The sequence below is a fragment of the Pseudonaja textilis genome, chromosome 2, assembly GCF_049901715.1.
Source record: "Pseudonaja textilis isolate UNSWEBS1 chromosome 2, rPseTex1.2, whole genome shotgun sequence".
NCBI classification, from domain to species: Eukaryota; Metazoa; Chordata; class Lepidosauria; order Squamata; family Elapidae; genus Pseudonaja; species Pseudonaja textilis.
The window spans coordinates 226,830,114-226,952,779 of NC_141991.1; the positions used below are offsets into that span (position 1 = coordinate 226,830,114).

The window sequence follows — 122,666 nt, forward strand, 5'->3', positions numbered from 1 at the left end:
TGCTGACATTGGTGGGAAAGTCGGTCCCATATTCCAGAGCTGCAGTGGTCACAGGACTAGCCCTTTGGTAATCCCAGAGCAGCTGCTCCTCCACCCGGGTGCACTGGCCTGCCATGGACTAGAGGTGCTGCTCTGGGATGACCAGAGGACCAGTTTTGTGACTACTGCAGCTCTGGAATAGGGACCGACTTTCCCACTAACATCAGCAAGCCACACTGGGGTACATTTCCCTCCCCCACCATTGGTCTTACCTTCCAGTTAGAATTAGAATTAGAACTCCAAGTGTGATTGGACATATAAGGAATTTGTCTTGGTGCAAATGCTCAGTATACATAAAAGAAAATGGTGGGCCATGAGAAAATTTTGGTGGGTCGCAGAGAAATCTCACCCCCAGAGCACCCCCCGCCAAAGCAATTAATCCAGGCTGCATAGAAATACAAGGCTGCGCCGCCCTGCCTGCTTTGTCTGATTTTGAGTAAAAGTTGCTCTTTTTTAAATAAAAAATTCAATATTTACATGCATGGTGTGTTGTGAGTTTGCTTGTAAGTAAATTTTATGTGACAGACTGAGCTAGCCAATGGCAGATAGATAGATCTCTGAAGGAATCTGTGATTCTGTGAGCAACTGCCTGCCTGCTTTGCCTGATTTTGAGTAAAAGTTGCTCTTTTTTTATAAAAAATTCAATATTTATAAACTATTTATAATATTTACACACAAGCCATGCCCAGTCACATGACCACCAAGCCACACCCACAAATTAGGCCATGCCCACAGAACCAGTTAGCGGTCCCTGGGATTTAAAATTATGAGTTTGTTGGTCCCTGAGGTCCAAAAGGTTGCCGACTCTGGTCCATAGGATCACGATGGGTCGGACACAACTTCGTGACTAACGTTTATTTCATCCCAACAAAGGCACCTACTATACAATAATGGTATCTTAGAATTTACAATACTATATGAATTGATCTTCTTAATCCAATGTTTATTTCTAAGTTCTCATTGCTCCTGTTGCTCACTCCAAATGCATTTAGCTAGTTTGTAATCATTTGCCAGGGTGCCAACGTACTTAAGCTATGTTAGAACTATTGCTAATTATTTCTAACAGGAAATATATTATTTCAACATCAGTAAAAGGTAATTCAAAGCCTTCTCATACTGGGGCTGAGATTAAGGCAAACCAACAGGGACACAGAATAGAAATATTGCCAAGCGATATTGGCACTTTCTTTCTCAACAACTTTATAGTGTTTCTACTCAGATAACAATCATAGTTGGAAGAGACCTTGTAGGTCATCTAGTCCAACCCCCTGCCAAGCAGGAGACCCTACACCATTTTTGACAGAGGAGAGTCCAATCTCTTCTTGAAAGTCTCAAGTGATGGCGCTCCCACAACTCTCAGCATTCACTTATTTGTGTGACACATTTCAAAACAATTTTTAAAGAGTTATAACAGCTTTTATAACAGAAACAGTTATAAGAAAAAAATATCTATCATTATAGACCTTCTCAGATCTCTGAACAGGCAGAAATTATTTCTGAATAATGTTTGCCTAAAATTGGATTGAAATTCAGCAATCTTGCCATTTTGAAATGAGTGGAATTTTCTGCCCAATAACAATTGTAATCTGCCCGTTCTCTTCAAGAACTTGTTTAATCTATTGGAGAAATGGGCCTTTATATCGCCCCAAGACGATAGTTATTTAGAGATGGAAACTCATGCTAATCTTTTGTAAGATAGGCAGGAAAGCCAAGAGAATTTCTTCTCTGGGAACCAGGAGCATAAAACCTCCAACCCGCTTTCTTGAACAAGGGATCAGTGCCAAAGGCGCATGCGCAGAATGGGATGTCGAAGACTTGCGAGGGACGGGGAGGGAGATTACCGAAGCGGGAGCATTAGAGCGGAGGCTTTGGAGCGCTTCCGGTCGGAGCGCTTTGTATCCGGGGTAGACCAAAGCCTCAGCCATAGAGATGATCCCGTTTAAGAAATTTCCGGTTTACTTCCGGAGAATCCTACCTGCCTTTCTCTTTCTCTCCAGAAAGGAGGGGAAGAAAACAGAATAGGCGGCTGGCCTCGGAAAGCGGATGGGCCTCGACCCTCAGCCGCTCCTGAATTCTACGCCCTCGTCGGAGTAAGTTAAAAACAACCTTCGCGCAGGTTGTAGCCCGGAGCGGACGAGATGAAGAGAGCGCCTCTCGGGCTTCTTTTTGACCGAGCGGGGATCCTGCCGAGTCTCCCTTTTCAAGCGAGCGGACTATTGGGCCTGGAGGGTTTTTGAGAGAAAAAGGCAAGAGAGCTTGTTTCTGGGCCGTTGGTTAGGATGTCCTAGGGCCCCTGCCAAGGCGAGTAACTTTCGGCGGGGCATCTGGGAAGAGAGGAATCTGGACAAAACCGGCCTCAGAAGCGGGGAGATCTTCACGAGGGTCGGGGTGTGTCTTATGATGCCTTGGCAGTTCCTGCGGCCCTACACCGTTTATTGCTGTTATTACAAATAACACGTCACACGTCAATTCATGGTGGTTTGGGTATTAAAAAATACTTTCCTTTCAGATACTGTATCCTATACATAGGTTTATATGTCCTCTCTACGGTTTGGCAGTTGCTTCTAAATTGTCTTTAAAAAAAGGATGGAGTGTATTTCGAACCTCACCTGAAGAAACTCTTTCTAACTTTGCAGACTGATTCTTTAATCCAAGAAAGATTGGAAAGTGAAGGCGAATGCTTTGCCAAGCCAATAACTAACTGGAAACTCCTGACAGTTGTTGGTGTGCTGCATCTTGGATGAATTAGTTCAAAAAAGGCTATCTACTAGGTTCTCCTGCATTTTTGGTTGGTCTATTGAGGAGGGTGGCTCATTTGGAAAGATTTGGTTCTTCTGGATGTTGAAGAAAATATAAATGATTTTTAGTTAAGAAAAATTTAAAAACTACTGTTGATATATCCTGACAGTAACTGCCCCCCAAATGAAACCAAAGTGATTTAGGAAAAGTAATTTACAGTAATAATATCTGGTAAGGAAGATGGTTTTAGTTTGATTTTTATAATTTTAGTGTATTCTTTTTACCTCTATTGTACACAACTGCATAAGAAAGCTTTATTCTTGTGTACTCCACAGTTCATCTTCTAAGTCAGTGGGGGAAGCTGAATTTGCTTAACAATTGCTTCATTTAATTGTGGCAAAAAGGTTATAAAATTGGGAACAATTCACATAATACTCTTTCTTAGCAACAGAAATCCTGCTCCCAATTTGTGGTCCTAAATCGAAGATTACCTGTAGTCTATTAAAGTTCTGGACTACCTATATATTGTTTGTATCAACTCTGCTCAATGTATGTTTTAACTCTTTGGTTTATTGCTTGGTGTTTTGTTTTTTTTTTGGTAGCTGTCCAGTGCTGCATAGTAAATGGACAGCAATATAAATTGATAGAATAAATAAATGTCAGTATCAACTTCCATATAGATTTCTTTTGTATTCAGTGCAGATTTGTTGTTATGTCTGTGATACAAGCATGTGCTAGAGAGCAGAATGGAAATATATTTAAGATCTTGCTTGGTCATATTGGTTACCATATATACCATTATCTCAGTTCCTATAGTAATTTAATAAAGCTTCTGGTGTGTATTTTGTAATCAATTAGAGACCAATATAGTTGCAACTCTGCAGTGTCCTTCTATTTTTGGTATTCTGAACATCTATGAAAAATAGAATAGAACAGTGGAAATACAGGTTATTGAAGGGATTGTGTACTCAAGATCAAGGGAAGTACTAATACCACTCTATGAAGCCTTAGTAAGACCACACCTAGAGTACTGAATCCAGTTTTGTTCACCACTTTGAGACTCTAGAAAAAGTACAGAGAAGAGCAACCAAGATGATTAGGGGACTGGAGGCTAAAACATACAACGAACGGTTGCAGGAACTGGGCTTGGCTAGTCTAGTAAAGTCTAGTAAAGAGAAGGACCAGGGGAGACATGATAGCGGTCTTCCAATATTTGAGGGGCTGCCACAGAGAGGAAGGGGTCAAGCTATTTTCTAAAGCGCCTGTAGGCCAGACAAGGAATAATGGATGGAAACTGAACAAGGAGAGATTTAACCTGGAAATAAGGAGAAACTTTCTGACTGAGAACAATCAACCAATGGAACACCTTGCCCTCGGAAGTTGTGGGAGCGCCATCACTTGAGACTTTCAAGAAGAGATTGGACTGCCTACAAGGTCCCTTCCAACTCTGATTATCTGTTATCTCTGTATAAACTGTAATAAAGGGGTCTGCTTCAACTTCATACAGATATAATACAAAAAGCATTTCAATATTAGTACAGCTATTATAAAATATAATACAATATTATATATCTTTATAAATATATAATACAATATTTTAATAACAAACAAGTTAATAGAAGTAATTAATATAAAATGGTAAATAATATATGCACTTTTCTTGGTAAATATTAATGTAAATATTTTGAGAATATATTTGTCAAAAATCATATCAGTTTATAGTAATTGTGAATAGGGTTTTTTTTTACTTCAGTTTCATTTAAAATTTAGGTAGAAGAATACATGTTCACTTATAGCACAGAAGAGCATGTTCCCAAATTCTTCCACTTTGAGTCGTCCACCTTTTCCACTAGAACACCAACGATATAATTTCTTCGTTAATCTTCCAGTAAACATACCTCCCGTTGTCTTTCATCAGCCACTTCATAGAACAACGTAAGTTTGGTATTTTAATATAAAATTTATCAGAGGTATATTTTCAGAACAAATCATATGGGGGAGGTAGCAAATCTTGAAATGTTGAAAATGCAAATCATTATAGAGAAGGAATATTTATGTGTGTGTGTGTGTGTGTGTGTGTATTATAAGATTGCATTATAAGACAAAGCTATATAAACTGTGATTCTTTTATAAAATAGTTAATGTTTGTAATTCTAGGTAGATATTGATGTGTTATATAAAAGAAATAATCACAAACTTCATTATTTAACAGTTTCATAGTGTATATGTGTGTGAATAATGTCTGTCTGTCTAGAAGGCATTTTACAAGTAGGGAAATCCAGTCGTTAGTCACTAGGGTTGTGTGTCAAAGTATTCCATGACTGAAAATGATTTTATTATCTTTTTTGTGGTGGCCTTTAAGTGAACACTGCAGTTGTAAGTGCAAATATTTTTAAATGGGTATTTTTTGCTAGCCAAAAAACATTGTGAATCATGTTCACATGACCGGGCAATGCCATGATAGGTCATAAAGGTGACTAGTTGCCAAGTGCCACACTTGCAATCACATGGCCATGTAGGGGGTAGCTGGTGGTGTGACCATAATCAACAGCAGGGAGTGCTTCATGGGCTAAAAAGTACCTTTTCTGTGGCCATTATAAACGTGAATGATCAATAACCACCTGGTCATAAGCTGAGGGCTACTTATAATGGAAAAAGAAAATGAAGAAGCAAAAGAACAAGAATAATAAATAAAAGCATGAAATAAATGGACCAGAGATTTAGAAGCATAATAAAATTGAGTAAATTAAAACAAATCTTCACAGCAACTTTAATGCAGTTCTGGTTTTAAGACTTTGGTAAGTTTTATTAGCAGTAATATCATACTTTAATATCCTTAGAACTCTCATGAATGGTACTCCTATTTCACCACCACACTTTGCCTGCCAAAATGATAATCCATCGCATGGATCACCTACACCTATGTTATTCCGGAGCAGAAAGTAAGTAAGATATATAAATGTGACAGGAAGAATTATATTTGTAGAAGCTGTGGAACCTATGGCTTGTTCTGTACTTACATTTTTGTATTTGTATTGTTTGTATAGATCCCATTTGGAAATCAAATCAACAGCTTAATGTATGAAAATGTGCTGCACGGTGATGACCTTGACAATTTTAGTTTCCAGTTTAGATTAAAGATAGCAGATGTCATATGAAATGAACAAATAATTAATATTGCCTACTAAGTTTGAAACTAGCAGATATCATAAGATGAGCCACACATTTCACAATTCATGTGATACAATATTAAAGATAAATAACCTGAAGCTCCAGAGTTTTCACCATCTCCAAAGATTGGAGGCAACCCATTCCAATCTCTTTTCAAAAATTGCCACTGAATTATAATTTTTAATACAATAAAAGGGAAACATTAAATATTAGATACTTTGAAATGAAAACAAATTTAGTTCTAGCTTTGTTCTGGTCCTGTCCTAAGTTTTAAAATGTTTGAATACAAATAGCAATGGAAAATTTTCTGAATTCTTCAGTACTGAGCTAAAAAGAGTTCAGAAAAAAAGTTTAGAAAAGTTTAGAAGCTAAGTGCATACTGGGATTTACATATGATATTACTAGATTAGATCCAGTTTGAATAGAGTTTTATTCAGAATGATTCTGCTGTGGGAATTTTTTTCCCCTCTGCATTCCTTAGAACTTACATCCTCACAATGTGTTCTCGGATATTCAAGGCACTTAGGGAATCTGAGTTGCAAGGAAGAGTGGTGGTAAATTGATTAAATGTTCTTCCATTTCATTTGTGAGAAAGTTTCAATGGCTCAGAAGCTACCTCCACATAGAAAGTCCTTTCATTTTTAGAAAAACTAACACTAATTCCAAGCCTGCTTTATTTTTAATTTGGTGATAATGCAGGTCTCTCATATTCAAAGTTTGGAGTTTTTCACATTGGTATATATCTCCATCTCTAATAGGATTTTTTTTTAATGGCTGTATATGTGTGGCTTGCTTTGTGTTTCCTGTCTTTCTACTTATGATATCAAAAATGTTAGGAAAAGAGTATCAGCTTCCCAGAACCACAAGTCAAAAGTGGTTCATCACTTAATGTGCTGTAGGAAATAAAATACATAAGCCAAACTTACCCAATCAAAGGAATCCATGTGTGTGTGTGTTTTTAAAAATGCATTGGTGAGCTAACAGTAAGCTTCAAATTATAATACTTGCATGATAAGCCTATATTTTTGTGTAATTTGAATGATGTAATTTGGATAATAGCCAATGGAAATATTTAGAACATAACATAGGTTAAAATACAGTTGTATTTGAACCAGGTACTTTAACTAAAAGAAAAGAAAACTTTGGCTTAGGCTATCAACTTGTATTCAAAATATAGCTCATTGAAATAAATATTTTTCTTGTATAAGCACGGATAGAATTAATGTAGTGTTTAAAAAATATCTTTATGCTTCTCAAATGCTTGTGCTTTATCTGTTACATTATCAACTACATGTACATGGCATTCAGCTTATTAAGTAACTGAATGATTTGATTATTATAACAGTGAGAGATCCAGAATATTTTTACCAAGGATTTGTTTTGCTTTTAATTGGCCATTTGAATGACAAAAAAGCCAAATGCCTGAAAATTCACTTGGCTGCATATCTGTTCTTCTTTGCTTTGTGTCAGGGATTATAGAGCACTAGCATTTTTATCCGCTACTAACTAGATATGGTCCATAATATTCTTGCTCTGAAGTTTCACTAAAGATCACCTCAAATTACTGATTATCTATTTTCAGGGGAGTATTCCTTTTATGTAACATTGGTGCATTTTCACTTTTTCTGATAAGTAATCCTTGTAATCTCACTACAGGCCTAATGATTATTATGATTTGTTTGTGGGCTACTGCTTTGTCTCCCAAAGTCACATCAAACAAGCCTTTGTCAAAGCTTTCTTTCAAAGAGAAGCACCCATTGAAATCTTTTTATGGGCATAAATTTTATCTTGTATGCAGCGACTGCTGCCTTGATTAAAAAATAATGGCAACATATCCTGTATGAGTGCCAGGAACTTTTGTCAGTATTTCAGTAATTGAAAGTATGTGAATCTTTATTTTCAGATCACAGCATTCATAATTAACAACACACTTGATAAATATTAAGCAAGTATGTTGTTCATTGGGAACATTGTAGTCTAAAAATAATAAAATCATATCAAGCTTACTGAGACTGCTGAAAGCAAGATGTTTTGTAATACACAATTGTTGCTTTCATATATAAATATTGTGAAATGAAATAGAGGTTCTTTTTTGCCCAGATCAAACATTTTACTGTCTGTACAATCTAAACCTACATAGACACTTTCTACATTTTGAACGGCCATTGTGGTAAGTTTTTCCATCTCTTCTATCTTTCTTATCATCCTTATCACTGGGTACACATTGGACACAACTTCTCACTAAAGTACACTTTGTAAGATGTGAACTTATTCTTTTGGATAGGGAGTATTTAAAAAACAGTGTGGTTTGTGTAAGATTGTTTTCATCGGATTAAACTTTCAGTAACAAAACTTGTATTTAATCCAGCACTTTTCTATGGGGCACAATTGGGTTCCCTGTTTAAAAGAATTTGGCACATCCTTATAAAGCAAAATGCACACTTTTGGAATATTCACGTTAATCAGTATTTACAATTGAGGTTTTTGTTGCATACTTTAAGTGGACTAATCAAATCTTTTACGTTTTTAGGAGGTTGAAAGAAGAGGATGTTCCTTATGAAGTAAAGCGTCAGCGATTTCATTCACCTCATCGTGAATTAACTTCAGCTAACCAATTAGTGCCTTTAATAGAAGATCATAGATATTCATTCCCTGGATCAATTTCTGCGCCATTATTTCAAGCACATTACATCCCAGATTTAACAGGATGTGTGCCACCTTTACGAGAACCTTCCTTTAATAATGCTATAGAAGCTACACTTCCTGTAGCCAAAGATAAGGTAAGATTGAAAAGAATATTATTTATAATATTTCAAAATAATTGTTATAAGTGCAAAGTCTCAGGTTGGCTTAATGACCTTACAGAATAGAATAGAATAGAATAGAATAGAATAGAATAGAATAGAATAGAATAGAATAGAATAGAATAGAATAGAATAGAATACTTTATTGGCCAAGTGTGATTGGACACACAAGGAATTTGTCTTGGTGTAAATACTCTCAGTATACATAAAAGGTACATTTGTTAAGAATCATAACGTACAACACTTAATGATAGTCATAAGGTACAATCAGCAATCAAATCGTACTAGGAAACAGTCAATATAAATCATAAGGATACAAGCGACAAAGTTACAGTCATATAGTTACAAGTGGGAGGGGATGGGTGATAAGGAGTGATGAATCAGTTATAAATCAGTTTATAGAAAACTCCACATTCCTGGAGTTCCTAGATATGTAGAAGAAAAAATGTAGATAAAGAATCTACATTTTCTTTAAATTGGAAATTTTTTTTTTTTAAAATCACACCTTCCTTCTAGAGAAGTCGTTGTCACTACCTCCAATCCTAATCAGAGTGGGTAGAAGAAGGCTGTGTTTTGTCATACATTAAATTTGTCCTCCAGGCTAAGGACTAAGATTTTCCACTGCTTATTGCTGTATAGCAACAATTTTAAAGGTAAATCTATCAGATTACCCAAAATCAGGATTCGGTTAGAATAAAACCCAATTTGTTTTTGATTGTCTCCAACTTCCAAGAATAAAAGTTTCTTGGTTTTGTGCTGCTTAAGACCTGAAATAATTAATCTTACTCATCAAGATCTAAATAATTTGTTATTTGCAGATAGATCTAGTATGAACCAGATAAAGAACAATGTAGGATTGATGACTTTTTATCCTAAAAAAGTTTGTCTACATTCAATAACACTTAAAAGACTGCATTAATATTTATGCATTAAATGTAAGTTTTATTTTGTATACATAAAGTTAAGTCAGCAAGTACTGGAATTATTTCAAGCATGTCAACAACAAACCTACGACTTGAACAAAAAAGAGCTTTGCCGTACTCAGCTCCAAAAGGAAATTCAGCAGATCTTTCCAAGTATGTTGCAATTCTGTATATTTATTATTCAATAAAACTTTTGGAATTTGAGTTCTTTCAAAGAAGAACATAAGTTTTAAATTATTTTTGCTTTGCAGATAGTAGGCTCTTTTTGGTTGGATCTTCACTGAATGGATTTGGTACTCGTAGCAGTGATGGTGATTTGTGCCTAGTGGTTAAAGAGGAGCCAGTAAGTACAGGGAAAAAAGTAAATATAAATATCCATATTTTTTAAGAGAAAGTATTGAAAGGGAGATAAATATTGAAGAATAAGTAAAACTAGTTTCTAAAATATCAAATTTATCACTAAGGTATAGGTTGAACTTGTGCAAAGTATTCGTTGAAAATAGCTATTCATTCAAATGAGTATTCTAATGATTTCCAAGTAACACTTCGGGCAAACAAATAAGAAAATAAAAGCAATGTTAATATAGTATAATATGATGTAATATATTACCCTGTCTCTGTTGGATATACAATATAAGAATTCTCCATGCCCATGCTTGCATGATTTATGTAAATTTTCTTGTTTACATGATGGAAATACTTTTCCATCTGAGAAAAATAGGAAATTGCCTTACTGCAGCCACAGCTTTTTTAAGATCACAAGAAGGACACATCCTGCATGCTGGTTTTTTCTGTAACAAAAATGAGACAATTAGTGGGATGAGCTTTGCAATTTTAAAGAAGCTGTGTCCTTGCAAAAATGGAAAATAAAACCCCACCAGATAATTTGAAAGAAATCACTTTTAAGTTAAAAGGGTGGTTTAGTGCATTACATGCTACATTAGTTTTAATACCATTTTTAGAAGGCATTCACATCAGTAGTAAAAGCCACTAATAAGTGACTTTTGAAACAATAATTATGCAAATGCACAACATAAAGAGGGTTCAGTTTATATGCTAAGAAATACTGCCTAGCTACCGGTTCTGATTTAATTCCATTTGTCTGTTGTTTGGATTTTTGAAATAGTATGTGCGTGTGACAAATAGCTTGAAGCAAATTTGAGAGGGGGACTGTGAAATACCACTTAAATTATTTATATAGTTATTAGACTTACTTTTAGGGAGACATGGATACTATTGTTAAAACATTAAGTGCTTGGATAGTTATAAAAGAGATCAGGAAGACTTGAACCCTATTCTCTATTTACTATTGATCCAAATGATTGCTATAATCCCAATACAATAGAATGTGGCAAAAAATACCTTTCTTGAATTACTCTTTTTTACAAGCTCCTACATTTTGATAAATGAAATTATTATATGTGCGTCCGTGTTTTAAAGTCAGTCTAACACTATCTGGAATTCTAAATGTATTGATTGCCCATAGTTCTAAATTTCCATGGTAGAAGTTGAGCTTTTAGCATATGGGCTGACCTCTGAGCTTGTTCCTGCTATCCTACCATGATCAAAGTGCTTTCATCTTCTGGGTTTACTCCTTTTCTTTCTCACTTTATGCATTCATTTGATGAAATGTTTCCATTTGAAGATTCAGAGTGTTCTGCCGTATACATGTCCAAATACCTCCATCTTCAAACATTATTAAACATTAAAACATTTGACTAATTTATTTCAGATGAATCAGAAGACTGAAGCAAGACACATACTCAGCGTACTCCAAAAACACTTCTGTAGGAAGCTTTGTAAGTTCTAGAGTAGACTAATTTAGTGAAATGAATATTGTTAATTTGTTTATAGTTTTCACTAAAGAAATATGCTTGTGTGCGTGCGTGTGCGCGCGTGTGTGTGTGTGTGTGTGTGTGTGTGTGTTAAGTTTTCACGGGTATTTATATGTATGGTATTCAGCTTTGTTCAGGTATTTTCCCATATCATTATAGTTGTGCTTTTAAAGTTGTAGCAAAGTTTAGGCAGAAAGCCTGACTCACGAATGAACACAATACACAAGCCTGATGATGGCAGATGAGATTCTGCTGAAAAGTTGCTACAACTTTAAAAGCACAACTATAGTGACGTGGGAAAATACCTGAACAAAGCTGAATACCATACATACATACATACATACATACATACATACATACATTATATATAAATATATTGTGAGTGTGTGTGTGTGTGTTGTCAGTAGCATGTCTTTTACCATTTTAGAACATTTTTAAAAAAGATGTATTTGATGAAGATTTGTATGTTATATTTCTAGGAAGTACAATATTATGCACTAGGGAAGTAGAATATATTGCCTTGCAACTGAAGTAAATGGTAGATATTATGATGGGATGTTATGCAAATTAATTTTCTGGTGTTTTAGTAAATGAAATTTCAAGCTAAAACAAAATTTAACTCTGCACATTAGAGAGATTGGGGGAAAGAGAGAGATTATTTGTAGACTATACAGAGTTCCTTTGTGAGGAAAATGGGCAGTTTCTAAATTGGATGGATGGTGGATGGATAGTCCGAAGCACTTCTGAATAATTTTCAAAATGTGCTGTCCAATTTGCTGTATTTATTGATATTTCTATGCTGCTTCAATCATATATTCTTTGATAATAAAAAACATACAATTGTAGTAGTTACAATAAAGATTAAGTTAAGAACCTAGTAGTCAGTAAAATATAAAAGCAGCAACCCACAATACCTAAAGATACAAAGGTCTAGCAACAGAATATAATTTCAAGTTTCCTTTTGAAAATCAGTCATGGAAAATATCTATGTGGTCTCTTAAGTTTCACTGATTTGATGGCACATAATCCATCAATCAATTTGAATGTCAGCAGAAAGGGGATCATCCATTCATATAGAAAATCTCTACAAATTGAATAAAAACCCTGCCAGAAATGATACAGCATGGCCTAAGAAGTTCCATGCAATAAAATCACTAATTAAATTTTATCTATTTAATTACATCTGAGCAACATGAAACTGTATAGAAAATATTTTCTGATAAATTTCCTGCCGCAAAATAGCATTTCCATTAGATGTTACAGGAGTATTTCATTTTCTTTACAGCAAGCTACATTGAGAGACCTCAACTGATCCGAGCAAAAGTGCCAATAGTAAAGTTCAGGGATAAAGTCAGGCAAGTAACTGCAATTACCATTATTTTTTTCATATATTCATTTAGACAGAGTGGACTTACTAGTACGGGACACGTTTCTTAGAATTTTCTTATCAATCTGCCATGTATTTTCTCATTGGTATAGTAATGGTGACAATCAGTTTTTTTTACATAGAAGAACTTTATTGTCATTGTACAAACAAGTACAGCAAAACTGTGGATGCACCCCAGCAACTGTTCTCAATGCAGTAAAACCAGAGCACTTAAAAATGAAGATAAGAAAAACAGAGTTGCAAATGTTATAGTAAATAGCACTATTCCATTATTTCAGTGAACATTAAAAATTCTTTTTTTCTGATATTTTGTCTCTGTTTATGCTTTTATTAGTAGAGAAGTGGTTTAAGTTGCAATGGTTGATCCAGTCCAAACAATAAAGCTAGTTCCATTTACTGATTTAACAGAATTAATAGAATTCAAAACAAAAATGGGGAACTTGTGGGTCTTCCGGTTTGCAGGGCTTCAGCGACAGATAGGAACCCGTGATCGTGCACGGTTTCTGCCTGGGCTCGCCGCTGGAGCGCCCTGAGCCGGCTGGTTTCAGGGCTAAGCCACCCCGTAGAGGTGGTGAAGATGGGGGAGATCACCAGCAGGGTCGAGGAGAGCCGCATCTCTCCTCCTCAGCTGGACAAACTCCCTTTCCCAAAGGTGGTAGGAGCGGTGGTCAGAAATGGCCACCTCAAAGAAGAACTCAACCGGAAAAGAAAGTGCAGGAGGAAGATAAGAAGTGAAAGTTTTGGCTGGGTTAAGTTGAAAAAGCAACAACTAAGGTACCCTGGAATTTAAATTTTACAAAAGATAACATCACTCCCAAAGAAGAGTTGGAAGCAGCGAAAGAAAGTGAAAAGGGAAAGGTTTTTTTTTTCTTCTCTCTCCTTCCTTACATTGACAGTTAAGAGATCTGAATAAGAAATCGGAAAAATCCGCTTTGGCATCAATAGGCAGTTAAGCTGAAAATATAACTAAATGCCAAAGGGACAATAAAGATTTTTGGACATTAAAAACTTTTTCTTCTATAAGCAGGAAGGGAGAGGAAAAGAATAAGGGCAGGATCTGGAGGGAGGAGACTGCCTGGACTTCAAAAGAATCTAAAGTAAAATTTCAACAAGACTTCTAAAAGATACATTTTTAACTGAAACTTTGCAACTAAATAGTAACCCCAGGAAGAGAAAGTGAAAAAAAAGAGCAAAAAAGAATCAGTTTGCGTGTATTTGGATTATTTGATTATTTTAGAATTTTTGGTTATTATATTTGAATGACTAAAATCAATCGGGTGGTTGTTTAAAAATTTATACAATGGCACCACTTCTGAATGAATTGAAAGTGGAACTTAAAAAGTACAAAGAAGATGCACAAGAAGGGAAGGGCTCTTTTGGCTTCGTTTTTCAATTTTTAGAAATGGAGATCTGCAACTACGAGAAACAACAAGAAAAGACTGCAAAACAAGAAGACTGGGACAAAGAAGAAGCCATCTTTAATGAACAAGTAACTATGTGGGGAAGAAAGGGGAAAGGGGGGAAAGAGAATGGAGAATTTAAGACTTAAAAAACAGCCAAAGAAGGGAAAAATAATTTGAAAAGTGGATATAATGTTGGAAAGCAACAGAAAAGGGGAATACAGAAGAGGGAAATGGAGGTGGAGAGACAGGGGGGTAAAAAGGGGAGAGAGAAGAAGAGAGGGAAGAAGGAAATGAGAAGTTACAAAGGTTTGGAGCAAGATGTAAAGAAACAGGACCTATTTAGAGATAATGGGTGAAAACTAACTGAAAAAGGGATTCTGTGAAGGTACATAAGATTGTATTGTTATATTTGTAATAGAAATAATTTTAGAAAATTGGAAACAACGTATGATTAAAAAGAGGGATAAAATAGTTGGTGTGGTTTGGTGAAATGTTTGTGAATAAAATAAATGAAATAAAATAAATGAGAAAATTGAATTAGGAAGGAACGGGAACATTTTAATTAGTCAATGTTTTATAAAATACAAATGAAGGGGGGGGGAATTAACTATGGAAAGTTTATGATTGTTCCCCCTAGAAGTATGATATTTATTTGAAAAGTAATGTGCAAAATGTTAAGATTTAAATGAACATTTAATATTAATGATAGAATTGCATTGGAATGGATTGTTGTTTTAATTATATTATACATTTATAATTTTTTCTTTTTTCAAGAATACAGTGTGTAGTTTTAGAATGTACCAAGCAGAATCCGAATGGAAGTTATGTATTATATTAAGTGTTATAATTTTAGGGGAAAGATATAAAGGCGTCATACTCCAATCAGTGATTATAGGAGAAATTTTGTTTAATGAGAAAAGATAGACAGTTGAAACAGGACAGACAAAGAATATAAGTACAATGATTTGAATTGAGATGAAATAAATAAAATAAAATTAAGAAAGTTAAAAGAGGGGAGAAGCTATGTAGAAAATGTAGAATAGTAATAAGATATGTAATGGAATATAAAAATGAGCATGAACCTGAATTTGTGTCTGTACAAAGAGATGTAACCCGGGATTATGCTGCTTTCAAAAAAGATGATTTACTTGTATTTCTTTTATTTTTATGAAAACTCAAATAAAACTTACAAAAAAAAAATGGGGAACTTGTGGTCTTCCACATACTACTAACTCCCACTAGCCCAGTATCATGCCCAGAGATACACTCGTATACAGTGAGAGTAGATTAGAGAGTGGAACTATGTAGCAAGAAAGTGTTATGAAATTGGATGCATTTAGGGCATGTCATTTAATGGGGTGAAAATTAATCTTTGTAATTTTTTTTCAGTGATGGATTCAAAAAATATGTGTTTTATTTTTGCAATTAGACAATGTTTAGCTTGGTATGGTAAATCCATGTCTGATCATATACCCCACAAAAGTCTCTTGTAACCCAAATACTGTTATCTTCTCAAAATTACACCTTGTGCTACAAAAATTAGTTTGTTTCTGTATGAATCTTATCTAGCTAAGCAAAAAATAATCCATGCAATCATAAACTACCATCAGAAAGAAAATTATCTGTAATTATCTGATGTTTAAGCAAGTTTCATCAAGTCTTGTTTTGCTTTGTTCTTAGACATCAGCCACTGACTAGCTTCTTAGCCTCAAGTTTCTCATGTTTATACACACTGCTTGCTCCTCTGTAACCTGTTTCATGCATCTCTCTATTGATTGGACATGACTGAACCACTGTGGTATTTGCATTGGTTCGTCAGTGAACTTCTTTATTTCTACTACAGTCTGTTTACATGTCAAAGGTGGTTCATATACACCTTCAGACCAATCAGTTGGCTCCAACAGAGTGAATGCTCTGGTGTTGATTAAAGGCGTTTTTCTTGCACATACACAAAAATCTCCTAGAGCCTCATTGTCTGCACCCCTCAAGTCAGTGATCTTTTGCAAACCAGCTCTCCTCTTTTGAATGTCATCTGAACACAAGAGTTTCTGGTTTATAATTTCACTGAAAGTGTACCATGCTGAGTGCTGAATGGTTGGCAAAACAGCATCTACTACAGCTTCTTTTGCAATCTGACTTGCTGCAGCTGGAACAACACATGACGCCAGCCTTCAATCCAGGAATGTTTTACTTTGATGTTGAACCAGCAACATCCACCCTAATGGATCCACCATACTTGAGTTTTGGAGAGTTTGCCTTTAAAGCCATGTTTTGAAACCCATATTCAGCAAAATCTATTTGCAGTTGTCAACCGGCATGAAGGCTTATGGGACCAATTTCCTGAAGAGCCAGATCTGTGGGAAGTTCTGTCCTTATTGCCTGTATGATCCTATATCCATATGCTTAAATCAGTAGAGAGATTCTTTCAACACTGTTGCTCAGTCAAATGAGATTCTCACCAATTGAAACTGGTGAATGAAAAATCAATGTCAAGTTCTGTTGCAGTGTCTAGTATGTTGCCAGTTTTACCTTCCCATTTATTGTTAGACAAGGTCTTCTCATACATTTTTTAATTAAATGTCATAGGGGAAACTCATTCATGTGGAGTGCATATACCAACCAGATCAATATCTGCTCAAGCTTGACCTCTACACCTTCACAGCCAGTATTAACATTTGTAGAACCTTCTCCAAAGGCTTCAAGCTTTTGTCAATGCCTTTCTTCTTCATGAAATACACCAGATTATCTGCAGGTGCTTGAGCAGGTTTTCCTGTTTTTGAGCCTTTCTCTGGAGTGAAATGATAAAGATACCTTCCGCCCAGCTCACAGAATAATGTTCTTTGATGGTACTGGGGAATTGCTGGTTTGAATTGTTTGCTTTCATTATAACTTTAGTTTCATCTATACGGCTGTTGAAAAAGATGCATTCTATTTTGCCCTTCTTACAGAGCTCATCAAATTCTTGATCTAGGAACTTTTTTTCTGGGCTCTCTTGACATTATTGTGGTCAACTACAAGTCTCTTGTCTTCTTTAATGATCAAGACAGCATCTATGAAGGAGGCTGTGATAATGGCAGCAGTATAGACCATATCTTATGCTCTGCATAGCGACATTCGTTAGTTCTAATCGATTCTGTCTTTTCTTTTGAAGTTGAGGCCACATGTGTTTGGTCTAAGGCCTCTTCATAACTTCCATCACATTCCTCTTCATGTTCAGCATCAGACACCTGTTCTTCATTTTCATTATAAGAGATAATACTTCATTTGTTGGTATCAAAATGCCTGGAATACTTCTCTGCTTCTATCTAGTGAGCCTTTGTCTCTCATCGTCTTGCCATTTTTAGCTTTTGACTAGTCATTTCTGCTCAGGCACATCTGGCAAACCAGTCTGGTGCGATCCAAAAGAACCAATCTTGTCTTTTTGATCCTTAACGAAAGCAAGTTTCTTCAGTGGTATCTTCATCTCCTTAGGGCAGGTACAGTTAATGCGAGCTTCTTTTTTGCAGCCAGCAGGGCAGCTGAATTTGGCGCCCAGAACAATTTGACACTTGCAGTTGAGGATGTCAAACAGTTTGTCAAGTTTCACAGTTAAAGTCTCTTTGAATCTAGTTTTCCTCTGCTAAGATATATGTTTTTTACTTGGTCCCAGCTCTTTTGGATCTTGTTCAAGATGATCACTCATGAATTTACAACAGATCACAAAAGAACTGTTCATTCCACCTTTCACACAATTTTGAATATATGTCTCTTGCAAGACTGGCTGCTGGGTAGTTTCTAGCATCATCACTACTTTGTTCTCTTTGTTTCTCCATGTTGAAAATGTCTCACAGTGTTGGAGTTCAGTTGGCAACAAGTATCTGCTAGTCCCAATTAGGCGGCTCATATGAGTGAATGTTCCCAGTCTTGTTCTTTTTTTAGAAGCCATTACAGATCACTTATCACACTCAGAAAACAAGGCCAGCAGTATTAACACTCTCAGACAAAATAACATTTAACAAAAAGAAAGACAGCTGAACCTGGGAAATGAAGCAAACAAAATGTTAAAAAGTTATGATATTTATGTAGTTATTTACCAAGCACATCTAAATTATATTAAAATAACCAAAATTTCTTTCCAATCTTCAAGGCATGTCACAACTTTTGAGCACCCCTATTTGCAAATTAAAAGTTGAAAAACTTGACACACCCTAAATTGTGTAACTTGGTCAGCCAGCCCCTGAGACAAGCTGCTATGCCGCTCTTTTCTATCTCTTAGCCTTATGTGGCAGCCTTGGTCTTTGGGCAGTGGAATATTGATATGGGACTATAGAAAATAACTTGAACAGTCACCATGTCAGTTTCAGAGAGCAAATATATATCCTTCCATTATCAAATATTTCAATAATGTATGTTTATATTTTGTGAATCCTGGCTGCTTTTAAAACCACCTCTTGTGTGAATAAGGAAGAGATTGCGCTATTCCATCTATTCCCCAGTATGTTTGTGTCTGATCATCTTACCAATTAAATGTTTTTCCTGCCGTTGCTCCGGAATTTACAGGCTTGGCCAAATTATCAGCAGAACAATACACTTGACTTTTTTGATTTTGAGCATTTTGGCTACTCCAGAGTTTGTCAGGATTTCCTGATTGTCTTCCTACCAGATTTTGTACCTTTTTTATAATTTGCTATTTCCAAAGGTTTGATTAGCAACTACGATCAATGCATTGCACTCATTTTAATTATATTCAGTTGTTCAAACTCTTCTACAATTCATTTCTGTTTTCCCCAAGACTTTGATAAATGATGTGTCTGCTTAAATAAATGGCTTCCTAAGGAGCAACACTTAATTGTTGCCTGGTCTCAGCAGTAGCACATTTAAAACTGCAATGCTTTTGAGCAAAAGCCAAGTGCATTTCGTTTGTCACTCAGTATCGATGGTCCAGCTGTGCAGTCTAGAATTCACAGGCAGAGTAAAGAGTGCCTAAGATAAGCTGCCATGAGCATATGCTAATTTTACTATAGATCCCACATGCTTACAGAAATAAACACTTCAATACCCAAAATACAATGTTTTGCAACTGGACATGAATAGAGGACTTCATGATATATTTTCCCCATTATGATCATGTACATAATCAAATTCTCATGTTAACCAAAAAGAGAATGCAGAGATACACTTAAATGGCAAAATACTGGTTTTTGTGATTTGCCGTTGGAATCTCAGGGTTTCCAATACTATACTTTTTCCACCATGTGAGCATCCCTGTTCAAATGCTTGAAATAAAATTTAATTCTTAGTGAAGTGAGACATCTAACATCCTAATAAGCACAGTTTATGGACGTTATTGCCCAATTCTGAATAGGCAGAATAGGAAGCGAAGCCAAAGGATTGGAGGGTTTTAGGGATGCCAAATATTGAAAAGACTATCTCTAGGTATTATTATTCTACTACAGAGGAGTATTTATCCTGAAAAAGAGGGTTTTCCCATCAATGTTTTTAATGTAATATAATTTGGACTTGTTTGTATAAAGTACTGGTGCAAATTGAATTTGTTTTTTTCTCCTAGCTGTATGGATTTTGACTTGAATGTAAACAATGTTGCAGGAATAAGAAATACGTTCCTTCTGCGAACCTATGCATACAGTAAGTAGTTTACTCATTGAATCATGGATTGGGTTCCTTTTGGTATTCTTACTTCCTTGGAAAACTGAAGATACTTGGCACCTAAGATTTTGGCGCCATGCATGCAAACTTGAGAGAAACTATTGTACTGAAAAACCAAGCAAACGTGATAATGGTTGTAAAGAACATGTCAGAATTCTGATACAGGTAGTTTTCAAACTTACAACCATTCATTTTGTAAATCATGGCTTCTCCCATTGACTTTGCTTGTTGGAACTCCCCTGGGAAGGTCACAAACTGATCACATGACCCCAGGAAGCTGCAACCATCATAAATGAATGGCAATTACCAAATGCCCAAATTTTGATTGTGTGACTAAACACTGTGGCAGTCATAAGTGTGAGACTTGTAAATCACTTTTTTTCATTACCACTGTAACTGCACGGTTGCTAAATGAATGGTTGTAAGGACTAGAATACCACTGGCAAGCAATATGGCAGTTAATATAACATTTTTTTTTGTCCCAAGATGTTTAAAGTTCCTAAATGTAAATAATATTAGGGGATGGCAGAGAGAGATTCGGGTTTTTAGCTTAGTTAAGTTAAGTTAACTTACTTTAGTTAAGAAGCTCCAATACTTTGGCTGTCAAGTGAGAAGAGAGGACTCATTGGAAAAGACCCCAATATTCAAAGATTGAAGGTGAAAGGAAAAGGTGATAGCAGAGGATGTGATGGTTAGGTAGTGTCATTGACATAGCAGGCATGAGTTTGGGCAGACTCGGGGAGACAATGGAAGACGGGGGGGCCTGGCATACTATGGTCCATGAGGTTGTGAAGTGTCGGATATCACTTAGTGACTGAACAACAACAAACAACACTTTAGTTAAGGAAAAATATTGAGAGAGGAAGCTGTGGTAGAAAGAATAGATTATTGTAGATAGGAAGAGTTCTAGTGTAATAAATAAAGAAGGGCAAAACTATTTTAAAAGTAAAATATACGTTAGCATCCATAACTCTAACAATACATGAATATGTGCTCTAATTGAGAGGTCAGTCTTGAATTAAACTTTATATAGCCATTCTTATTGAATAACCATGAAATTTTATTTCTTGTTTATAGTTGAGAACCGAGTACGTCCATTAGCGCTGGTTGTAAAGAAATGGGCAAACTTTCATGGTATAAATGATGCCAGCCGAGGCACTTTAAACAGCTATAGTCTTGTGTTGATGGTTTTGCACTATTTACAAAGTAAGTACTCATTGAATTCTTCAAATGACTTTTGCCCTGAATGTAATGCTTGTCAATTTCTCTTCAGAATCAGTTGTTAAGAAACTGCTAGCAATGTCTCTAGGTAAAATATTTGCTTTTGCTTTTGTTTCTTTCACTTCCGTCATGTTTTTGATGCATGAAAGGTGTTCTCTGGGAAACGTGCATATTTATGAAAAATACTGAAACAGTCTGCAATATAATCACTAGATTTCTTGCTGTTTATTAAATACAGTAGAGAACAAATTTAAAAGATCAGACAATAACATTGTTTTATTAACTGTCAACATTAATATTAATTGATAAATATTAACAGTTAATATTAACTATTTTAACATTCTTCTGACACTATATTTTAAATGGATTTGAATATTTAAAAAGAAATTGCTGCCATAAATTATTGTAGTTTTCTGTTTCAAGCTTTGTTTATCAAGAATTCTATGGTGAACAAAAACTGAATGGATGAGAATATACAGTATAACCATCATCAAACTTTTACTACAGACAAGAAAGTTTGATCTTATGTGTAAATTATTTCAAGAGAAATATATGTATACAGATCCTGAGCTCATTGGAAAAAGGACAAGATAAAATTATGCTAATTATTTGCAGATTTTGTTTGTAGTTGTGTGATATGATAATTATATGATAATTATAATTAGGCATTAGGGAAATAAAAATGGGAATTTTATTTTTAAAAGTTGCATTTATATTATTGTAGATATTTCTCTTAGATAATATAATGTGATAAGTTATTATCATTAACTTTAAGCTATGCATTATAATCATATATAATATACAAATAGTCCTCGAGATATGGTCATTTAACAGCTGTTCAAAATTATAACAAATCCTCCAAAAGCTACTTACAACCCTTTTTTTTTTTTTTTTTGAAATCATGGTTGCTGCAATACCCCTGCAGTCACCCTTATAATTGATCACAGAAACACTAGCGCCCCTGCCTTCCCTCCCCTGATCCTACGCTGCTGGGTTCCTGCAGGCCTTGGGCCTATTCCCACATTCCTATTACCCAGTGCACATTTGCCTTTTGGAGATACCCAGACTTCATGATGGGGAAGGAGGTCAGGTCAATGTGTTGTGGGTGACTTGCCCCAGTTGACTGACCCCAGCTGTCTCAACATGGCTGACTCTCTATGGCTGGCTTGTCACAGGACAATTCACTGGAGGACAACTTGCCATAGGACAATTCAATGCGGGATAACTCAAGAGAAGGCCAATTAGAATTGCAACTCACCACAGCCTTGAGTACTTTTAATTTGAGAGGGTTTAAACCTAAAGCAAGACAAGACCCATTGAAATTGTCCCTCTCTTGAGTTATCTTATATTGAATTGTTATGCAGTAAGTTGTCCCATGGTGAGTTGTTGTGATGAGTCAGATGGGGCAAGATGGCTCGGGCAAATCGACCATGATGAGTTGACCTAGACTCTTATCTGGGCCATGTCCCAATTATTTTCAGCAGCTCCGCAATTACTTGTCCCTCACCTACACAGCAACCATCATCCAGAAGTAGATGGTCTTTGGGTACAGCCCTAAGGAATTGCAGGCGCACTGGAAATGATGGTTGCGTCCAGAAGGCAGCCACACAACCAGGGATGTGTGGCCTGCCCTCCATCACCAGAATGAATCTGGAGATCTTCAAAAGGTAAATTAGAGGAGAGTGTGGGGCTCAGTGGGGTTGGAATCGGTCCCAAGGTCTGCAAGGAACTGGTAGAAGGGTGAAAGGGCATTGGGGACCCAGTATGAAAGGCTTGCAGAAACCTGGCGGGAGAGGGAAAGGCCTGCAGGGGCCAAGGGATAGGAAGCAGAGTATGAGGTGTCTCAGGGATGGGGAAGGCCTGGAGCAGGAGGAGCTGGGCTCAGTTCTAAGTAGAACTGGGGTTCCTGCACTCCTAAAGCGCTCTTCTCTGCCTAACAACTTGCACAATTATTAGCCAGAAAAGATACTATAACACTCCTGAGTTCTTGCTGTCATAAGACATCACAACTTTCTACCTTTAATGTAATTAATTATATGTTTTTCTTTAAGTATAAATATGAGCATTGAAGTAAGACATTGTTGGGAAACTGAGCCTTGTATAGCCATACTTTCTTCATTTTCCTTTGAGATCAATTAAATATGCTGATGCTTCAAATCATAAGAACTCTGGCCTAGTGGGATTATATAGTTCGCTCAAGAAAGAAAGATAGAGATTCACCGATACATTTAGAAGAGGAACAATTTGAGCAGATTGGCCTTTTAGTCAAAGAGTTATAAAAATTGCATATAAAATAGGCCAGTTCTTTTATGAACATTTTCAACTTGGGCATAAAGAATGTTTGCCCATCGCATGCCCTTAGGATTCTAATATGTATTTTTTAAAAAGATGTACAGGTATTCCTTGACTTACAACTGATCACTTAGCGACTGTTCAAGACTCCCAAAGCTACTTCCAGCCTGGTTCAGTTAGGGCTGTGCTAACTCCTATGATCATTGGCCCTTACAATTGTCTGCAGGGAAGCTGACATGCCCCCTCGCCTATGAGTTTCCTGCTTCCCACCCCACTAGGCCTCCCTCCCTCCTTCCTACCCTCCATTACCCATTGCACACCTACCTTTCAAAGATCTCTGGGGCTTTAGAACTCGTGTTGGGGAAAGCAAGCTGCTGCATCCCTTAGTGTCCCTGGGCCACATGATGAGGTCTCAGAAGTGGCTGCCATTTTCAGAAACGCCAGAATTCATTGCAGCCACTTCTGGGATGAAGCCATGCATCCCAGGGATGCTGAGGGATGGGAGCTCTCACCCTCCTTCTCTAACACAAGCTCTGGAAGGGTCACAATTTGTTGTGCTGCTCAACAAGTGGCTTCGGGGATGAAGCACTTGTCCCAGGGACACTGAGGGACAGGGCACCCAGCTTCACCCCTCCTCCTGTCCCCAATGCAAGGTCTGGACTCCAGAGATCCTCAAAAGTTAAGTGCATGGGGGTGGAAAAAAGGATGTAAGGCCTAGTGGATGCGAAGCAGGCCCATGGTCTGTGGGATCCTGAGGGGGGGAAGAGCACATGTCTCGGAAGGTCCTGGGAAGGAGATGGGTTTTGGCTTGTACTAGTGGCTTCCCAGGACTGTCCCTCCCCTCTGCTCTGCTTAACAACTTGTGCAGTGATGGTCACTTTGCTTAATGACCATCACAATTTTCAACTATAATGCACAGGCTCAATTACGGTCGTGAATTGAGAAATACCTGTAAATAATTAGAAGATAAGTTTTTATTCATTGTTAATATTGATAATTTTTCATTCACTGAAAACTAGACATTATTCCAGATATTACTGAGAACTTAATTTACGCCTTAATCCTATGTTGATAATTTAGAGTTGCATAATCTGCAGAAACCTAAAGACATTATGTTTATAATTAAATAAGATGTCTTCAGTGTTGAAAATGTCACATGTCCCTGGATAAATTTATATTGCAACTTTGACTTAAATTTGAGTGTCGTATTTGTAAATGTTTAATCAGTTTTCTCACACATTTATGCAAGTAATATGTTTAATTTAAAAAGCTAGAAATTTGAGTTTTGGGATAAGCATTTGATCCTAAACTTTCAGTTCACACCACTAGCGTAGCTGATATGTTGTTTTCTGTGAACTATATAAATCACAGTGACTTTAAACTTTTTTTTTATAGCCCTACCTGAACCTATTCTTCCATCCCTCCAAAAAAATTACCCAGTAAGTGCTTCTTATAAATTACTACATAATATGTTTATTAAAATGATTACCTTCCACTTGAATGTTGCTGTTACTTTGGGATAATGACACAATATGCCTCTGACTATGTTTGTTAGAACTCCACAGTGCTCCAACATGTGTATAGAAAGTTCTCCTGCAGACAGACACCTTCATCCTTTTAAAATACAAATCAAAATTTAAAACCCAATTCTGATTATGACCTTTGGCTGAGAAATAAGAACTATAATATTTATTTCTCTAGGCTGTATGCATATCTTTTTTGTTAACTGGAAGAAAAGGCAATATCGACAGATTGGATTTCTCTTCCCGCAATGTCTTATGCACTATCAGATCTATTCCAGAAATTTGGGGAATCTCCCTGAGAAGATTTGGGAGGCATGTGTTGGGAGACAAGTAATTGGATATAGACCCATGAATCTGGATTGTTATTTTGTGTTTAGAACTGCAGCATATTACCTTATGAATTGAATTGAATACTTATTAGACATACAAGGAATTTCTGGTGCAGAAACTCTCAGTGTACATGCAAAGCAATGGAATAATAATATAAAAAATAAGAGGGGGGAGTGAAGAAGATAATAAGAAAGATAAATAATGCTACAGCCATACTACATGGGTAAATACATATAGACACGATCCATTCTGCATGGCAGTACTGTGTTATCTCACCTTTTCCTGATGGTAATCTACCTTTTAATGTTTTATTATATTCAATTTGAACTTATTTCCATAATGATTTTTTCTTCCGCATCTGCCTGACTATTATTTAAACTCTCTTGTGGCAGTGATGGTACTGATAAATTATTATGCTAAAATATATTAAAACAGTGATATAATAGAAGTAAACTGGCATTTAGGATACTAAGAGCAAAGAGGATGATTAAGGGTTGGCAGTGGCATAGAAAATGTAGAAGCAATTTAAAAATAACTATTTTCCTCTTACATCAAAATAGCTAATTAAAATTTCCTGATTTCAGGATCGTGTTTGGTAAAGTAAGAGATACATAGTAGGGTCACTCACTTAATTTTCTTTTATAAAATTGCTATTGAAGTAAAAACTTGAACAATATTTTTCATTGAAATTAATGTATAGTGTAAAGGATTTTGATATTGAAATCCTTAAATATTAAGGTTCATGGTATTGGAATATTTCTATTTCCAGTTACATTGAATCATTAAAAGACCCACACTACCGTATATATGTTTATAATCTCAGTGGAAAAAATTCTTTTTAAAATGCTGGACGTGTACAATTATGTATCTAAAACAAGTAACTGCACATTTTTAAAGATCTGTGGAAAACCTTTTATCATAGCAGCATTTTAAAAAAGTAATTTTAGCTGAGATGTGAGAATATCAACCTTAAAGTAATAGTTAGGATCAACAAAACAATATTTGATTTAACAATTGCAGTTTGTAGTTATACATGTCTTTCTCCATAAATATTTTCATAGTGCATTACATTTGAAATGGCATTATGTCACTTGTTTATCAATTCACACTGCTTATCAATGTATAAGGATTATAGTGCTTTGGATATACCAGTAGTTCAGAATAGATTATTTGGATCCTTCAGAAGTATGAAAATGGCACCTTTAAAATAATTCATTAAAACAACCATTGATTTTCCAGACTTACATCTCTGCTTCAGAAGCCACACACTACTGGAATCAAATGTGGCTGGTTTATATGATGTTGGGTTTGTGTTTCCATAATTTTGAACCAAACCCAAAGCATTGCACAGCTACAGTAACTGGGCTGCTTTAAATACAGTTTATTTTGGATATTTAACTTGGATCAATCTGCTGATAGGATAGGCCTTTCAAAATTAATCCTACTGCAAGGACAGAGAGCTTTTATCAGTATAAGTAGCAATTAAAGTAGATGCTATCTTACTGGGCATTTTTCAATGTTGGATAGAATCCAGATAGTGTATGCCCTCAAGAAAATATCTCGCAGGCACCATTGTGTTGAAATCAACATATAGGTCAGAACTGAGTTTAAAATTCTGTTCAAAATCATAGGAAGGAGCACTACCTGAAAACTGCTTCCCTAGGCATGTTTAACCAGAAATAAATAAAGCAGCAATTGCCAATATAGCTCTATTTGAGAAGCAATTTGTGACTGTAATATTATACACATCTGCTGAGATGTACATTTTAAAAATTCAAAAGAACAGCCCTTTTGGAGTAAAATATATAACAAATTGACCCAGGAAGAAGTAAAGGAGCTTAACATCCAGTATTTTTTGTATATTTATCAAGGGGTAAAGTAGTGTGAAAATATTGCTTAGTTGCAGAAATCATGATAGCACCCTGAAGTAAGCAAATGTTCCCAAGGACTTTTTTGTTGCAAGGTGCCTGGAAATGACCAGATGCCAGAGCACCTGGGAGCAAACCACAGAGGAAGCAGAATCAAAGGTAAGGGACTTGCTGCATCAGATGCTATGTGGGACACTTTGGGGAGTTGCAAATGCCAGATTAGGTAAAGACTGGAATATTTTGACCCACTGGATAACTTTAGTTTTCATTGTCCATAATCTGGCAAGATTAATGAATAATCAGTGTTTATTTAAATGATTTGGCCTTATATGTGGTTTCTTTGTTTATATTTTCTCCTTAATGCATTCATTGGCATTTCCTGGGATAGTTTTCATAATGCTCCGTTTTTTAATGACAAACAATACAGGGTTTTTTAAGCTTTAAAATTGTAAGCCGCCCAGAGTTGCCTTGTAGTAAGATGGGAGGCCAATAAATTAAATAATAAATAAACCTTGACTGAATCAATTTGCGTAATAACTATAGAAATACCTGTTGTCTCTGTAGTACTCACTGTATGTTCCTGTGTTAGTCAGCATAACTAGTTTAGAGTATCTGGTGTTTTCAGCAACAAAAACCAGGAATGAAGTATTTCTGCCAAGGATTGTATATTGCCTTTTAAAAAAAAACAAAATGACATTTTTACATACTCAGAATTACAAAAGCTTAACAGCAATTTGGAGAGTTTTTGGCTGCTTTGCTGTTATGAATTACAAAGATCTTTGAAAAAGAATTAGGTACTACAAGAGTGAAATGGTCCATTCAACCAATTCGAAGTTATCTGTTTGGATAAGCCCAATTTGGACATTCAAAATGGGATTTCCCTATGAGCATTCCCAGGAATATCCCTTCCCTTCCCCCCATCAATATTACTTAAACTACATTAACTCTTTCCATCAACATACAGTACACAAGGTAGATTTCTTGAGGAGAGGGCAGGCTTGTGTGTGTGATTGTTCTTCAGTCACCTGAAAACTGAATAGAGCTGCGTATTTCTGGTTTCTGATGTTTTCAGGATGGATTCCTATCTGACCAATTTGATGAACAAAAGTACAGTCTAAGGATAAGATGGTTTAAGGAGGAGGGATTTAGATGCATTGAACTAGATTATATTTACCGCACTAGGAGAATGAAATGTCAGAGGATACTTGGTACTTATTTGTAAACTTCTGGGTGACTTAGATTTGTGTTGGATCAGATTTGTTTTGTTGTGTTAAAACTAGAGGAAAAGCAGATCTGAGTCTAAAACACGAGCTATTTCTATCAGATGAAATTTCTGATTAATTTCTATGAATTGTCACATAAATTATCTCTTCCCTTATTTTGCACAAGTGCATTTTTATCAGTTATACAATTATGAGTCCTTCGAAATTATGGCTTTATGTTATAACTAAACTCTCCCCTCCCCAAACTTATCAAGTGAAATGTTCTTAATTTAATTGTATTGTATGCCTCCTTTGGTTAGACATTTAACTAAATGCATTTGCATTTTAGAAATTTACAAGCGAAGCCAAATTTATATTCAGGCATGGCTAATTGCTGGCATGATTAGTGCTATGTCAGAACTCACAGGGTGGATTTGGGTAGTAGTTCCCTCAGAGCAGCTCATCTTACTGTTTTATTGTGGAAATAAAAGGTGGTAGCTGCATTTACATAAGCCTTAGGTTTTGAAGAGGTTCAGTGCAAAAAAATAATAATAATACAATTTCCTTGACTTGTATTTTATAACAACCGGGGTCTTTTAACCATCAAGCAGACTAAGCACGTGCTTAGGGCACCAGGCCCAAAGGGAGCACCACAAAGTTGAGAATATGGCTTTGTTTGTACAGTATGTACAAAGGAGGGAGGCACCAAGACTTGTCAGTGCTTAAGGGCACTAGTGAGCTTTAATCCGCTACTGATAACCTTGATTGTCTAAAGAATACTTTTATTATACACGTTTCTCAAAATGGCAAGGTAAATCCTTCTGAATCCTGCTATAAGTGTTTAAAAGAAAATATTCCTTTCACTGCGACATAGCAACCAGCATCATTTATACATTTGGAGATTCATAAAATGGTCTGTTCTGAAACTGACAGAATTTATGTCTCTGACTTACATAATCTAAGTGTGTAGTTCTTTTTTTATACACTGTTCTGTCAATTTTCCCTGAGGTGCCTCAGTTACACTATTTTGTGGGGCAACTTAGAAATGGGATTATTTGCATTTTTTAGAATGCAAACTGGCACAAAGTGCAAGGAGACTCATGGATATATTAAATATATTTATTTATTTTTCCAGCCACCAAACTGTTCAACTTTCACTTTCTGCTACTCTTGATAATTATCAGCTTTAAGAACAGCTGCTGTTTCCATTGTTTGAAACACACAAACACACACACACACACACACATATACACATACATACATACATACATACATACACAGTACATTTGTATGTATATATGATGTGTGTGTGTGTGTGTGTGTATATATATATATATATATATATATATAGAGAGAGAGAGAGAGAGAGAGAGAGAGATGCATTTAGCATCATGTGTACATTCTCCTTGAGAGAGGAAAATAAACCCCTGCATTCTGCACTTCATAGAGATATTAATGTCCATTTCCCCTATTGAAATTGCTTGGATACTTTGTCTTATATATTTTTATTTATTGTATATTTCTGAAGTTCATAATGACTTTTCTAAAGTTATTGGGCAAAACCACAATTTTTCAAATTTAACTGGGTTCATAAAACAGTCACTGGTGACATATATCTTTTTACCACTTGGCAGAATAACATAAATGGCTGATGCCAAAACAATCAGTTGTTAATCTCACATGTTATAGATAATTTTATGTTAATCGCCAAGCAGGAACTAATAGCTTATGAATCATCGCAAGGTCATCAATTTGGTGTTGCATTCTTACTTCAGAATGGAATGGCATTTTGAATGGAATAGCTCTAAAGTAGAGCAAAAATGTTTATATTAAAGCAAAAAATATGTTTTCAAATTTAGTTACCTTTGTTGGCCTTGGCTTTGTCACTCCTTTCTGTAGTACATTGAGACTAATGAAGAACCTTTCAGAAGTGTCAGAAGATATAAAGGCTTTACCTCTAGAAAGTAATTGATCAATAACATTATTTAAGTAACTGCTTAATTTTTCAGTTCAGCTGAGACCATTGTTATGAAATTTTAACAACAACCTTGATTTGTTACATGCAAATGAACCAGAATGGTAAAGTCTAGAACTGATTCTTCCTGTCACTGCCTTTTTCAAAAAAGCTTATATGAAGTATAAGATTTAATTCAAGATTGGTGACTGAAGGTAGAATATTAGATTGCTCAATCAAAATAAAAATGTATTTATTTCTGGAATACATATATAGGCATATATATGGCACAGGACCAGATTTTCATTTATTCTATTTTATTTATATATTTAATTTATATAGCCATTCAACTCAACCAAGGGATTCTGAGCAGGACCACATCTCAGTAGGAACACCTATGTGTCCTACCAGACCAGATAGGGTGTTTATGTTCCTACTCTTTCCCTTAAACATTGTCATCTTATGGGAAGTGGGCCTTTGCCATGGCAGCCTCTGCCCTGTGGAACCTCCTTCCCCCTGAGGTTTGGCAGATCTGTACCTTCTGAGCCTTTCAAAAAGCATTTAAGATCTGACTTTTCCCCAAGCACTGGAATAGGGTGAAGTGGAAGAGACGATTTAACAAGGAATTGCATGTGGGAGCTTAACTTCGGTGCTAGATTTTTAATGTATATTGTTTTAATACATATATTCATTATTTGTTTTTATTATTGATGTTTTAATTATTGATTGGGAACCACCCAGAGTTTCATACAAATGTTTCAAATAAATACTAAAACTTTAATTAAGGTACCCAGTACAAAATTAAATATTGCAGGAGATTCCTAAACTACCTCTTCCCTGTATTTCCCTTACCCATGTTTTAAGTGTATTATTTAGTTTTATTCAAATCAGAAAACAAGACATTAAAAGTTTTTATTTTAATGCAGTTTCTCAGAAAAGTTAACTAAAGTAAAATCAGTAAACAAGCCATCATCACTCTCTAGAAATATTTGTCATTTGAATCCTACTGCTTTGCAGAGAAACTTAGGTTTCAGAAATCTTTCAACTTCTCTCTTAGCAATAGCACTTAGACTTATATACCGCTTCACAGTGCTTTACAGGCCCCTTAAAGCAGTTTACAGAGTCAGCATATTGTCCCCAACAATTTGGGTCCTCATTTTACCCACCTCGGAAGGATGGAAGGCTGAGTCAACCTTGAGCCTGGTGGGATTCGATCTGCCAAATTGCAGGAGTATCTTGCAGTCTCTTGCACAGACTTTGTACTTTTTTCCACAGTATTGTGTAATATGAAGATTAGAAAAGAAGCAGGCAATAACACGCTCAAAATTATTAATATTATTTATTTTGTTGATGAGAGACTTGCATATTGAATTTTTTAAGAGTCTGATCAAATTGGCTTATTAGCTAAAGTAGGAATTCTATATGTGAGTAGAAATTGTCTGTAGGTCTGATAAATGTTTACTTTTGAAAATATCTGAACAGATTATATGTACCATCACATTTTGGTCCATAAATAGGACTTTAACTTCTATTTTTGTTTCTTTGTCTTTACAGGAATCTTTTGATCCTACTATGCAGCTGCATCTTGTACATCGAGCACCATGCACCATCCCTCCTTACATTTCAAAAAACCAATCTACGCTTGGAGATCTATTACTAGGCTTCCTGAAATACTATGCTACAGAATTTGAGTGAGTGATCAACTTTTCAGTGTAACCAATTCTCTGGTTGCTTTGCTCTGCTCTGGTTGCAGTTTATATGGATGAGTTCCAATTCTTCTATTTTAATTTGAGGAGCAAAGGATTCCTTTTTGGTAACTTGTTTATAATGGTTAAAAAAAAGATGTATAGAGATAAACGCTTGCATGTACAGGCGGACTTAAAATATAATCTAATAAACTTGCCATAATTAGATTTGGCAATTTCTGGTTCAGATGTATATGGAGATGCTCAGTCATCCAGATCATGGTTGTCCGAAGGATGCTTTTTCAAGAGGCAACTGGACTTTCTTTTGATTCCTTGAAGATGTTTCATTTCTCATCCAAGAAGCTTCTACAGCTGCAGAGCTGAAGAAGCTTCTTGGACGAGAAGCAAAACATCTTCAAAAAAACCCAAGAAAGTCCAGTTGCCTCTTGAAAAAGCATCTCTAGTTTAAAGTTGATCATATAGGTACAAGCCATAATTAAAGGAGCTCTGTTGCACATCAACACCCATTCTGGCAGATGTTAGTGATGGTGGATGGTGACAATTATTTGGTATTATCATAATTGCTATATTATCCTCGTCTACATCTAGAGAGGTACTATATCTTCTCTTGAATGTTTAAGATGGAATCATTAAGATCCGAATCATTCTCTCTGGCATTGTGATTTGTTTTTTCTTTTAAGGATACCTTCTTTTGTTTCAGAACTCTATTCTTCTCACTGCTATTCAGCACCAAGTGCCATTTCTTAATCCACGAGGCAGTTTTCATTGAAAGGTTTCATAGGAGTCCTCTCCATCATTGACACTTTATATGTGGATTTCAGATCCCAAGATTCCCCAGTCAGCATGGCCATCATTAAGAATTCCTGAACATAGTTCATAGATGTTGAGAACACTTAAATTAATCAGTGCTGTTTCAGAACAAAGCTGCTGTCTGATGTTGCTATCCATTTAGTGAATTGTGATCTCTTCATGGTGATTTGGCCTTTTGATTAAGTTTGCAGTATGTAAGCCTGAACTGTTTGGCAAGATTAAAAATAACATCATAGCAAAACTAGAATTAATTGTACCATGGCATCCGTAAAATACAAAGTAAAACCCTGAGGCATGATGGTTTAATTTTGCTCTCTTTTTGTATTTGAATCAAGTTATATGAGCCATGTTTCTGCTAAGTTACATGGGGGTGTCTGGAACAGAAAAACATTTCTAGTTCAACTGCTATTCTTTTTGTTGCCTGTAAATAAATTCTGAAGAATAGTGTGGGAAGTGACCAGTATTTTCAGTTTTAAGTTTATAAATTTCTTGGAATTTGCGACATTCCTCTGTGCTTTGCATAGGTGATAGGAAAACTATGAATTGTGTCCTCTAGAAGGATTTTGATCAGATTTGAAGGAGACAGGTAGGTTGAAGTATAGACAGGAAACACAGTCTTTGCGGTGCTCCAGTTTCTGGAGGAGTCAGGAGGGCAGAGCATGTACTGCATGAGGCTAACAGAAAGTGCCCAGACCCAGGCAGGGCATTCTTCAGAGCTGGGATGAGAGCAAGGCCAAGCTCATTTACTTGGTGTTAGCTGCTGGTAAAATTAGCAGGCGTGCTTGGCTACTTCAAGCCTGACAGCTGGCCAGCATACAACCCAGACAGGACAGTTACCGATGCCACATCTATATAGGAGAAAATGCTCTCTGCCTTGTTTACAACTGTTCCATGTGTTAGTGGGATAGCAAAGTTTTTATGCCTTTAAAACTGATCCAGGACCAAGGCTAAGAAAACAGGTGGCTATCAACAACCTCAGACTCGTGGATTAAAATCTGGAATTTCCAGGAAAAAAACTAACTTGGAAAAATTAGAACAAATGCTTTTAAAGGAATTAATAACAAATTTAGGGAGACATTTGGAATAGATATTGGTGTTTCATTTCTGTCTGCAAGTACACCAGTTGTGTATATTGCAATATATTATACATATCTTGGGTTGTGCTTGAAGAAATAGGTACCTTTTTTATTTTAAAATAAAAGCTTAAAATTTCACTCTATTCTTTTTAAAGTGAGTGTTTTATTTGTAATATATCAACTTGTGCTCTGCTTGGAGCATTGTACCTTTTATGAAATTGGGCCATCTCCCAATGAAGGGCCAAAACACTTTTTACCCTCAATTCTATATGATGTCAGAGCCCAGTCTGGTTAACATACCAGGATAAGGGGGTCTGTGTCTGGTGGGGTACTTATTGGAAGATACATGATGGCGGCAGCAGGATTTGTCATGATTCACTCCTCCAAAAGAGCAGGTAGACTCCCATGTGAAGATTCAGAGGATTTCTAAGACCTCTGGCCATCTACCTTTTGGGTTTAAGTTTTTATGTGTGCATTATACACACAGGCATAGGCATATTTTTTTCTGTTTTCTAAACAGTTCTAAACTTGTTTAGCAAAGATAATAGAAGCTTGCTTGTTTTTATTTCTGGCTTCTGGGCTTAGATTAGAATGGGAGGGGATGTTCTAGAGCAGGGGTGTCCAACCTTTCACCTTCCCTGGGCCACATTAGAAGATGAAAATTTGGTTTGGGCCGCACATAAAATAAAATAACAGTAACGATACCCGATCATCCCAAAAAACCATAGAAAACATAGTTAACATATTAAATTTATTTGGAAATAAAGTTAGTGAGATGCTTTTATTATTTATTATTTATTATTTATTAAAATTATTTATTTTTTATCACGTTTTTTTTATCATGTTTTTTTATCACAGTTTTTTTATCACAGTTTATTTTCCGGCTAAATTTTGCGGGGGGAGAAAGCTCACCTGCCTCACGCCTACCTCTCCTCCTGCAAATAGCCCGGCTGGATGAGGTAGGACTGGAAGGCAGAAGCAGCAGCAGCGGCGGGGCAGAGCCTTCCCCGCCGCTGCTTCTGCCCCCGCCACCGCTTCTGCCCCCGCCGCCGCTGCTGCTTCTGCCCCCACTGCGCTTCTTCCCCGCCACGTTGCTGCTTCTGCCCCGCCGCCGCTGCCCCTGCCGCTTCTGCCGCTGGGGCAGTGGTGGCGGGGCAGAAGCAGCAGCGTGGCGGGGGCAGAAGCGGCGGCGGGGCAGAAGCGTGGGGTGGTGGCGGGAGAAGAAGCGGCGGCGGGGCAGCAGCAGCAGTGGGGCAGAAGCAGCAGCAGTGGCAGGGCAGAAGCGGCGGGGTGGTGGCGGGGCAGAAGCAGCGGGGGTGGCGGCGGGGCAGAAGCGGCGGCGGGGGCAGCAGCGGTGGCGGGGCAGAAGTGGCAGCGGGGGCAGAAGCGGCGGCGGGGCAGAAGCGGTGGGGTGGCAGCGGAGAAGAAGCGGCGGCGGCGGGGGCAGAAGCGGTGGGGGTGGCGGCGGGAGAAGAAGCAGCGGCGGCAGGGGCAGCAGCAGCGGTGGGGGCAGAAGCAGCAGCAGTGGCAGGGCAGAAGCGGCGGGGGTGGCGGCGGGGCAGAAGCGGCGGCGGCGGGGGCAGAAGCGGCGGGCGGGGCAGAAGCGGTGGGGTGGCGGCAGGAGAAGAAGCGGCAGTGGCGGGGGCAGAAGCGGTGGTGGCGGCGGGGGCAGAAGCGGCGGGGGTGGCGGCGGGGCAGAAGCGGCGGCGGTGGGGGCAGCAGCGGTGGCGGGGGCAGAAGCGGCGGCGGGGGCAGAAGCGGTGAGGGTGGCGGCGGGAGAAGAAGTGGCGGCAGCAAACTTGCCTGCTAAATTGCTATTTTTCCTTTTTCCAACCATCAGCTGTCCTGCTGTGCCGGGAGATTTAGATTAGCTAGGAAACAGGAAATAGTTGGATTTCCTGCTTTCTAGCTAGACTTTAGATTTTTGGCTCTGCTTTTAAGCACAGCCGAACCTCCCTTAGGACTGAAGGTTCTATTATTCAGTGCAGACTCACGGCAATCAAATTTTATGTGACAGACTGAGCTAGCCAATGGCAGATCTCTGAATGAATCTGTGATTCTGTTAAGCAACTCAATCTGCCTGCCTGCTTTGCCAGATTTTGGGTAAAAGTTTTTTTTAAAAATAAAAAATTCAATATTTATATAAATATTTATAATATTTACATACAAGCCATGCCCAGCCAGGCACATGACCATCAAGCCACACCCACATATTAGGACATGCCCACAGAACCGGTTAGTGGTCCCTGGGATTTAAAATTATGAGTTTGTTGGTCCCTAAGGTCCAAAAGTTTGGTGACCCCGGTATAGAGATCTCCTGTATATTATTGGGAAGAAATTTTTACCTGCCTATCGTTAGAAAATTTCTTAAGGGACAACTTGTCATATTCCAAAATTGTGCCTGCAGCCAGAGTATCTGATCCAGCCACTTCATTATGATACACTTCAGTTAAAGAAAGAAGGATGCTTGAGTGATTATATACTGTGGAGGCCTTTGATTAAATCATAAGCTGTGGACTGCACTTAGAAAAAAGGGAATCCCAGAATATCTCATTCACCTCCTGAGAAGTTCAGGATTAAGGGCCAGTTCTCCCCTTCCCCTAGTCCCGTGATGGCGAACCTATGGCACGTGTTCCACAGGTGGCATGCAGAGCCATTTGTGCAGGCATGTGAGCCACAACCAAACTTACCTGCATTGCGCATACACATGCCTCCTGGCTGATTTTTGGCCCGTTTGAGGCCGTTTTTGGCCTCCCGGAAGCTCGAGGGAAGCCTCTGCAGCCTCGGGAGGCCAAAAAATGGGCCCATTTCATCACTTCCTGTATTTCCAGAAATACCGGAAGTGACGAAACGGGCCCATTTTTCAGTCTCCAAAGGCTGCAGTGGCTTCCCTCGAGCATCTGGGAAGCTGAAAATCAACTGGGAGGCGCACAGTGCAGGCAAAGGGTGGTGTGGCGGGGATCGCGTGAGCATGTGCTGGGGGTGTGGGGGGGGCTGCACGCATTGCCTTCTGGGTGCTGGCATGCGAGCACGCACACACAAGTGGGCACACAATTTTCAGCACAGGCGCCCCAAAAGATTAGCCACCACTGCCCTAGTCCTATGGAATTTTAATTCAGCAGCCTTGCATGGTTTATTTCCTCTTCCTGGACCCAACAATCATGTTTCTATTTCTAAGGGACACCGGAACTTTTCTATTTCTGCATCCAACTTTTCTAGGATGGTAGTCCACCCTAGGATGGTAGTCCACGCTAATATTTTAAAATCATTCTCCAATAGCTTTTACATGGCAACTTATATATTACATTTTGTTTAAATATTTTAGACAACGATTTTCCCTTTCTGTTTGCTAGTTGGAACAATCAGATGATTTCAGTTCGTGAAGGCAAAGCTATTCCAAGACTGGATGGTATTGAATGGAGAAACAAATTCATTTGCATAGAAGGTACATTCTACATCCTTGTCATAGTTTTCTGTTTTCTAGAACTACAAATTCTCTGCTGGTATAAAGTCATTTTTTAGTTTTTTATTTATTTATTTTTATAACTTTTAGTTTTGCTTCCAGGTGAGTACCTTTTCCCCCCCTTTTTTGTGCCTTGATTGTAGGCAACTGTCTGGACTAGTCCTTAAAGTTTTTTTTGGCATGGTTTTATTTCAGAAGTGATTTTCCATTGCCTTCTTCCTAGGGCTAAGAGAAAGTGACTGGCCCCAGCTGGTTTTATGTTTAAGACAGAACTCATGGTCCCTCCCAATTTCTAGCCTGATGCCTTAACCTATACACCAAGTGCTCTTTTGTACCTTTGTTGTACTTTAATTTGCTTGATTTAAACTTCCCCTAAATGGAAAGTTTGGGGATGTTTGTAGAGAGGTGCTGAGAGTAATAAATAGGTCCTAGACTGCCTACTTCTACATTATAAGGACATGGTATGAGGAACCTCAGGCTTATATATTCTTTCACTGTGTGTGATTAGGAATTTAGTATTTAGTATTTTAATATTTTGATTTGTGGAAACCAATGTTTACCATTTTATTAAACAGGCTAATTATATTCCTCTCTGTTAATTTGTTTTAAATAATAATAAGTATTTATCCAAAATAAAAGCAGCCCTCCACTGAAGAAAGTTAGAAGCAACATATAACACATGCCAAGATTCTGGAAAACCCTGGAATGCCCACCTTTCCTCCAGACAATATTGAATCATCTTGGAATTCCAGGGAAGGTTTCAGGAACTTAATCCTTCAAACCAGAAGCCTATTCAGAACACCCCAAATTGTTCCAGTTTCAGAGGATTTACTTCTTGAAATCACAAGCCATTTCCAGAAAGTACAGAATGGGAGGAGGGTCAGCATTGTCCCAAGGAATGTTGAATTGACCCTGGCACTGCTGGTTATAAATAATTTCTGAAGAGCTTTCAGGAAAGCCATGTTTTCACCTATTTATAGAAGGCCTTATGCGTGGGAGCTATATATTCCTATGAAGTACACTACTCTTTAAATGTGGTTTCATTTTTGTTCTGCTTTCAATTGTTGAAGTGGGGATTTTTTTTTGCTAAAATGTCTTTTTAATAATAAACTAGCAAATTTTTTTAAAACATTCTAAACGTGTATTAATTAAAACTCTGTCTTTAGGGATAGATGTAATCAAAGGATATGTAATCAGTTAATAAAATGCACTGAATTATTTTGACTTTTCTATGCAGAATAGAATGTATTAAATTTAAAAACAGCATTGTGAAATTAGTTTCAAATAATCTCAATCATTCCAACAGGATTTTCCATTGGTATATAGTTATAGAACTACTTCTTTATACATCTACGTATATAGATAGATAAATTGGTATGTAAATATAAGTAAAATAATACATAATTCAATTTTTCCAGAACCTTTTGATAGAACAAATACTGCTAGAGCAGTACATGAAAAACAGAAGTTTGATGTTATCATAGATGAATTTCAAAAGGTAATGTACATACAATCTAATAAAATATTTTATTTAAGTTATTTGTATGTAACAATTGTTCCAAGAAAAAAAATGTTTTCTTTAGATTGACTCTTAAGAATTAGTTAAGTAGTTACTTTGGCATCTTGTTCGGCTATAGATTGATTTTTATTTATAAAGCGAAGAAATGTGTGTAGGGCTGACAATGAGGAATTCATTCTGTCAATAATCAGTTAGTCAATCAAGATCTTGCCTTTTGTTCAGGGGTGGGATGCTACCGGTTTTGCCCGGCTCTATAGAACCAGTAGCTCTGCAGAGCAGCAGACACAGAACTGGTTCTGTGTCTGCTGCTGTTTGGCCCACCCGCCTGCCCGGGCTCTTACGTGACCTTTATTTCCTGCTTTTTCAACCTCAGCTGCTTTGCGCGGCACAGCTGAGGTTGAAAAAGCAGTAAAAAGGTGCTTTTTGAAATGCTGCGCACCTGCACACAGTGCTTATCAGCTGTCTGGGCGGCACAGCTTATGGTGTATTACACGCTGTGTATTACACAGCTCATTGCTCCTTCTTTCAATGTATGGTGTGTATGATTCTGTGTGTGTTTTGGATCCTTTCCTTGGTTGAATCCTGTGAGGCAAGGGTCATCTATAGTCGGGAAGCCTTGCTACAAATTGGACTATTCCATCTTGTTTGAAGGCTTCCACCATTGTTCCGCTGCCAAAGAAGTTCCCTGTCAATAACCTCAATGATTAGAGACCAGTGGCACTCACTCCTATCATCATGAAGTGCTTTGAGAAATTGGTCTGCCGGCACATCATTTCTGGTCTTCCGCATACATTTGATAAACACCAATTTGCATACAGAAAAAATAGATCTACAGAGAACACTAGCCATCACTCTTCACACTGCTCTGACTCATCTATAACAGCGGGGGGGGGGCGCTATGTGAAGATGCTTTTTGTGGATTTTAGTTTTGTGTTTAACACAATTCTTCCAAATAGACTAGTGTCTAAACTTCTGGACCTTGGACTTTCCAATTCAATCTGCTTTTGGATTATGGATTTCCTGTCTGGCCGCTCACACAAAGTCAGATTAGGTAATCATACCTCTTCAGCCCTTATTCTTAACACTGGTACACCATAGGGTTGTGTGTTGAGTCCCTTACTCTATACTCTTTATGTGCATGACTGCATTCCCACTCATGCTAGTAATACTATTGCTAAATTTGCAGATGATACAACAATGGTGGCACTCATCTCCGGGGCTGTGTGAGTCTGCCTACCGAGATGAGGTAGACCGGTTGCTTTCGTGGTGTAGAGACAATAACTTGGTCCTCAACACCAATAAGACCAAGGAGCTTATAGTGGATTATAGAAGGAACAGATCAGACATCCAGCCCTTGCTTATCAATGGAGACCGAGTGGAGCAAGTGGCCAGTTTTAAGTTTCTGGGGTTACCATAAAAGAGGACCTGACCTGGGGTGCTCACATTGCAGCACTGGTCAAAAAGGCCAGCAGAGATTAAACTACCTGAGACTTCTCAGAAAACAACTACTGAATAGAAAACTGCTGGTGACTTTCTACAGCTGCACCATAGAGAGCATTTTAACTTACTGCACCTCTGTATGGTTTGCCAATTGCACAATGGCAGATAGGAAAGCACTCCAGAGGGTTAACATCATTGCCCAGAAGATCATTGGTTGCCCTCTCCCCTCTTTGGAAGACCTTTATAGTTCCCGCTGCCTTAAGAAGGTTCAAAACATTCTCAAAGATCCATCTCATCCTGGGAACCCTTTTTTTGAACTATTACCATCTGGCAGATGGTACAGAATAATAAAAACAAGGACAAATAGGCTGAAAAACAGTTTCTATCCCAGGGCAGTAGCTCTTTTGAATTCTGCTGTATGTGGTGTTGGGGGTTTTCGGTTCAATGTGTGGAGGGTGAAGGATGTGTGTTTGTGTTTATTTTCATGGTCATGATGTGCACTGAAGATGGTGTTAGATTTCGTTGTACAAGGTGCAATGACAATAAAATAAAGTAAACTAAACTAAAAGTAGTTTAATACATCATTAAAAAAAATTTTCTCAGAAATCATAAGTTTTTATTAAAGGAAACATTTTAATGTATTTTATATGTCTTTATTACTATTCTGAGTATTAATATTGTTTGATGTTGTATGATTTTAAAAGTATGGCCATAGTGTACTAACATAATCGTATGATCTGTTCTATCCCGTAGTCATGGCAGAGACTGAGAGACAGAAAGGATTTGAACTGTATACTACCTGTAAGAGGAATTATACAAAAAAGATGATCTCACTAATTGGACTCTTTTGAAATACAGCATACATGAGATGCCCGGGATGTGATATTTCTCCCTTTCCTGCTGCACTTTTTAAAGAAGATATTTTTCTTTCAGGTTTTTGGTAGGAAAATTTTTTGTAAGAATTCAAAGAAGATTGCAATCTTTATGATATTAAATCAATTTGAACACTGGCTTCTGGAGTTATTAAATCAGTGACCAATAAACTACTGCTATAATATGAATTTTGCAAAATCTGTTGCAGTTTGATTTCCTGTTACTATGTATTGTACTAGTTTATGCATCCACATTAAATACTGAAACAGAAAGATGAATGTATGACAGCCAGCAGTGATAATAAAAAAATATAATGGTGTAGTTTTCCTAAGAGTAAGAAGTACAAGCCAGTAGGCTCCGCTTTACAACTACTAATTATAATATGCACTTTAGCTCATTCCAATTTTAATGCCATAGTAATAAACACCAGCTTTTAAGCAATATTAACAACTTGGTCCTGATTTTTCCTATTGATCCAGGCTGATTCTCATTGAAATCATGACTTGTATCTTGGCCTATGCTAATTGCATACAAGAATCTATTTGATTAGATGCTGCTGTATACAAGAGCAAAAATCTTTACAAAGAAAAGTAAATATTGAGAAATATATATATTTTGATTTTGATTTGATTTGATATTTTCCAAATATGAAGAATTTTATCACAGGAAACATTCAGTAACAGGAGGCCCTAACTGTTGTCTGAATTAGTAGATCCCAAATATGTCATTACTGTCATTTTGAAGAATTTATATGGAACCTTAGTTGAAATTTTATAACTAGGAGTTCAGTAATATTTTGGCTGTAGTGTCGGTTTACTATATTCTAGTGGTCATAGTAGTGCCTTCCTGAGGGAGTAAAAATAAAACACAACACATAACAAAAAAGAAAGCCTAGATACTGCAGATCTTAAATTTTTGTCCTTTTTCTTTTTACGAAATGAAGTAGGAGGAGTTTGTTACTCTCTTCAGGCCAGCGGTAGCTTTAAACTATTGTGAAACAGATGGAAAGCAAGCACAATCAAGAGTGATGGTCCCCTTAATTGCACTTCTCATATAAAATATGAAAAAATGAAAACCTGCAAAGGTTGTACTACTGCCTGTATATCCCATCTATGTAAAATCCTTGCATCACAATAAATAAATGTAAGGTGTCCTCTGCACTTCCTCATGCGCTTTGCTCCAAGATGTGAATTTGCCCTCAGTCAGGCTCTCAACATTTTCTTTCTGTATCAATAATGTACTGATGATTGCTAATCGTAACTGCTACAATAATTTTTTTTAATTGTTTCTATGTAAATATTAGAACTGCTATATAACTTGGGATTTAAAACAAATCTTACATTTTAGCTTTTTTTCTAAAAAAGTTTGGGACTTCTTTTAGATCTGCTGTAGCACAATTTGTGCATCTTATATTTATTGCAGACCAAGTAATATGTTAACGAATAATTTCTTTTCATTGGTATCAACCTTGCTTTTTTTTTAAGTTTAAACATTTTATTGTGTTAAATGGAATAAAGTTTCTCTGTTGGAAATAAAGCAGTTTTGTTACATGGGCTTTCAGTCAGCTGTTTAATTTATTTTTCCTTTTCTTTCCCTAGCTTAAGCTACTAAGGTAATCATGTTTTTTAGCCATGCACAATTTTGTCATTTGTGACCTTATTAGATTAAAACAACGCACATTAGATTTGTGCAACCCTTGGAGTTTACATGCACAAACATACTACCTCTATGCAACTCTTAAAGCAGCTGTGCCTTTTTCCCAGGCTTGGGTGATAGTCTTAAGGAGTTGCAGACAATTGTTAAATTTACATCCTGCCGCATCCAAAGAGCTACACAGTGCAACATTTTGGTAGTGAAGTTCCACTTTGTATTGTGAATGCAGGAAAAATAACCTGTAGCTTTAGCTAATTTCACAAACCCTTAGAGCAATTCCACAACTTTGGGCAAATCGTTTTAGAGCTCTGCCAAGAGTGATTTTCCTGGTAGCCTACTGCTTGGAAGAAAGGTAAAACATAACCATTACTTCAAAGAACTGTGTTTCTCTCCCTCCCTATTATGGTCCCACTTTTGAATTTGGCTCTCTATTTTCTGCCTCATTATAGGTTCTAGATTCATCAGTCACACAGGGTGTGTACTAGCTTTCTCTGAGGGCATCTAGCTGCTTGAAAGTAAAAGGGAACTGTGTGTGAAAGAGGCAACAGAGGCAGAGGCAATACTGTTGCCAAATGGTCCAGACAAATTGCATGGCTGATGTTTGCACATCTATTTAACATTTGTTCTACTAGACGAATTTAATTCTCAATATTAGTTTTTGGTTTTCTAAATTAGCAATCACCGGTAAGCCAAAATGCACAGAACCAGATTTTCCTAATAGTCCAGTACGTCTGGGGATATTTGTATTGGGGGACGGGGAGAACGACCTGTCAGAACGTTCTCTTGTAAGAGTTACCATTTTCTGCAGGTAAGGAACTTGTTATTTTCAAAGTTGTGGCTTTATTTACAGACCAGTAAGAAAGGTTGCTAAATTTATACAACATTGTGCTACCTATTCAGTTATAGTTCTGCAGGAAAAAACCACTCCCAAGATTAAGGAGCAAAGAGTACCTGTCATAATGTAATCATAGGCTTCGACTCAGCTGAGAAACAGAACTTTTTCTAGTTAATGACTTGGAAAGACAATTTGAATGTCAACATGCTGTTTATTTTAGAAGATATATGTAAAGGGAAGGATTGATTGAGAGTGATCAATAACAAGACTGTTTCCTCGAGAATGCAGAACCTCACCATCATAAACAGCCACTTCAGTTGGCTCTTGCATATTGCTTAGCTACAAACAAATAGGACATGGGAAAATCTGAAAAAGAGCAAGCAAGCACATAGGAAGAGTGACCAGTCACCCATTTCAGTAGGTTGTTTATTCATTGCTCAACAAGACAAAATTAATGAGAAAAAATGTTTGGAGTTGTATGAAGTTTTTTGGAAAGGCAGGGTAGAGATAGCAATCTCCTGAATCCAGCAAGAGAATTTGCAATATTCATTTGAGGTCATCTGAACCAGTTGTCCCTTGATTTTGATGCATATGAGAAATTCTATTTGGTACTAAAGGCTAATGATAGCCTATAGTAAACCAGGATCAAGACCAGTGACTTCCAGAGCTGCCTTTGTTTTAGAATGTTTTGACCCAAGAAACAAGGTGGTGTTAGGACCCAGCATTCAGGTTCAAGGTGGCAGTAGCAGTTTGTTTCAACTTTCTGTTCTATTTAAAGACTTCTCCTGAGTCAGGAGAGCCACTAAGCTGTGGTGGGTGACAGTTTGCTTCTGGCAGCTCTGGAGAATATTGAGTAGAAGGGGAAAAAACATAGCAGAGGAACTACCTGGGGAGAAATGGAGGCGGACTGCATCTCAGAATGTGATGAATCACTTGATATTTCTGTGGAAGATGAAGAGGAGGAAGAGGATGGGTCACAGGGTGAAGAATTTAACAGCAGGTATTGTTCTTCAAAGAAAATAAAAGTCATCAGTGCCAGATTGAGAAATGGTTGGGAAATCGGACAAGAAGCAAGAGCTTTATGCAAATGCAGCGAGCCTTAGTGGAAATAAAAGCGTGACGAATGAGTGAGATTTTCATGGTAAATGTAAATGCAGCTGGTTGTGTTTCTGTCTGCACCAAAGGCATTTTTCTATTTAAAGATCTGACGTTGAGACTCTTGGATTTGGCATCTCCTCCTCCTCCTCCTCCTCCTCCCTAGCTGGGTTGTCAATGCATCTCAATCAAATTTACTCTAAGAGATATATATGTGTACAGGAGAAAAATGTACAAGTGTAAAATGACAGTAAAAGAAAGACTTGAATTTTTTCAGTGAAAATTATGAGGAGGTTCTGGGTGATGTAAAAATGGGAGAGACATTTGAGTGAAAGGATCAGTAACTTTTAGAGAATTCCATTTCCATTTGTGTTTGGAGTCTGTAACCAATTACTTTCCGGCAAGTTGTGCATGGCTTGCTTAACCTGGGTAGTATCTGAACACCATCACAGTTTTATGGAGGAGTTTGAAACATACAACACTTTTAGCATTTAAAGAAAGATAACATTTAGAAAAGAACATTGAATAAATGGGCTTGAACCATAGATCCAGATTCTAACCAATATCTAAAAGAGCGGTAGGCACCATGTTGATATGCATGTTCTGTATTTATACACTATGCAAGGCACATAATACGTAAAATCAACACCGCCAAAACTATGATGGGGGTGGATGGGTGGGGAAACAGCAATTATAGAGTTAGAAGACTTTGAAAGTCATGTGTTTGAAATCCTGCTCAAATTTGGAATTGTAAAGAAATATACATACAACTATAGTCTTCCTGGAAAATGGCCAACCTCAGTTTAAATTTTTCTATTGTGACTCTGCCTTCTCTGCCTATTACCATCAGGTAAACGAAATTAGTTGATCTCTACAAGAATTCATTATTATTCTTTTTTTATTAAAACAGTTCATTCAGACATACATTGCCAAGCATACCTGCAAATCTTTTTTGAATTCTTTTAGACCATGAATAACCTGGGGCATTTATCTCAAATATGTGCAAGAACCAGAAAGAAAACAGGTGACCCAGCTTCCTAGGACATTCCCTAAGCTCTGGGGCTAACCTTGTGAAACTATAATGTCAGATTTGTATCTGTCTCAGAGATAGCTTGAAGATGGTTTACTATACACATAGAGAAACAAGAGTATTGAAAACTAATCTGGAGTAGTATATGGATCGTGTAGAACTTTCAAAACTTTGAAAGGTTATGTTTACCAAATTAAAAAAAATATTTCTGGCAGCTTTAATCTCAAGGTATGATAAATGTTCTAAGTAATCTGAAATATTATTTCCATCCATGAATTTAGTTGGAAGAAACAGTTGCATCTGTAAAGGTAGCTTAAACATAGTTAGAGGAACAATTGTCTGTTCTTCTGGTTTGGGAATGAATGCCTTCAAGTAGGATTAATTGTATTTAATAATTTAATTGATTTTATGAGATGTTGAAATTAAATTATTTTTTAAAAATAATTATCAAATGTGTAGCATCTTGAATAAGTGAAAGAAAACTATAGGGTTTTTTTGCTGAGCATGTAAATAGGTTCCTCAATTATCATGGTTTAGCATATTATTCTCATGAGCCACGGTGGCGCAGTGGTTAGAGTGCAGTACTGCAGGCTACTTCTGTTGACTGCCAGATGCCTGCAATTTGGCAGTTCAAATCTCACCAGGCTTCAGGTTGACTCAGTCTTCCATCCTTCTGAGGTCGGTAAAATGATGGGGCAAATTGTTGGGAATATGCTGACTCTTTAAACCGCTTAGAGAGGACTTTAAAGCGGTATATAGGTCTAAGTGCTACTGCTATAGAAATAATTTATATTAACAATAAAATTCTCTGCATTCTATTAAAGAAATAGATCCCAGTGAGTACACTAATACATAGATTGAAATCCTAAGTGCACAACCCTTTATATAGCTATTCAGAATGTTAGCAGTTCACTACAGTTTCTATCTGTATAGACACTATAATAGAATAAAATGTGCGCTAATAATATTACCAAACTGTTGTGGCCAAATAACATCAAAATGATAAATATAAGGGAGAAACATGAGCTCAGATTTAACCACACGAAGAATTGGCTTATTAGCTTACTTTCTACTGGTTTTTATTAGTTGGATTTACAATTAGATAATCTTAATTTCATTAACAGAAGCTGTGCATTAGATTTTTTGGAGGAGGAAAGATAAACATATATTACAAACAGGGAATGAATTTAAATTTTACCATTTGATTTTTTTAAACAAAACCTGCTACAATCATTTTTAATTGCAGCCAATAAGTTCACAATATCTAATTTGTATTAGTCTACTAAGGATATTGGGTTCTGCACTATGGGTACATAATTTAATTAGCAAAATGGATTCTCTGTATGTGTGTGTAGCTTCTGCTAAGCAGTGGTTAATGGAAATGACTTGTGTTGGTTGCTAAAAATGTTCGATGTTTCTGGGAACTCACCCAACTTTGCTGTGTGCTTCTTCTGTATAGTAATAAATGCTTTTTACAAAATCCATCTAGACATTTATCAGTAGACTGAGATAAAATTGAGTTAGAGGCATAAGAGCAGAAGATGCATCATAGTCTGCTGTTAATCTGGGACTGCTAAAAGATTCTTAAAATTCAGTACAGCCAGTTCCTGTGCTGAAAGTAGGATTACATTTTGGGGGAAACAGAATGGGGTTTTTCAAAATCAGCACTTCCTCTGCACCTCCCCCCAAAAAACATTAATACCTACTTGTTTTGTGATCACTCCTTAATGCCTTTGCTGTTTCTGGGGGGAACAGAGGAACCTGGCTCCAGTAAGATGATTCAATTTTTGTACAGATGTGGTAGAGGACAGTAATTCAACAGAGTTATACGACATGCCACTGTTACCTCGCTGGACACATATTAAATTTGCACAGATTCTTCTTATTTTCGAGCTGATCAGCTGTAAAGTAAAGGCAGATCTCCAGTGGACTGTATATGAATTCCATAGACATATTTAAAGAATAAAAATGGTAGCAGCTATACTGCTTTCCCAGTTAACAGAAGGAGGAGGACGAGGACAGAGGCTAGAAGCAGTGATGAAGGAATGATGGTGATGAAGGAGTAACTTCATCAGTGGTCTTATATGCTGATATTTATGACAGATTGTGGCCATCAAGGCAGAACTTGTGTAGAAATTCCTGATGTATCCATCGGTTGAAAAATTGGGTATACTGCAATCAATACATGAATTCTCTCTGTCAGAGGGAGGATGTCTGTCATTCTTTCTCTGCAGATATTATGCAATAGATGATATTGTTACACTGGCCCATTCTCTGATTTCCATGTATTCTGAATTCCATGCTTAGAAGTCTTGACTGCATGGAACTCTATATCAGAAGATGTCAATGGTCAGAACATGAACCTGCTGATGTTTTCTCTGTGTAGGAAAGCTTCAATTTGAGAAAGAAGCTTGCCTCTTAGAGCAGGAAACTGATGGGGCATTTGGCAAGCTGGCACACTGTTCTCTTCACATTCTCTGGCAATGTGGTTTTACTATCCTAACACATAACTAACTCAATCATTGACCTGGATCCAATCCCAATTTTGAAGAAACCGTGTTATTCTTTTGTAAATGTTTTCCTCCCTCCTGAGGGTCGAGGATAGCCAGTTCCATATACTTTTGCACTGGAAAGTTTGGCTCATTCAAAATTAAACAGCGACCATGTGCCAGGATAGCCAGTCTGATATAGTAGTTAATGTCCAGGCTAAAACTCAGGAAACCATGAATTCAGGAAGGTATGTTTGCCTCCTGGAGTTACTTACAAAGGTATAAAGGAGGGGTAATAATTAATTAGTTAAATAAATAAATAAAATAGCCTGAAATTGATAGAGCTGGGATGGCCAATCTGTATGACAGAGAAAGTATGAAGATTTGCTGCTATTATTGTACCTAGACAATATTTCTTCTAATTAAGCCATTCATTATTATTAAGCTTTCATTATTATGGAAATAAAAAGCAGGAATCCAGATGCAGCATCTGGCAGCATCTTTCTGCTTCTATTCCTCATTAAAAATAAATCTGAAACTCTAAAGCAGACACACACACACACACACACACACACACACACACACACCCGTATAACTGTACAAGGCTCCAAACCAAGCTGGGAAACTTGCCTGCTTTTCTTGTGAAAATAAAGCTAACAGAGGACATATCAAAAAGCTGCCAGGATGGAGAGAATCACACATGTTATGTGCATTTGTAATAATCTATAAACACACTTTTAATTTCTTAAAAAGATTATCAAGAACAATCTATTGGAGAAGGTGTTGCTGATCAAGAAAGCAGCACCCCCAGAGCCTATCAATGATATTTGTCCTAGCTTTTTCTTTGAAGTGAACTCAAGGAGTACTGAGGCACAGGACATGTTCAATCTGTGTGTATTTCCTAAAATGTCTTGAAGCAATGACATGGCAACAGCTAGTATATTGCTGCTATCTGTTTCTGCCTCAGAAATGTACACAGGAAAGTACTCACCATACTTTTTGGATAATTCCCTGCAAACCAGGATTTAACTCGTATATTTAAATATCTCCTGATAGTTACCATGGATTACTGGTATCAGTTTGAATTCATTTGTCTTTTGCTTCAAAACGAAGTGGCAAATTGGAGGATTTCCTAGCAATTTCTTCAATTGTTTTGTCTATGATGGCTTCCATCATAGCAGGTGTAGGTCCAATTGGGCATCATCAAGCAGAACCTCATACTAAGCTGTTCCATGGTTTCAGATTGTGAACAATGGTGCTGAAGCATCAGCATTTTGCTACACCATATATCATAATGTGGTTAGGCTTGTTACTCAGAGAATGCCTGCTTGGTCCCACTTCTCAGTTCCTCAGTTCCTGATGTGATAACTGGATGGTGTTTTTGCAGGCAGTGATTGGCTAAAGGTTTTCAGAGCGTGGTCAGCAAATGCAAGTATCCATTGGCTGTTAGTTCTCAGAGAATGTTGTAGAAGGTCCCCAAACTTAGCAACTTTAAGACTTGTGGACCAATTCCTAGAATTTTCCAGCAAGCTATGCTTTGAGAATTCTGGGAGTTGAAGTCCACAAGTCTTAAAGTTGCCAAGTCTGGGGACCTTTATTGTGGACTCTCAAACAATGTGTGCCTGAATTGGATCATATTTTTTTCAGATCTAGAAATAATCACAACTGGTCAATCTCTGCTGTATTTTCATTATGGAATTATATAAGACAAATGAAAGAAATACTAGAATTTCCCTAAAATATAAGTTCCAGACATTTTTCCCATTTCCAATTTATATATGGTTTATTCTTTAATTTTTAATTCAGACCATATCATTTTTAAAATGTATAACACTGAAAAGATTAACATTTGTATTTTTCCCTTTTCAGTATTATATTGGTTACAATACACCCATGAACATACATAATCTCACACATGCATATACCCACATCACACACACACACACACACACACACACAGAGAGAGAGAGAGAGAGAGAGAGAGAGAGAGAGAGAGATTGTTTTCTTGTTTAACTCTAACAAACTTTCATTCAGTCCCCAAATAAATTAAAGTAGTAGGATAAAAAGATTTGAGGTGGCAATCTGATGGCACCAGCTTCTTGAGTTGTGAAGTCTCCAAGTTCAATTTTTGCTAAAAGAAATATAATGAATGGGGAAATAGAATAGTACTTTAAAAAAGTGTATGGCTTTAAAAAAACTACAAGGTTTCAAACAAAGATTAGAACTGGAACACTAAACAGTGTCCAATTGTGAAATGTGAGACAGTGTGCTCTGTCATTTGAATGAATTGCTTTCAGAATAAGAATACTAGCCTGGATTTGATCTTGATAAACCTCAAGGAGAGAAATCTGCAGATTAAAAGGGATTTTTAAAATATAGATAACTTGAAATAAGCTATTTGTGGGGGAGAAACAAGTGTCTTATGGATTGGCCTTATTGATATAATCATATTGTCAATTATGACAATATGACAATTGTCAATTATGGTTCAATTTGATTATAAATGTGTCCTGCAAAAAATTAGAACTTGGCTCTTAGCATGAGAAAATATATTGAGGTTCAGTTCTGCATTTGTAGTTAGGAATATAAGCTTCCAGGTTTTTGTAGATGCTGATTCCTAACAGAATAAACGTTACAATGCAATGTGACTGACAGAGCTGGAGAACCTCTCTGTCTTTATACCCATTTTAGAAACAGGAGAAATGAATTTTGATCTAGAGTTACTTAAGCTAGTCACCTTAGTCACCATTTTACATAGTCAATATTTTGAAAAACATTTTTATGGTTTTTCATAAATGTTATTTCTTCCATTAGTACTTAGGATCACTGAGATTCAAGTGACATTGATTGGTTCCATGTTACATCAGACTCCTTAGTAATAGTAATATAGTTTATTAGTAGTAATACAGTATTCTTAACTCATCGAGGTTAATGAAAATATGATAAGATACCGGTAACCAGAAAGATGTTTTGATATTTCATATACCTTTAAGAACTCTACATTTCTTTGAACTAAGTAAGCAGGATCAAAATTTACAGCACATTAAAGCCTTCAAAATATTTTGGATTCAAAGACTTCTGATTTCAAAATAGCCCATTCTGAACCCAAATTAGCTTCTTGGAGCTTGAAACGTATCCTTAGTTCATTGGAAATGTTCAACCAATTTCTGACCTTAATGAAAGTATTAGCTCAAAATATTACAAGTTTGAAACATTTTCACACATTTCTATAACAGACATTATTTAAAGCGTGGCCTTTATGAATGGTGAGAAAAGAAATAGCAGTTCTCAGGGCAAAGTTAGTAATTTTCTCAATAGCCAACAATCACATAGTTTCAACCACTCAGCTATGAAACACAGGGAAAGGAGTAATAAATTCAAACTGTTGCAGTGTAAGAAAGGATCTGCACCCTCTCACTGACAGAGGCAGATGGTCAATGTAGTTTCTTCTAGTGTGGTAGATAAATTCTTATCATACCACACACCATACTATGATTTTAAGAGATTTATTTGCCTAGCAGCCAAGCTAAGCTGTGTAAAGTCAAGAGGCTGAAACTTACTGCTGAAACCTGACACACAGAGCATAAAATATCTCCCCCTCTCTCCTACAGTTATACAAATTTATAATCAACTTTAGATTATATGGAAAACTTTCTCCTGTTTTAAGTTTACCTTAGATTAGTAGTCCAACATTGCATTCTTATGGCAAGGAAGACTCAGTACTATCTCATAAAACAGATTTAAGACTTTGAAAAGTAATATTTATATATTTTATTATTTGGTTATTCTTGTGTTTATTAAAGAATGTTATAGTTTCTTACTATTTGTTTCTTTAGCAGTTTTAAAAAACAGAGCCAGAATGAAGAGATGGAATCCAAGTTGTCTGATGCCATGGAGGTTGTTCAAAGTGAAGAAAGTAGCTTAACATGGGAGACCAATTCAAGTAGATGTTCCACATCCCATGCCTCAGAAGCCAGCGTTACATCTGGGGTATACAGTATGGAAAACTCATACACAGATTGTTCTTCAGGGAAAGTTACTTTCCTGAAGGAAAAGAGAAAGACTTCGCAGGAAAAGCTGAGTAATTCAACCCCTCAGACGTTAAATGAGAAGATGGTACCTGACAGCCAAGAATGTGATTTTACTCAGATGTCAGTGCTGAAAAAAGCTGAAGAAAGTGAACTTGATCCATCTGATCCACAATCATGGCCCTCTCAAGTACAGCCTTCTAAGATTAAAGACTATTTGGTTCAAATCACAAAGGAAGTGACCGCTGGGTCAGAGGAGAAAGAAAATACTTTGATGAAAAAGGGGGAGCTGCCGATCAAAGGAACAGTAAGAGCCAGGATCCTTCAAATCACTGCTGTATTGGAAGAAAGACATAAAAAGGTTTTCCGAAGGATAAACAATAAAGATATGCCTCCACCCTCAGAGGTGATCAGAAAACCAAGAGAACCACCCAAAGTCTTCTCCAGACGAGGCATATCTGTATCTTCACGGCACATTGAACAAAACACTGCAGAGAAGAATAATAAGAAGGAAGTTCTGAGTTATAATCTCAGACATGTAGAGACAAAAAGTTCAAAGTCTGCACTTTACAACAAAGAGGAGAGGAAACCACAGCATTTGTTTCTCCCTAAAACGCAAAAGAAGCCTTCAGAAAAGCTACCAAAATTTTCAACACACCTTGGTGACAAAATAAAGAAGCCAGACACCAAACAATATTCACCTGCAATTTATACCTCAATTCCAGAACTGACTCAACCAGCTGAATCTGAAAAAATGAAAAAAAAGGCAAAACAGTCTGTTTCTCCAAATACTTCAAATACCGCACTGGAAAAATCATTCAACTTTGTTGGTGAAAAAAAAGAAATTCAGGATCATACACCAATGACTGTTGAAGTTTCTGATTTATTAAAAGAAGTGAGGTCACCGTCAGAGAATCAAATAACTCAGTCTTGTTCCCCAGTTCCTGTTGAACCACTTCCTTATGTTGAATCAGAAACAGAAAATCAATCTGACTCAGTTAGAACAGTGTTATCAGAAACTTCGATTCAACATGTACAGCACCCTCATAATATTGCAACAATTCACTGTGAACCTAAAAGTTGTAACTTAACTGAAGTTAAAACTCACTCTATGGAATCTACAATTCCTTCAAGACTGGAGATCAAAGATCCATCCTTGGGGCAGTCTGTTGAAGAAGCAGAGAAGCAAGAGGTTTCTCTTCATTCAACTGACATCACAGATGCTAACCCTGAGATGTCAAAATTACCATCATTTGTTAGAAAAGCAGAAAAGCAAGAAAAAGAACAATTATCAGAGAAATCTTCAGACAAAGAAAGGATGCAGGAGCAATTTACTGTGCTTTTACAAACAAAATCAGACCAGCTACCCTTATTGTCTTTGGTTCAGGAGTCTGAATCTGCATCAGATTTAGCAGTTATGAATGCTGAACCCGAAGTGATTGATTTAGCTGAAATTACAAATCAAACTATGGACTCTACAATTCCTTCCGGAATGGAAGTCAGTGATACATCCTTGGAGTTTTCAGTTGAAGAGACAGAGAAACAAGGGGTTCCTTTTTATTCAACTGAAACCAAAGACACCATCCCTGAGAAGGCAAGATTACCATCTCCTGTTAACGAAGAAGAAAACCAAGAACAGTTGGCAGGGAAATATTCAGAAAAAGAGCAGTTAGAGGACAAAATAACGGCACCTTTTGAAACAAAGTTAAATCAGCTACCCTTGTTTGTGTGTTTGGACCACAAGTCTGAAGCCAATGAAACTGAACCTGCATCTCATTTAGCAAAAAGGCATAGTGAATCTGAAACATCTGATTTCGCTGAAGTTAAAAATCAAGCTATGGACTCTGCAATTCATTCAGAAATGGAAATCAACTTAGAGCATTCAGCTGAAGAAGCAGAGAAGGAAGCAATTATTCTTTATTCAAATGAACTCAAAGATAAAAAAGCAAGGTTACCATCTTCTGTTAAAGAAAGAGAAAAGCAAGAAGAACAGCTGGCAGGGCAATATTCAGAAAAAGAAAGATTACAGGACAAATTAACTGCATCTTTTGAAACAAAGTCAGATCAGCTACTTTTGTTTGGTTGTCAAGACAATAAATCTGAAGATCATGAAACTGAACCTGTATCTGATTTAGCAGCTATAGGTGGTGAGCCTGAAGTATTGGACATATTTGACATTAGAAATCAAGCTATGGAATTCAAAATTTCTTCACAAGTGGAAGTCGAAGGTGAGCCCTTGGAGCATTCTACTGGAGAAGCTGAGAAGCAAGAAGTTCCTCCTTATTCAGTTAAAACCAAAAATGCCATCTCTGAAAAGGCAAGATTACCATCTTCTGTTAAAGAAAGAGAAAAGCAAGAAGAAGAACAGCTGGCAGGGCAATATTCAGAAAAAGAAAGGTTACAGGACAAATTAACTGCACCTTTCGAAACAAAGGCAGACCTGCTATCCTGTGGTGCTGATGACCATAAATCTGAAGCTCACGAAACTGAATCTGAATCTCATTCAGCAGCACCTGAAGTGTCTGACTTAGCTGAAATTAGAACTCAAACTATGGAATCCACATTTCCTCCTGAACTGGAAGTCAAAGGTACGCCCTTAGAGCATTCTTTTGGAGCAGAGTTTTCTTTTTATTCAGCTGAAACCAAAAGTGCCATCCCTGAAAAATCAAAATTGCCATCTTCTGCTAAAGAAGCAGAAAAGGAAGAAAAAGAACAGCTGGCGGAGGAATATAAAGGAAAGGAACAGTTACAGAATAAATTAACTACACCTTTTGAAAGAAAGTCAGAAGAGCTGCTTGTGTTTGAGTGTTTGGAACACAAATCCAAAGTTCATGAATCTGAACCCATATTTGATTTAGCAGCTATGTGCGATGAATCTGAAGTATGTGATTTAGCTGAAATTAGAAATCAAACTATGGAATCCACAGTTCCTTCAGAAATGGAAGTCAATAGTACACCCTTGGAGCATTCGGTTGGAGAAACAGAAAGGCAGACAGTCCCTCTTTATTTCACTGAAACCAAAGAGGCCACCCCTGAAAAAGCAAGATTTCCATATTCTATTAGCGAAGGAGAAGAGCAAGAAATAGAACAGTCGTCAGACAAAACAAAGGTGGAGGATCAATTCACTGTCCTATTCCAAAGAAAGTCAGGCTCTCTTCCCTTGGTCCACAAATCAGAAGGTGAAGAAACTGAACTTGCACCAGATCTAACTTCTACAACACAGGAAATCTGTAACACCATGGAAGAACCCACCGGACTTTCAAAGTCCTCTTATACTATGGTTAAAGAAGAAGCCAGAAAAGAAGGAAAATTGAAATCAGACTTGCCAAGACAAGCTGCTCAGACTCAGCCATCTCTGACCACTGTCTCAGAAGGAAAACATCTAAGAGACAAAACAGAGACTCAGCTTGCCTCAACAGAATCTTTGTGCCCAGATTCCACACTCTTGGTTCCAAATGCACAGGAAGAAAAGGCTCAACATCTTTCTACAGCACCAGCAGAGTCAGATACAGAACATCTTGTCATCTCCAAATCCATAAAGGCACCACATGGACCTGAAGAGATATCACTTCTCCATGACAAAGTTACTGAGCCAGTCAGCTCATCAGAACACTTGCTATCTACTCCATCTTTTCTTATTGCCAATCTGGAAATGCATGGGACACAGCCACCTCCACTAAAGACTACAGCACCATTGTTTGAACAGACTCAGCAAATGAAAAGACACAACAATCAGTCTGATTCCACTGAATTAACTCCTGTGATAGCAGAGGCGTCTTTTTCTACTGGGTCTTTCCAAAATGCTGAAACAACAAAAGAAGAAAATCCGTCTTTGTCATCCACAGAGGTTCTAGCCAAAGATTTAGTATCTAAACCAAAGGAGCCAGAAACTGGCACAGATAAAAAAACAGGGCGACTTTCCCCCACTGTAACTGCACAACACGCAGGTGATGCACCTGTTCAAATGCAAGAATTGAATTTAGAAAATCAGCTGCACCCCACTATAAACGCACAGTCAGATGTTAAGAAACAGGCTAAATCCTCTTGTGAAATAAGTGAAGATCAGCCGAAACAACCATTGGAATCGAGAGAGCATTTTATGCAGGGGAATTCTACTGTTTCATCCCAGTTGGAAGGAACAACTGCTTTGCATGCTGTCAATGAAATGCATAAGGAAATTATGCAACCTGATAAACCTATCATCAAGCCATTGCAACCTGATTCATTACATCCGAGTTTTGAGCCAGCACAGACAGATGCTGTTCAGCAGCAAACTCTTCGGCATTTATCACAAACACTTCTACCCATAGATGTGGATACAGTGCAGTTAGGAGAAGAAAAAGAGGTAAATGGGACCCAGCAGCCTCCTTTGCCCGCAACTAAGCAGGCTTTATCACAGTCAGTTTATTCAAGAGATGTGCAAGAAAATCAAGGTATTTCACTAACTTCAGCCAAAGATTCTGAACTTTTAAGCTTGCAACTCAATAAAGGTGATGCAGACTACTATGGCGCTGCTGATCCAGAATCAAAGCACCTGGCAAAACATGCTGTTGAACCTATAACTCCGCAACCAGAGACTCCTTCTACAAATGAGATGCAGTTCATGCCTGAATTGAGAAAACATTTAGATGCATCTGTTCCCATTTCAAGCACAGAAGGAGAAGGCCTTCAAATGCCTGTATCTGTGACAGCAGAATCAGAAGATGAACAGCCAATATCTTCTAAAAAAGATAGGGAAGAAACGGAATGTAGTGCACCCATAATTCCAACATCCAAATTAAAAGGTTCTGCTTCAGAAACACAGGGAAATCAAAATGATTTGTCTAAGACATTAAATGAGGCATCTGGATCACCACCATTAATTTTATCATCTGTCCCTGATAAAATAAAGCCCCAGGCAATACTTACTGAGTCAGTAGTAAGTTCACTACCAGCCTCACAGCAATCAGATGCTATTTCTTCTGAACTTATGGACAAAATTGAAATAGGAAAAAATAATTTCCCTTTCCCCGACTCCCAAGATGTATTGTCAGATTTACCATTCCTTACAAATTCCTCTATAGAGGAGGTCAGCAAAGAACCACTGGATTCATCCATGGCCACAAAAACTGTGTCTGAGGAAACCAGATCTACTCTACATGATGCTACATCTGAAGAAATAAATGAATACTCTCCTGTTTCAGCAGCATTGTCTGCAGAACATGTTTTTGTTGAACCTATTTCATCTTGTGCTTCTCCTGAAAAAGAGAAACAAGTGCAGCCTCATTCAATTTTCAATGAAGAACAACCAATGGATGTGGTAGTTAGGAAAGCAAATGTGGAAGATGCTCAGTCTCATTTGCTTGTTACTCCATGTTCTGAAACTGAGAGGCAGGACAGCAAGCTATATAGTCCTGGGGCATTGCAATCAGAGCTGGAAGGTCTCACTTTATTGAATTCCACTGAAGAAAAACCCAAGCAAGAAACTTCCACCTTGCCTCAAGGAATATTATATCGCCATGAAGAAAAAGAAGACCAAAAACGAAGAACTTCTCAGACTGAATGTTCAAAAGACCAGGATGCTCCATTAAAAGACAACAATTTGTTCCAACCAGTAAAAGAATCACAGTTGGAAAAAATTCAGCTTTATTGTTCTGCAACTCTTCAAGATTCATCCCAGTTGGCCGATATGAATCTCCAAGAACAAGAGGGTTATCTGCCTAAAACTGACAAAGTAGATTCTGCTGTTCCTGTATTATCACAGTTGATGGATGATGCAAAAAAGCAAGAAATGCAGATAACATGGTCTGAAGCTGCTCAAATAGAAGGTAAGCAATCGGTTTTGTTAGAAAATGAAATTAAACCAGATTTGCATCCATCATTCACTGCCTCCCTGGATACAAAACAGTTAGATTTTTCTTATTCAAAACAACCAGAATTCTATTCATTTGAGGAACAAAATCAGACTTCTGAACAAGAACCACTCATTTCATCTCTTTTCAATAAGAAAGTGAAAGAGCCAGAAGAGAATTCATATCCCTCTTTAGTCTCAACATCTTTATTGAGCCCATCCAATTCTGCTACATTGGATTCAGATAAGAAACAAGAAGATCAGCCTTGCATGATTGTAATAACAAAGGAGATGCCAGAAGAACCCATGTCTATAGCTGCATTCCTTCTTTCTGAGGCAAGGACAATAGAAACATTTTCCCCACAGATCTCAGAAAAAGATAATGTAGATACTCAAGCTCCTTTTGAGGATGCTGACTCAATAAATGGTTCAACTGCCCTTCCTGAGAAAAATGCAACAGCAGAGAAGAAAACTGAGTTTTCTCCAACACACTTTGAATCAGAACCCCAGGTAGACAGAATCATTAGTACAGAACAACCTTCAAAAGCAGAAGAAACAAAACATTTGCCTGCCATGGAGGATACTTTGAAAGTGCCTGAAAACTATTTGAGTAAAGAGAAGGAATTCAAAGATCAAGAAAAATTGAGAGAAGAAGACTTACCAGCTCCTAATCTTGATCAAAGAAAAGACATAATTAATATTTCTGAAAGTTGTGAAGTTCTGAAAACTAATGTTCCTCTCGTTTCCACTGTTGATAGAAAAAAGATTATACTAGAGGCAGTAGAAACCATTTCATTGTTGGAAACAAAAGCATTTAATGATACTAGAGATGTGGTTGTTGATAAGGAATCTTCAGTCGACAAACCAAATGAACAATATACAGAGGTCTTAAAGGTAGATCACCATGAAATGACAGAAAATGAATCAAAGGAACTTGGAAAAGGGAAGGGTATTAAGGAAAGCACAGAAGTTGAAGAGGTTTCTGTTATTCCAGAGAGCAAAGATGATAATATTTTTAATAATGCCAATATTGACTATGTTGAAAAGGATATTTTGATTGAAAATACATCTTTCACTCAAACAGAAAAAGAAAAAAATATTCAGGACACAGAGAGACCATTTTATGACATAGGTAAACGATATGTGGAAGCAACTTATCCAGCAGCAAAATCAAAGAATATTTTGGAGCTGTCTTTATTAGAAAGAGAATTGAATGAAGCCCCTAATGGAATGATAGAAAAACAACATGCAGTAGCTACCCATCAAGACATTTCAAAAACAGCAAATGAAAATAAAATGATTGAAGCTGTTAAGGATGATGATAAAAGCTTAGAGCATGAGTTTAATTTAGCAAACACTAATGCAGTCTTATTTAATACTGAGAAAGATGATTTGCCTCAGCCTCCAACTGCTTCCTTGCCAATGAGTGTAATAGACTCTGAGGTTCTAGAGATGCCACCTGCCTTGGCATTTTTATGTAAAGATTTCTATGAAGAAGCAGAGGGTGATTCTAAAAAAGATAGCCACAAATGTGAAGAAGTGAAGGGTATTGATCTGCCTTTTCATATCAGAGATCATATTCCAGATGATGGGATTGAAACGCATCTGGAGAAGGAAATTCCTAGAGATTACACTCCAAATAATGTGGAAGAATCCAAGAATGAAGACATTTTAAATGGTCAGTCTTTTAAAGAGGAAACTTTAACCCAACCAAAAGTCACAGAAGATGCTTACGAGCCAAAGGGAAAAAAGAATGAGCCTGCAGATATTCAACCTGATCTATCTGCCCAAGTGGAGGAATGTCTGAGTGATACACTTACAAATAGGGTAACTGAGATTGTGAGTGATGTAAAAATTAGGATTTGTCAGCCAACACATGCAATTCCTTTTGGAAGAGAGTTCTGTAGCTCAGGAGCTACCAATGATGACAGTAGTCAGAGAAGAGAAGAAGAATCCTTATCTGATCACACAGAACAGCAGCTACCAGAAGAAACAAGTGATGAGGAGTCTAGTCCAATACTTGATTATGCCGCAACTATATATCAGACTGAATCATCTGGGCAAGATGGATCAAAGAATGATGCTGGATATGCAGTCATCCAAAACCAACAGTCTGAAATAAAAGAAGTTCATGGAATGGATGAAGGTGAAGTTGTAAAGACTGCAGAAAAAAATGCACAGTCTCTTGAAAGATTAGGTCAGGCTGAGAGGCAAGGTGAAAGACAACTAGAAGATACATATGTTTTTGTTGAGCCCCCAATACAAGATACAAAGGTTTTAGATCACAAAGATCTTCCATGTTTGGACACTGAAGTGCAAAAAACTGAGAATAGAATTGGAGAAAATGGTGCCCAGCATGTAATGCAGTATGACACAACAGACCAGTTAGCAGCAGGAGCAAAATCTGAAAATCAATTTGGGGAAGTTGACTATTCTCTTTTGTCACATGATTTTGATACCTACCCATTATACTCAATAAAAGAGGAGGAGGACAGTGACATTGACGAAGATCTAGCTGAGCTCTTAAACTATGAGGTGGTTACCCACGATGATGTCTTTCAGGAAGAAATCTCTTCAGAAATAGGTCATGAAGAATTTCTTTTTGATAATAAAGTATCCCTAGCTGGCATTAGTGATACTTATGAATTTGTGAATGAAGGAGAGGCAAGAATGTATGCTGAAGAAAAGGCGGCTGAATTGCTTGATCTTGAAATGCTACAAAGAAAAGTACCAGAATATGAATTTCTACAGAAAGAAATTGATGAAGCACATTTGGATACATACTGCTATGAGTGCAAATGTCCCATATCCTCTGAGGATAAGCTGTTTGAAGAGCATAAAGACCATAAGGTAGACGATTTGGGTACAGCTGTGACTGTGTTAAAGGTAAGACATTCGAAGTATGAGGTCATACTGTTCTTTGTTCTCACTGTCATATGTTAGTGTTTAACTAAAATAGACAAAAGCAGCAATATATACCGTGTTTCCCCCAAAATAAGACCTGGTCTTATTTCTTTTTGGCCCCAAAGTAAGCATCACGTCTTATTTTGGGGGGATGTGTTACCCACTTACCTTAGGACTACCAGAGCCAAGCCTCCCATGTCCCAATATCTGTTGCACTGCTGCCTGACTTATTCTGCGGCTGCTCGTGGCCAGATGCCGCATGACTCATCACCCTGGTGCTGCTGATCATGGCAGAATATTGCGTGGCTTGCTGGGCCGGTTCCAACACTCATGGCAAGATACCATGAGGTTGGCCGCACCAGTGCCACGGCTTGTAGCAGGACACCGAGTGGCTGGTCATGCTGGTGGCCCTGCTTGAGGCAGGAGACTGTGGTGTGGTGTGCTGTTCTGTGTGGGAGCAGTGGCACCAGTGTAATGAGCCTCACAGCATTCTGCTGTGATTGGTGCACTGGTGCAATGAGACTTACAGTGTTCTGCCATGAATGGTGGCACCAGCGTGATGTGCCATGTGACATCAGGCCATGAGCAGCTGCTGAATAAGTCAAGCAATGGTATGACAGACGTCGGGGCATGGGAGGCCTGGCTGTGGTGGTCATCAAGTAAGTGGGCGCAGGGCATGTGAGTCAGCTCAACTCCCCCACTCCAGCCCTAGCTTGATTTTTACACCTGCACCTTGCCCCACCTCATACAACCAGATGGTTGGAGGGCCTTAATTAGGGCTTATTTTTTGGGTAGGGCTTATATTAGGCACAGGCATGAAAATCGGGCTAGGGCTTGTTTTCAGGGTAGCTCATATTTTCAGGGAAACATGGTATCTAGTGTCCTCTAGATGTTTTAACCTTTAATACCTGTTTGCTCCAGAGTGTGACGACCCAGGGCGTGGCACAAAGGCAACCCAGCCAGATAATAAGTAGATGTCCCTTTATTAGCTCCAACTTTGCCCCCAATGTCCCAATTACCTTCTGATCTGGAGAAAAACTCTCCCAGGAACCTGCAACAGCCTTTGGCTACAGATATTCCAATCCAAAACAGTGTAAATAGAAAACTATAAATCCAACAAAGCAAGATAAGGTAATAAATCCAGCAGGCAAGATAAGGAGTTCCAGAAATGAAGTAACATAGCAGTAAATCAAACCAATTGGGAGGATGCCAGGAACTCAGATAACAACAGCCAACATTAGATAAACTCAACATTTGTTCCTGACATACGCCCCTCCCAACTAGTTCTCCTTTAAACTCCCTCCCCAGGTATGCCTTGTGAAGGGAATCAGGGCCCTTTCCTCCCTCATAAGCCATGCAACCCATGTTGCTCTCTTCTCCATTCTCCCCTGTGTGCCCTAGGATGAAGACGGGGGTGGGCCTTGGTCTTCCTCTGAATCTCCCCTCCCTTGTTTTACCTCTTCCCTGCTCTGCCCAGCCTGACTTTGCCCTTCCCCAGTTTCCTCCACAGCCAACGGAGTCACTCTCCCATTCCATGTCAGCTGTTTGTCTTCCTCCTCGGATTCAGACTCTGACAGGGGCATGATGCAGACAATATGGCCATTGGCAATGTATTGAGGTAAAGAAAATATGAAGAAACCAACATTCCTGCAAGATGAAGAAAGCAAACACTTATCAGTAATATAAGCCAAGGTCTTATGGTTATATAAGGCATGCTTATAGTTGGCTTGGAGGAATAACAATTCTTCTTGAAATAGCTCAGAAGCAATGTTGTATTTCTACAGACGTTATTTTCCCCCAGAAACTTGAGGTTCTCTCTTTTTTCTTTTTGAGAAATGAAGACAGGTAAAGAAAACAGGTAGTAATGGGAAACACTATGTGAAGTGCACTCTCATAGAACCAGGAGTAAAAAATGGTGAATCCTACCACTGACCTAAAGGTTTGCTATACTTCTATGATTCAGTCAAAACCAAGAGCAAACAAAAATTGTAGCAATTTTTTTACATTAATTTTAAAGATTTTAAAGATCTTTGAGTAGTACAGCAAGGATTTTCAATACTGAAGTATGACTACATAGAAAGTCTGCTTCTGCCTGACTGTTGAGATAAATATTGTGAGCATTTCTCTTGAATGTCTTATATTAACAGGAGAAGGAAAGCTCTTTCTCCAGAGGGTCCTCATCAGTATAAACCTTCATGACCCAGATTCATGACCCAAGAAAACCTTCATGACCCAGATCGTTGTGGGCAATATTTTGACTCTGTAAACCACCTAGAGAGGGGTGTAAAGCACTGTGAAGCAGTATATAAGTCTAAGTGCTATTGCTATCTCTACTTCATTAGTTTAGACGCTAAAATATGATACCCTCCCTGCCTTTTTCTGGACAAAGCATTATGAGTTTGTTCATAAATTTTCTGTGGATGTTTGGTATGTATGAAAGATAGTGTATTATCCATCCATCCATCCATCCATCCATCCATCCATCCATCCATCCATCCTTTTGATATCTGTAAACTACCCCCGGAGTAGTTTTGACTTGGACATTAAATATTATAGTACAGTGTAACACAGTGCACTGTAGTATAACATAGCATTGTATAATAAAATATGAAATGTAGAGTAGTCAATAGAGGATTCTAGAAGTCCCAATCAGACGACACCTAGGTACTATGTGTAGCATATAATCATAGATTTCAGATTTTATTGCAAAGATATTATCTGGGCCTTCTCTTGAATGTTGTTAGGCAAGCCTTCCTTCCTTCCTTCCTTCCTTCCTTCCTTCCTTCCTTCCTTCCTTCCTTCCTTCCTTCCTTCCTTCCTTCCTCCCATAAACACCTCAGATGTTTTTTGCTTAATTTATTAAGCCATCTGAGAAGATAAACTTACTGATTGGCTTGTAATATACCCTTAATCAGTTAGAAGCATAATGCCACACACCAGCAGCAGAACGAAGTCCACTTAAACAGCAAAAGCTTGGATATTTTCAATTATTTACCTCAGCGTCCACTCCTAGCTTAAAGACTGTTTTAAGAGCTCAGTAAACTCCTCTAAGAGCTGAATTATGAATGGAGGTTGTTGTTTTTTAGCTGACACTATGCTCTAGGCTGGTTTGCTGCTGTCCTGGTTTATAAATAGTCTCCCATATTTGATGCCTCAGGGCAGATATCATTCCAAATCATGGGATGTTGACTATAATTATGGGAGTTGTACTCCAGCTCATATAAAAGGACTAGTGTGGGGCAAGGCAGCTTTTCCATATTACTGTGGTGTGGTGGATGATAAGCAGTTGCTAAGAATATCAACAGAGTCATTGGCCTTGGAATTGTCCTTAAACTAGTTTCTTGAAAGTTGAAGGACTTAAGGACGTTCTGTGTCATCTGCCTTGGTCCTGCAATTTAGAAGGAGAGCCAAGAATGAATTCTAGCTCTGTAATAAATTCTTCTTCACAGTATAGTTCCACTAGGCAGAAAGATCCATTTAGATGGCATTTCTGTTTCATTTCTACTATTGTATATTCACATGTGATCATATCCCTCTATGAAAAATGTTTAGGTAACTGAAATTAACCATTCCAGCTTTTGTCAATTACAGAATGTACTCTGCATAAGAAACTGCTAAGAGTGGATGTTCTTTAAAATCAAATGTTTCCACCTGAAACATATATTCATTTATAACATTGTATTCTGCTGTATGCATTTTTATAATTCATGGGTGTCACATATGTTCTATAGCCTCCCTCTAACTTGTGTCTTTAATATAAGATGGGCTTTCCCAAATGTAGCAACTTTAAGCAGTGTGGACTTTAACACTCATGGCTGGCTAGGGAATTCTGGTATTTGAAGTCCACACATCTTATAGTTGCTAAGGTTGAGAAACTCTGATATATGGAATCTCCCAGAAAAAACATCTGATGAAGATAGAAGGAAAATCTGCTTGCTATCCCAAACTTGTAAACACACAAAGACCTTCCAAATAAAGGCTAAATCTGGGAAGTGTAACAAGATGAGCAACCTGTTGATCACACGATGATCAACATCTGGGACCTTGCAATTGAGTGCAATTCGATCAATCCTTGCAGCAATAGTGTTGGAGGCAGGAGGACTATTTCAAGGAAGTGAATGTTGTTGCTCAGAGTCATCTTGAACTCTGCAAGATTGGTGAAAAATAAATTTAATAATACAGAAAGTATTAATTCAGAGGTGGTATTCAGCAGGTTCTGACCAGTTCTGGAGAACCGATAGTGGAAATTTTGAGTAGTTTGGAGAACCAGCAAATACCACCTCTGACTGGCCCACCCCATCTATTCTCTGTCTCCCGAGTCCCAGCTGATTGGCTGGGTCTTCTTTTGTTGCCCTGCATAGGAGACCAGAGCTGCAAAGCAGGTTAGTGGGGTGGGGAGGGAATGGAGATTTTGCAATGACCTTCCCCTGCCACGCCCACCAAGCCATGCCCACAGAAGCGGTAGTAAAAAAAATTTGAATCCCACCACTGGTAGACAAGTGCTTAAGAGGGCAAACCTGTATTCTCACTTGGAGTGGGGTAGGGATCTTTGGTTCAGCTGCTTCAGTACTGTCACATGCTGGTTGAGGAATTCTGAAAGTCCATACATCTTAAAGTTGCCCTGGTTGAGCACACCAGCATATTAACATCCACAGAAGTTTATCAAAACAGTGCACTTCGAAACAAGAGATATATTAGCTGTTTATTTCCATTTAATTTTGTGAAGGCCCTCATTTAAACCCAGAACTGAGGGGGAAGATCTGATCATTTACTGGCTGACGAGCACTGGTGGTTTGACAATGCCTAGTACTCGGCTAATGGCTGTTGGTTCATTGTGAAGTCTACAGCCTTGTAAACTTGTAAACATTCTGTGCTCAGAGCATCCTAAATGTCCAAATAGATCCAAAAACTGTCAAAACAGCCCAGATCAATCTCTGGTGCATTTAAAAACTGGCTGCCTGACAGACCTTGGGCAATTGTTGGAAGTCAAATATTGTATGGGTTTGAAGGATTTGGCTCTTGGGCTTTGATACATACATTTCCTACTTCATTGGTTCTTTATAATTAAATGTACCATTACAAAACTGGGGGCTTTCTGAGGCATTAATTTAAAATTAATAATTTTTTTGAAAGAGAAGCAGCGCTACTATTTGGAGATACAAACGAGAAAAAACAGGCTTAAATCGACAAAAGGAAGGAAGGAAGGAAGGAAGGAAGGAAGGAACACAAAAGCACACATTTTACTTCTATTTTAATGGAGCTTATTGCCAAACAGATTCTTCATAGCAATTTGCTTAAATACCTTGATTTGGTATTTTGACTCGTACTTTTAAAATGCTATTGAACAAGATTGAAAGAAATATCCCATCCAATAGTAAATCCATTGGAAACAAAAAGTCCTACTTCTTAGGAACAAGTATGTAGGTCAATAGCATGAAATAGCATATCTCATTCAGACCTCAATTCCAAGGTGAGGATTTCAGGACTGCCAGTGAGCCTGTCTCTTGTTATGTATCAGTGATGTAATGATGGCTTTTGAGAAACCTTTTCATGAAAACTTAAACAATTTTTAGCATCTAATTCTATGCATGAGAACATTATAAACTGACCTTTTTAAGGCAATTATGATTTTAATTATAATTATATGTATATATACAATCTCTTTCAGGGCCAGTTGAATGGATTCCTAGATGTTTTGCAACAAAGATCTTTGAAAATTGAAGGATACGTCAGTGAAATAGAGGCTTTGTTTAACACTCTAGAGGTAGGTTGGGCAAGGAACCTGCTGAATGGGTGCCATCATTTTAGTTAAGACAGAACTCACTAGATTGCTTAGTCACTCTGCTAGTCAGGGCTGGCTTTTACCATGCCTCACAATGCAGAGCTCACACAGCCCTTGAAGTCATCTTATGGCTTGTTTATTTGTGGTATGAACTAGCCAAAATTTTGTTACTTAACTCACATATTGGGCAATGCCTCTTCTTTCTTGGTTGAACATAGTGCATGTTTTATACATAATGTAAAAAGGATTCAGATTATTTGGGATGAGTTCAGAACAATGAGTTCAGAACACTGGAAATGAATAAATATCTTATGAAGAGAGAGAGTATTGGATTACTGTATTTTTAGCCTTCAGAAAAAAATTGACAGTGAGCTATAGGAAGAAATTAGGGTTATCTTTCCTGGATTCATATAACATATTAAGTCATAATGTAGGATGTTTGATTTGGGTTTTTAGTCTGTTGTGAGAACTGAGGCATTGTGATTTCCATAGCTATTTATTAGATTTTAATACTATTGTAATCATATGTTTGGCAATGATTTGTTGTTTAGTCATATATGAAAAGCTGTTCTTCATTGGATATATATTTCTATTAAGAATTTTGATTTTATTAATAAAAACTAATAGTGTAAACAGGTTTTGTGACACCATGTCTCCTCTAAGATTACAAACGATTATCTCAAGGTGTAATAACAAATTTTGTTTTAACTTGATTAATTAAACCAATTTTATATTCCTTCCTTTTCCTTTTTGTCTTTAGATCATTTAAATATTATAATAAGATTTGATTTCTCTTCTTTGGCCCATTGTACAGAGTTCTTCGAGGCTTTAATAAACTCTTTTTGTAAATCCAATAGGAAAAAATTGTCTTGGTTAATTATTTGTATTTTCCCTTTGAATTTTAAAACATCAGCCAATTTATTTTGTAGCTCTGGTGAAACATCTTTTTCCAAGTAATTTTTGGCCTGCCAATTGTAAATTTACTTTTGATATCAACTCTGTCTTATCAGATAAACGTTGTTCTACATCAGTCTTTTTTCCAATAAATCTTTTAGACATAGTCTGAAGCCCTTCTTCAAATGCCTTAAAAGTTTCAAGTAGAAGAAAACCATAACTTCTATTATATGGAAGTGCAAGATACAAGTGAGTCCACAAGTTATGGTTATAAAAAAAAACACACATGGCCATAAAAGACAAGATGGCAGCTGGGATACTGTGATCAGAGCACAGCCTGTTTTTTAGTATAACATACATAAAAACAAAACATAGCTTTGATCATACCATTATGGAGGGTATCTTACTTTTTGGACCACATCTAGTAAGTCTCCCCTCATAAGATGCAATATAATGGTCTTCTTGAATGTAAGAACCCATTGAGCCAAATGCCCAAGTTACATTGTGAAGGCTTGCTTTGGTTGAATATGCTCAGTAGTGGTGTATTATTTTGAAGAATTTTACCTGGAAAAGTAGCTTAGAAGCCTCACCTTCTAAAAGAGAAACATTTACAAGGAAATTTAATTTAATGTTTCGTGTTGGAATATTACATTTTCTTCTGACCTCTATTTCTAGGACAACTGTAAGGAAAAGGAGAAGTTATTAGAAGAGCAAAATGAAAACATGGTAAAGATGGTATTTGGTCACCACGAAAGAAAGTCACAGAATTTTGACAAAGCAAGGAACACAAAAATGGAATATCTTTATGACCAGATGGTTAATTTTCAAGACTATATTGATACAGCGAAGGAGACACTAGAAATGATAATAAAGAAAACTGAGGAAATTGATGATTTTGCTTTCCTAAAGGTAAGTAGTGCAAAGATATATTATGTTAACAAAGTTAAGATTGATATTCTTTGCTACATAGCTCTTCATGGAAGCAGATTGGCTATTATTTAACAGGCTCATGATTGGGATAAACTTTAGAGTCTTCAATCCTATACATTAACTGAGGAATTAAATCCACTGAAGTCATTGATGCTTAATTTTGAAATAAAATTCATAGGATTTTTGCCATGAGATAGTTTGTTTAGGAGCAACAACACCTAAATTTCCTTGCTAGATACATCAAATTGAGGAAAGCTTGTAACACAGTCTCATCTCTATAATATTTTCCTGAGTTTCTTTTATGTTGTACTTGCATACTTCCTAAAGGCACTGGTGGGACTATCCTGGGCTTAATCTCCAAATCCATTAAGGATAGACACTTTCAAAGTACTGAGGGAGACTGGAAGTCCCTATTTTTATTTTACTGTAACTTGATATACATCAAGTTAGGGGAGATTGAACAACTGGCTCTTTAGTGCAGCCAGAACAATCTGGAGCTGAACATGTTTAAAACTGTAGAGATGAGAGTGGATTTTAAGAGTTCTCCTATTCTACCACCTCTTACTATATTAGACAACACAATATCAACAGTAGAGTCCTTCAAGTTTGTAGGTTCTATAATCTCCCAGGATTTGTAAAGGACACCTCACATCAGAACCATCATAAAAAAGGCATGACAAAGTGCGTTCTTCTGCATCAACTCAGAACATTCAGACTGCTCTAGGAACTGTTGATGCAATTCTACAGAGGAATTATTGAATCTGTCATTTGTATTTCTATCATTGTCTGGTTTGGTATAGCAACCAAATAGGGATGGGTACATACTTCAACAGATAGGAGCACAGAAAAAACATTGCAACCAGTCTGCCTTCCATTGAGGATCTCTGTATTGCACGGGTTAGAAAGAGGACTTGAGAAAATATCTATAGACTCTTCACATCCTGAACATAAACTGTTTCATATCCTTACCTTAGGACACTGCTACAGGGCATTGCGTGCCAAAACAAGTAGAGTGCGCCATCACTCCGCTGAACACTTAATTCCCACAGCACTGTCTTATGTCTAAGTATATTTACCCATATAGCGGTATTGCTATTATGCTTCTCATGTTTTTAACTACTTTCTCTTATTGGTATCATTATTATGTTTATTATTACTTTGTTGTTTTGTATGTACACTGAGAGCTTCTACACAGGAGACAAATGGTCTGTGTGTCTAATCACACTTGTCCAAATAAAGCTGTTCTATTCTATTCTACTCTACTCTACTCTACTCTACTCTACTCTACTCTACTCTACTCTACTCTACTCTACTCTACTCCACTCCACTCCACTCCACTCCACCCCACTCCATTCCATTCCATTCCATTTATCAGGCTGCAAAAATTCAGACAATCACCAATGACCTCAAATTATTTTTCTATTCATTGTTGCCATTCAAGTAGCAAGCTTGTTTTGCAGACAAAGAAGGATCTGTTTTCTCCAATTTGGCATTTAGCTACAACAGAAAACCAAGCAAAAGACCCTTAAACTAAATTAAAACAAAAGTGCAGTATGGGCTAGCAGTTAAGGCACCACTCTAGAAACCAGGAGGCTGAGTTTTAAAGCCATCAGGTGACTTTAGGCCAATCACACTCTTTCAGCCCAACTCACTTCACAGGATTGTGAAGTGAATGTTTGCCGTTTTGAGTTATTTATAAAAATAATAAAGTGGGATAAAAATCTAAAAAGAAAACACCTCCAGTTTTTCCAGCCACCAACATAGTTGGACGTCATCAATTTGGAAACATCTAGATCTTGTAATGTGTATAATTAAAAGTAAAATAAAATAAAAGGCTGAAGGATGTGTGGGTGGAATCTCCTTAATATAGAATACTCTAACATAAGCTTGCCAAGGCTCAACTGCTGCTAGTAGTGATGATTTAATTCAGGTCCCTATATGAATTACTAGGATACTGTTTCTCCTTCAGTTTTGCACATTTAGAGGTCAGGGTTTGGTACAAATATATAAAATTTCTTTAAAAAATGGAAATCCTGCTCTGATATATGTGGAGCATGTCAGTAAACAAAATCTTGCATGTTTTATATTCAGTATGTTGAATAACATGAATCAATTAATCCCCTTTCTTCCCCCTTTTAGTCATCTGAAGAAATAAATAAAAGGTATTTGAAATGTAGCTTTGATGCATTGTGGAGAGAATTAGGATGAACATGTTTTAATACTTTAATCCTGTCAAGGTCTGTTGGAGGCATGTTGCCAGTATAAATATCTCATTTTAGAAATGTCTCGATGAAACAAAACAAAATTGGTGTGCTTGGCAGTGATAGTCAAGAATTGGAAATATTCTGCATGAATTTTATAACTCATATTTTAAATACTAATAAGTAAGGCATGATACAATCCCATTCCCTTTTTCAATAGCATCTGCAGAGCAGTTCAAAGTGGGCATTTATTGCGGTTATATAAAATCTATTTTAAAATTCCAGTTGCATTCTGTAAAATGTCAATATTCATGAGTATTTAGGTTTTGTTGATTTAATTACTGTATTAGATGAAATGTTAATGAAAATTATCCTGAATGCTAGTTTGGTAAAATAATTAAATTTTGACCAGTGAAAACTAACTCCAATTAAGTATGAATTTGTCCTGTTATTTCTGATTCCTGTATCAGAAGAATTAGGTGCTAGTAATATTGTCAGCCCCCCATCCATCTTGAATCAGATTTGGGGCTGCCACAAGGGATGATGGGTACCGTGGGAACGAAAGTAAAGTGAGAAGGGAGGATAGCTACAACACCATTCTTTCTCCAGAGCTCAAGGCCGAGTCCTGGAGTTTAGAGGAGAGTGACTAGACTTGGTGGGAGTTCAGAATGGAGGTAGGTTGGAGAGTGTGACTTGAGGGTCATCAGAAAAGGAAGCTGGGTGTGAGTCTAATTTAGCAAGGGAAAACGCAGGAATTCAGATTTGAGTTCTCCCAGATGTGCCAATATGACTCCTGTAATAAATTCTTACTTGGATGGACTTTGTCTCTGAGTGCTGAATTGAGATGGAGAGTTTGGTTGGAACGCTGACAAATATATTGCTTCATATTAGTTTCACAAGGACTCTCCCAACAATCAATTTTAATCAAAGGACTATTTTATAGGGCTTTCCAAAAGATCTGGGAACCCATATGTTTTCTAGAAAACTGAAAGGTGATCTAAAAATGCCAAAATTATTCCTCCTATAGTTGTGAATTCTTTGGATCTGTTGCTGCTTTTCAGCCAAGAAATCTTGCAGATTTTTGTAATTTAAAAGAAGTTAAAAGAAAAAAAACTTCAACAACTCAGATTGGGTGGCGGGAAGGGCGGAGGAGTGAGATAGAAAAAATCCCTCACTGATAGACATTTAAAATAATTGTTCCATGGATTTTGTTGGAAATGAATCCAGATGTTCTGCTCACAGTAGATTTCATAGTTCAACAAACTCTATTAGTATTCATCTTTTTCCTATAAAAGGTTTCTGGAAAAAAGAGGTATCATACTGAATATTGCATGCAACCATCAAGCAATGTGTTGTTAAAAAGGAGTTTTAAAATAGTGAAATTTGCATTTGAAAAGAGAGCATCAAAAAGATTTAAATGGCAAAGAACCCTTAACACTGAGCATGTAAGGTCTTGGCCAACTTACATTAAAAATGACATAAATCAGAGGAATACATTCTCCTTATGTTAGAAGATATTGCATTATGAAATTGCTTGTAATTTTTAAAAAATATGTGGATAAATACAGAAACACTTTTTAAAATTAACATAGATACTAAAGGAGGCAGGTTTTGGAGTAATCTGTCCATATTTAATAGACAGCAAGTATCCTTTTGCACTTCAAAGTTTTTATTATACATTCCTCAGCATTGTTTCCCATTTTGTTCTAAGACATGGTATGGTCTGGAGTTTTTGTTTGTATGTTTGATTTTTATATATTATGTAGTAACATAAGAATTGTGATATATAAATTTTCCTTTGCATTTTAATATTAATTGTGATCCATATTGCTACAGCTGGTTTAACAAGCTATGATTGAAGCAAATTGTATCTTAGAGGAGCATGTGTGAATTCAGTCAGCGTAGTAACAACTACAAAGGAGAGGCTTTGTATGAGAATCAAAAGGTATATCCAGCCAATGGAGTGTAATCATCTGCGATTGTAGAAAACTTTATCTACTCACAAATAGCATTGCTTTGTGTTCAGAGTTACATTCCATTGAGATAAGGAAGACTCTTTAGTGTATTATGCCTGATTTTATTCTGAAATATGCCCACTGGCCCAGAAAAAAAAGAAAAAAAATAGAGATACCAGGGAACATTTTGGGAGACCAGAATTCATAATGGGAGCAATTGGCTTTTTAGGAAATTGATGTTTGTAATTGACTTCACTCCCTATGGCAGCCACTATATGAGAATATGCATAGTGCTGTATGCTCTCAAAATTCCAGACGAGCTCATCAGCCTAAAATGATTTGGGGATACCTGCAATAAGCTATATGATCTACCTTCAGTTATGAATTCCTCATTACCCAAATTAAGTCCTAGTTCAGAACATCTTCAAGACCCAATAGAAGTTAAGCCAGTGTTTCTCAACATTGGGAACTTTAAGATGTGTGGACTTTAACTCCCAGACTTCCTCAGCATTATGGCTTAAAAGTACCAAATGTGCAGCACTGGCTTTCTCTCACAACTTATTGTCTGAAATAAAGGCCAGGCTGATGCTTATATTCCCATCCATTTACAATAATGTCACCTGACTCTGCAATTAATAGGATAACAACCGTCTGTATTCAGAATAAAGGCCTGATGGCAAAGATATATCCCCTATGTGTATGTGTATGTTTGTGTAAAAACTTCACTGCAACTTTCCTCTTTAGCCTTTATTTGTCTACATAAAATACAAATCCTTTAGTGTTTACGGTTGACCTATTTCAGGAATAATTTTTTGCTTTTAAATGATGACATACATACATTTTTGCATAAACAGTCTCTCTGATACTTGTCTTAGAGTTTAAAATGTTTCCTTTTTCTCTCTCTGTAAATAAGAGTTAATAGCTTCCAATTCTATTTGCTTTTGTTTCTGCCTTCTTTTTTGATATGAGCTCCATGCTGTTAGCTCCTTTTTATGGCAACTATGGCATCAGTTAAATTTCTTCTTGCTCAACCTATTTTTTGTTATATTTACAAATATTTCAAAGGATAGTTTTTATTCTTTCAGTCTTGTACTTTTCATTATGATTTTAACATCAGGGGTCAGATGCAAATATTTTTACTACCGGTTCTGTGGGCGTGGCTAGGTGGGTGTGTCCATGTGACTGGGTGGGTGTAGCTCTCTTTTTTTTGCAACACACCCTCCCCCATGCACTGTTATATATATTTTTTTGCCTCCAGGACCTCAGGGAAGCCTCCTGGGTGAAGCAGTAAGACAGCGAGAGGTATCCCGGCACAGCTGATCATCGGAAAAGCTGATGGTCAGGAGGAAAAAAAGAAAAGAAATACTGGTTTGGCTGAACCAGTAGCTGTTTTCTAACTACGTGTTTGGCCGAATGGTAACATTTTGTACTACCAGTTTGCCTGAACTGGGCCAAACCGGTAGAATACCACCAGGGGTGGGATTCAATTTTTTTAACAACTGGTTCTGTGGGCGTGGCTTAGTTGGTGAGTGTGGCTTAGTGGTCATGTGACTGGGTGGGCGTGGCTTGGTGGTCATGTTATTAGCTGGGTGTGGCCAACTCAATATCACTCACATCAAGGCACGCATCTCCTCCCCTCTCATGACTGTGGGGATGCTGCAACAGTTGTAAGCGTGAAAAACGGTCATGTCACTTTTTTCAGTGCCATTGTAACTTTGAATGGTCACTCCACACGAGCAAAGTACCAGCAAAGGAGGGGAAAAAAACTCCAGAGATGTTCCTGAGAGAGGAAGTCTAGTCCTGCCAAGAATGTAATAAGGGTTAACGGAGAGGCAGTTTCTGTAAGCAACACCAGAATGTTTTCTTCCTGCCTTCCTTACAGGATTAGGCCAGTAATTTCTTCTAACAACCAGTTCTCCAAACTGCTTAGAATGTTAACAACCTAGTGAATAGGTGCGAACTGGTAGAATCCCACCCCTGAATCCCACCACTACTTAACATCTTTGTGCTGCACAGCTGGACAGTTAGGTCTGATCAATAGTCCCTCCCTATCAAATAAGATTTTGGGAATATATAGCTGTTCTACATTTCTGCCATTCACCTGTGATTTTCCTGCCTGTAGCTGGGTTGGGTGAGTAGCTGTGGAAAGAGGTGAAGGTTGTAGGTAAAAAATTCAGCAATGGGGAGGTAAATATTCCATGTCCTCTTTTGATACCTGAAAATGTCTAAGACATCTTCCAGATGTTCTTGGACTTCAACTCCCAGAATTCTCCTGCTAATATAACTATATTTGCATAACAAGTTAACTGTGGTTTACTTAAATTTAATTACTGAAGTAGCCAAGTTGGATGTATTAAAATCAATCATCCATAATTTAGACGTAGTGCATTATAGGAACCTAAGAACATTGATGGGAATAAAGGAGAGAAGTGATTCCTTAAGGTATTCTAAATTTAATCTGACCCATTCTTTTCAAAAGTGTACTCAGAATTGTTTTAGGTATTGGTTGAAATACATTGTGTAAAGCCACAATCATTTGTTAGACAAACCAGCAACTTCTGACAAATTAAGGTTGGTGGTCTCTGTTGTGCGATGGCTCAGTGGCCAAAGAAGCTGAGCTTATCACAGAAAGCTGACAGTCTGGTTTCAAAAGCTGAGCACCACATGACCAGGTGACCTACCATTTAGTTTCCCCAGCTCCTGCCAACCTAGCAGTTCAAAACCATGCAAATTCGAATAGATAAATAGGTACCAACTTTGGTGGAAGGTAATAGTGTCCCATGAACCTCAGCATACAATCATGCTGGCTGCATGACCACCAAAGTGTCAACACTAGCTTCCTCAACTAAGAAATGGATATGCACCATCCCCTAGAGCAAGGGTCTTCAAACCTGACAAGTTTAAGACTTGGGGACTTCAACTCCCAGAATTCCTGAGCTAACATGATTGGAGGAAGAATTCTGGGAGTTGAAGTCCACAAGCCTTTAAGCTGACAAGTTTGAAGACCCCTGCCCTAGAGTCAAGCTCGACTGGATGGGGAAAACTTTTGCCTTTGTGGCCTGTAGATCAAGATTTCAACTGTATTACGAATAATAATGAATATTTGAGCAAGTAAGGCATTTGGTACATACATTATCCTAAGCCATAATATGGTTTGTTTTTGGCTTGGTATGTTATGTAAACTAGGCCATTATTTGTTGGTTAAAAATATGGTTTAAAAATCCTATCACATCTGCATGCTTGCTTGGAAATTCTGAAAATTGAAGTTCATACATCTTAAAGTTCCTAAGATTGAGAAACACTGTTTTAAAGGGGAAATACTGTATATCTTAAAAAAAAAAAAAAACTAAACCATGATTAGTACAGATCTAGTTTGCTTTTGCATGTGACATGCATTAAGTCTCAAGGCTTCTTTGAGATCTCATGTCTCCTTTGTTGCTGGGCTGGATAGTTCTTTCCTGCTCTGCCACGTGCTCTTCTTAAGAGTGCCAACATCATGCAATAAATGGAATGCTATTTACTAGTGAGTGGCTATAAATGGCTAATTAAGCAGTGTTTGGACTGATGACTCACCACTTGTACAGGCCTGCTCTAGGAAATTGTAGGTCTTGTTAGCTAGATATTCTTAGAATGCTTCTAAAGAGATGTACATATTTTCATTTGTATAGGTTACTTTCTATTGTGGAAAATATTGTGACTTTGGAAAAGATGCCTGCTGCTTTCTCACAGTTTGAGCCATGTGCGGGTGGCTTTACAAATAGCGATAGGACTTTACAACTCATACCTGGTAAGAAGCCCTTCTTCAAACCATTCCATGAGAGTGTTGAAAATATATCAATGCCTTAAAAAGGAACGTGTTGGGAAAGGAAATTTGGGGTTGCAAGCTTGTGCCTGTAATTAGTAATCAGCTGAGTTTGAAGCAAAGGCTGATTGTGCCTAAGTATTTAGATTATGGCAGGGAAGAAAGCTGGAGAAAGAACAGCATGCTCTTTATTCATATTAACAAGGGAAGCAGGATCACTCATTATATAATGGCCTCCATTAGATGAAAAGACCAAATTCACTTCTATTTTTTTAAATGCTTCCAAATTGATATGCAAAAGAACATGAGGAGGAAGGCATTTTCAAGGTGGGAGAAGGCTGGTGTCAGGAAGGAACCTTCCCCTTCTGATGCTACTAATGAGCTGCAGTGGCACAGTGGTTAGAGTGCAGTACTGCAGGCTACTTCTGCTGACTGCCAGCTGCCTGCAATTTGGCAGATCGAATCTCACCAGGCTCAAGGTTGACTCAACCTTCTATCTTTCCAAGGTGGGTAAAATGAGGACCCAGATTGTTGGGGGCAGTATGCTGACTCTGTAAACCGCTTACAGAGGGCTGTAAAATGGTATATAGGTCTAACTGCTATTGCTACTGCCTCTCTTTCAATCAAACCATTTCTACTCCATTTGATATTTTATTTAATAAAATTTATTTTTTACTACCAGATACTTCAAAAAGAAAAAAAATCTAAACTGACATGCAAGAGATATTTCCAAAAAGTTGAAAACATAAGTGTATAGTCCAGGAATAGGCAATCAGTGGCCCTTCAGATGTTATTAAACTAGAACTCCCATTGTTTCTTATCATTGACCATCCACAGAAGGATAAAAATATCGAGATGGCAACTATTGCTGGACTATCCTATCCCCACTTCTTTTAGCATGGATCATGAAAGACATAAAAGTAGGGCGTCAACTGTAGAGCATGACTTCTGTCTTGATTTTTAAATTTTTTCCTCCCCTACCCACCCAAGAGATGCTACTCTGAGAGTTCTAGTTTGATATATCTTGAGGATAATCTCTCATTTCCTCCACTCCCTGGATAGTACATCTAGTGAAACTGCTTACTGTAACTTAGAGATGTAGCTTCAAAAAAAGTGTGTATATGTGCAATGGCATCCAGTTTAGGTGATGGTCTGTTCAATTGCTGGTGAGATTCCCAGATGCACCTGGTCCTGGAGACAATGTTCCTCATCTCAGGGCTCAGAACCCAATGAGATTCACTGCTGAGGGGGAATTAAATAAATAGGAAGTTATCCTGTCTCCAGCATTTCTGCTATTACATTGTTCTAGCTCCTTTTTGATTATTTTTATTTGTTAGCTAACTTTATAGTTTCAAAGAAAGATAAAATACAAAATAACAAAGATAAAAAGGATTTTAAAAAATCCATGGTGAACTTTCCGTTTCCATGGTGAACTTTCCATGGTGAACTTTCCATTGTTTCCGTTTCCATGGTGAACATTCGTGATTTGGCCCCATGGAAAAGAAAACCTAAACAATTTCCTAACACACCTAAACAGCACACACTCAAAAATCAAGTTCACCATGGAAACGGAAACAAACAAACAATTACCATTCCTAGATGTACTAATCTACAAAAAAACAGATGGCACACTAGGACACACCATATACCAGAAGAAAACACACACCAACCGCTACCTCAACACCCAATCCCCCCCCCCCAGCACAGATAAACTCCGTAGCCCAAACACTAATTGTTAGAACCAAACGCCTGGCAGACAAGACACACATAAAGACTGAACTATGCACCCTGACTAAAGTACTGACAGCCAATGGCTTCCACAAAAGCAAAATCACCGGCTTGATCCACAAAAACACACTGAGACATAATGGAGACCTAGAAGATGAACAGACCTATGGAACAACTGTCCTTCCCTACATAAGAGGTACTACAGACAAAATCAGTAAGATACTACACAGACATCACATCAAGACTGCCTTCAAAACAGACAGAAAAATAGCAGCCATCCTTAGAAACCCCAAAGATAAAATTGACCTGGAAAACCAGGGCATATACGAAGTCCCCTGTGCATCATGCCCGGCCACATACATTGGACAGACCAATAGAAGAATAAGTACCCGCCTGGATGAACACAAAAATGCAGTCAAAAAGCTGGAACACACTTCCTCACTAGTCCAACACATGAAAACCACAGGTCATAGCATCAACTTCAAGGGCACCAAAACCCTAGCCACTATAGAAAACCCCAGCCACAGAATCATCAGAGAAGCCATAGAGATTGAAAAAAGACCTGAAAGCATGAATAGAAGAGATGATTCCACCAGACTGTCAATTATTTGGAAGCCTGCACTCACAAACAAAAAAATCTCCACACCACAAGCCAGGCAAACACCTGGACACATACAGATCCTCCCTGATACCTCCAGCTCAAACACACCCCAACCAGGCACCCAGATGAAACCTAGCTTCCTAACAAATGATAGCCATCCATTTACCCGGAGCCAAGCTGCACTAAAGGCCTCCAATAAAGGAACACAATGTTGCCAGCCAATCAAGATACAAAAAGAGCCACAAAACAGACAGAAGATATTAGAAACACCAATCAAGCAGAACACAGAAAACTCCAAGACCAATAAACACAGACCTAGACTCCCAACCAATCAGGGTGAAGAAAAAACCATTCTGGCACAGCAATAGGCTAGCCCCAAATTTAAATTTGAACCACTGTAAAAGTCTGACTCACAGATGAACACAATACAGAAGCCTGATGATGGCAGATGAGATTCTGCCGAAACGTTGCTACAACTTTAAAAGCACAACTACAATGACGTGGGAAAATACCCGAGCAAAGTTGAATATCATATATATATATATATACCATATATATATATTCTTAAGTTTTTGCGGGTACTTACATGTATGGCATTCGGCTTTGTTCGGGTATTTTCCCACGTCATTGTAGTACAGTACTTCCTACCTGTAACTGCTATTGAACAGGAAAACAGTAGGCAATCTAATCAGGAATGCTTTTTATGTGGCATCTAATTGTGTTCCCATTCTCTTGCCTTTGAACTAGCTGCTGCATTTCCAGGAAATAAATAACCTAGTTTGTATTCAGTAATGGGAAGGAAGCACATTATGAATGTCAGGGAGCTCTTTGCTTTAATCACAAGGAATCTGCTGGTGTCAGCAGGTTTTTTTTCTGCCAAAAAACCTCATGATTCTGTCAGAAAGTAACTTTAAAAAGTGGGTGAGTAGGGAAAATCTTCTTCCATCTAGTACAAATCTACCAAGAGAAGGAAAAGATGTGGTAGGAAGAAGTTTAATGTTGAAGTGTGACATTTTTAAACTACTCTTTGAACATTTCCATTTCTTACACATTTAGCTTCCTTCAGAATGTTAGCAAGTTATACTGATGTTGTCATTTCTCCATGAATAGCTATCTCTCTATTTGTTTCCAAGGCAAATTATGCATCAATATTTGAACATAATAGAATTTTTCTATCCAAGTGTTCCTAGTATAATCACTAAGCTGAATTACAATGTCTTTAGGGAGTGCCTTGGCAGGCAGGCAGTTTTATCATCTATAAACCTTATTGTGTATTTGTAGTTTAAATATTTTCTGAAGGCCAGACTAGAAACCACCACACGCATCCTTTTGTTCTTTTCCCTGAAGGCATTTTTACTATATGACTGTACTGTACAGCTTGAGCTCTAGTGACAATGTATAGAATTGGGTCATTTAATTTTATTTATTCTGGCCCAGCCTCACTAATAGGCAGAAGGTGCCTAAGTCTCAGGTTGCAGAAGCCAGTAAAGGCAAGCTTTTACCCTCTTTAAAATCTCCAGCTAGACCAGATCTCCTGAACTAGGGTGTTGTTTCAGGTATAGTGATACCTTGGCATTCAACTATTTTGAAACTCATCAAATTTGGTATTGAACGCATTTTGACATGAACATTTTGTCTAGGTACTCATCATTTGTTTGGTACTCAATGCACAAGCTACAGCTTGCCAGTGTCAACTGCCTTACGACTCATTATATTATTGATTATGGAAACAAATTGTTTCGTACTCATTGTTTTTGGTACACCTCTTGGAATCAGTTAACGATGAGTACCAAGGTACCACTGCATCATAAAGAGCAATAGTCCAATGGAGAAATACATTTCAACATTTCAACCGTTTATCTGTCTGATTTCAAAATATGGGATGAAAAAAATGATGCTATCTGTATCTGTTAGTCAAAAGTCTTAGGCCAATCCTATGTTCCTATAAACAAGGAAAAAGAAATAATAATGAATTTAAGGGACAGCTCCAAAAATCTTGTTGGTACATTCTCTGCTCAATACTAGAAAAATGAAAAAAGTAGGAAAGTGAAAGAAATGTGTTCGGTTTGTGAATTTACTTAATTTGCACTTCTCAAAGTTCTATTGGAGCTGAGAAACAGAATTTGAGATTCAAGTCTCCACCTTGACTATAGTGCTAAGAATCTACCAAATGTATGTGAAATGCCACACAGCCTTTTTTTAAAAAAATGAAAATAGGTCAGAATAAATGTAAGATTATAAAAACTGAATAAAATTATACATGACTGAACCATACATCCTTATAACTGATTACAATTTTTCCCCCAGTCCCAGATACTCCAAAATTACAGCCTCAGGACCCAAACTCAGCTACAAGCACATCGATTGCTGTCTATTGGTCTGTGAATGAAGACAATCTTGTTGATTTCTTCCAAGTTTACTGTATGGAGGAATCCCTGGGAAGCAAAGAGCAAAGTGGTGTGTGAGTGTTTCTGAATGGGTATGGGAGAAAGGGGGAATTTACAGAAGCAAAATAACAACAATAATGATAATATCATCAAGTATAATAAAACCATCTTGAATATTTTTACGCATTGTGAGAAGAAATTGTATTGTTTTGCATCAGGGACTCAGCTTGTTAGTAATTTCACACTAGGAATGATTAAGATTGTTGTTAAGTGGGATTTCTACTGCTACCAGATTTAAGGAGGGGTTGTTTTGTCACATAGCTTGCTGTTGATAAGTTCACTTATTCTGTTACTATCAATGAGCTCAGGTAGTCCTCGACTTACAACTGTTCATTTAGTGATCGTTTCAAATTACAACAGCACTGAAAAAAGTGAATTATGACCATTTTTCCCACTTATGACAGTTGCAGCATCCCTATGGCCACATGATCAAAGTTCACATGCTTGATAACTAGTGCATATGTATGATGGTTGTAGTGTCCCAGGGTCATGTGATCATCTTTTGTAAACTTCTGACAAGCAAAGTTAATGAGCAAGTCAGATAAACTTGACAGCTGTGCTACTAATTTAACAATTTCAGTGATTCCCTTAACAACCATAGCAAAAATGGTCATAAATTGAGGCAAAGTTTCACTTAAAAGAGAAATTTTGTAAATTGAGGATTACCTGTATTTGTTTGTAGAAATTGCATTTTCTTGTTATTATGTATACAGACTACAAAGAAAATACAATAAAATAAATAGATTTAGCAAATATATGATAGTTCAGAAAGAGATCATGTTAGAGCTATGGGATTGTTTGGCTCCCTACTAGTCTTTAGGGCTGGTGGGATCCTGACCTTGGAAAGCACTCCACATTCATCTTAATCCAGTGGAGAATATAAATCAACATCAAACATAGGTGAGTCTAAATTCTTTTCTTTTTGTTGTTTCCAATAGAAGAGGAGCATTTAAAAAAAACATCAAGTGGGAGGAGAGACACTTTGTGATATGACCCATATTCATTTCTTCCCTTTCCAACTGCTATGTAGACTTTTTCTGCCAATCTACTCTTGTTTAGTCAAATGTTTCACTTGCTGTTACATGAAGCAAAAGGGCATTTTCCATGGCTTCTGGCACGTTGCTTTTATTTGCTGCAGGCTTCGTTGAAGAATATCGTGTCATTGTAAAAGAGAGCAACTGCATTTTGGAGGATCTGGAACCTGGTCACTGCTACAGCGTATGGGTTATGGCCATAAATTATGCGGGATGTAGTTTTCCCAGTGATAAATCCATATTTAGAACTGGTAAGCTGTTTGGTTTTCTAAATATCTTTTCTCTCTCAATATTTACAGCTGTGCCCTAAGGAAGTATAAAGGATATAAGAAAGTACAGAGGACTTATCATAAAATGGCTAAAATATGAGATTTTGGGAAGGATATTTTGTATTTACACCTGCATGAGTGTTGTATAAATCAAGGTTTTCCAACCTTGGCAACTTTAAGACCTGTGGACTTCAATTCCCAGAGTTGAATTCCACAAGTCTTAAAGTTGCCAAGATTGGAGACACTGATATAGATAACTGTCTTAATCTTAAGTTTTACTCATGTGGGACTGTCTTATCTGTTAGAGCTGGGGTCTTCCACTTGACAGCTTTAAGACTTGTGGACTTCAACTCCCAGAATTCCTCAGCCAGTCATGTTAGCTGAGGAATTCTGGGAGTTGAAGTCCACAAGTCTTAAACATGCCAAGTTTGAAGTCCCTTGGGTTAGAGTTTATAACATGAAAGTATCCTCTGATTATTTCCTTATGTTAAACTTATATAGAATTGGGAACATACCCAGCCTTACATGTGGTAATTAGGATTAGAGGAAGTGTTAAGATGTTACAGGTTACAGCTTATGCATTTTAATTGGTAATTGGTATTATTTTAGTTAACTGACTGTTGTGTAAAATAATTACAATATTGATATTAAGAACAACAAGTAACAATAAAGAGAAGGAGAAAGAATAAAAATATATAAAATTATCTTCATCTGAGGCAGTGGTCTGCTGAAAAACGTTGAAAGCTGGTAATTTTACTTTAATATACCTACTATTTGATCATCGCTCCTTAGAGCAGACATTAACATAGCAAACTTAGCAAGGAGAGAAGAGAAATATCATATAGGTAGCCATCACTTAACAATGGTAATTTGCATCAGAATTTCCATCACTAAGCAATACAATTGTAAAGTGTGATATCATGTGACTGCCACTTAGCAACAGATGTATTTCTGTCATTAAGTGACTCTTGTGCCATCATTAAGCACAACATCACATGGTTGCCATTGACTTTCTTTGTCAGAAGCCATCAGTGAAGGTCACAAATGACAATCAGTGACTGTGGGATACTGCAACCATTTTAAGCACTAGGATGGGTCTTTAGCACCATTCATTCAGCATCATGTTAAATTCTAATGGCCAATGAACAAGTGATAATTAAGAGATGACTACCTGTAATGAAAATAAAAAGCAAACAATCAAGTGCAGATGGCAAAGTTTTAATAGGTTTGGAGAAAAATGTCTGGATTTTTGACTTTCGGTGTGTACAAACCAACGATTGTAGCCTTTCTTGTGGATTAGCAAATATCCCACTATATTCACAGCTCCCCCAACTCCTGAAATAAAGTCAGAAGACTGCACCATCTGCTGGGACACCGCCACTATTCGATGGAGCACCAGCAACCTGAAAGCAACAGATTCCTTCACCCTTGAATACTGCAGACAATATTCCCCTGAAGGAGAAGGCCTCAGGTCAGTCTCTTGTGCTTTGAAGAATAGATAAAATGCAGTGGGGGCTAGAGGGCTTTTCCCAGATTGTGTTTATGTCAAAGAAAGAGTGTTTTCTTTTCTGGATTTTCCTACAGAAAATAAAAAATCAATTTTTGCAGAGTTGTGACCATTCTGCCAGGGGTTAATCTTCGTGTCTATACTCCATAAATCACAAATACTTTTATTTTGTGCTAGCAATGAACAAAAATAATTAGAAACTAAGCCCTTTGCTCCTCCCCCTTATTCGGATAACTTCCAAGCTATTTGGAGAAGAATGGAAAGGACAGGGCCCGAATTTAATCGGATTAAGACTCCTTTGTTGTTTTCGCATGTATTTAAAAATAGCCAGTCTTTCCCTTGCAAACCAAGATCCTTCAAAGCTTGCAGTCTCCAATGGTATCTTGTTTTCTGACAATTGTCCTTCTATTATATGAGATACAATGAGTTGGTGTTTTCCCTAAATCACTTCATAGCTCTTTGCAAGTCCTTAGCATTGTTTTAGTCCCTCAAGATTTAATTTGCCATGTCATTAAAATGCCAAAATACAAATAATCTTATATTTCACCACTACCACTACAACTCATTTGGGGGGCGGGGGGGGGGAATAGGATACTGAGAAAGTTAATGACCACTGTTGGAAAAAATGTCCATCTGGGTTCAGTTCCAAGTTGGGAGAAAGACACTGGAAACATGGAGGCTTATTGGAAAGATGGTTTAATGGTGAAGCAGAACCACCAACCACTTGTGAGTCTGGGTAGTTGACCACCTGGTTTGATGAGCATATAGATTTTTATACAGTTTGTTCTACAGCATTTTGTAATTTAGACGCCTGTTTTGTGTATTTTGTTACTTGATTTTAATTAGTCTAGCAAAGGCTGGCAATGAATGGATTACCAAATCTGCATTTCTAAAAGTTGGCCCCTTAATTTCAACTTGGGACAGAGAGCTGAGGCTCTGAGTTTCTGTCTTTAGAAACATGTTTCTCCTTTAGGGAAAATATAATATTCTGCCTTTTTAATATTTCCTAAGATACTTCATTTGTCTAAGACGGGTGGGTGCTAACTTTCTTCACCACAAAGATAGATTATCACAATTTTTGTTCTTAAACTCTACTTCAGAAAGATTCTGGTTGTGATTGGAGACATGTATGTAGAAAAGAGGGAAGAAGAGGGGGATTATTTGTAGGTACCAAAAAAACACAGAGTTATATTCTTTCTGTCTTTTCCTTCTTATGCCTGCTGAATTCTTTCAAAAATTATTGTAGCCAATCACTTCATAAAAGTTCAAGGAAGCATCCTGAAAAACTGCCAGAATTTGTCATGCTTTGATAGTACAATGGAGCTATTCTCTGCCAGCAGCACTGAAAGTGTGTAGCTCTATTTTATAGAATTTTCTACGCAGATAATCTGTAACACTTCAAATGTTTTTAAAGATTGATTTTCTCATTTCTCCTCCAGGATAGAAATATCAGGATTTAACCGTTTGTGATAGTTTAAAATACACTAAATTTTTGCGATCAGAAGAACTAAGTGAACCGTTTATTCTGTTTGCCAGAAGCAATTTCTTATGTTGTATTATCTAATCTATCCTTCCCCAGCTTGGTGTCTTCACAATGAGTTGGAAAATAGTTCACAGATTGGCCAGTCAATATGGTCAAGTAAAGTTGATCTGATCTCACAGTTATTAAAGGTTCTTAGCCTGTGACCCTGCAGATTTGTCTATAAAACATTTTGCCCTCCCTGGATTAGTATAAATAACTAGCCATTTATTGCTTTGTCATTACACTCCAAAATCTGCTGCCTAATGCAGTGGCTTTATGCTATCTGCTGGACTGATCAACCCTGTTTTCAGAGTGGAATTGGGGTGAAAACTTAACCTGTTTTCTGTTGCTTCTGGTTATATCAACCATTAAGAATTAAGTTCATCTCCTTGTGCACAATCTTAGTCTAGATTACTTTTCTTGGCCAATAGAATTATACCATGCTCTATCTTCCATTGGCTGTGGCTAGTAACCTGATTTTTGAGTAAAATTCAAGTGCTGGATTTAATCATTTAAGCCCTACACAATTTCACACTAATTTTATGAAGATGAACTTCCTTTGCTGTCCTTCTCTTATGTTGCAACAATAAGATGCTTTTGGTTGCTGCAAAAAGGGGTCTTTTCATTATCTATCAACAGTTGAAGACCTTTTAATTCTCCTGATCAATTTAAATAAAGTCCCACTCTTTGCATGTTCACATGCCTTCAAAGCATGCCTGGCGGGGGCAGGGCTTTGATCATGTCCTGAGATTGTCACCTCGACTTCTGTTTTATCTTCCTTTCAGTGACCTGCTGTCTCTTTCCTCATGGGTGCCACATGTATGCCAGTGCCACCTTTGCTGCCTCCCCCATCCCATTTGTTCCTTGGATTTTAAAATGGAACACTATTTTGGTCCTTTACCTGCTAGAGTCGGCAGGTACTTTACATAAAGCTAAACTGGTGTCATGTTATCCAGGTTCCACCCCTTCCTGCTTTTTGTGAAGGGAGGTGTCTTTTAGAACGATGTCAAACAAGCACCACATTTTGTGTGCTTTTGTGAAGAATGGGTGTGATGTTACTTAGCCCCCCTTGAGAGTGTACGTCTTTGTGCCTCTTCAAATCATTTGGTCCTTGAATCCATATTAGAATCCACATTAATAGTCTGCGAAATGGTTTGCTATATCGAAATGTGCCATTCTGTTATCCCTATGCAGGAGAGAGAGCTGCATTAAATTGCTTTCTTCCATTTACCGGAAGCCTAGGTTTGTTTTCTGTGCTGGCTCCATATGTTGGCACTTCCTCAGAGATCTGGAACAGCAGATTTGTTATGTGAAAATATTTTGGATGTGGAATGGTGTGTAGGAGGCTACTGATACCAAAGCGCCAAGCCCTGTGCATGTTACTGCTCTAATCTTAACTAAGGCTGTGGTTCAAGTGATTTCGCTCAGAAAAGAGTTGAGAAATTGGACCCTTGATTTTTAAAAATATCTACCAATAAACTTTAGAAATTTGCTTTGGCTTTGATAAAAACCCAGTGAGAAGAGAATGCAGTTTTAACCCTTGGAAAGTACCAAATAAAAGATAACAGATAATCAGAGTTGGAAGGGACCTTGTAGGTCATCTAGTCCAACCCCCGCCCAAGCGGGAGACCCTATACCATTTCTGGCAAATGGCAGTCCAATCTCTTCTTGAAAGTTGCAAGTGATGGCACTCCCACAACTTCCAAGGGCAAGGTTTTCCATTGGTTGATTGTTCTCACTGTCAGAAAATTTCTCCTTACTTCTAGGTTAAATCTCTCCTTGTTCAGTTTCCATCCATTATTCCTTGTCTGGCTTTCAGGTGCTTTAGAAAATAGCTTGACCCTTTCCTCTCTGTGGCAGCCCCTCAAATATTGGAAGACTGCTATCATGTCTCCCCTGGTCCTTCTCTTTACTAGACTAGCCATGCCCAGTTCCTGTAACCATTCTTCATATATTTTAGTCTCCAGTCCCCTAATCATCCTGGTTGCTCTTCTCTGTACTTTTTCTAGAGTCTCAACATCATTTTTATAAAGTGGTGACCAAAACTGGATGCAGTACTCTAGGTGTGGTCTTGCTAAGGCTTTATAGAGTGGTGTTAGTACCTCACTTGATCTCGATCATATCCCTCTGTCATTGGCAGAGAATAATGTAAGGTTTGGGTAGACTTCTACAAACGTGTAGAGTATTGTACAAATACAGCTCCTCTATTGTAATCCTTCTTTTTACTCAACATTGTATTCTGTATCTTCTGTTCATTCACACTGTAAACAATGTTGGTACGGCTCTTTCAACATAAAAAAGACTAAAATCTGATTAGACTGTTAAATCTCATCCCCAATTCAGAATATCAGACTTCTCAGGAGATGATGTTACAAGATTTCAGTCTTTTTTTTTAAAAAAGTTTATGGTCTACAGATCCAGGGGTGTTGCAAACAGACTGAGAGCTCCCCCAGGTGGCTATGTTCTTCTTTCTGAACATTCCTTCTATTCCACCAAGCCAAGTTTTTAAAAAATCACATTTTTACTTTACAGGATTGATTTTAGGAGAGTGGTCAAACCACTTATAAAGAGCTTTAGCTCAGATCAAATCCTAACAAGAATCTGGGAGTCTTTGAAATTCACTCTGGCTTAAAATCATTCTTTTTGAAGTTAGCATGTAATTCAACATTAAAAAAAATAAAAATAAAGGGAGGAGATAATAAACAATATAATTAGAGAAAATGTATTCTGGTTGCATAGCGACCAATCCTTCATAAGGCATGTAGAAGTAAGGGAATTTTTGGACAATTTACAAACAATGTGTAGTGCTGAAAAGCAAAAGCTAGGAAGGAAATAGTAGATGAATCCCTCTCGATTTTTCACTGCTTTTGGTAAAATCCTGGCAAGAAAAAAAAAACCTAGAGATTTCAAAATGTGGGTCAGACAGTGGTTTTTTTTAACATTGCTAAAGGGGGTGAGAGTAAGATTACATTAGCCATGAACTCTCATTTATTCCTCTCACTGCTAGTTCATCCAATAGGATGCAACAATACAGAAATTTATGAAATCTGGTAATCTGAAGAAAATGTCTATGCATGTTTTGGAAAACAATCCCTACTGTATATTTTTTAATTATTAACTTTAAGAACAAAAATAAAAAAGAACAAATACCAGTTCCAGGACTTCCCTGATAACATTGTTATAAACTGAAAAGTAGTACCTCCAACACAAGATGTAGTCTACCTTTAAAAAAAAAAAACTAACTAAAAATAGATTTATTGTAATTACATGTGGGGGGAAAGGAATATGGACTAACTTGCAGGAAAAGATTCTTCTTTGTTTCTTTACTGATAATAAAGAACTATTAGTGATCCTAGCCACAGCCCTATGCTACAAAACCAATGTAGACGAGGTTATTTATATTCTATTAGTATCAGAATCCTGTGACATCAAAAAGAAACATTAAAGATTCTATTTTGAAGATTATGTAATCTAAAATGAGATTTGGAAACTATTTCTGTTGTAACTAATGAATGTCATGCTTGTGCTGCTTTCTTATGATAACATGAGCTCCTTTAACTTATGATGGTAAAAGTATATGGCAAATTGCATTTGAGCTTTTGCTTTAAAGGTATAGCCTTGGGAACTTGCCAAATCCCATTAATTCCTGCTACTGCTACCCAGCTGATCGTCATCATTAGCTGATTATTGAGACACTCGTGAAATATTACGATAGTTACCTTGCATGATAGTAAACACTTTCTGAAATTGTTTTGGATATTGCATTAGGATCTCCACAAAAATTCCATCTAATATAAACTTCATAGTCATTCCATATACAACTTCAATCTCAATTATTACAGAATCTCTTTATTTCAGAAATGATTGGGATGGATGCTGTGTGTGTGTGTGAGAGAGAGAGAGAGAGAGAGAGACAGAGACAGAGACAGAGAGACAGACAGAGAAAGACAGAGAGATGGAGATGATAAGGAATTGTTTAATAACTGGAAATCATCTATTGGGAATCATTTGGAGAATAAGTATTTGGTCTCAATTTCTTTCTTTCTGTCTGCCATAATGAAAATATTAACCAATTCTCTCCTCTTTAAGTTTTTGGCATGTTCAATCAATATTGTAATACAAACTTCATACAGAAACACACTTCTACCTCCTTGCTTATCTTTTCCATAGGAAAAAGGATCCAGCTTCTGTCATTTGTTGCTTTTTTTTGAAGATCAGACAGAATTTTGAAGGGAAAAAATAATATGTTGTTTATGTCATATAATAAATAATATGTCATATAATAATACATTTTTAATATGTCGACCATACATATTTCTGCTTTTTCAGATCTCTAGCTGGAATTCGACAGTCTGAAATAAAGGTTCATCTACAATCAAACATAAACTATTTCTTCTATGTGAGAGCCGTTAATACCTTTGGAACAAGTGAACAGAGTGAAGCTGCTCTGATTTCAACTAAAGGTAGGTAAACTAAGGAAAATTTCACAAGAAATAGAGAAAATGTACAAACATTAATATGATTTCTTGCATATGGCATACTTTTTTGGTTTCCAGAAAAAAAAGCTGTATTATTCAGATCTATTGAAGGCCCAATAGCCATATGATTGAAACTAATTAAAAAGAAGTGTAGTTCAGGTATTTTGGGGAAGATATTTGCTGGATTGATGTGAAACTTTGGAATTATCATGCCAGAGCTATTTATTCCCTCTCTCCCTCCGTCTCACCCTCCTTTTCCCTCCCTTCCTCTCTCTCCCCTCCCCCTCTGTCCCTCTCTCCCTAGAGAGGTAGAATTGGCTTATGTCAGCCAGTATCTTACTAGAGCCTTGGTGGCTCAGTGATTAGAATGCAGTATTGCAGGCTAACTCTGCTCACAACCAGGAGTTCAATTCTGACCAGCTCAAGGTTGACTCAGCCTTCCATCCTTCTGAGGTCAGTAAAATGAGGATCCAGATTGTTGGGGACAACATGCTGACTCTGTAAACTGCTTAGAGAGGATTGTAAAGCACTATGAAGCAGTATATAAGTGTAAGTGCTATCTTCCACCTGATGGAATATTTGGTGCATAGACTGATAGGAAGTTTGCGTATAGTAGAAATAGAAAGAAGTGATTAAAAAAAAACCTGTTCCATATGTTACATTTGATAGCAAATTGATAATATGTATAAAAGTATACTATCCCCCTATCTTTAGAATACAAAAGAGAATTATGGCAAAAAATCTCTGGAGAACAATTGAAAGCTAAAGTATACAAGGCAGCATTGGTTTTAATGTTTAACCTAGACTGTTTGGCTTAATTGCATTGTGCACAATAGCTATATGAGCAGAAGGAAGTTTATGATGGGTCATTTCATTGTACTGGGAGCATAAATAGTATTTGAAGGTTGTGACCCTGCAAAAGATTGGAATAATTGTCTTCCTGGATGCTGTTATTCCAGACATTTATCAAAAGAAAATCAAACATATATTCTATATGAGTTGGGAGTGAATACTACATTGGTTTCTTTCCAGATACTTTGTTTCAGATGTAAATGGATTAATGGTCACTGATTCAATTGGCTGTGCTTTCAGAGATTGTAAATGAGTGAAATGAGGAAAAAAAATACTGATAGATACATTTCATCAGCTTTTACCTAACATGCCTAAATCAATCTTGGTGTTCTTTCCTTTGTTACCCACAACTATGGCTCCATCTGGGTTTCCTCTAATGATTTCTATAGCATTAGGATTCTTTATGCACAAGTCATTTGTCTTTTTAAAAGATCTTGTTTCTAGAGATAGGTGTGCAAATTGAACCCTCATAAGTTTCTGTGGCAGATGTTTTGTGAGTTTCTCCAAAGAGGTATCTGAGTTAAAAAGGAGCTCATATCCTAATACAAACTCCAGTTGTCAATCTTTCTCTGGACCAAACTCACCGTGTTAATCAATAAGTGCATGTGAGGGGGAGTGGCTATTTCTGAATTATATGAAAAACAAATCAATAATGAGGATGTTTGTGTTTTGAAAGAGGAAAAAGGTCTCCTTTTAGCTGAACTGAACTCCTGGTAACTTCATGAGAAGTGAATAATACAGCTTTTTTTTCTGGAAACCAAAAAAGTATGCCATATGCAAAGAGAAGGACCTTGCCATTATCACTCCTTTGCAGTGATGGTGTCAGCCGGTTCTCACTGGTTTGGATGAACTGGTAGCAAGAATTTGGCGTAGGTCGCCGAATTGGTAGTAAGTTCTGGCTGGCCTCGCCCCCAACCTGGTCGTCTGGTTCCCACTGGCTCACTTGCCCTACCCACCCGATGCTCGCTCACCCCACCTGCCTGACACTTGTCCCTTAAGGTATTTCTTTTTCCCCCCTCCCAACAATCAGTTGTTCATACAATCAGCTGTGCCGGGATTCCCCTTGCTGAGGCCCAGAAGGCCCCAAAATGGAGCAAGAGGGGGTGCTGTGTGCCCCTCCTATGCTCTGTTTTCTTCTTCCTGAGCCCCAGGGGAGCCTTCTGGGAGCAAAAACACCCCCTCCAGGAGGCTTGCCTGAGGCCCAGAAGGCCCCCAAAATACGTGGGTGTGGCTGCAAAAAAGTGGGATGGCAGCCACATCCACCAGTCACATGGCCATGCCCACCTAACCATGTCCATCAAGCCACACCCACAGAACCAGTCGTAAAAATTTTGAATCCCACCACTGCTCCTTTGGGATGCTTTTTCAACTTCCCAGGCTTAATATTTACATTTTTTAAAAGTGTACTTTGTGTATGTTTACATGTTAAAAGCCTTACTGGGAAATGTACATATTGTAAAAATAATATTACATTGAGATTGTACTGTGCAAATTTACATTTTTAAAAAATCTGTAAATTAGCTCTGCAAATTGGGCTAAGATGCAAATGAAAAAGGATACACTTGTGATTCTTGTGAATCATTTTTTTAATTGCCTTTCTCATGTAGGATGGGAAAATAGACCAAATTATCATGATTCTTTTCTTTTGCTGTTTAGTGCTAAAGGAGTGAGTTTTGCCTTTGAGCATAATGTTCTAATGGTTTGACAGTTAGTAGATTGAAACCAAATTTCTAAGTTCAGATCAAATCTTAGTCTGGGAAAATGTGATGATTTTTCCATTGACTTGTATAAAAACATCATAAATAGTCATGGTGGCGCAGTGGTTACAACGCAGTACTGCAGGCTACTTCTACTGAGTGCTGGCTGCCTGCAATTTGGCAGATCAAATCTCACCAGACTAAAGTTGTCTTCCAAGGTGAATAAAATGAGGACCCAGATTGTTGGGGGCAATATGCTGACTCTGTAAACTGCTTAGAGAGGGTGGTAAAGCACTGTAAAGTGGTATATAAATCTAAATGCTATTGCTATTGTATATTAGAGTTGGCCTTTAAGACCATTATTTCTCAATGCTTAATTGAAAAAGAAATGGGGAGGCCTACCAACCTCACACAACATTGTTTTTGTAATAGTGATTTCTATAATTTTTAATAGTGATTTCTATAGTTTTTACAATACAACATATTTCCCTCATTCATGAAATGGTGTTTATTTTTTGCCTATGAATTACAATAGGAACAAGATTTCATATAATGAGAGAACTTGTTCACCCTGGACTGCAAGTATCACCCAATGGTACCATGATATCCCTTCCGGATGATGCTAATTTCACTGGGTAAGTTTTTATTGACTCATGTTCTTTCCCTTTATTGGATGATATTTTCAACAGGATATGTGGATTAGAGACTACAAAACAAACAAACAAAACAGACTTCCTTCATAGGAAGGCCTTCTTTCCTCCCTCCCTCCTTCCCTTCCCTTCTCCTCCTTCCCTTCCCTTTTCTCTTTTCTTTTCTTTTTCCCATTTCAGGTTAGTTAAAAACAGCAATATTGTCATATTTTAAAAGTCTTAAGGAATTGTTGGGTAGTGTTCTTTGCCAAATGGTTTGGATTTAAGGAAGGCCTAATAAAGGACAACAGAAAAACATCCATTTGGATGCATGTAAATCCATCAAAATATCCAAATGATTTCTAGATTTTTTTTTTCTTTTGCTGCTTTGGTGTGTTACTCTGGGTACTCCAACCAATCAGCAGCACCAACTGGCCCTTGGAACTTCAATTTTACACAGGTTATTTTTGTCCTTTAAATAGCAGGTTGCTTGTGGTCTTGATCAAGATCATGTTTATTACAGGCTGTAAAGCTCTCTGACCCTTTCTCTACATATCCCAACTAGTAAACAAGATAGAGGAAGAATTCAGGTCATGCCTTCTGGGATTCTTTCCAATCTCTTTATCAAGTGGAGGATGTTTCTATTTTGTCTCTGTGATGAAATAACATGTTGCATCTGCATTTGCCAATGATGTATTCATGTGTGTGTATGTGTGTCTCAGAAGAAGCATTTGGGGACTACATATACTCTACTTGGGGTCATGTATTTAGAAGGGAAGGGGCTTTCATTCTAATAGATGTATTCTAAATTATTTTCCAATTGACTCTCTCAGAGAGATAAATTGAAGGAATCCGAAGGGGTTTCTCAAACCCAACCTTTTTCTGCCAGCATCTCCCCATCATGCCAAATGCAGTCCTATTCTGTTTGTTTTGGGAGAGTTGTCCTGTTGACAGAGTTCTCAGCCCTTTCTTATTTCTTTATTTCCCACTTTCTGCTGACTTGGAAAAAATAGCATGTTAGGTAAAGCCTCTGGAATTCTTTTCCACGCCTATGCAATAGTAGCCATAGGAAATGCCTGCATATTTCTTCTGTGTAATGAAGTTATATATTGCATCCATATAGACTTTCTCTCCAGAGTTGACTCAGGATGTGTGAATATATATTTCCTGTGTGTGTTAGAGGAATCTGGGTGCAAGGGGTGGGATTCAATTTTTTTTACTATGGTTCTGTGGGTGTGGCTTGGTGAACGTGGCAGGGGAAGGATACTGTAAAATCTCCAGTCAGAGGTCGTATTTGCCACTTTCTGAACTACTCAAAATTTCCACTACTGGTTCTCCAGAACTGGTCAGAACCTGCTGAATACCATCTCTGCTGGGTGCATACAGATATGTTGCCTATGTGTGAGAGAGGGACTAATCAGAATGGAGATATATGCATTGCCTGTGTGTGTGTGTGTGTGTATGTGTGTGTGTGTGTGCGTGTCTAAGTTGGGTGCACATTTGTTGCATTTGGATATTCTCCACTCGTGTACATCTATGTCCATTTGTGCGTGTGAACAGGGTAGGCTGCTCCATTCTAAATCACATGACCAGGAGGGAGAGAGATTTATGAGTCAACAAAACAAAATTCTCAGCTATTGCCGTCTGCATTTGGGGAATTTAAACTGGATTTTTTTCCTCTGGATTGGGCCCATTATTGAACTCAATCTTTCTTTCGATAACTTCTCTCCAGTTTTGCTCTTGTTCCATTCTGTTTCCATAAAGGTGTGCTTCTGACAGACATCAGACTCCTTTTACATCATTTATTGCTTACCTTTCCATTGGTTTCGAAAGGGGAAAGGTTTTTTTTTTTTTCACCCCAAACACTGCAAAGGTTATGGTGAAAAGCTAGGAGACCTCTTTAATGTTTGACCTGGCATGGTTGTTTTGGAATGCAAGGCCACTTTTCTTTGTCGTCTCTTTTGTGCAGAAGCCGACCAGTGTTTGGTGAGCTCTTGTGTGCCCAAGGATGGCATTACTGGGAAATCACTGTCAGTGATTGTAGAGCTTACAAGGTTGGGATCTGCTCTTCAACGCACCTAGAAAGTAGTGACCTGGGACAGAACAACAACTCGTGGTGCTTACATTGCTCCAACAAAGCAAGGTAATACGAAGTAGCTTTTTATATAACAGATTACAGATAATCAGAGTTACAAGGGACCTTGTAGATCATCTAGTCCAACCCCCTGCCCAAGCAGCAGACTTTACACCATTTCTGACAGATGGGAGTCCAATCTCTTCTTGAAAGTCTCAAGTGATGGAGCTCCCACAACTTCCGAGGGCAAGCTTGGTTGATTGTTCTCACTGTCAGAACGTTTCTCCTTATTTCAAGGTTAAATCTCTCCTTGTTCAGTTTCCATCCATTATTCCTTGTCTGGCCTTCGGGTGCCTCTTAATGTCCTTTAATGTTTTTCTTTGGTAGTGGATAAAGATGGTCTTTTGAAAGTAATGCTCAAATTTGGAGCAAAAAGTTGGATTTTTCCAAATTTTCCCCAGTTAGATGCATCTATGTGTGTGTGTGTGTGTCTGGGGTGGTGGTGTAGGATTTCAAATAAGTCAAGAAGGCAGAAACCACTGAGTGTAAAAAGTGGCAAGGCTTCAGTGTTGCTGATGCAGCTCCCATGTCCTCTGATGGACATCCTAATCCAAATGAATGAAAGACTGCTCCACAAAAACAATGAAAGTTTCTTAAAAGAGAGAATTGATAGCAAAGTAACAAGTTGGAATTAATAGTCATAGAATATTAGGGCAAATGAGAATAAAAATAATCACCATCAGAAGCACTGAAGATGACTTGTTTCAGAATTGATTGAATGACTGATTACTATCCTTTCAAGTTACTGTTGATTCTTAATAACAATATAGATTTTTTTCTTCTTCACAATCGGTTCTTAATCTGGTTCTTTACGTCTTACAATGATGCACCTGTATCTTAGTCCATCCACTTTGCTGCTGGTTGTCCTCTTCTTCTCTTTTCTTCTAGCACTTTCCTAGCACTAGGGAAAGCTATCTATGGCATTCTCAGGAATTTTCTCCAACATTGTATTTCAGAAACGTCAGTGTTCTTCCTATCTTTCAAAATCCAGATTCCGTACTTAGAAATCTAAATAGTCAGAGAGAAAAAATTGAAGGAAAGCAAAAAACCCAAATTAGAACGCCAAGAGTGCTCTGCAGAAATTTTGGGGCTGCAATACCCAGAATTCCCAGGCAGCCCATGGTTTGAATTCTGGGAATTGTGGTCCCAACACATCTAGAATGGTTGGGAAAGATTGATGGAGTAATTCTCTAAGGTTGTTTAAGTTTCCTGAAATCCAGTGCATGGACAGCTATGTTATAAGCTGATTTGGTCACTTCCTTTCAAAGTTTCCATTGCTTTTACCACTTCAGCCAGTTTAGTGATTAACTGATTGATTTTGGAAAATTTATATTCTGCATACTTGGACATGGCGACTCGAAGTGGCTTACATGGATATAAAAACATCATATAAAAGAAATGAAAATAATAATAAGAAAAATAATAATATAATAAAATAACAATAATAAAAATCCCACCCCCACCCTGATGACAACACACATTCATACAAACCATTTAATGGGCTCCAACCCACTTGTCCCCCAGGCCTGCTGGCTGAACCAGTCCATTGGCTTTGATCAGCTATAAGAGAACTAAACTTCACCCTTCTGAAATATAAAATAATAAGACCTCCCAAGGATCCTGCAGTCTGGCTGAGTTATTTTCCCAAGAGATGTCTAGGTGCCCTATTATTATTATGTCTTTGTATCTTGAAAGTTATGTATTCAGTCCAGGAAGGCACTATCCTGATTTTCGACCCGATTCCATGGTCTATAGCATATCTTTCTTCTTTCCCCTTCCTTGTATTCTTACTCAAAGAATCTTGGTTAGAGTCTCATTCCCAAATTCCTGAGTCTCATTCCCAAATTCCTGAATCTCAGTGCATGTATGCATTTCTTTCACATACCCTTCAATCTTTGCATTCCACTGATGAGTTTGAGAGAATCATAGAACCAAAAGGTTTGAAGGGCTTATGGAAGTCTTCTGCTTCAACACTCTGCCTAGGGATCTCAGACCATCTTGGACCAATGGCAGTCCAACCTTTTTTTATGGCCAGTGAGTAATAGTCCTCATGGCCAGAAAATAACTCCTTATTTTGAGTTTGTGTTTGAATAAATTTACACCCACTTCCCTATGATAGCCTTTCAAGTATTGGAAGACTGCTATCATGCTTCCTATGTCTTTTCTCCTTTAGGCTAAACATATCCAGTTCTTATAAATAAGTTTTGTAAAATTTGACTTCCAGGTGCTTTGCCATCTTTGTTGTTTTTCTCTCCACTGTTTCCATTTCCTCAGCATCCTTTTTGTATTGTGGTGATTAAAATTATCACGTCCCATAATTTTAACATTACCCCATTGTTGATATAATCCAACTTTCATTCATTGGTTGTTTCTTCTAGATCATATTCTTTTTCCTGCATTAGGATTTCTTGCTTTTGCCTGTTTCCATATTTCCATTGGCAGTTTTTCATCCTCATCATCCCCATGCTGTTTCATTTATAACTGAAATTGAATAATATGTAAACAAATTTGAATGCAAGCTTCCATCTCTCTCTACGAGAATAGGATGAGCAAAATTTCACCATAAGGTCCTCTTCCTGATTTTCTGGTTGTACAATTTTCATTAACTGAAATAGGAGCAGAGCTTTGAACCCTTGCAATTTGTTGTTGTAATGAATCCTCCAACCATGAGATCCATCTGTCTTATCCTGGGGCAATTTTCTGCATACTTAATACATTGCTCCCATGGCTGCTTCGCTCGAGGTCATCCTGATGATATAACTGGTATTGGGAGCAAAAGAGAGACCAGTTTTCTTGGAGTGAATCCAGTACTTTGCAATGCTGGATGATCGTTAGCTAGAAATAGTACTCTAGTGATATACTTTGTCTCGTTTTTCTGGCAGATAAGGTCACATTGTGGTGGTTTTCAGACTTCTCTTCTCCATATCTAATTAGTATTTTAATTTAACACTCATCATCCATTGAAAAGGGTGTTTAGTATCTGTAATACTGTATTCCAAAAGGAGTGCTTAATGAAATGAAGTGCAGCTTATATACTTCCCTAATAATTATTTCATCAGCCCTGTAAGAATGAGCACCTTGATTAAATACTATGGTGATACTTTATTTCTGTGTGGAAATGCCTATGTAAAGGGAGATATATGGGATGAGTAGGTCAGACCTATTCTTCCTCAGGTCCCATTGTTAGATTCCATATAGAAAAAATACTGAAATCCAAATAGCCCATTTGTCATCATATACTGTAGGATAATTTAGGTTAACCTGCTTCCCACCCATCCGTTTTTTGTTGTCATATTGTCATATTGATGTATTCTCATTTTCTTGTTCTTTGTTTTCTTGTTCTATTATTTTACTTCTGTTTTGTTTACACTTTTTTCCATTTCTTTCTATTGTTGTAAGCTGCCTAGAGAAGCCCTGCAGAGTGATGGGTGCCAAATAAATTTAACAAATAACATTATTAAATAAATAATATTTATTAGCTGGGGTGGCACAGTGGTTAGAACATAGTATTGCCGGCTACTTCTGCTAACTGCTGGCTACCTGCAATTTGGCAGTTCGAATCTCACCAGGTTCAAAGTTGACTCAGAATTCCATCATTCCGAAGTCAGTAAAATGAGGACCCAGATTGTTGTGGCCAATATGCTGATTCTGTAAACCACTTAGAGAAGGCTGTAAAGCACTGTAAAATGGTATATAAGTCTTATTGCTATTGCTATTAACAAATAAAAAATAAATAAACTAATTCCCCAAACTAATTCTAACATTAAAATATGCCAGTAGGTTTAGGGAGCAAATGTTACCATATTCAGCAAATGTGCCTTGCCTGTTTTCCTAAGTTTTGTGTTTCAGTGTGGAGGATAGAGTCTAGACTCTAGACCAAGGGTCTTCAAACTTGACAGCTTTAAGACTTGTGGACTTCAATTCCCAGAATTCCTCCTCCAGTCATGTTAGCTTGGGAATTATGGGAGTTGAAGTCCACAAGTCTTAAACTTGCCAAGTTTGAAGAACTTTGGTCAAGACAGACACAGCTTCTTCTTATCTACCCATTGCTTTTGAACAAGTAAACAGTCAGTTCTGTATCTAGAAGGAAAAGAGGTATATCATCTTGCTTATAGGCAATATATTAAGTAGAGCTGTCACTATCTTGATCTGGTATCCTTTTAATTTTTGGAGTTGCAACTTTCCTAATTCCCAATTAAAATAAAAATTCCCAGTTTGAAACCTGCCTCAGAATGCAGATAAATGCAGAGTAATGCATTTGGAAGGGCACGAAGCAGATGAATGATATACAATATCCCAAAGAGTATACAATAACTCCAGAAAATAGGTACTGCTGTTCTTGCCCAAAATACATCCGGTCAAAAGCTTGTCTTTTTGAATGATCCTGTGTGCATATATTCTAATGAAATTATGTTCTTATTCAAGGTTTTTCTCATTGCAAAAGAGAAATGTTGGAACGCATTGTTAAGTGATGGGATTCCAGATCCTTATTCCTAAGATCAAAAAAAATAAAGTAACTGTTGAGATCAGGGGTAGGATTCAATTTTTTTAACAACCAGTTCTGTGGGCATGACTTAATTGGTGGATGTGGCTTGGTGGTCATGTGACTGGGTGGGCATGGCCAATTTGATGCCACTCATGTCGAGGGGCACTTCACCTCATCCAGCCTCTTGTCACCGTGGGAATGCTGCAACAGTCGTAAGTGTAAAAAATGGTCATAAGTCACTTTTTTCAGTGCGATTATAAGTTTGAATGGTCACTCCACACAAGCAAAGTACCAGTAAAGGAGAGGAAAAAAACTCCAGAGACGTTCCAGAGACAGGAAGTCTAGTCCTGCTAAGAATGTAATAAGGGTCAACGGAGAGGCAGTTTCTGTAAGCAACACCAGAATTTTTCCTTCCTGCCTTCCTTACAGGATTAGGCCAGTAATTTCTTCTAACAACCGGTTCTCCGAACTGCTTAGAATGTTAACAACCAGTTCTAGAGAATAGGTGCGAAGTAGTAGAATCCCACCCCTGGTTGAGAACTCTTTCTAAACACGTGGCGTGGTTCTGCACAGTACTTTTAAGATCTCAAAAACTTTTTTGTCGATTCGAGGAGCCAGTTACCAATTGGCCTTTGCAGTCAGGTTGGCATTAGATGAGATTTAGATAGCATTGGACTAAACAAATTCCGTGATGGATCTTTGCAATAGATCTGTATTGATTTTATATTTCTTGCTCTTTGCAGTCCTGCATATAAAGTTCTGCAGAATGGGGAGATGAGTGAAATTATTGTGACTGAAAAGCCTGCCCGGATTGGCATCCTGCTAGACTACAATACTGGAAGACTCCTGTTTCTCAATGCAGAAAGAGGGCAGTTGCTGTCTGCTATCAAGTACAAATTCACCAAAGCAGCTTATCCTGTTTTTGTACTGGAACAATCAGGGTTTCTCAACCTGCATACAGGCATGGAACTACCAGAATTTGCAAAGCAAAGCTAAACATTCTCTTCTGAATAATACACAAAAGAAAAGAAAAGAAAAAGAAGACCTGAGATGGATTTTTTTTCTTTTATATTCAATGGCCATGATTCAGAGAAGCACTCAGAGTGTTTGGTGGCCTCTGTAAGTTTTCCCTTCTATTCAGAAACACTACACACACACACACACACACACACACACACACACACACACACAAACAAACAGAAACTCAGAAATGGTGGGAAAGTTTCAAGAGTAGATCAAAGAATCTCCCTTTAGGAAAAAAAAAACCCAAGAAGCTCACAGAGTACACATAATCCGTCCACAGGCCTGCAAGGTATTTGGACGCTGCCCAAATTCTTTCCCCCAGTTATTTCTATTCACTGGAATCATGTGCTCAAATGCTCGCAGAGAAATCCTAAATAGAATCTTCACCACTTAGCTATTTTTCATGCACGATGTTGAAAGTATCAAATTACTTTCTGGAGGAAAAATGTTTATGTTACTGTATTAATATTAATGACATATTAAAATAATGCATTAAGAATTAAATATTAATATTAATTAATAGCCAAAAATGTGATATGCTCATGCAACACCTATTGGCTGAAGGATACTAGAAGCTTCTTTTCCATTAGTTCCTTGGTTTCAGGTCCAACACAAATGGAAAGACCAAGCAAGCAAGAGCATACAGATTTCAGGAAGGTATCTTTAATGCTAATCAGAAGTAAACAGGGAATTTTGGAAATGCAAATAAGAACTTTCCATCTTCATTAACAGTGCATTAAAACCAGTCAAGCTTCTCTGAGAAATTTGAAACGCACCTTTTCAAATTTCTCTCCGCTTGTGAATAGTGGATTTATGTGATTTTTATTTATTTATTTATGTATAGCTGCCCATGAGCAGCATGGCGGTCTAGAGGAGGAGCTCTCACCTCACAATCAAGAGGTTGTGAGCTGAGTCCTAGGCAGCGGTACATATTTCGCTGAGTACAATGAGTAATTGTCTGCAAACTTTGTGTAGGTGTCAGGAAGGGCATCCAGCCAGTAAACGCTCAAACTCCATTCAGTTGCTTCATCTCCATTCCAATGCAAGGAATTACACTCATCCACTGTCTCTTCATTGTTTATATCTATATATCTATCTTTAAATCTATTTATATCTATCTTTAAATCTATATGGTTGTTAAGAGTCAGCAATGAATTGATCACACATCATTATCATCTCCATCTTCATCTCATCCATTCTTTCTTCAGCCTCCCCACAGTCTCTCACACTTGAAAATGAGTAGCACACTTAACAGGAACCCAAGCGCAGAGTTGGCTCTACTTTGGAGCAGAGTGAAGCAATTGAAGGGTAGGCAGCAGCAGTGACAACTTCTCAACTACTCCTTCCTTCTCTCTGGGAAAGTACAGCTGTATGTGCCATGCAGCCTATTCTGGGCCTCCTAAACTACTTTCCAGACCTGTTTATTTGAGTCTGGCAGCTAATCTATTATACATCTGTGCTTTTTAAAACATTCTTAGCATATACAATTAACAAAACAACATTTAAAGTAAAAAAAAAAACACTTAGAAACCAAAAGAAAAGGGGGAAAAAAATCTTCCAACTCTACATTTTGCCTTTTTAATTTTTTTGCTAAAACGCTAAATTTAAATGCTTTGGGGATAAGCCAGATGTTTCCTAGGTACAACATAGCTTATCCTCTTTAATCCTTGGAGCCTGAGCTGGAAAAAATAATGGCTGTCTATCAAAGATAAACACTAATTTCCACTGTCAAATAAGAACAGAAGCAGAATTCCACTCCTTTAAATGGTACTGATATCCAAAATCATGTGCACTGGTTTTTGTCCCAGGAAAAAAAAAAAAAGAGGTTGGCTCAATGCCAGCTTCACACCCTGGGGTATGAATGATGTTCTTGCAAATGTAGAGACCAGAGCTTTTCATTTTCTTTACAGCAACCCTTCCTTGACTCCTGCAATTCTTGACAGGTCCCTGCAGCTGCTATTTAAAACAGAAACAAAATGGGCACATTAAATAAATCCATGCTTTTTATATAACACCATTTGGCCTGCTCAGAGCTTTGGGATTTGGAGCAGAAGATTTTGGAACTTCAAATCGTAAATGGGTCCCTAACACACACACACACACACACACACACACACACACACACACACACACGACAACCATTGAATAACTCTTTTCAGTGCTGATAAAGTGATGTCTTCTGCTTTTATGTTCCAAATTCCCATTTTCAAAAAGCTGCCCAAACAATAGCAGATAGGATGGTAACGCAGATTAAAAAAAAACAAAACATAGGCAGGATTTCAATTGGACCACCACGGCCATCAAGAAAACTGCCTGCAATTAATTGGGGAAATCCTACAAAACAGGGCAGCGCTTCTTTAAATGAAGTGCATCAATTTTATGTTTATCAGGCTGCGAAAATCTTTGTCAGTTTAAAAGTAAGCCTATCCCTCAGCGACTAAGCTAAGAATTTATTATAATTTTTTTTTAAGTAAAGAGGAAAAAAAAGCAGAACTATATGATTCAGCTGTAATATAAACTTCAAAGTCTCCTGCCACCAGTGCCAATATGATGCCCGATAATACCAATGTTTCTCCAGATACTTCCCTTGCTGTTGTCATTAAGCTACCACAACTGGGTGCAGCAATTCGGTCATTATGTGAAGTGGTCACTAACCCCCCCCCCCCCAACTGTGCTTCTGATCTTACTTCGGCTTTCCTTTGCTTTACAGACCTGTGAAAGTTGTAAATGTGACGATTGGTCATAAAAATGGCACTTTCATCGTTGTAACTGTGAATTCTCATTAAGCAAGGACTGCCTGTAATGTAGGAAGCAAAGAACAAGCTTCAGGTATTGCGCTACATATTAGTGTTTCTCAACTTTTCTGCAGTTGTGTGTGCCCCGGCCAGTTTGGTGCAGTGACTTAAGCCACCAGGCTAGAAACTAGGAAATAGTGAGTTCTAGTCCTATCTTAGACACAAAGCCAGCTGGGTGATCTTGAGCCAGTTGTTATCTCTCAGCCTGAAGAAGAAGGCAATGGCAAACCCTTTCTGAAAATCTTGCCACAAAAACTGCAAGGACTAGTCCCAGTATTGCTAGGAGTCAATATACACCCAGGCAAAAAGTTCAGAAATCCTGATCAAACACCCCGCCCTACAATTTCATTTTTAAAACCCCAGAAGTTTGTTTTTCAGCCCATAAGACGTGCTTTCCTATCCCCTCCCTTTTTAAAGTCCTTTTTGAAATTAAACTTTCAACCCCTTTACTCCAACATTAAATACTTATTTACCACTTAAATTATTTTATATAATCTATACCATGTAATAACAATAACTCTTAGCCTAAACATTGATCAAAGAAGCTGGAAAGGTGGCAACAAAAGGTTCTCAGGCTTGACAGAACCACAATCTGAAGACTGAGCAGATGCTTTGCAAACTTAAGGTTGAGAAGAAAATAGCTTAATATTTATTACCTTGAAAAGCAATCCGAGAGATGATATGATAGGGATCTTCTATGTCACAGGGCTTCTATCTTGTCTGCAATAAAATGTTTAGGAGGTTTGTGTTTATATATTTCAACTGTAAAGCAGATTTCTGGATATGAGGTTAAGTATTTGAAGACAATAGATATAATGGCATGACATCTGATTGCAAGATCTGCCTTTTTCAACCTAAAGTTCAAAGTTAAACAATAGCTACAGCTCCCCTTGCCAACTTGCTAATATTCAGGTCACCAGTGCCTTATTCAAACATCAAAAATAAGTTGCAACCCATGATAATCAGCTAATTTGACAAGTGAGGCAGAATCAGTCACATGTGTGGCATCCATACTAATCTCAGCCGAAGATCTGTCAGAGGCTGCTTGAACACTTGAAGCAGATACAGTCCTCCAAGGACATGCCAAAAACAATGAGAATCCAGCAAAGTTATTACCTTCCTAAAACAATATTAATCATACAGATGCCTCAGATGTAAATGTTATGAACTGAACTTGAATAGGATTTATGAATGTCCTAACAAATAAGAGATGTGCAAAATGGCAACCCATGTTTGAAGCAGAATAGTTTAGACAATTTTCTGAAAATCCTGGGGACTATCTTCCAATGATCCAATTAGAACTAAAGATTGCCAAAATCCATCATCACTGACAGGGAAAGCACTTAGTACAAGAGTAATACCGTTGATATGGAACCATTTGCACTGAATGTTGGCTGGAATGAAAAAGGTTTGATTGGGCAGTTTAAAGTGGGAACGTCTAACATGAAATGAACTCATTTGTCAGGGCATGCCAGCAACATTGTCTACATTATTCCAAGACTGCTTGACGGAAAAATCAGGAAATTGTGGCAGAGGACTGGTGGGAAGAGAAGATGCCATTATTTTTGTTGTAGTCCTCTCTCCTACACTTCTGCCCACACACACCTGAAACTTCAACTCCATAGATAGCAGAGTAGAATATGTAAGCATCCTGTTAATACTGTTTTCTGAAACCTCAACTAAGCGGTATGCTTGTGGGGAAGGGGACATTTTGCAATCAGATGCTTCAAATCAGGGGACCCCAAACTTGGCAACTTTAAGATTGTGGACTTCAACTCTGGCTGGAGAATTCTGGGAGTTAAAGTCCACAATTCTTAAAATTTCCAAGTTTGAGACCTCTGCTTTAAATACTCCAGTTCTGGCCTGTTGGGAAGTGAATCAATGTTTGGTCCTCCAATGGCTAGAGTCTCCAATGTCCAGATATTAAGTGAAACACAGCCGTGTGAAGCTTGACATCATAATTTATATCTGTTCTGTGCAAATCCAGGTCAGGTTGTAAATGTAACAGTGGCCCTTATTATACTCTGATACAGAACAACTTCATTGAAGGCACTCTTACAAGGAAGAGATACCTGGATGATGCTGATAAAAATGATTGCAAGAGGAAAGAGAAAACATTGAGGAAAATAGTATTAGAGCTGAAGCTGACAAGGTGAAATTAGCAGTTTGCAGCCTAAATAATTACTATGTAAAGTTCTGCAGGTATTTTCCTTTTCTCAAGGGCAGTAGGAAAATTATCATACTTCCATTGACTTGAAAAGGCAGGAGGAAAAAGTCTAGAATTAAACCCTGGAGGAGACTTACATATAGAGTTTGAATTCTTTGTTCCACCATTCCACCCCACCTCTTTCTTTCTCTCTCCCATCTACAATAAAGCAGCTTTTCTAGCCTGTGAATTTTTGTCTATGAGCAATTGTTGTGAATTCTGGCATACAGGGTTGAGTGTTTGGAGAATCAGGATTTATTGCTATGCCTTGCACAAGTCTGAGAAGATAAAGTTCTACTTCATGCAGTACTTGCAGAGTCATAATAAATAACCACAGGTTGTTACTTTGCATACTTCAATGGTCCAGTTTTGTAAACCTGTAATAATCCCTAGCTTTAACTTGCCCGCTAACAGACAATGAGGATGGGGAGGAAAGGGTTTGAAGCCAACAAGGTGTCCCTTGGCCTATTGATTGGTATTGAATGCATGATGGCATTTTGGTTTAAGGGGGAAAAAAGGAAGGATGGTTGTGTGAATGATTGTCCCTGCCTATAAAAACAAAGAAAGGACTACTACAAGTAACAGAAATAGATGGATAAAAGTTAAAAACCTTTGCTGCAATGTAATGGTTAAGGTGATAGACTGGGATCAGGGTTAAGATGATAGACTGGGATCCCCACCTGAGATGGAGATAACCAGGTGACCTTGGACTATTTAATAGCATATCTATCAAAGAATGGATCATAGGAATAAAATTAGAAGAGATCCTCATATACATTACCTTGAGTTCCAGAAGGAAAGTAAGATATGAAAATGTAACATTAATAGCAGTTCATGTTGTCTTCATTGTACTAAACATTTCCTGCCACCATCAGAAGCTAATTTCTATTCAACAATATGCTTATCTTGATCACAAGGAAGCACATTAATCTACCCAGACAGGATACACTCAGACATATAAAATCTTAAAGAAGAGAATATATGTAGCTCCGAGTTGAACTGTGGGGTGCTTGCTGCTCTCTGAGTTAATTGTTTGCAGGCAAATATCTGGTACTGAAAATGTTATCTAGTGGGATAACAAAAGGTCTGTATGCAAACAAGGACTCCACAAAGTCATTGTCTTCATCACCAAGGACTCTGGGTGCTGACAAAATTCAGCACCAAGCACCGCAAAGAAAATCTTGTCTAAGAGCACTATGACAATCCATTAGTTTCTTAGCTTTAAGGCCAGTAATTCAAGTGTTCCTTAAGAAAGAGCAAGAAGAAAGCAGATTACAAGTCTAGTGATGAACCATCTAGCATCTGCTAGATTTCTGGTTCTTCTTATTGCTTTTAAGCAAAAATGCATGCCAAGAATCAATTTAACACATTATTAAGCTCCATCCTCATACTCAAAATAGGCTGATACTGCAGCATCTCTTTGGTCACACAATTGGTGGAAGCAACATTTTTAATAGTAAAGAATAAAATGTGTAAATCCCAGCCAGCCAATCTGGCTTTTAGCTATTTCGTTAAAGTATTAGCCCCATCTGCTGACAATTAATGAAACAACCATGTAATAAACTGGTAATTATTTAGAAACCAGTAGAAAGACAGGAACTGGGATTGAAAATAAACACTTCACACAGCTAAACTTGGTGTTTGTTTTTTAAAGAAAAGAGCCAAAAAGAGGCTCAACAATTCTGTAGCTTTAAACAAAAGATCCTGCATTCTGTTAATATGGAAAAAGACATTTTATCTTTTTGGACTTAAGATTAACTGAAAATGACAGTGTGCTGGAGGAGTAAAAAGGATATAAATTTCACAGTGAATTTATCAGGAAACCATGCTCGTCTAATGGCAGCCAAAAATCACAAGGAGTCTGGCAGCATCTTTTCAGACATAATTTTTTTATTAAGGCATATGCTATACCAGATGCATGTAGTGGCTAAACCGATCTAGGAATTAAACTCTAATAGAGAAGGGAGGGAAAAGGGAGGTTGGTTAAGCAGGAGCAGGTTGGTTAGACACATTGTAAATACTTTATCAATTAATAGTTGAAGTGCATTTAAAAACCATTATATTTGTTGGAATTATTTCATGCAAGTGACTTCAGCAATCTCTTGCTCAGTTGTGTTTCTAAAATTTGGTTTTCTAAAATAGTTAATGAGATCTGTGATGGAGTCTCCTGGGACACTTAAATGCTTTGATATTACTCTGTCCTTGTTTTGAGTCCCGATGTTATGCTTGGATCTGTTAATTACTTTGTGCAGAGGTTGGTCTATTTGTCCCACATATTTCTCTAGTTAAGGAAAACTTATGCATTTAGTAAAAGTTGCTAATATGACACATGTTATGAGACTCTGTTGTAAGAGGAAGACAATGACAAACATTAGTAAGATGATAATGAATAAAAATATTTCATTAACAGCAAAGATCCAAACAGTTGCAGGATTGGGCTGACTGTGCGGTAATATATATTTATTATACTTGTATGTTGCCTGACAATCAGTAATCCCGAGTGGCTCATAACAATCAAAAGTGTCACAATAAAATCAATAAAACATAACAATTAAATATAAGGACATACTCTGGATTCTGGAAGACTCTGGGAAAATAAAAAGAACAGGTTATGCCATTTGTACTAGGATAGATGGATGGATGGATGATAGATAGATGTAACTAGTCAGCCTGTAATTTCTCTCTTTGACCAGTGCTGAAAGTGTTATGGTATGTAAATAAATCTAACCTTGACATTCATTGATTTAATAAACTGTAATGCAAATATCAGTGAATGTTTAATGATTAACATCGCATATGTCATAAATCCTTTGAGAAGAGTAGAAGGATCACACCTTGGTATAATATCTCTTCAACAACATACTACTATAAACCTTTTCCAAGTTATTGCATTCAGATACACTAAAATTATAGAATATAAAACTCAGCACTTCTGGACAGTACTAGATTGGGAAGCTTCCACTAACAAACTTAAGTGTATTGAATTGCCATATCAATGAAGATAAGATTCTACATTGCCTTATTGTAACAGTCTTCTATTTTTTTTGCCTGCACCATCATTTGAAAAGAAGAATTTTCATTATTCATTTCTGCTTTACGAAGTCAACTTTAGTAGATGTTGAGTCAGGTGGTTACTTTAATTAGTTCTATCTCCAAAGCAGTCACTCCATGGTCTTTTGGGTTGGGACATCAGTAACAGAACTACAGTGTCTTATGACTCACACTGAAGGTCCTACTCATCTCCATACAGTCGCAAACATCCAAATCTGTGGATTACAGCAAGTCTCCAAAGTTCTTCCACATCCTTCACTTCGGGGAGATTGTCTTACGGTGTTTCTCAGAGAGAATCTACTCAATTTCAAACATATATGAATTCTCCTGCTTATAAATACCATTCTCAATCCATGGTGAATAAAGAAAAATCTAGCTGAATAACAGCAAAAATTGTGCTGCAATATTTTGGCTAAACCAAGTGAGGAATTGTGCAGGTGTCTTGCTTGCATAGTTACTTAGCAACCATAAGCAACTTCCGGAAACATGGGGAAAAAACCCTCCATTTTCCATTGTTTGCCATCATCTCCCCCCCCCCCCAAAAAAATATTTAACACTGTTACTTCTAATAGCAAACCAGGTATGGGGGAGGTGGGTCTGCAAAAAATCTAATACCAAAATGTATTTTTGATCTGAATACTTCTAATTTTGTGATGAAAAGAAAAGGGGATCCACAAGTTGGGAACCTAGAGGTGTAGGATGATGGAGACTGCAGATGATTCAAGGGAGTTCCTGCTAAAGCAGAAGATGGAGGAGCAGGAGTCCTCACTCATCCATTTTCGGATAGATTGACAAAGTTACCACTCTGCTTCCTGTCAACATCTGCTTTCTTTCCTATACCCAGCACTTTAGAAACATCAACTGGTGATGGCTTTTCCCACTGGCATGAATGAATCACTGAATCTAACAGTGCACTGCTAGCCCAACACCAGTCTTGTTAATGAGGCAGAGTGGAACTCTGATATGTGGATTGAGAACAGGTAGACCAACCTACTTTATATCTCACCTATGTGGAAGTATACAAGCCCCCAGATGTCTTATTAGATTGTTTCTGTGTATTCTAGAGTCTGTATACCATTGTTCATGCTTACATTCCTCGTAGTTGATAGTTTAGCAATACCTAATATGCCTCAGGTTGCCTCCTTCTATTATTTAGATTTTAGAAGATATTGTTAATCTTAGACTAATTTATGAAGAGACACTTGCCTTGACTAGCTTGTTTTGGTGCATACAAAGGTATCTGCAAGGGTAAAGCTCTTTTACAAAGCCTAGGTCACCTGGAGCTCTGAATGCTTGGAGAATTTCATTCAGTGAATGCTATAAAATTTATTTTTTATGTGTTTATTATCTCCCTGAAGGTAGTGGAATATTCATGTGTATGATTGCTAGGAGATGAGGTGCCATCAGAGACAGGGCTAGTGTGTCAGTGAATGGCATCTCCAACCCTTAGAGATACTTTCCCCTAGACACAGACAATCACTTCTGAGGAAGCCTTGAACTGCCAGGAGAAATAGAATCTGACAGTTCCAGGCTCTAGAATTGATTATTTATGGTATCAATCTGGTTATTATATTACAATTTGTCAAAAATTGAAGGAGCACTTGATCGTTTCTGTTGAAATTCTCCAATATTAAAACATCCAATATTCTAAATTGAAGCAACACATTATTTGTTTTATTCTGGAATTCTATTATTCTTAGCACCAATTCAATTATAATATTGGAAAAACATTTCCTTGAGATGTACAAATGCTGCAGGAGGGACTTTCCCTTGTTTCTTGGGCTGTAAAACGGGACAGAGGAGAAATATACTTTCAGACTTCTATAGGTTTAAATCTGTTAACATAACCTTACAATAAAGTAGAATTAGTTCATCTGGGCATGCTTCCAATCTGGGCAAGACTGATAAGATCAAGGATCCCTTATGAAATGTTTGCCATGCTGACAATTCTTTTGTGGGCTAAACAGCATCTTAATTTGCCCCTAATCCTAACTTGCCTATCCATTCACCGTGGCTCTTCCTCTATCTCTCAGGGTCATTCTCACATGCCATTGTATCACCAGATTTCTAAACTCTTCTTTCCTTCCACATTGCCAAGCATTTTGGAATTAGTTCTGCCTTGTATACATACACACTTAGTAGCTTCAGTTATTCTAATACTTCTTTGTGATACTCTAAAACTATGTACAGACTTTAAATATACAGCAGTGTATATTTGTATTTTTGCTCCCAAATAATTTTGTATCCATAGTCCGAAAGAGAACATTGAGATTTTCTATTACAAAGATTCTTACTCATAATTTATTCCCAAATTAAGGAAAAGGTGAAATCTGTAAGATGTTAAAATAGATTTGTAGCCGTTCTCTAAATCTGTTTGTTCAGAAGTATATCTAAACAGTGTAGGGGTCCCTGCACAGAAGATTATAGCTACATAATGCATATTTATGCTTATTTAAACTGAATTCTACTAAATTCAATGGGACCAGTTACTTTTTTTTAGATCCTGTGACTAACTTAATTGGCAATAACTGACTGTGGCTGATTTAAAAAAAAACATGGTAAGATCTGGTTATACTTCAATGAAAGACCACCAGGGATTTGATCTTGACTAGTAAGTAAAAAAGAAATGGAAAAACCTCTTGAGAAAAAGTAATAGCTATCCATCTCCATATTATTGTGAAGGAAGCTATCAGGGCATCCATTAATGTGATCAGAAGTCAAGCTGGAAAGAAATTTTATTTTCTATTTTATGGAAGAAATATCAGAGAAACATATACTGATATATGCCCAGTACAGGGAAAAGAAGCTGAATTATTATTCCCACATAAATACGTGGCACTGATTCACTCATAATCTCAGCCCACACATCTCTATCTGAGTCAACCTCTAAGGACCAAACAGAAGCATCTTAGTAAAGACAGAAGAGGTTTCAAAGAGCATAATGATTCTGCAACAACTGTTTCCTACCTTCAGGAAAAATAATGCTCATGGAAAGGATATAAAAATAGACACAACAGAAGCATAAACCTCTTTGAAAGAATAGAAGAAATCTGGTATTGAAACATAAAGGAAAATATTTATCACTGTGGTGGAAAGCTTAACAATCTTAAATGTCATTTGGGTTTTTCAAATAAAAGTACAAGAATGCACGAAAGAACTAGGAAAGGAAGTAAAGGGTTCGTTCATAAGGATGAGCCTTGAGCCCTGAGTTAAGGAAAGTCAAAGAAGAGAAGGGCCTGTTTTTCCATGTTGGGGGAGAAAAGTTTGAACCATGAAATAAAACAAAAACAAGTCTTACTTTTAAATATATATACTAAGAAATCAAAATATTACTCTTATCATCAGCTAATATATATTGATTGTCACTGATGGTATTTACAAAGCTAATCAAAACTATAAATGCTATTTAAGAGTCAAAACTATTATCAATTTACAAAGTTACTGAACCTGGATCAAAATTCACAGGCTTTTATTCTATTACAATTACATTTGCTTCTCTTTATCAAATCGATATACATGAATATATCACATGATATCACATGATATCACATGAATATATGAAATCATAATTTAATAGCAAATATTTCCAAATGTAATGTATTAAGGCAACAACAGTCTTCTTAGTGGTATCTACTACTTTTGTGAATTTCGATAAAATCTGTATTCTTTCATGGTCAGGTGGGGGTGCTAGAGACAAAAGTTTAATTGGCCATTTTAATTGGGAAGAACTGTAGGTGTATTATCCTAGGTTCTTTCAGACTTCAAAATGGCACACTGTTGGCTTATTATCTGTCATTCCAGGAAGTTGCTTATGTGCCAATCTCTATTTAGTATCATGTTCCGCATCATATATGTATTTGATTATTGATTTGATTCAAGTTATAGATCTGACCCTTTATATTCTTATGTTTGGTTCAACTGTCATAACATGCAGACCTCCATAAATTACAGAAATGACTGCATTAAAAAGGTGGTGGGTATTCTTCCTTCATGGAAGCAAGGCTTGTAACTTTTAATTGCAGACAGGCAAAATAAGGTTGCTATTTTAGGTCAGAATCCTAAATGCATACACTTAAGAGTAAATCTTTCCCAAGTAACTTAGTTGAAGAATGACTAATAATTTATAGTTCTCAGTTAACCCACTGAGAATGTAGTGAAAAAGAACTGCCTTTTTCAATTTTTTATTTGTCTTATTTATATAACATAAAATTTCAATTTCAATTAAACAGTGTGTTGTCTGGGTTCAATTATTTTTAGGAAATCATAGTCACCTGGCAGGAGAGATACCTTGATCATGAAGAACTCCCATTTTGAGATGTTGCCCCATGTGCTATTTTTTTCTGCTTTTCTTCTAAATTATCTATTGCATCCTGAGTGTGCCAATATATGAATATATCTCCTAATTGGTGTAATGCAAATAATTTTGGTTTAGAAGGTAGGATCTACATTAGATATCCAAGATTTCATAGAAGAGAATGAACATGCTTGGGGATTTTGGTTGTATCTGTGGCATACAACCAAAAAAATACTAAAAATAGCCAATATTGACTAGCTAATATTGACTTGTGTGTAAGGTGTCATAATTAAAGTTAATAGCCTAGCATACTCTTTCTTACAAAAGACATTGTTAAGAAACATTTTGTGAAAGTCTTAGCTAACAACAACCATGATCGCTTTTGGAGATCAGTTTCTTTGGGTCCAATTGGTGACAATCTTGGCATATGGAGCATTGTAATTTGGAATGCAAGAAGAGTAAAGAGCATGAATTACTAATGAAAATTAAAGTCAGTAAAGCAGTATCTATGGAACTAAAAGGAAGCTGAGGGATAAATAAAAATAAAAGTGATCTGATTTTTTGGAGTGGAATGGGAAGTGAAAGTATAGGTTTAATCGTGAATGAAAAAGCTAAAATATATGTTAGAATGGATTTGTATTATCAAGGTTGTTGTGAGTGAGCATGAAAAAGGAACCCAGAGGCTGGTGACAACTGCATTTTATGCTCCAGTGAATGCTGATAATGGAAGAATCAGATATGACTTTTGGGGGAAATTGTGCAACATTCTGAATGAATGTGAACCAGCAATAAAATTATTCCAGTAGGTGACATGAATGGATAGAGAATGAGATGAGAGAATACAGAAAAAGTAATTGAGCCATCCAGAGACATAAGAATAAATGAATGGTTGATGAGTTCCTGTTTAAAAAAAAGATGTGTTTATTCCAAAAACAAGGTTTCAAAGTAAATTTATTCATATATACATACAACAAAGAATTAGGTTTATATGAATGTAGAAGCATGATTGATTTGATTGCTTTTGATGAAAGATTAAAAGGATTAATGAAGGATGTAGGAAAAATGAGAGGTTCTCATCATAGGTGCATCTTGGAGAAAACGGACATGGAAAAAAGGAAAGAAGCAAAAATTAAAGTAGAACAACTGCAGAAAAAAAAATAGTACGCCTATGGGGGGAAAATGAAATATGGTTCTAAGGAAACAGGACATGGAAATTATTTGTGTGAAAATAATATCATTTATTTGTTTATTCAATAAAATGTATATGGACATTCACTCCCATTGACTCTGGGAAGCATATCCTAAATATCCTAAAGTCCTAAATAACAAATTCAACAACTCCCACCTTTCTGGTGACAACAATCAAATAAACCACTTGAGGGGTCCATATCTCTCTGAGGTTCCCAGGCCTGCTGGCAAAATCTTGTGTTCATGATCTTTTGGAAGAATATCAAGGTCTTATCTCTTATCATCTGAGAGATGATATCCCACAGGGAGAGAGCCACCATGGAGAAGGCCTTTCTTCTTGGTCCCACTAGATAAAGTTCTTAAGAGAAGGAACCCATAACATATTCTGCCTCCCCATTCTGGTAAATTGTCACAGAGTTACATGGCATTAGTATAGCAAGGACACTTAGTGGAATGATGAAATGAAAAGGCTTAACAGAACATTGCATTTAAGAGAACAATTGTTGCAGCATTTAAGGATAATACAAATCTTAAAGTAGTGAAAGAGAGCAAGGAACAGTTTAAGATGAAAAGAGAAAAAGAAAATCCATTTATTTTGAAGCAAGTTAAAAACTGTTTGAAAATGGTAGAAATCAGCTAAACAAAAGAGCCCAGCAGTGTCAATGAAATTAAACATAAAAGTGATAAAATGCATGACTGCACTTTAATTTTTGACAATAAATAAAAATCATGTAACAGTCATGAAATAATGAAATGGAATGCTACAAGAAATACTTTACAGATTTGTATGAGGACAATAGTGATGTATCAAAGAATAGAACAGAAATACCTGTCATAAATGTTCACATCCCAAAAACAAATAATGATAGTCATAAATGTTTTGATATCTGATAAAAGGGAAGGCTGCATGTGTTGATAATGCAACTGGGACAATATGAATGGGGTGTGTTCATGGAGTGGCTGGACAGCTTTTTAAATGCAGGTGTGAAAGCTGCAGCTGTACATGACAACAAGAAGTAGGTTGTTATCATTTTCCTTTATAACTGGAAAGATAGCAGCAGCAACTGACAGCAAAAACTAGGGCAGTTATATGTGCCTGGGATGTTGTTTGTCAAAATTCAGATAGAAAGCATGAATGTATACTTGTTAGGCTCTGAGGGGTTCAGGGAGAAGTCTGCAACTAAGTTTGAAGTGTTTTCATACAGCAGGTGAAAATTCAAAATAATAAAAATTGACTCTAGGAAACCTGAGAGGTGGGCTGTGCCCCTCTCTCTTTCACACCCAAACACCCACACCTCCCCACACATATAGGCAACATGTGAAAGAAAAGATTCAGGAGTTGAAAATGAGCACACTGGGGGACTTTAACGAATTATTCCGAAATGGATGAATGTGAAAAAGAAAGCATTTTGTATGTTTGCTGATTTGCAAAAAAAAAAGGATAAAATTAATTATGACAGATCCTGAGTAATACAAAATTAAAGGTTAGATATTGTAGGTGAGAAAAACAATGCATTAAGAAATACAGCTTATGTGGATAATAAATTGGTTAAGAGTTGAGCAGAACACAATATACATAAACTATGTGCAATGTGTGATGCACTTGTGATGGTGCTAGATGTATGTTGATTGGGAATGTGAAGGCATGCATGATTTTGTATGTCAGTGGTATTGGGTTTATTGACCAGGCCACATTATTTGCAGCGAACGTTGAAGAGATTACATATTGCAATGAGGCATTTCAACTAAAAATTAATATATCTATGTAGCTGTGGTTGCCAGAGAAAATAAATTGCAAGTTATATATAAGAAGTGAAAAATCAGGAGCAGGTGGAACAATATGTTTCACTGGTACTGCACTAACTAAACATTGGGAAATGGGTGGAGAAAATTGAAGATGTACAATTACTGTAGAAATGTAGTGGATCTATCTGACCTGTTGCAAAAATGAATTTGAAAGAAAATGGCTGCATAAAAAGCATAATTATGTCCCTATATTCTATAGAAATGAGAGTTGGATATAACAAGATAACCACATTAAATGGTGACTAGGCTGCTTAAGAGATATATGTGCTAAAATAAAGGGTAAAACAAAAGTGAAGGGATACTGAATGATTGTGGCTTTTATACAGTAAAAGTACTTTGAGATTTGCTTGTATCAATCAGTGGGAATTGAATTGCATAACCAATATTTGAGTGAAGAGAGAGTTGATGACATTTTCAAAAAGAGAGAAAAGGTTAAGGAACAAAAAGCAATGAAGAAAGCAGTGTATGGATACTGTGGAAGTAAGAATGGCTTTGGGAAGTTGCTTTTGTCAGAATGATTTGTTGATCAAATAAGACCAGCTCTTTCCAGCCTTGTTCAGATCCAGGGTTGTGCCATTTAAAATACAGAAGGTTCTAGACAAAGAGCAACTCATTTGTTAGAATTCCATTTCAACTTGTTTCATTCTGTCTAGTCCCTCATTGCCAATATAGTAGATGTTTGATAAGAAATTCTAATGGATCTTCCGACTATGGAGATTCTCAGTCATCCAGGTCATGGTTGTCCCAAAGGTCCTTTTTCAAGAGGCAATTGGACTTCCGGTTTTTTCTTTGAAGATGTTCTGCTTCTCATCCAAGAAGCTTGAAAAAGCACCTTTGAGATAATGGATTTCTGTTTGTCTCAGTAAAAAACAATATTTAACATGTTAAGTCCTCAGCTGAATAATTCCAATGGCTACCTTTGTCTTGCCTGCACCAAACACATACAGTCTGTCACTGTTGAGTCTCTGTTCAACATAGTTCCATATTTGATACAACCTCATCTGTTACGTAAGTTTTCCATCATCTGCAAAATAGCCATGGGGAATGGAGCAAAAGTGAAAGTGGGTATGGGTCAGTGGTGGGATTCACATTTTTTTACTACCAGTTCTGTGGCTTGGCTTAGTGGACATGGCATGGCTTGGTGGGTGTGGCTTGGTGGGCGTGGCAGGAGAAGGATAGTGTAAAATCTCCATTACCTCCCCACCCCACTAACCTGCTTTCCAGCTCCATTCTCCTGTGCAGGGCAACAAAAGAAGACCCAGCCGATCAGCTGGGACTCGGGAGGCATATAATAGTAAAACAGGCTCCAGGCAAGCAGTGATATGAAAGAGGCTATGGTGGTTAATTCTATTGTCCCATTCCTGAGAAAGCACTTTCAACTACTTTGAGCTGTTAGGATTTTCAGGTCAGCAACTCCTGCCTGCCCCTCCATTGCTAATGGGTTGACCAACAGGTCATTTTTTGGATATGATTTTACAGTAATGCGCTTTTTGAATCCAATATTTTCTTTCTAAATACATCTTTATCTTTTAGTTCATAATTCCTGTGAGCATTCCTCATTTTGCAATGCTACTGTAGGCCATATATAAAGGGTGGATTCCAAATTGGCATGGGTTATTAAATATCATAGATGAGCCCTTTCACAGATACAATCTGGATGAACCCTGTTTATGGCGATATCATATGGTTTGCTCTTTAGCCTATACCAATAGTAAGAACAATTCAAGCAGCTTTGTCAGGTTGTTGGCTTTCAGATGTATTGCTTTCAATTCCCAAGATTCCTAGCAATATTAGTCAAAGGAAATGAAGCCAACATGTCTAACTGGGGATTGTGGAACTCAGATTCAAATGTCTCAAAAGTGCACGGATGGGGATACCTTATAAATGATCTTTAAGAAGCACTGTATGAAAAATCATCATTTTTACAGATGTCATAAGGATATTGGTAGACAAGTGAGTTTTTTAAGTTGCCCAGGTGTCTACAAAGTCGACAGAAATATTGTTCTGCATTTCATACATTCTTGAAATCAGTCTGGGAATAAAGATAGGCGCAAATCTGAAGACTTGCTCAAAAGGAACATGCTGTAATTCTCTCTTGTTTTCAAATCTGCTTTTCCCATTTGTAATAGATGAACTAGGGGCAGAGAAAAGGAATTTTATTATATGCCTTCCTCCAATTTCATCATGGCATAATGACAGAAATAAAATGTGTCCTGAAGAAACCTGAAGGCCATGCTGTGCCAATTAGAATTTGAGGTATGTTGCCTCAGGTTAGTATGTCATCTACCTCATTGCATCTTTGAAGGCTGTTTCTGAGGAAAGAAACTTTACTGAGCCACAGATGTAACCCATAAATATGCTTGTTAGTTCTTAAGATACTAGAGGATTCTTGGCTGTTAAAGATAGTTATACTTTTCATTACTCATTGACAATCCTACTCTTCCCATTCATTGTTTTCCCCCCTTTCTCTCTCGCTGTCCCTGCAACACTTCTGGGTGAATTTGTGTTTTAGTGTATGTGCGTAATAAATGTGTGTATAGTATCTGAAGCTGAAGAAATGAAATTTGAATCATCCATGAACACTTATAAATCTATAAGCAAAAGCAAAATAATGTCGAATTACTTGTTTAAATAATTATTTATTTTTCTAGATTTCTATGTTACTTAATTGGATTACCAAAATTTTAAGAGAAATATAAAGCATCTATTCTGTTTTGAATATAGATAAGTTACATTATAAAAATATGCATGTTTATAAGAATTTTTTTCATTCTACATAATGAACTGGTTTATAATAGGAAGATGGAAAAAGCAAGCATCTTACATTTGGCTTTTGCGTTTGCTTTAAGCAAAAACACTTCGTTACTGTATTATTGTATCATTTCCATATATTAATTAGCAAATCCAAAGTGTGATTAAAGCTAGATATTGGAGCGCGTTTGTCTCCTTTTACTGCTGCAAAATTTTATTTTGTTATTTTTTTTACCAAGCAATAGATGTTATTGAGGATTAAATAACCGCTTTAACTTTTTTTGCTTTTTTACAATTTTATTAGCAAATCTCCTTGTCAGGTGTCCACCCAGTTTGGAGAGAAACAAATGGAATTGTCTAGCAATCGGACTCAGTAGCAAGAAAGGATTTTTTTTTCCTTTGCCTGAGTCCAACTCTCAAGTGCCTTTTGGACAAGCGGTTTGCACAGAAGGCATTATTGATATTGTACATGACTGTAGCTCAATATATTGTTTATCTATTTCAATGTTAGCCAGATCCAATAATTTTGAATTAATTGGGATATTGCTGAGAACTCGGCAAGGTCACTCAGATAAAATGCTTCCTATGGCAAGCTGAGCTATCCATTCGACAGAAAGCAAACTGGGATCTGTTCCCTGTCCCCTTCTGCCCACACCCTTCCTTTAGGATATTTACTTCAAAGTTTACCTTGACCTACTACAAAGGTCTGGGCTTCCATCATTATTTTGCCAAAATCCATAGTGGAAAACTATGTCCAAAATCTTTCCTGGAAATGTTGTTAAGAGATTGCCACTGCTTTGCAGCATGCCTATTTCTAATCTCTGCCATTAGAATATTGCTACTGCTGTAGTGTAGGATGATTAGAACAACATAAAATTTAAATGATGACATTGATTCAACTTAAAATGTACTTTATTTTTTTTAAAGATATAACATTGGAACAGCAATGTTTTTTTAAAAAATGATGTAGACTTCTCCTTAAAGCAGATAAATACCATATAGAAATAACCTCTTACATAACATTAGGGAAAAATCTATTTTATACACTATTCATTCCTTCTTTTTCTTCATTCAGTATTTTTCATTTAAATGCCAACCACAATTTGTACTTTACAGACAGCTGGTCGTGATCAGAAGACTCTATATAGGCTAATCCAGCTCACAGCTGGACCCATATTTAGAAAAACATTCTTCCTTCCCCTGCCCCCTCTTAGCTACTGCTCTGCTGAATACTCAAGGAATTTTAGCAAAAAAAAAAATAGCAATCTTCTTGTTAAATTACTTGGCTTGATGAAGAGGACAAATGCTGTGGTATTCATATGAGTTAGTGGATCACTTAATGGATATTCAATTGCAACCAGGGAATGTAGCTCCAAAAAAACACACATTAAAGTACGCATTAAAAGCTGAATATTATATGCATGAACAACGTGGCACTCTTAAGCAAGTGTTGGAGTCCAGCAACCTCGCTAAAGCCCTCTTGAGGAGTTTTTGCCATTGTTGTACTGGCTGCCATTGCAACTCACTTACTACTGTGCACAGAATTATAATGCAGATAGTTAAGCATAGCTCTACTTAACTGATCTTAATCCTGTCTGGGCCAGGTTGATCAATTCTGCAATGCAGGATCATTAGCACGGAAGCAACCCACAAGAATAGTACATTTTTTTCAAGGCTATGATTTTTATAATTGTGACATATAACTGTAAAAAGTATCAGAAAGGTGAATGAAGAAAAATAATGACTTTCAATTGAGTTGCTAAAGAAAATTGTTAAGAATACACTGGATTCCATTGAATCCAAATACCATTGACAATATCAGTGTAAACTCACAAGAACTTCAAGAAGTTACTGACAGTACTGGCAAAATGATGTCTATCAGGTCTCAAAGAGTCAAAAGAAACATGTATTTATTTGGGGGAAAAAATGAATAACATTGAGCAACTTGAGCACAGAACCAACCCCAACATCAGTTTTACTAAAGAGATTAGCTCTGTTTCCGGTTGAAATTTGCAACAAGCAGAGACTTCCAAGAGAATACAGTGGACCAGAGCTTTGAATACAGTGGACCAGAGCTTTGACAGCCCCCAAGGTTTCTTCTGTGGTTGTTCATGGTAGTATTTCCTGGGAATTGCTCAGCTGCTGCTTATTGTATATAGCTAGCTGACAACAAACCTTTCTCTTAGAGGTCTCAGTTGTTTTGTTATAGCAGACCAGAGTTTTCCTGTAAGTGTTTTGCATCTTTTTCAGTTGACCCTGTTTTTCCATCATTCTTTTCTTTGCAATTTTATGGCTTCTGATTTCTGCATATAGTTTTTCTCTCACACCCTCCCTTTGCTGCATTTAAGTTGTTCAAGAAATAATTAATATCTTTGATCAATACAATATACATGTTATGACGACAATGATCAGTTATTATTATTATACCAAATAGCTACATATCCCTCAAGTTCTGTTACGTTGCTTCATCATAATGATGTCATGGTAGCTCCTGAAAGAGATGAGCTGGGGTAGAATTCTACCAGTTATTTTTTTATTTTATCTCTCATGGATCACTACACTTTCTAATTGCTTGTAGCTATCTGTCTGTCTAATCTTCATTTTTAAGTCTAGAAATCTAGAAGGACCTAACCTTGCTGAAACGTTTTTGCTTTTAATGAATCAATTCTTGGAAACTGGGGAAACACATGTATCATGTAACAAGAGAGGACTCCAACCAGATGGAGACCCTCCCAAAAGACACACCAAGCTGTGGTATGTCCCATGTATGGATGCTCTGAACAGCTCATCTGGAGAAAGGGCGTTGGTACTTACCTGATATGCCCGTTCTGTTTGAGCTGTGAAGAGCATCCAGCCCCACCCAGAGACCATCTGGTGTGGGTATAATTCCGGCCAAGTCTACAGAGCAAAGGTGAAGGAGAATGACTATGAACTTATCACTTCGACTTCGCCAAAACTGGAGACACTAAGGAGAAGCCTTCAAGGAGGAGTGTCCTCAGATGAGAGAAGGAAGCACCTTGGTGGCACAGTGGTTAGAGTGCAGTACTACAAACTACTCCTACTGCAATTTGGCAGATCGAATTCCACCAGGCTCAACGTTGACTCAGCCTTCCATCCTTCCAAGGTGGGTAAAATGAGGACCCAGATTGTTGGGGGCAATAGGCTGACTCTGTAAACTGCTTTGAGAGGGCTGTAATGCACTATAAAGCAGTATATAAATCTAAGTGCTATTGCTATCACTATGTTTTCTTCTTAGCCTATATCTTATTTTGCCAAAATGTTGACCATGTTATTTCATCTACTGGTATTAATCATGTTAGAGATCTTCTTAACAGATACATATTTACATAATATGTATTATTAGATCTAATATCTAATATTACATCAGAGGTTTTAGATGTCAGAGTAGTTGAAAACTACATACTCTGGTTTAATTTATGAATATATATCTACAAGTGTCTGGTTAAGACAGACTAATAATCCTTGTGAAACTGGCTATTTTATAGTATGCTCCCA

At 37.3% G+C, this 122,666-nt stretch overlaps 2 protein-coding genes across 16 annotated transcripts; both read left to right on the top strand.

Annotated features, from left to right (window-relative positions):
* The first annotated feature begins 2,034 nt into the window (after window positions 1-2,034).
* TENT2 (terminal nucleotidyltransferase 2) lies at window positions 2,035-42,113 on the top strand. 10 transcript variants are annotated; one of them, XM_026717613.2, is made up of 16 exons: window positions 2,035-2,285; window positions 4,532-4,713; window positions 5,619-5,720; window positions 8,480-8,729; window positions 9,715-9,829; window positions 9,928-10,019; window positions 11,409-11,475; window positions 12,797-12,866; window positions 19,850-19,926; window positions 21,025-21,153; window positions 24,856-24,899; window positions 27,260-27,340; window positions 31,892-32,028; window positions 37,283-37,374; window positions 38,811-38,890; window positions 41,105-42,113. In XM_026717613.2, exons 2-16 carry the CDS (start codon window positions 4,586-4,588, stop codon window positions 41,177-41,179), a joined length of 1,539 nt encoding a protein of 512 aa, XP_026573398.1. In that variant the 5' UTR covers window positions 2,035-2,285; window positions 4,532-4,585; the 3' UTR covers window positions 41,180-42,113. The 10 variants fall into 10 exon arrangements, with proteins under 10 accessions (XP_026573398.1, XP_026573389.1, XP_026573417.1 ...); XM_026717604.2 differs by having other exon boundaries at window positions 4,549-4,713; XM_026717632.2 differs by having other exon boundaries at window positions 2,035-2,129.
* Window positions 42,114-44,488: 2,375 nt separating this feature from the next.
* CMYA5 (cardiomyopathy associated 5) lies at window positions 44,489-101,581 on the top strand. 6 transcript variants are annotated; one of them, XM_087927204.1, is made up of 14 exons: window positions 44,489-44,712; window positions 52,163-54,304; window positions 54,677-61,070; window positions 66,757-66,852; window positions 68,440-68,673; window positions 70,834-70,856; window positions 76,519-76,637; window positions 81,289-81,438; window positions 82,567-82,713; window positions 84,055-84,202; window positions 90,090-90,223; window positions 93,323-93,422; window positions 95,386-95,559; window positions 100,780-101,581. In XM_087927204.1, exons 1-14 carry the CDS (start codon window positions 44,609-44,611, stop codon window positions 101,030-101,032), a joined length of 10,218 nt encoding a protein of 3,405 aa, XP_087783330.1. In that variant the 5' UTR covers window positions 44,489-44,608; the 3' UTR covers window positions 101,033-101,581. The 6 variants fall into 6 exon arrangements, 4 of the variants coding, with proteins under 4 accessions (XP_087783330.1, XP_026573365.1, XP_087783331.1 ...); XR_015742336.1 differs by lacking the exon at window positions 70,834-70,856; XM_026717580.2 differs by having other exon boundaries at window positions 52,163-61,070.
* The last annotated feature ends 21,085 nt before the right edge of the window (window positions 101,582-122,666 follow it).

Coding starts and splice junctions, on each gene's coding strand:
- TENT2 (XM_026717613.2), top strand. CDS start 4,586: ATGTTCCCAAATTCTTCCACTTTGAGTCGTCCACCTTTTCCACTAGAA. Junction 21,154..24,855: donor GGTTTTGCACTATTTACAAA/GTAAGTACTCAT, acceptor TTTTTTTTATAG/CCCTACCTGAACCTATTCTT. Junction 32,029..37,282: donor TACTATGCTACAGAATTTGA/GTGAGTGATCAA, acceptor TCTGTTTGCTAG/TTGGAACAATCAGATGATTT.
- CMYA5 (XM_026717580.2), top strand. CDS start 44,609: ATGGAGGCGGACTGCATCTCAGAATGTGATGAATCACTTGATATTTCT. Junction 44,713..52,162: donor GGTGAAGAATTTAACAGCAG/GTATTGTTCTTC, acceptor TTGTTTCTTTAG/CAGTTTTAAAAAACAGAGCC. Junction 93,423..95,385: donor GATGATGCTAATTTCACTGG/GTAAGTTTTTAT, acceptor TCTTTTGTGCAG/AAGCCGACCAGTGTTTGGTG.